Here is a 130,726-nt window from a genome sequence, read left to right as displayed (position 1 = left end):
GAGCAGTAGGTTCTAGTACAGTGGCGTCTCTAGCTTTAAAATTTTTGGGGGGCATACTGGGGGCCAGGACAAAAGTACTCACGTATGCTTAGAAATGCTGCGATACTTTACCCAATACCTAAAACTGCAACAGGGAAGAAAAGTCCTGCTGTCTGTTTTTTTTTTTTTTAACCAATCACTCAGATTTCAACATGTCCTAGTTGCCTGTGGATGACACTGCTGTGGGGAGAGGGCCTGTGGATGACACATACAGTATATAGCATCTTATGCTATATGTGTCATCCACAGATCCCCCTCCATAACAGTGTCTAATATCCCCATAGTGCCCCTATATAGTGCCCCCAGTAAATGCCCCATAGTGCTCCTCCCCCCCTTCCTCCTAGTGCCCCCATAATGTACCAGTATAAAATGCCCCAGTAGATTCCCTCAGTGTCCCCCATAATTTGCAAGTATAAAATACCCCTTCTTAGTGCCCCCCGTAGATGACCTTATAGTACTCCTCTCCCCCCTTCCCCATAGTACCCACCATAATGTGTCCCAGTATAAAATGCTACTGTACAGAGGCCCCCATATAAAATACTCCTTCTTTGTAGCCTCAGTAGATGCCCCTAGAGTGCCACCAATAATGTGCCACTGGCGAGATCCCCCCCACCCCATTGAGGATCTATGGTCGGCAGCATATCGGAGGAAGGGGAAGGGACACGTCTCTCCCTCCCCTGCCCCACCGCACTAGCACAGGCATCTGTATCGCTGTCCTGACAGCGATACAGATGACTATGGAGATGAGCGTAATGGAAGCGTTCATCTCCCTGCGCAGTGAGTGAAGGACGCGCTCCTGGTGCCGGCTTCCTCATTGCGCCGATGGAACGCATCCTTCACTCACTAAACGGGACGGCTCGGCATTTACGTGACGATGAGGAAAACTTAACAGTCAATCAACGGGACCTGGGCGTGCCAAAGGGTGCGTAGATCGAGCCTCTAGGTGCTGAAGCAACGCCCTAATAGCACCTAGAGGCTCATTAGCATATTTTAAAAGTCTTTATTTTAAGAGAACTGCGGCTGGCAGGGCGTTATAAATCATACTGTTATGTACTGCTGACAGCTACATAACGTTATTTCCATTCCATCCACCATGACGGCCACAATGAGAGACGACCCTTGACCTCTGTAGGGGCAGGAATACACAGAGTTTAAATTGCCCCCACCCCTCCTCCCCCCTCAGTGTTTTTCCTGCCCCTACGGGGTTAGGTCGCAGAGAGTCCTCCCGGTGGGGAGGTGAAGTTTAGCAAGTTTTTAACTTCATCTCCTGCTGCCTTCCCGCGGCAGGAGCTAAGGCTGGGCAGCAGAGGGCAACGTGGACACTCGCCCCGGCTTATGCTGGGACCTGTGCTCCTTTCTGTTTCTCGGTCTCCCTTCCACTTCACGTCGGAAGCAGACCACTGATGCTGGATCCATGTGGGACGCGCGTGCGAGCTGGTGAGCGCGGCGTCACTCTGATCTTGCGGGGGGAGGCGGAGCCTGGGCGCAGAACTGATGACGTCACAAACCAGGAAGTGTTTAAAAAGTGCCGCTCCTGCAGCATGGAGCTGTGCATCACCGCCACTATGTCCACTCCTGAGACTCCAGCATCCTGTCAGGAGGGTTCTGACCCCTCTCCGGCTGCTCCTACTTGGAGTTCCCTTATGGGGAGTATGGTTATTCTTATTTCTACATACCGTATATTCTGTTATAAACATGCGGATATTTGGTCGCTCTCCTTACTCATTAGGGAACAAGAGATACTAAATCTGTCTAAATCCCTAAAGTGCGCAACCTGCGCCAGGAGACTTCCTGATAACTATAAAAAGAAGTTGTGCAAACGGTGCATTTCTGACGTCTTAAAAGAGGAGCAACCATCTATCGTGTCTGAGATTAAATTGTTTATCCAGGATGAGATTAAATTGTCCCTAGCATCTCTCCCTATGTCCCTAAGAGATTAAATCGTCCCTACGCCTATCCCGCCTGCCAAAAAACCTAGATTATCCATTCAATCCTCCTCTGAGGCCGAGGACATTGATGAGGATACCTTTGCCTCTAGACGGGTACTTGAGGAAGAACTTTTCTCAGAGGGTGAAATTATAGATTATGATAAAAAATACTTTTTTTTTGCTCGGAGGAAATGGAAGATTTACTGAAAGCAGTTAGGTCTACCATGGGCATAGAGGATATCCCCAAACCTTGTACGGTACAAGACGAGATGTTCAGGGGTTTACGTACAAAAAGAACAAAAGTATTTCCCATCAATGAAAATATCAGAGAAATTATATTGGATGAGTGGATTGATCCTGAGAAAAGACTAGGGGTGTCTAAAGAATTCAGGAACAGATTACATTTCGATCAAGCTGAATGTAAGATCTTTGATGAAATTCCTAAGATTGATATTCATGTGGCAAAGGTAGTCAAAAAGACAGCCTTACCATTTAAAGATGTATCACAACTTAGCGACTCCATGGAGCGCAAAGCAGATTCGTTACTAAGGAAGGCTTGGGAGGCATATATGTTTGGAGTAAAAAACCAACATTGCTGCTACATCCGTGGCAAGGACCATGTACTTCTGGTTATCAGAATTAGAAGATCATCTAAAGAACAAAACCCCCAGAGAAGAAATAATAAATTCCTTACCATTGTTAAAATAAGCAACGGCTTTTTTTATCAGATGCCTCAGCTGAATCGGTACGCTTTGCCGCAAGAGGTGCAGCCCTTTCCAATGCAGCTAGAAGAGCTTTATGGATGAAGGCATGGTCAGGGGATAAAACGTCCAAGTTTAAACTATGCTCTATTCCCTTCTCAGGGGAATTAGTTTTTGGGCCTGTATTGGATAAAATACTGGAAAAAGCGGCTGATAAAAAAGGTTTTCCGGAGGAAAAATAACTAAAGAAAAGGCCCTTTCGTCAATTTACTTTTCAATCCAGGTCTTACAGGGTGTGGTAATGTGAACAGTGCTGGAAGGTGTGTTGTCCCACTTCAGGTGCCTCAGATGGGTGAGACAGATAAAATCCATAGAGTGGCAGTAGTCTCAGCAAAGCATAGTTTGATGATACATTTTCTGGGCTGGATTTTGCTTGGACTGGTGGCTAGGCTTGGTAGAGGGAGTTGCCAGTCCACACCCTTCCAGTACGGGTTTTCCTTTCAACCTGAGGTGATCGCAGGTGAGGCCTGCTGTAATCAGGCTGGCATAAAGCTCCTCAGAGTAGGTCAGTCTGAGGAGGGAGAAGTGTCTGTGATACTGGAGCAGAGGCTAAGTGTGTGGTCTCAGTCAGGAGGACTGAGGGGCCACAAGGCTATGCGAAGCCTGACCTCTCCCCTGTGTGGACTGATATTTAATGAGTGGAACCTGCTAAGGCTTCGAGCCTGAGACCCTGACACTAAGTGGTACTTAGAGGTGAGTCAGGGAAACCTATATGTTTAGGTAGAGCCCAGACGGGCAGGAGTTTATTTTGTAAAACTGTTTGTTTACTTGGACATGCTGCAATAAAACAGTTTTGGGACTTCCGGTTCCGGCGCTGGTATGTAAGGACGCGGAGAAGCCAGCTCCTCACTGTGCAGCTTTACATCAGCCCGCTACAAAGCCCTCACTCCTGTTTCAAGGAGGGAGACATCGAGTGATCGCTGCTGCGGACGTACATGGAGCGTTACCTGCGCCGAAGCGGGCACAAAATCGTCTCCTTAGGCCGAAAATCTCAGGCTGCAGAGTGCACGTCTCCCAAGATGGCTCCGACTCCCACTACAGGGGCGAGGCAGACGGACGGGACAGATCATGTGGACGCTCTCTGCTGCACGCAGGTGGATATGTTTGAATCGGAGGGGGGCAAGGTGGACTTAAAGGCGTTGGCAGTGGAGGTGGCAAAACAATTAGCCCCAGATCTTATAGCGTCACTATCCTCCACAGTGCAGGCAACGTTAAATAAGTTGCAAGAGGAGATCTTAGTGCATTACCACCGTTTTGAGGAGCTGAAGCAGAGGGTGGCGTGCATGGAAGAGGATGCTACAGATGTCTCTACCAAATACAATGACCTGCTCAAATTTGCTAACCACTTAGCAGACAAAGTTGATGACCTGGAAAATAGATCCAGGAGAAGTAATCTAAGGCCGGTGGGCGTACCTGAAACAGTGCAGCAGCATGAGCTACGCCATCTTTTTGATTCTTAACTCCCCCAGGCACTGCGTCTTCCTGGGAAAAGGAAGGTAGAGAGAGCACATCGTATAGGCCCACAGAGGGACACCCTGACCACCTCAGCACCCCGCCAGCAGCAGAAGCCACGTCAGGCCATTTGCAAATATCTAGACTATTCTGATAAAGAAGAAATAATGAGAGCGTATAGTAGGGATCGACCGATTATCGGTTTGGCCGATATTATCGGCCGATATTGAGGATTTTGAACGTTATCGGTATCGGCATCTATTTTTCCGATAACGTATTGGGAACACAGAACGCGCTGCTCTCAGCGCGTTCTGTGTTCCCTCCGCAGCACAGGGGAGAAGGAAGCAGTGTCTCCTCCCCCTGTGCTGCCGCCAATGAGAGGAGAGAACATAAGAGGAGGGGAGGGGCTGTGGCCAGCGCTCCACCAATGAAGATAAGCCTTTCATTTATTCATATACAGGAGGCGGGAGCTGGCTGCAGAATCACATAGCCGACTCCCGACCTCTATGAACTGTAGCTGTGATCTGCGGTAGTTAACTCCTCAGGTGCCGCGGATCGCAGGTACCGCTCATAGAGGTCGGGAGCCGGCTATGTGATTCTGCAGCCAGCTCCCGCCTCCTGTATATGATTGAGAGACTTATCTTCATTGGTGGCGCAGTGCGCCCCCCCCCCCCCAAGCCCCACAGTATTAATCATTGGTGGCGCAGTGCGCCCCCCCCCCCACCCAGTATTACTCATTGGTGGCAGTGGCCACAGGGTCCCCTCTCCCCTGCTCCTCCGATCGGAGCCCCAGCAGTGTAAGCCTGGGGCTCCGATCGGTTACCATGGCAGCCAGGACGCTATTGAAGCCCTGGCTGCCATGATAAGCTCCATGCTGCTGTGTGCACTATGCACAGAGCAGCAGGGACAGTGTGAGCTCCTATTCACCCTGATAGAGATCTATCAGGGGGAATAGGACAAGGGTTCTAGTCCCTAAGGGGGCTAAAAGTTAGTAAAAAAAAAAAAAAAAATATTAAGTATAAATGAAAAAGATTTAAAAAAACAAAAATAAATACACATTAACAATAAACAAAAAAAATACACATTAACAATAAACATTAAATTTCAGCAGATTTGTGTAGGATTTTTTTTTTTTTTCTCAAAAATGAAAATTCCCAGAATATCGGTATAAATTATCGGCTATCGGCCTGAAAGTTCACAAATTATCGGTATCGGCCCTAAAAAATCAATATCGGTCGATCCCTAGTATAGACGTCACAGAGAACCGCTTGTCCTGAGAGGCAGTAGGGTGCTCCTATTTGCAGACTACTCTGCTGAGGTTCAGCGCAAATGAAGGGCCTTTAGCAATATTTGCTCTGGACTGTATCAGAAGAAAATTTAATTCCACCTTATGTTTCCAGCTATTCTCAAGATTCAAGATGCAGACGGATCCACTCATCAATTTGCAGATCCTAAAGAAGCAGAAGATTTTATTAAACATCTGAGTGCTACGGAGACAGAACCACGTAGCCCTCGCTTGCATCCCAGGCCCCAAGGAAGTTCACCGAGACATCAGGACTGGAGTAGAATGCCTGCTGGACTATCCGCTAAAAGTCGAGCCTCTCCCAAGGAACATTGACCCCTGCGTCGACATCTTCCTGCAAATGTCTGAGAAAGGACAGGTTTTCTTCTAACATTTATTTTTCCACAGGAGACTATTGAACATGGAGCCCTTTATTGGGAGATGAGCTGCCAGTGAGGAGGGTTGGTGGCTTACAGGGAATTGCCAGAAAAAAGGAAAGTCTATAACCTAGAGTAATATGCTACGTTGGGTTTATGGGTTTACTTGTTGTCCTGTTTTTAAGTTTGTTCTATATGTTCATGGGATCTACACTCAGTCTCAAAGGCCATCATATACGGGGTTTAACTGTTCAAGGGGAAACTCTGCTGGGAGGTGACCCCTTGTTACTGAAGGGCCAACAAGCACATGGCCCAGGATTTAGGTTGTTAGATCTGAAATATGTCTCGACCTGCAGCACGCTAATATGAGAATAGCTTCCTGGAATGTTAAAGGGCTGCGTTCCCCGAATAAACGCATGAAAATACTGCGCCATCAGAAGCGCCTTAAGGTAGACATAGTGTTGCTGCAGGAGACCCATCTCCCTGAGGAAGATTTTCACAGGATGGAAAAGATGTCGGTGGGAACTAGGGATCGACCGATATTGATTTTTTAGGACCGATACCGATAATTTGTGAACTTTCAGGCCGATAGCCGATCATTTATACCGATATTCTGGGAATTTTCATTTTTGAGAAAAAAAAAAATTCCTACACAAATCTGCAGAAAATTAATGTTTATTGTTAATGTGTATTTTTTTTTTATAAATCTATTTCATTTATACTTAAAAAAAAAAAAAAAACACAAAAATATTACTAACTTTTAACCCCCTTAGGGACTAGAACCTTTGTCCTATTCACCCTGATAGATCTCTATCAGGGTGAATAGGATCTCACACTGTCCCTGCTGCTCTGTGCTCTGTGCACACAGCAGCATGGAGCTGAACATGGCAGCCAGGGCTTCAATAGCGTCCTGGCTGCCATGGTAACCGATCGGAGCCCCAGGCTTACACAGCTGGGGCTCCGATCGGAGGAGCAGGGGAGAGGGGATCCTGTGGCCACTGCCACCAATGATTAATACTGGGTGGGGGGGAAGGGGTGGGGGGCACACTGCGCCACCAATGTTTTTACTATTGGCCGGGATTGGGATGGGGGTGGGGGGCGCACTGCGCCACCAATGATTAATACTGGGGGGCTTGGGGGGGGCGCACTGCGCCACCAATGAAGATAAGTCTCTCGATCATTCATATACAGGAGGCGGGAGCTGGCTGCAGAATCACATAGCCGGCTCCCGACCTCTATCAGCGGTAGCTGCGATCCGCGGCACCTGAGGAGTTAACTACCGCGGACCGCAGCTACCGCTCATAGAGGTCGGGAGCCGGCTATGTGATTCTGCAGCCAGCTCCCGCCTCCTGTATATGAATGAATGAATGAAAGGCTTATCTTCATTGGTGGCGCAGTGGCCACAGCCCCTCCCCTCCTCTTATGTTCTATCCCCTCATTGGCGGCAGCACAGGGGGAGGAGACACTGCTTCCTTCTCCCCTGTGCTGCGGAGGGAACACAGAACGCGATGAGAGCAGCGCGTTCTGTGTTCCCCATACGTTATCGGTATATCGGCAAAATAGATGCCGATACCGATAACGTTCAAAATCCTCAATATCGGCCGATAATATCGGCCAAACCGATAATCGGTCGATCCCTAGTGGGAACTGTAATGGGCTCAGCCGCCATGGGGAGAAAGGCAGGAGCTCTGATTCTGCTTGGAAGACATCTCTCTTCGGAGATACATTCAGTAGAATCTGATGACGCAGGTAGAATGGTGCACATACACATTTCGGGTCCGTTTGGAAACTATAGTATATACGCTCCTAACCAGGATCAAAAAGCTTTCTTAGATACGGTACAGCATAAATTACTTAGTGACCCGCATCCATACAAAATAGTGGGAGGGGATTTTAATCTTGTAATGGACATCCAAGAAGATAAGAAACCTATAGGGAATAGAAAACCTGTAGACTTGTTAGCGGGATTTGCTGACTCAGCTGCTCTTAAAGATTGCTGGAGAATCCACCATCCCCAAGACAGGGAGTTCTCGCACTAGTCGCATGCGCATGACAGTTGGTCCAGGATAGACTACATATTTCTATCCTCTGAGGCCCTTCATAATGTATCACATGTCTCAATTGGAGATATGGTGGTCTCGGACCACTCTCCTGTGCTGGTAGATCTGACTGACAGGTTTCCTAGGGGCGAGGACTACATTTGGAGATTGCCCAATTTTCTAGTAAAGGATGAAAATTTTCTGGCCTTGTTACGGGGGTGGTGGATAGAATTTTGTACTGACAACCAGGCCCATGTTCACTCCCCATTACTGTTTTGGGAAACGGGTAAAACTGTATTGAGAGGCAGATTAATATCTCATCTCATGTTTCCTCACTAAAAAAAATGGCTAAACAGCGATACCAGGCAGCGAGCGAAGCAGTGCGCAGGGCGTATGGCGACTTCCTCCGGGCTCAGACTCCAACAAACAGAGAAAAATGGGTCTTGGCCCGAAGGGACTTCGACATATGGGCAGATAAGCTGGAGAGTATTAAAAGAACAAAATAAGAGTCTGAACTGCACAAGTTTGGGCACAAATCAGGGAGACTGTTGGCCTCTCTGGCCAAGGGTAGGCAGCCCAGGACCCACATACATTGTTTACGGAGAGGGGACGGGACCAGGGAGCACAGACCGAAGCAAATAACAGATCTTCTTGGAACTTACTTTGCACAGTTTTATCAGAGAAGCAAAGATGATGAGGGAGAAAATAGCCCCTTTTTAAGTAGCCGGTCTCTTCCAGCCCTCACAGAGGACCAGCTTTCGATTCTTAACGCCCCTATAACTGCTGTAGAAATACAAGCCACCATTAAAACTTTTCCTTCTGGGAAAGCCCCGGGCCCAGACGGGTACACGGCAGACTTTTACAAAGCTCTGAACGAACAACTATCTCCTGTATTGACTACTGCCTTCTTAGATATAGTTACTGGACGTGATATTCCAGAGCACATGAACACTGCACTAATCACGCTCATACACAAAAAAGGAAAGGACCCGGAAGATCCCTCCTCTTATAGGCCTATTTCCTTGATTAACCAGGACTTGAAAATTTTGTCAAAACTGCTTGCCAATAGGTTGGCGGACATACTTCCTTCTTTGATATCCCCGAGACAAGCGGGTTTCATCAAGGGGAGGTCGGCTGTAACTAATATAAGGAAGGCGTTCTTGGCACTGTCAGCAGCTAATTCCATGAAGTATAGAGGAAAGAATCCAGCTATTGTTACTCTGGACACGGAGAAAGCCTTTGACAGCATTAGCTGGGGCTGGCTTAATCATGTATTAGATGAAATGGGCTTTTCGGGTCTTTTCCGCTCGGTCCTTACTAAAATATATTTGAATCCCCGCGCACGGGTAAGCACACCGGGCTTTCTATCACCACGTTTCTCACTACAAAGGGGCACGAGACAGGGGTGTCCCTTATCCCCCCCCCCCCCCCCCCCCTCCTCTTTGACTTGGCAATAGAACCGCTTGCACAATATCAAGACTCATCTGATGTGTTTGAGGGTTTGGAGGTGGTTTCCCATCAGCTGCGACTAGCATTGTTTGCGGATGATGTAGTTTTATTTATGGCAAACCCTGTATCAGACATGGCCAGGGTTACGCAGGCTTTGCAAACTTTTGGAGCGTATTCGGGACTTAGGGTTAATTATTCCAAAAGTGAGATTCTATTCCTCCGCGCTCCAGCTATTAGCAGTTCACTAAGGACTGTGGAAAACATACCTATTGCTAGCTCTTACATCACGTACCTGGGCATTAAAATAGGAAGAACAATGGAGTCGGTGTATAGACTTAACTATGGGCCCTTGATTTCTAAAATTATAGCCGAATTTCAAAGTTGGCGTAATCTCCCGCTTTCACTGATGGGACGCAATCACTTACTTAAAATGATGTCAAAGTCTAAATTATTATACCCGATACAAACAATACCCTTTCTTTTAAAACACACCGACGTGAATAAACTAAGGAGTGCCTTTACTAACTTTCTCTGGAAGGGTAAACCACCAAGGATTGGCTACCACAAACTAACAGCGCCCGGAGAGTTGTGTGGTATAGCCTCTCCTGACGTCAGACGTTATAACCTTGCTTGTATGGCTAGACACATAGCGGATTGGGTGAACAAAACTAACTATTACTCTGATTTCATACTGGAAAGCGAATTCTGTGATCCCTGGTCCCTTGCAGCATTATTACATGCAAGATTGGTAAGTATTCCAACAGCAATTAAAAGCTCTAGTCTTATAAAGGACACCATAGCGTCTTGGAGAGTTTTGAGACGGAAGTATTGGCTGCCTTACCGCATATCTAAACACCTTCCCTTGTGGGGAAACCCGGAATTTAAGCAGGGCCAGACTAATAGGCTGTTTACTGAGTGGAGGTCCAAAGGTATTACACACGTTAAGCATCTCTTGCACGATACAGAACCTAGATGGCTGCAAATCCACGAGATCGTCAATAAGTTCTCACTGCGCCCTTTTCAGACAATACAATTTACCCAAATAAAAGATGCTTTTCATTCTAACTTGCTACTTGTAGATCAAAAGGAACGTCTTAGACAAACTCCTTGATTTGGGGGGGGGGGGAGGGGGTAGAAGTTCAGTATCTATATATTATGGACTCCGTAAGGAAGACGCACAAACTTATAATGTTAACAGCTTTGATAAATGGGAAGAGCAGCTGGGGGTAGATAATATTGCCCCAAAAATACAGAAAGGTTGGCTGAGGATCAGAAAGCATATTGTGAATGAAGTGTGGAGGGACACGCAGTTAAGAATTATACATAGGGCAATTTACGGATTTAATATCCCCCCCTCACCCGCTCAAGCCAGACCGTTTAGTCAGCTGTCCTAAATGCAATTTGGGGTCCACAGATTTGCTCCATGGCCTATGGACTTGCCCTCAAAGCTCGCATTTGTGGACCTTAGTTGGGGAAATGATTCATAAAATCTGGGGGATGAGTTCGTATGACTCCCTTACTTTGTATCTTTCACTGTGAGGAGGAGGAGGCTAGGGAGAGATGTCTTCCACATCTTTTCCACTCTATATGCATGGTAGTGAAGCGCACCATTTTACAACACTGGTTGGAACCAGCGGCTCCCACCATGGCCATGATAGAGTCCCAAATGAAAAAGGTATTCCACTTAGAAAGGATTTTCATAATAAATGCAAAAGGCAAGCACGCACAAAAACAGTTTTAAGAAATGGAGGTCTTTTATTGTCTGTTACATGTCGGACACGGAAATAAGGAATATAATACAACCGTTCATGGTTGTATTATATGGAAATAACCGTTCATGGAAAGGAGCCCAGCACCGCCCCGCGTCCTCCGAATCTCCTCCTTGCTGGCTCACGTCACAGAGCTGGAGCGCCGAAATCTCGCGATGCGCGAGCTAGCGCATGCGCAGTGTCGGCATCATGTTCATTCCCTGTGCTGGCATCAGCACAGGGAACGAACTACGCATGCGCTAGCTCGCGCATCGCTAGATTTCGGCGCTCCAGCTCTGTGACGTCAGCCAGCAAGGAGGAGATTCGGAGGACGCGGGGCGGTGCTGGGCTCCTTTCCGCTTGACTCATCTCTGGATACAGGACTCATATCAGGTCATTTGCATATTGATCAAAAATGTTTTTTTAACACAATAAAAGCGCAGAGAGCTGTGGGGACTGGGTATTGCAGATGTGCTAGCGGCCATCTAGCAGCCCATGTCCTCAGCTCTATACACAAAATCCTGGTGACAGGTTTCCTTTAAACAACGACATGTTTGCCTCCAGGGAAAATGCCCAGATCCGACTCTTCTGTTCAATAAATCCAAGAGAGAGACCATGGGCAATAGATGCTTTATCAATAAGATGGGAGTGGGACCTAGTCTAAGCGTTTCCACCCTTTCCGCTGATTGCTCGTTTACTACAGAAAGAAACCACAACGATTATCTTGGTAGCTCCCCACTGGCCAAAGAGAAGCTGGTTCTCAATCCTGAGAAAGTGGGCATTAGAAGAAACATGGCAAATACCCTACAGGGAAAATATGCTCTATCAGGGCCCAAAAACCACCCAAACCCCCACATCTACAATTTGGCGGTCTGGATCCTGAGTGGATCCCAGTGCTCCAGACTTTAAAAAAATACCTAGTAGCCATTGGCTCCTGAACTGAAAAATTTAAGAGCCAAATTTAAATTTTTAGTGGCCGAATCTAAACCGAATCAAAATTTTGGTATTGTGACAACGCTACGCCGATCTGATCGGCGTAGGGTTGTTTCGATGCCAAAATTTTGATTCGCTTTCGACACCATAAAAAAAGTATTGTGATACTCAATACCGCGCAAAAAAAAAACACCAAAAAAAGATGCGTTCATTTCGCATTTTATGCAACGTTTGGCCCATAATAGAACAGTCCTATCCTATTTTTTTGGGCTGATAAGGTGACTAAAAAATGGTGAATGCTCACCGCATAGGAGATCTTTTTTTTTTTTTTTTAAATTTAATAGTTTGGACTTTTCGGACGCAGCGCTATGTTATGTTTATTTATTGTTTATATATTTTATATGTAAAATTGCGACAGGGGGGATTTAAACTTTAATATTTTAGGGTACTTTTACACTAGCGTTTTTCTTTTCCGGCATAGAGTTCCGTCACAGGGGCTCTATACCGGAAAATAACCAGTTTTATCCCCATGCATTCTTAATGGAGAGTAATCCGTTCAGGACTTGCCTGAATGCCGGATCCGGCATTTTTCCCCATAGGAATGTAATAGTGCCAGATCCGGAATGCAGGATCCGTCCTTCAGGTCTGCGCATGCACAGACCGGTAAAAATGTGTAAAAAGATACTAGACGGATCCGTCTGTCCGCATGACAAGCGGAGAAATGGATTCGTTCTTGCAATGCATTTGTGAGACGGATCCGCATCCGGATGCGTCTCACAAATGCTTTCAGGCGGATCCGGCAGGCAGTTCCGACGACGGAACTGCTTGCCGGATCACACTGCCGCAAGTGTGAAAGGCTATGAGCTGTGCGCTACGATTGGCCAGCGCTGCAGCAAGGGACAACCCGAATACAAAAACTCTGCCCAGTACAACAGAGGGAGCTGCAGACACCGGAGCCTATACCGGGCGAACGGAGCGGTGCCCAGACATACTAGTAAGTGCAGGGGGACCCCTGGGCACCGCTCTGCCCACTGATATAGTTAGTTTTTAAACTAGTGAAAGGTCCTCTTTAAGCACCTTTTTATGATACTAGTCTCGCAGAGCACAGATGGATAAGATTTATTAGAGCAGCTTCTAGGTTAAGGACAACCTTAAGATCTAGGATTTCTCGGTGGGACCTTAATACAGTATTAGAGGGGCTAACTAGCCCCCCTTTCTCTCCCTTATCTGAAATCTCTATAAAACATCTGTCGTTCAAAACGGCTTTCCTGATGGCCATCACTTCTGCAAGACATCTAAGTGAGATACAAGCACTCTCCTGTAAAGAACCATATCTTAGAATTTTTAAGGATCAAATTGTGCTAAAACTAGATCCAGGTTTTCTCCCCAAGGTGGTTTCAAATTTTCATTGTGAACAAGAGATAGTATTACCATCTGTCACCAGCCACCCAGGAGAGGAGAATAGAAGAGAGGATGCAACTCTTGGATGTTAGAAACACCATAATACTGTATCTAGACGCAACAAAAAATTTCAGAATAGATGATAATCTCCTAATCCAGTTTGGCCGAAATAAGGGGAAAAACTTTCCAAAGCTTCGATAGCTAGGTGTATCAGATGCACTAGAGAATGTAGCTACTCTCGAGAAAACCTTGTCCAGAAGGTATAAAAGCCCATTCTACCAGGGCTACTGCCTCTTCTTGGGCAGAAAGAGGAGCTCGTGTTTCACTAGACCAGATTTGCAAAGCTGCTACCTGGTCAAGTCTAGAAACCTTTTGTAAAACATTATCGCCTTAATCTACCGCCTCTGCAGATTTAGTTTTTGGCCAAAAGATTCTGCAGGCGGCTTCCCACCCAATTTTAAAGTATTTGTTAGTACTCATTATGGCCGTCACGGTGGATGGAATGGAAAACCGTATTTAGACTTACCGGTAATTCTGTTTCCTTGAATCCACCATGACGGCCCATATATTCCCCCCCCCCCCCCCAAAAATAGATATTTTTGCATATATTTTATCCAGTATAAGTCTCTATTTTGGTATGAAGTAATACTCAAAGGGGACACACATAATATTGCTCACCTACGGGGTAATTTGTAAAAGCACTGAGGGGGAGGAGGGGTGGGGGCAATTTAAACTGTGTATTCCTGCCCCTGCAGAGGTCAAGGGTTATCTCTCATTGTGGCTGTCATGGTGGATTTAAGGAAACAGAATTACCCCTAGGTCTAATTAGTTTTCTGATGACAGAAACCCTTTACGTTTTTGACATCCTGGCCTAAATTACTGTACTGCATAACAGTTCTATCGCACTTTGGGCGCGAGTTAGGATTTTGCATCCTTAGACACTAAAGGAAAAACAAAAGCTGATATGTTATAGGGCAGGAAAAGTCGCTGACCAAAAATCCAACAGGCTTGTATTTTTTTATGGCGGTCGTGTCACAGTTGTATCATGATCGCAGTCATCACCCTACCAACACCCTATATCTCAGCTTCCCGGATGGCGTGTATTTATATCAGACCGCACAGTCACATATCGGGGGTGAGTGCAGACATTACTAGCTGGCTCCCAACCATTCTTCATAATCACCAGGAGATTATAGGAATCCAGTCTGCCAGTGGATTCCAGCAGCGCCCACACCAGGTTGTGCCCTGTGTCTATCCCAATGTACTGTCCATGGGCACTCGGCATTCTCTCCCGTGCCATCTCAGAACACGTGTCTTTGGGCACCATGGATGATTGCTTTTGGCTCAGGAGAAAGTTCCTTCAAGTATGGTTCTTGGCCCTGTGCAGAATCCTGGCGGTCAGCAGTCACTTCTATCAGCAGGCTGCAGGAGTGGGGGCTGAAGGAGGCCGCACCATGCAGAAGTGCTTCACACCCCAAAACCTGGCCGTGTGCAAACTTCACTCTGTTACTCTGCCCCGACAGGAGTCCATGAGCGACAGCCTGCAGACCTGCTACAAATACCTGAACCAGACCAGCAGGAGCTTCGCCGCCGTCATCCAAGCCCTGGACGGAGAGCTGCGGTGGGTGAGATCTCCGTTATTCTGTACTGATTGGGGTGGGGGTGTTTATTAATGTTACTATAATCAAATTCCTTTAATCCGGCAGGTATTATCAAATAATCTGGATTGTTAGATGCCAAATAAACTGTTTCCGTTCTTGGAATTCTGTAGTAGATCCTGCTGAATTGTCCACCATTCGAGGGAGATTCCCAGAGGTTGCACTAAATATTTTCTGGACGAGTAAAAGTTCTCCTCGTAGCATTTTTCACAAAAGTTGCAGTAATTGAAATAACACCTGCACATATAACGTGAAGAGATTGCTATTTCTGCAGGGAAATCATTACTGCTCTAAACTGGTTTCTGTGCATAAATAGCAAATTTATACAGTTTTCCATTTATCTGACTGAAGATAAGACTGAATCCCGACATTGAAGCTTTTATATTCTGCGTTTCGGAACAGCAGAACGTGTAAAACTCAACACCGTAACGGGGAGGGGTGGTCTGGTGGTGGCAGGCAACAGTGGTGGTCTGTGACTACCACAATGTGTCAAAATTGTGCAGTTTTTAATTTACTGCATTTTCATGGTGGTAACAACTGCAGCTTCTGAATGTACCTGTCCCTAAGATGTGTGTGGACACCTTTTTAACAAACAAGATGAGCGAACCAATGTTCATTATGAACTTTTGCAGACAACCCAAACTTTTTTTCGGTTACTTTCTGACGAATCCAGTAAAACACAGCATAGCACCATTTTACTGCATATGTCTGCAGTAAAAAAACACTAGGGAGGAATGAGGGGTCTCACTTGACCCTGAGAGGAAGTAGGGGGAAGGCCTTGCCCTGATTGTCTCATCCTGTCTGTCGGGCTGGGGTTGGATCTTGGTCCTAGACCAAGTACACTAAAAGTCCAGATCTCCGCCTTGGGGGCCTTCTATGATATGAACCTAGCCGATCATATATGGATAAAAAGATTCATAAGAGCCGCATCCAGATTGAGACCATCCTTAACTTCAAAAGTTCCCCAATGGGATTTAAACGTGGTTTTAAGAGGATTAATAAAGTCTCCATTTACCCCCTATATCGGACATTTTAATCAAACACCTTTCATTTAAAACCGCGTTCCTGATAGCTATAACATCAGCTAGACGCCTGGGAGCAATTAAGGCCCTCTCCTGCAGAGAACCCCATCTTTCCATATTCCCTGACAGAATAGTGCTAAGGGTACTTTCACACTTGCGTTATTCTTTTCCGGCATAGAGTTCCGTCAAAAGGGCTCTATGCCAGAAAATAACTGATCAGGCATATGCCAATGCATTCTGAACAGATAGAAATCTGTTCAGTTTGCATCAGTATGCCTTGCGCTCAGTCACTGTCAGCATGCTGCGGTATTATGTCCGTCCAAAATGCCGGATCCGGCATTAAAGAGTACCTTTGACCGATCCTGACATTGTGAACTAAGTATCATGACATATACAGCGGCGCCCGGGGATCTCACTGCACTTACTATTATCCCTGGGCGCCGCTCCGTTCTCCCGTTATGTCCTCCGGTATGTTCGGGGACTTGGTTATAGTAGGCGGAGTCTGCCCTTGTTCTCCTGGGCGTCTCCTTCTCCTAGGCTGTAGCGCTGGCCAATCGCAGCGCAGAGCTCACAGCCTGGGAGGTTTTTTTTTTTTCTCCCAGGCTGTGAGCTCTGCGATGTTTGTTTGGCTTGTATTAGTGGAAAAAAGGGCTTATTAGCCGTTGTGTGAAGTGCTAAATTACAGCCCTTTTTGTTTATTAGTGGCAAAAATAAAATCTATTTGCCTTTCAGCCGTGCAGTTATCTGTTCTAAAGCCTTTTTCCCTAGTCGTCTCCATGACACCACATCCTTAGACTGACTTCCTCTGATAGGATAGGAAAAACACTGAGCGGTTTAAATCCCACCCCTTCCCCTTCATCACCAGTGTTTTTCCTGTCCTACAAGGGTAGGAAGCAGGAAGGTGCATGGAGGCTCTTTTGGGGCCCACCTGTGAAACATATATGCAGGCTGAGGTCGGATCCGGAGTGCGGCTTTCCCTCCTCTCCTCCCTCAGGCGCAGATTTTTGCTGTCCCATGCTAGCGGTCCAGGCGGATTACATGCAGAGCGGAAGGAATATTGCGGCTGGAGCAACACTGTGATGCGCTGCCGCCGGCGTGTGACGTCAGACGCTGGGGCAGAGCCGGACGTCATCTCCGGGTGCTGCAGGTCACAGGAAGGATAAAAGACCGCAGGACCTGCTCATTGGCGTCTGGACGTCCCGATCCTTTTAGGAGGAGGAACAGTGCAGTGTCTGCTGGCGGATGGGAGCTGTTTTCAGATGAGTGCCCCCATCACGCCGCCTCTGTAGCCGAGCCTGCAGCAAATCCGAGAGTTGTGAGTAGCCTGGTATCAGGCACATTGTGTACCACCCCTTATACCCTGATTAGCTGATCCTTCTCTCCCTTACATCTTTCAGGGAGAAAATGCGCAGGAGTTAAACCCTTATGTAAAGAATGTACTTCTAATGTGGTAAAAGCTGAATCCTCTAGTTTCCTGGAAGATATCAGGAAATTAGTTAAGGAAGAAGTTCAGTCCACACTAGCTTCCTGGGATCCAGCTCCCCCTAACCCTCCTCAAATCATCCGTGATAATCACAATCCAGTGTATGACTCGGATTCTGACGTTTTAGGAGGCTCGGATGTCGAAACATGAAAAACATGCATCTTCTGACGAAGATAATGAATATAAAACTGTTCTTATTTAATCCGAATGACATTAATGAACTTATAAAAGCTATTAGAGCCACAATTCAGATGGAGGTACCTGCAGGAAGAGATATTTGGGGGGGCTAGGGGAAAAGAGGAAGTCCGTTTTTTTTTCTCAGTTCCAGATAATAATCAAAAAAATCAGGTCTGACTGGGAGAAGCCAGATAAAGGATTTTTCATTCCTAGGGGTATCAAGAGGCGCTATCCTTTTAACGATGAGGATTGCACTGATTGGGAATCCATTCCCAGAGTTGATGCTCCCGTGGCTAAAGTAGCAAAACATACCGCCCTGCCATTTGAAGATTCAGCGCAACTTAAAGGGGTTTTCCCATCTTGCTATTTCATCCTCACCTGCAGCCAGCTCTGCTGTTAAAGGGGTTGTCCGGGATTGGGGACATTGCTCTAATAGTACAAGTGTGGCATACACATTACATACAAGCAGGTAGTACCTTTGTCACAGATTTCTGCAGCCCCGTTTTCATCTTTGAAATTCATGGCCGGAAGTTACTGTTTTCTTCTTCTCAGTGACGTACCGGGTCCCTTGCAGGCAAGCAAAGCTTCCTCTTCCGCTGCTCAGGGAGCCCGGTGACGTCACTGGCAGCAAATGAATCGAGGTGAATATTGATGAGGGGCGGAGTTACAGCGGCTGGGCGACATCCCGCTAAGCCCCGCCCCTCCAGTCTGGTGAGCTTCTGAGTGAATTGAGGTGAATATTGATGAGGGGGCGGAGTTACAGCGGAGCAGAGAGACAGCTGTAACCACCTGATGCTGCGCTGCCCCAGGACCCACAGGGCAGTGCAGCCGGAAGTCAGGTAACGATAAACAGATATATAAACAATGAGTGGGGGACCGTTGGAGCCACATAGAAGTGGCAAAAATAGCTGAAAATGTATGGAGGCCTTTACTTAGATGTACATTGTGAGTAAACGTGTTTTTTTTTAAAACATTTGCTCCCGGACAACCCCTTTAACTTCTTGGTTTCCTGCTTCTAAGGCTGGGCAGGCTTAGGCCATTTGAGTGAAGGCCTGCCACACCTCTTAATGACATCACACTGAGGGCTCATGCACACGACAGTATGGCTTTTTCAGTGTTTTGCGGTTCGTTTTTTTACGTATCCGTTCCGTTTTTTGTTTCCTTTCCGTTTTTCCGTTCCGTTTTTCAGTAAGCCATATACAGTAATTACATAGAAAAAATTGGGCTGGGCATAACATTTTCAATAGATGGTTCAGCAAAAACGGAACGGATACGGATGCATTTCTGTATGTGTTCCGTTTTTTTTTGCGGACCCATTGACTTGAATGGAGCCAAGCACCGTGATTTGCGGACAAGAATAAGACATGTTCTATCTTTTCACGGTACAGAAATACTGAAACGGAATGCACACGGAGACACTTCAGTATTTTTTGCTGAACCATTGAAATGAATGGTTCAGTATATGTTCCGCATACTGAACTCAAAAAAACGTCCAGTATACTGAACGCAAAATACTGTCGTGTGCATGAGCCCTGAGAACTCTGGCCTTGCGAGCTCGTTCGTGCCTCTCTGCACGTCCCTCGCTGATGGCCGCACGCCGCCGTGCATGCACAATGATGACTTATTTTTCCTGGCCGAGTATAGTACAGAGCCGCGCATGCTCTGTATGCGGTATTCACTTTCAAGACAGCGATGTGCGGCCCGGCCGGAGGAAGACCATGTGTTCTGCGCAGGCGTGGCACACAGGCGGTGGCCGTATCTAATGGTTACCAAAAGACAGTGGGGTAGGAGTGAATGAATTTTGCCAAGATGGGTAGGGATTTGATAAAGGAACATAATTAGAAAAATGATCACAGGCACTTCAATAACAAATTAAAATATGATCAATAAGATGGGAATACCCCTTTAAAGACCCCATGGATAGGAAAGCAGAGAGCCTACTAAGAAAAACCTGGGAGGCTATGGCAGCTCTTAAGGCAGGGGTGGCTTCTACCTATGTAGCTAGAACCCTTAATTTGTGGTTAGAGCAATTAGGGATTCATCTAATTGATAAAATGCAGAGAGATCAGATTCTGGAGAGCATTCTGTTACTAAAAATGGGATCTAGTTTCTTAACAGATATGGCAGCTGAATCTGTAAAACTTTCAGAACGCACAGCAGTTTTATCTAACACAACAAGACTGGTTCTATGGCTCAAAGAATGGGCAGGGGATATTACATGCAAAAACAAGCTTGTTTCCCTTCCCTTTCATGGCCAATACGTTTTTGGACCAGATCTAGACAAGATCTTAGAAAACGCCACTGACAAAAGAAGGGTTTTCCAGAAGAGAGATTTAAGTCAAAAAGACAAAATCTTCGTGGCCGTCAGTACCATTCGGAACAAAAGAAAGATAAGGGAAAAACGGGGAGGTGGAGTTATGCAAAAGGGGATAAGGGAAGAAATTTCCTTTTCAACCCTAACAGAGGGGAGACCTCCTACAATCCTAAACAATGACGCCTTACAAGTAGGCTCCTTTTTAAGAACTTGGGAGCAAATAACATCAAATTCATGGATCCTAAGTGTGGAATTAGTCTTCCCCCTCCAAAAAAATGTCATTACCACTCTGTCCCTCCTCTCAACAAGGTACCTTAATGACAGGCATAGATTTACTAAAATTAGTAGCAATAGAACCTGTCCCCTGAAAAATCAGCTAGGAGAGGGCCACTCTTACTATTCTTAGTAAAAAAATAAAAACAAATGGGAAGTCCAGAATTATAATAAATCTAGCACCCTTGAGCAAACATGTTACTTATCAAAAGTTCAAGATGGAAACTTTAAGATCATCAGTAAAATTAATAAAGGAGCGGTTAAGGCCCCAATCGATTTGAGGGATGCTTATTACCATATCCCGATACACAAAACATCAAGAAATTCCTAAGATTTGCAATACAGATGAGTGGTCACATCCAACATTATCAATTTGTATGTCTCCCTTTCGGAATTTCCTCAGCGCCAAGAATCTTCACCAAGATCATGGCAAAGGTGGTAGCGGCTCTAAAATAAGAAGCAATCAGTGTCATCCCGTATCTGGGTGATCCACTAGTGATAGCGGACAACAAAGGTCTATTACAAAACCACTTGCAGAAAGTTCTAAACCGCCTCAAATTGTTAGGTTGGATCATCAGTTGGGAGAAATCGAATCTTTCCCCAAACAGAAAAAGTTTCTAGGGATATCTTTGGATTCGGTGTCTCGGAGATCATTCCTGCCTTTTCTCAAAATTAGAGAAATTGAAAAACCAGATAAGAGAGCAGAATCTCCTCTTTTTAAATTCTATCAGGACAGCAATGAAGATTCTAGGAAGTCTCTTGTATCCCAGCAGTCGCTGTGGCTCAATTCCATTTAAGACCCCTTCAGAATCTCATTCTATCAAGGTGGAACCGGTCACAAGTGACCCTAGACAAACAGATCTTTCTAGACAGAAATGTAAAAAACTCCCTAAAGTGGTGGCTCATAGGCCACAACCTAGAGAAGGGAATATACTGGAACCAGGATCGTCCCCTTGTAATCACAACGGACGCCAGTCTTCGGGGTTGGGGGGCTGTAGTTAAGCAGGAAACCTACCAGGGCAAATGGCCACTCCTCATAAGACAACCATCCTCGAACTTCAGAGAACTACAAGCAATTTGGGAAGCTCTGAAGAAAACATTGCATTTATCAAAAGACTGTCATGTTCTAATTTATTTGGACAATTCACAGCAGAATCCTTCATTCACTATCAGGGAGGAACAAGACACCATCCACTTCAAAGTCTAGCAAACAAAATATTTTCTTGGGCGGAACAAAATATAATTCTTTTTTTTCTCTCTTTCTCTCTTTCTTTCTCTTTCTTTCTCTTTCTCTCTCTCTTTCTTTCTCTCTCTTTCTTTCTCTCTCTTTCTTTCTTTCTTTCTCTCTCTCTTTCTCTCTTTCTTTCTCTCTTTCTTTCTCTTTCTTTCTTTCTCTCTTTCTCTCTCTCTTTCTTTCTCTCTCTCTTTCTTTCTCTCTCTCTTTCTTTCTCTCTCTTCCGCGGCAGATGCCTTCAATCAGGACTGGACATCTCGCCTAGTGTGTATGCATTCCTTTTTAATTCCCAAGGTCCTCCCAAGAGGAGCTGGTTTGCACTTCTAAAGTCACTCAGCATAGAAGCCCCCCTTCTACTACCTCTGAGATTGGATCTGTTGTATCAAGGTCCCATTCTCCATCCGAATGTAAAAATCCTAAAGTTGTCGGTCTGGATTCTGAAGAATCCACCCTCTTAACCACCTCCGGACCGCTGTACGCACAGACGCGTCCTGGAGGTGGTTGATTCATTCCTCCTGGACGCGCCAGCGCGTCCTCTCGCGAGACGCGAGATTTCCTGTGAACGCGCGCACACAGGCGCGCGCGCTCACAGGAACGGAAGGTAAGAGAGTTGATCTCCAGCATGCCAGCGGCGATCGTTCGCTGGCAGGCTGGAGATGTGTTTTTTTTAACCCCTAACAGGTATATTAGACGCTGTTTTGATAACAGCGTCTAATATACCTGCTACCTGGTCCTCTGGTGGTCCCCTTTGTTTGGATCGACCACCAGAGGACACAGGTAGCTCAGTAAAGTCCCACCAAGCACCACTACACTACACTACACCCCCCCCCGTCACTTATTAACCCCTTATTAGCCCCTGATCACCCCATATAGACTCCCTGATTACCCCCCTGTCATTGATTACCCCCCTGTCATTGATTACCCCCCTGTCATTGATTACCCCCCTGTCATTGATTACCCCCCTGTCATTGATCACCCCCCTGTAAAGCTCCTTTCAGATGTCCGCATGATTTTTACGGATGCACTGATAGATGGATCGGATCCGCAAAACGCATCCGGACGTCTGAATGAAGCCTTACAGGGGCGTGATCAATGACTGTGGTGATCACCCCATATAGACTCCCTGATCACCCCCCTGTCATTGATTACCCCCCTGTAAAGCTCCATTCAGACGTCCGCATGATTTTTACGGATCCACTGATAGATGGATCGGATCCGCAAAACGCATCCGGACGTCTGAATGAAGCCTTACAGGGGCGTGATCAATGACTGTGGTGATCACCCCATATAGACTCCCTGATCACCCCCCTGTCATTGATTACCCCCGTGTAAAGCTCCATTCAGACGTCCGCATGATTTTTACGGATCCACTGATAGATGGATCGGATCCGCAAAACGCATACGGACGTCTGAATGAAGCCTTACAGGGGCGTGATCAATGACTGTGGTTATCACCCCATATAGACTCCCTGATCACCCCCCCTGTCATTGATCACCCCCCCTGTCATTGATCACCCCCCCTGTCATTGATCACCCCTCTGTAAGGCTCCATTCAGACATTTTTTTGGCCCAAGTTAGCGGAATTTTTATTTTTTTTTTTCTTACAAAGTCTCATATTCCACTAACTTGTGTCAAAAAATAAAATCTCACATGAACTCCCCATACCCCTCACGGAATCCAAATGCGTAAAAATTTTTAGACATTTATATTCCAGACTTCTTCTCACGCTTTAGGGCCCCTAGAATGCCAGGGCAGTATAAATACCCCACATGTGACCCCATTTCGGAAAGAAGACACCCCCAGGTATTCCGTGAGGGGCATATTGAGTCCATGAAAGATTGAAATTTTTGTCCCAAGTTAGCGGAACGGGAGACTTTGAGAAAAAAATAAAAAATATCAATTTCCGCTAACTTGTGCCAAAAAAAAAAAATTTCTATGAACTCGCCATGCCCCTCATTGAATACCTTGGGGTGTCTTCTTTCCAAAATGGGGTCACATGTGGGGTATTTATACTGCCCTGGCATTCTAGGGGCCCCAAAGCGTCAGAAGAAGTCTGGTATCCAAATGTCTAAAAATGCCCTCCTAAAAGGAATTTGGGCACCTTTGCGCATCTAGGCTGCAAAAAAGTGTCACACATCTGGTATCGCCGTACTCAGGAGAAGTTGGGGAATGTGTTTTGGGGTGTCATTTTACATATACCCATGCTGGGTGAGAGAAATATCTTGGTCAAATGCCAACTTTGTATAAAAAAATGGGAAAAGTTGTCTTTTGTCAAGATATTTCTCTCACCCAGCAAGGGTATATGTAAAATGACACCCCAAAACACATTCCCCAACTTCTCCTGAATACGGCGATACCACATGTGTGACACTTTTCTGCAGCCTAGGTGGGCAAAGGGGCCCATATTCCAAAGAGCACCTTTAGGATTTCACAGGTCATTTACCTACTTACTACACATTAGGGCCCCTGGAAAATGCCAGGGCAGTATAACTACCCCACAAGTGACCCCATTTTGGAAAGAAGACACCCCAAGGTATTCCGTGAGGGGCATGGCGAGTTCCTAGAATTTTTTATTTTTTGTCACAAGTTAGTGGAAAATGCTGATTTTTTATTTCTTTTATTTTTTTTTTTTTTTTCATACAAAGTCTCATATTCCACTAACTTGTGACAAAAAATAAAAACTTCCATAAACTCACTATGCCCATCAGCGAATACCTTGGGGTCTCTTCTTTCCAAAATGGGGTCACTTGTGGGGTAGTTATACTGCCCTGGCATTCTAGGGGCCCAAATGTGTGGTAAGGAGTTTGAAATCAAATTCTGTAAAAAATGACCTGTGAAATCCGAAAGGTGCTCTTTGGAATATGGGCCCCTTTGCCCACCTAGGCTGCAAAAAAGTGTCACACATCTGGTATCTCCGTACTCAGGAGAAGTTGGGGAATGTGTTTTGGGGTGTCATTTTACATATACCCATGCTGGGTGAGAGAAATATCTTGGCAAAAGACAACTTTTCCCATTTTTTTATACAAAGTTGGCATTTGACCAAGATATTTATCTCACCCAGCATGGGTATATGTAAAAAGACACCCCAAAACACATTCCTCAACTTCTCCTGAGTACGGAGATACCAGATGTGTGACACTTTTTTGCAGCCTAGGTGGGCAAAGGGGCCCATATTCCAAAGAGCACCTTTCGGATTTCACAGGTCATTTTTTAGAGAATTTGATTTCAAACTCCTTACCACACATTTGGCCCCCTAGAATGCCAGGGCAGTATAACTACCCCACAAGTGACCCCATTTTGGAAAGAAGAGACCCCAAGGTATTCGCTGATGGGCATAGTGAGTTCATGGAAGTTTTTATTTTTTGTCACAAGTTAGTGGAATATGAGACTTTGTAAGAAAAGAAAAAAAAAAAGAAAAAATCATCATTTTCCACTAACTTGTGACAAAAAATAAAAAGTTCTATGAACTCACTATGCCCATCAGCGAATACCTTAGGGTGTGTACTTTCCGAAATGGGGTCATTTGTGGGGTGTTTGTACTGTCAGGCCATTGTAGAACCTCAGGAAACATGACAGGCGCTCAGAAAGTCAGAGCTGCTTCAAAAAGCGGAAATTCACATTTTTGTACCATAGTTTGTAAACGCTATAACTTTTACCCAAACCATTTTTTTTTTTTACCCAAACATTTTTTTTTTATCAAAGACATGTAGAACAATAAATTTAGAGCAAAATTTATATATGGATCTCGTTTTTTTTGCAAAATTTTACAACTGGAAGTGAAAAATGTCATTTTTTTGCAAAAAAATCGTTAAATTTCGATTAATAACAAAAAAAGTAAAAATGTCAGCAGCAATGAAATACCACCAAATGAAAGCTCTATTAGTGAGAAGAAAAGGAGGTAAAATTCATTTGGGTGGTAAGTTGCATGACCGAGCAATAAACGGTGAAAGTAGTGTAGGTCAGAAGTGTAAAAAGTGGCCTGGTCTTTCAGGGTGTTTAAGCACTGGGGGCTGAGGTGGTTAAAATTGGGGTTATCTGGTAAAGTGGTTTCCACCCTATTCCTTAGCAGGAAACAGAATACAAGCAAGGCGTATTTTAAAGTTTGGAGGAAATTCGCCTCTTGGTGTGGAGATTCGTTTGATCAATTTGGACCCAACATATCGACTATCTTAGATTTTCGTCAAGACGGATTAGACCTAGGTCTTTCTCCTAATGCCCTTCTCCTAATGCCCTAAGGGTTCACGTTTCAGCATTTAGGTGCTTTTATATAATACTAGTCTGGCAGAGTTTCCCTGGATAGCCAGGTTCCTGAAAGCAGCAGACAGGCTTAGACCGACAGTCAGGAATATGGTAGCTCCTTGGAACCTTAACACGGTCCTGTCAGGGCTAACTTCAGGCTCCTTTGAACCATTAGAATCCATTTCCATAAAATGGCTCATCTTAAACAATTTTTTTGGTAGCTATAACATGAGCGAGACGTGTCTGAACTCCAGGCCTTGTCTATTCAGGATCCTTTCCTCTGTATTTTTCAGGACAAGTTAGTGTTTAAGTTAGATCCCAGTTTTTTGCCAAAAGCTGTTTCTACTTTCCATAGATCGCAGGATAGGGAGGTAAACGAGTGGATCTACAGCCTGCCAGCGGCGATTATTCGCTGGCAGGCTGTAGATCCGATTTTATTTATTTTTTTAAACCCCTGAAAGGTATATCAGACGCAGTTTTGTTAACAGCGTCTGATATACCTGCTACCTGGTCCTCTGGTGGTCCCTTTTGCTTGGATCGACCACCAGAGGACACAGGCAGCTCTGTAAGTAGCACCAATCACCACACTACACTACACCCCCCCCCCCCTGTCACTTATTAACCCCTGATCACCCCATATAGACTCCCTGATCACCCCCCTGTAAGGCTCCATTCAGACGTCCGTATGTGTTTTGCGGATCCGCAAAACACTGACACCACGGATCCGCAAAACACGGACACCGGCAATGAGCTTTCCGCATTTTGCGGATCCGCACATTGCCAGAACTATATAGAAAATGCGAACAAGAATAGGACATGTTTTATAGGCTCTACAAAAAACGCAGTGTTCGCCTGATCTTGTGCGCACACTTGCGTTCAGTCCTCCCCACCGCAGTGACAGAAATATATTTTTTTCTGATCACTGCAAAAACACCGTAAAATCGCTGCGGCGCTATAAAGATCACTTTTGAGGGGCATGGCGAGTTCATAGAATTTTTATTTTTTGCCACAAGTTAATAGAAATTTTTTATTTTTTGTTTTTTCTTACAAAGTCTCATATTCCACTGACTTGTGACAAGAAATAAAATCTCACATGAACTCACCATACCCCTCACGGAATCCAAATGCGTAAAAATTTTTAGACATTTATATTCCAGACTTCTTCTCATGCTTTAGGGCCCCTAAAATGCCAGTGCACTATAAATACCCCACAAGTGATCCCATTTTGGAAAGACACCCCAAGGTATTTCGTGAGGGACATGGCGAGTTCATGTAAAATTTTATTTTTTGTCACAAGTTAGTGGAATATGAGACTTTGTAAGAGAAAAAAAAAATATTATAATTTTCCGCTAACTTGTGCCAAAAAAAAAATATTATAGGAACTCGCCATGCCCCTCACGGAATACGTTGGGGTGTCTTCTTTCCAAAATGGGTCACTTGTGGGGTATTTATACTGCCCTGGTATTTTAGGGGCCCTAAAGCGTGAGAAGTAGTTTGGAATCCAAATGCGTAAAAAATGCACTGTGAAATCCTAAAGGTACTCATTGGAATTTGGGCCCCTTTGTGCACCTAGGCTGCAAAAGTGTCACATGTGGTATCGCCGTACTCAGGAGAAGTAGGGCAATGTGTTTTGGGGTGTATTTTTACATATACCCATACTGTGTGAGAAATATCTCTGTAAATGACAACTTTTTAAAAAAAAAAATTATACAAAGTTGTCAATTTACAGAGATATTTCTCTCACCCAGCATGGGTATATGTAAAAATACACCCCAAAACACATTGCCCTACTTCTCCTGAGTACGGCGATACCACATGTGTGACACTTTTTCAGCCTAGGTGCGTAAAGGGGTCGAAAGTCCAACGAGTACCTTTTAGGCTTTACAGGGTTGCTCACAATTTAGCCCCGCCCAAAATGCCAGAACAGTAAACACACCCCACAAATGACCCCATTTTGGAAAGTAGACACCCCAAGGTATTCGCTGAGGGGCATATTGAGTCCATGAAAGATTGAACTTTCTGTCACAAGTTAGCGGAAAGGGAGACTTTGTGAGAAAAAAACTAAAAAAAATCAGTTTCCGCTAACTTGTGCCAAAAACAAAAAAACTTCTATGAACTCGCCATGCCCCTCACGGAATACTTTGGGGTGTCTTCTTTCCAAAATGGGGTCACTTGTGGGTTATTTATACTGCCCTGGCATTTTAGTGGCCCTAAAGCATGAGAAGAAGTCTGGAATCCAAATGCATAGAAAATGCCCTGTGAAATCGTAAAGATACTCATTGGAATGTGGGCCCCTTTGCGCACCTAGGCTGCAAAAAAGTGTCACACATGTGGTATCGCCGTACTCAGGAGAAGTAGGGCAATGTGTTTTGGGGTGTCTTTTTTACATATACCCATGCTGGGTGAGAGAAATATCTCTGTAAAATGACAACTTTGTATAAAAAAAATGGGAAAAGTTGTCTTTTACAGAGATATTTATCTCACCCAGCATGGGTATATGTAAAAAGACACCCCAAAACACATTACCCTACTTCTCCTGAGTACGGCGATACCACATGTGTGACACTTTTTTGCAGCCTAGGTGCGCAAAGGGGCCCAAATTCAAATGAGTATCTTTACGATTTCACAGGGCATTTTTTACGCATTTGGATTCCAAACTTCTTCTCACGCTTTAGGTCCCCTAAAATGCCAGGGCAGTATAAATACCCCACAAGTGAACCCATTTTGGAAAGAAGACACCCCAAGGTATTCCGTGAGGGGCATGGCGAGTTCCTAGAATTTTTTGTCACAAGTTAGTGGAATATGAGACTTTGTAAGAAAAAATAAAAAAAAAAATTTCCGCTAACTTGTGACAAAAAATAAAAACTTCCATGAACTAACTATGCCCATCAGCGAATACCTTAGGGTGTCTACTTTCCGAAATGGGGTTATTTGTGGGGTGTTACTACTGTCTGGGCATTGTAGAACCTCAGGAAACATGACGGGTGCTCAGAAAGTCAGAGCTGCTTCAAAATGCGGAAATTCACATTTTTGTACCATAGTTTGTAAACGCTATAACTTTTGCGCAAACCAATAAATATACACTTATTGCATTTTTTTTTATCAAAGACATGTAGAACAATAAATTTTGAGAAAAATGTATATAGAAATGTATTTTTTTTTGAAAAATTTTACAACAGAAAGTGAAAAATGTCATTATTTTGCAAAAAATTCGGCCAATTTTGATTAATAACAAAAAAAAGTAAAAATGTCAGCAGCAATGAAATACCACCAAATGAAATCTCTATTAGTGAGAAGAAAAGGAGGTAAAATTAATTTGGGTGGTAAGTTGTATGACCGAGCAATAAACCGTGAAAGTAGTGTAGTGCAGAATTGTAAAAAGTGGTCTGGTCATTAAGGGGGTTTAAGCTAAGGGGGCTGAGATGGTTAAGTAATTACAGTTGCTCCTCCTCTACTAGTTACAGCGCTCCATCTTTTATTCCTTTTTGTTTAGTTCCAACATTGGTCTGCATGTGGGGCGTGTCTCTAGGGTATGTAAGCAAATTGAGCCTCCTAGAATGCTCCTGTAACGGTCGCGTACACACACACACACACACACACACACACACACACACACACACACACACGCACACACGCACGCGGAAGGGAAGTGACCACTGCGCTCCCTGGCCCTGCCTACTTGCCTCGCGAGTCCTAATGACAGGGGACAACTGGTCGGCAATCCCTAACTTGAAATAAGTGCAGGGATGACAGACAGACAAACAAACAACAGGACATGAACGGACCAAGTCAATACCAGGAAAGCTACAAAGTACAAAGGGAGCAAGCAGAGAATTGTCAGGAGAAGCCGGGGTCATAAATACCAGGAGAGCAGCAAAGTACACAAGGAGCAGGCAGTGGATCGTCAGGAATTCAGCAGGAGGTAAGTACGCCAGGAAAGACCAAATCACAGGTGGAACCTAAATTAACAGGCAAGGAGAGAATTTCCTTGAGAAGAAGGCACATGGTCTCAGATTAGTGAGGCTAGCAGGACCTTGTGAAAGGACTGCTCCTGCGCCGTCCTCGGACGCATCCACCTCCACAATAAAAGGTTTCTCCTGATCAGGCTGGATCAGAATGGGAGCGCTACTGAATGCCTTTTTTAATTTTTCAAATGAAGAAATGGTCTCAGTAGACCAATTCTCCAAATCCGCCCCTTTCTTAGTAAGGTCGGTCAACGGTTTAGCAATTACGGAAAAATTCATAATAAATTTACGATAGTAATTGGCGAAACCTAAGAACCGTTGTAAGGCCTTTAAGGATGAAGGTCTTACCCATTCCTTAATTGCTAGTACCTTACCAGGATCCATCTTGAAGGCGTGAGGAGTCAGAACATGCCCTAGAAACAGAATCTCCTGTACACCAAAGACACATTTCTCTTGTTTAGCGGAGAGCTGATTCTCCCTCAACACCTCTAATACTTGTTTAACATGAGACACATGGGATTCGAAGTCAGGAGAGAATATCAAAATGTTGTCGAGATAGACAATAACAAATTTACCTAAGAACTCCCTAAGAATGTCATTCATGAAGTTTTGGAACACAGCTGGGGCATTGCTGAGTCCAAAAGGCATCACCTGATATTCAAAGTGTCCTACCGGAGTATTGAACGCTGTCTTCCATTCGTCTCCCTCCTTGATTCGGATTAGATTGTATGCCCCTTTCAGGTCAATTTTGGAAAACCAGGTTGCCCCCAGAACCTGGTTAAATAAATCCGGAATCAATGAGAGGGAGTATCTATTCTGGACAGTGATTTTATTTAATCTCCGGTAATCGATACATGGCCTAAGACCACCATCTTTTTTTCTTAATGAAGAAAAACCCCGTCCCCATAGGAGAGACAGAAGGTTTAATATGCCCTTTACCAATGCTCTCCTTAATATAATCTTCCATGGCCTTGCGTTCGGGCATAGAAAGATTATAAATTCGTCCTTTAGGAAACTTGGCCCCCTCTACTAGCTCTATGGTACAATCATAAGGTCTATGGGGGGGGGGTAGAACCTCCGGGGTTGGTGATCAGAATACATCAGAATATTCCATAACAACAGTGGGTAAAGTATCAGACTTTACTGAGACCCCAGCCTGTACCACCGACAAGCACGAGTCACACTTAGGCCCCCATCTCACCAACTCCCCATTGGAACAATCTATTGTGGGGTTATGTAGTCGGAGCCAAGGCAAACCTAGTACCACCTCAGCCGGTAGGTTCTCCAGGACTAAAAGCGAACATCTCTCTGAGTGGCACACACCCACGGTTAGAGAAATCTCCGAGGTACATAAGCTCACCGTACCACCAATAAGAGGAGTAGCATCAATAGCCATGACATGGATAAGAGTTGGTAAGGCAAACATAGGAATACCAAATCTTACAGCATACTCAGAGTCAATAAAGCTAGCCGCTGAGCCAGAATCAATAAAGGCCTTACCCGGCCATTTATCTACTCCCAGAGAAATCGTAATGGGTACCGAAAGCTTACATTTAGAAAATTCAGGGTGTACCTGGTCTTTAGGTTGCCTTGCCTTAGGAGACTTGACAGAGAGGACCTTCTTAGGACACTGGTTGATCCAATGGTCAGGATCTCCACAGTAAAAGCATTCTCCACGTCTGCGGCGAAGATTCCCTCGGGTCATGCCAACCTGCATGGGTACCTCGGTGGAGACCTCAGCATTGTCTCTGGGATAGGCCTCTGGCTGGACCACCATTTGGGAAGAGAACTGTTGTTCCTGTCGTCTCTCTCTAACCCGTCGGTCGAGTCGGACAACAAGGGTCATCATCTCCTCTAAGGTCTCTGGAAGTTGATAACTGACCAGAAGATCCTTTAATTTATCAGACAGACCTGACCTGAACTGACTCTTCAGGGCTGGTTCGTTCCATCCTGAGGAGACACACCACCTTCTAAAATGGGTGCAATAATCCTCTGCTGGTAGATTGCCTTAAACCAGTGCCTTTAGAGTCGTCTCGGCTACTAGAGCCCTGTCTGGCTCATCATAGAGGGTACCCAGGGCCTGAAAGAACCCCTCCACAGAATATAAACAACTGGCGCCAGCAGGTAAAGAGAACGCCCAGTCCAGGGGATCACCCTGTAATCGGGAAATGATAATGCCCACCCGTTGACTCTCGGGGCCAGAGGACACGGGTCGCAAACGGAAGTAAAGTTTACAATTCTCCTTAAAAGAGAGAAACTTCTTCCGGTCTCCAGAGAAGGGTTCTGGGAGCTTAATCTGGGGCTCAAAATGCGGACTGGAGGCCTGAGGAGTGGAAGAACCTTGTCCTAACTCAAAAGAACTGAGTTTTCCCCCTAACTCCTGCACCCTCTGCGTCAGATTTGAGACATGGTCAGTCAGGGTCACCAGAGGATTCATAATACAGTGGTTATTGGGCCTGTTAATCTGTAACGGTCGCGTACACACACACACAGGGGGAAGGGAAGTGACCACTGCGCTCCACCCTTACCCCTGGCCCTGCCTACTTGCCTCGCGAGTCCTAATGACAGGGGACAACTGGACGGCAATCCCTAACTTGGAATAAGTGCAGGGATGACAGACAGACAAACAACAGGACATGAACGGACCAAGTCAATACCAGGAAAGCTACAAAGTACAAAGGGAGCAAGCAGAGAATTGTCAGGAGAAGCCGGGGTCATAAATACCAGGAGAGCAGCAAAGTACACAAGGAGCAGGCAGAGGATCGTCAGGAATTCAGCAGGAGGTAAGTATGCCAGGAAAGACCAAATCACAGGTGGAACCTAAATTAACAGGCAACCTGTGGCCAGCAGGCTGCCTGTATTTATAGTGAGGAGTGAGGATCATGTGACGTGGCCAGCGTCACATGACCGACAGACCAACCAGTCGAGCACCGAGTGATCAGCTCGGCGCTCAAGGCAGACTTAGGAGCAGGGAGCCACCCAGCTAGTAACGCCGCCCTGGGAATGAGGTCAAACACAGATCCTCATTCCCAAAGCTAAGCAACAGGTCTGCGGGTAATGGGGGACCGAGTGCACCTTCGGAACCCCGTTACAGCTCCTCCCTGTTTGTATCTCGGCGGAGTTAAAGCGCATGCGGTACACCGAACCAAAAGTGACGTGTGCGTTCCACGAGATTGGAAGTGGAGGCACGGCGTGCGCTCCACAGACCGGAAGGGCCGTCATCTCCGCTGTGTGACCTGCGCGTTTGTCTCTTTTTAAACTTCCACAGCACTAACATGCCTCACTGCCGCATCGATTACTTGGCAGGAGGCAGTCAGCACTTGATGGGGGCACATCACTTGTAAGTTTATAAGTATTTATATAGTAGACGTATATATTTCCATCTGTCTTATATTTGTAGCTGGTATTTCTTCCCTATTACAGCGGGGAATCTGTGATGTAATCGGCTCCTTTTGGTGCACTCAGCTTCTATCATAAGGTCTGCCTATTTTGTATTATCTTTCATGGAATGTTATCCGCTATTATCCCTGGATGAAGTATGTTACCGATATGATTTATATGCTCAGCTACTATCTTTATATGTTCTCAGCTACGATCAACCCCCTGAGGAACCCAGTAAGGGGGAAACGCGTCGGGGTGTGATTATCAACTAATTATTATCAAGGGATATACTGTCACTATCTTTTCTATCTACCCTCCTTTGAGGGGAATTCTTTGTTTAGGGCCTCCTAGGGTCAGTCAGGGCAGGTACGGGGACAGTAAAATCCCACCATCAGGGATTGTCCCTGGGCAGAGGCACACAGTCAGGGCTTATACAGGGAGTTTTTCCCTTTTTTTTTTTTTTCTCCCCTGCACTAATATTACTGCCCCAGGCCTCTCATTTCTGCCACTACTATCGCCCTAGGCATTGCCTTTTATCTAAGCTACTCACACATTCAATTACTGGAAGGAACCAGTGGATGTCACATGCTCAGTGGTAGTTAGGCCATATCTCTGCCTTTGTTTGATTTCATCTGCCTTGGTATATAGGGCGTTTTTTATCTCATCTCTATTAAAAGTTAGGTCCCAAGGGTCCTAAAATAATTTTGTTTGATGTTTTTGGACTGGAGACGTGGCACCTACATCTCGGGGCCACATGAGCCCTATGGGGGCTGAACTGGAGGAGGACATTGGAGCACAAGCAATGTGTAGCGAAATGGGTGGTTTTTCTACACAGGTGACAGGAGAGGAGAAGCTACAGGGTTATGAGAAAGACAAGACAGAGGACCCAGATACACTGTGACAGTATGTAGTGGAGATGGAGGCAGGGAGTCTCTCCAAGTCACTTGCGCAAATGGCCCGATGCATGCTCACTTGCTTGCGTAGTAACAGTCGAATTGTCACTATTCGGCAGAGGGATGACTTCTGGCTCTCCACCTTGTTGGACTCTTGCTAACGGTCCAAAATGGGGGCCTTTTTTACACCCGCTGAGAGTGTGGACAAACTGAACTACTATAGAGAAATCCTATGTAGTCAGTTGGTTGCTGCCTATCTGCGTCATCGTCCATCCTCTTGCAGGTCTAACCGGGGGGGCCCTTTGCGCTAACATTCCACTGCCATGGCTGCTGGGAGGGGTGGGGTGGCAGGAGCAGTACCGGCTCCATCAGCAGCAGTCTAGAGTCGCTGACGAGCAACTTTCTTCACCCGCCTAGTGAAAAAACTACTCACCAGCAGCTAGACATGGAGCAGAACCTGAACCAGCAGGTGGTGGCATACTTGGATTGCACCCTGCCAGCTATCATTGAAGATCTACTGGACAGGTAAACTGGATTTGTGGCCGCAACTGGTCGAGTTTGCCCTGGAAAAGCTGTCCTGTCCAGCCAGTAGTGTGGCATCATAGCAGGTGTTTAGTGCGGCGGGGGCCATAGTTGCCCTAAGGAGAACTCGCCTGTCCACCCTAAATGTGGAGAGACTGACCTTTTGTCAAGATGAATCGGCCGTGGATCAGCCAGGATTTCCACCCATCAATGGCTGATGCATCAGACTAGATCATCCATGGTGCCACACCAACACTTTGACAAAAGAGACCGGTTTCTGGCTACCTGCCTCAGCTACTATTCTGATGCTGCCACACATCTGATGCCAAGTGCTCCTTTATTCACCCACCATCTTCAGCGGGTACTGGTATTGCCACCCACCTCATCACTGTCATAGGGCCACTCTGTGGACTTCTCATGCTGTTCCCACCCTCCCCGCTTCATGACTGGGCCGATATTTAGCCTTTTTGGCTTGGCTGACATTATTTATTTGACCCTTCTGATCTGTCAGAAGGAAGGAAAAATGACTCACAACGGATCCTCTCTGTGTAGCAGCTGTAAGGCCTGCATGGTTCCATCAGAATCTGCTTATGATTTGGTAGCCAAAAGCAGGAGTGGGTACAAAACACAGAAGACATGCAAATATTACCTTCACGTGTCATCTCTGTTTTGGATCCACTCCTGTGTTTGTTTTTTTGTTTTTTGGCATTAGCAAGACTGATGGATTGCTGACCGAGTGAAGGCGGATGCTCCACAGACAGGATCCGTTTTTTGGGGGTTATTATTCTGCCTGTCAGAGGGCAAAATAATAAGTGACGTCAACACAAACTTACTGCTGACACCCTCTCCACTCTGTCCGGGGGGCTCTACTTGTATAAGCGTTTAATAGAACAGGTTCTGTAGACATCTATGTTGAATCAGCTGACGACTGTGTAAAAGGAGTGCGCTTCTTGCCGTTAACATCGACCTGTAGGGCTGAGTTCATACTTGAGTTATTTGGTCAGTTTTGGCCCTGTGACTGTAATAAGTGAAGTGTGCAGTGATTCTAAGAGCCTGTCATCTGCATGTCGTATTGACTCACAGTATTATTTCACTACCAAAGCAGACTCCCTATGCGTGTTACTGCAAGGCACAGTGTGCTACACCACTATAAAGGCTCTCTGCAGCCAGGAAATAGCAGTTTTTTACCGAAACTTTCTGTGAATATATTCGGATCGGTTTTTCGAAAAAATTCGGCGAACCGACTAATCTAATTTTTTTAAAAATTCACTCATCTCTAATTGCTACACACTGTTGTGGATACAGTAGGTGCTAGATCTTTAGCTGCAGTACCAAAAAGGAAGGTAGGTCCTGACTTCCTATAAAACACGTAAAAAGTATATACACTGCTCAAAAAAATAAAGGGAACACTTAAACAACACAATGTAACTCCAAGTCAATCACACTTCTGTGAAATCAAACTGTCCACTTAGGAAGCAACACTGAGTGACAATCCATTTCACATGCTGTTGTGCAAATGGGATAGACAACAGGTGGAAATTATAGGCAATTAGCAAGACACCCCCAATAAAGGAGTGGTTCTACAGGTGGTAAACACAGACCACTTCTCAGTTCCTATGCTTCCTGGCTGATGTTTTGGTCACTTTTGAATGCTGGCGGTGCTTTCACTCTAGTGGTAGCATGAGACAGAGTCTACAACCCACACAAGTGGCTCAGGTAGTGCAGCTTATCCAGGATGGCACATCAATGCGAGCTGTGGCAAGAAGGTTTGCTGTGTCTGTCAGCGTAGTGTCCAGAGCATGGAGGCGCTACCAGGAGACAGGCCAGTACATCAGGAGACGTGGAGGAGGCCGTAGGAGGGCAACAACCCAGCAGCAGGACCGCTACCTCCGCCTTTGTGCAAGGAGGAACAGAAGGAGCACTGCCAGAGCCCTGCAAAATGACCTCCAGCAGGCCACAAATGTGCATGTCTCTGCTCAAACGGTCTCAGTAACAGACTCCATGAGGGTGATATGAGGGCCCGACATCCACAGGTGGGGGTTGTGCTTACAGCCCAACACCGTGCAGGACGTTTGGCATCTGTCAGAGAACACCAAGATTGGAAAATTCGCCACTGGCGCCCTGTGCTCTTCACAGATGAAAGCAGGTTCACACTGAGCACATGTGACAGACGTGACAGAGTCTGGAGACGCTGTGGAGAACATCCTCCAGCATGACCAGTTTGGCATTGGGTCAGTAATGGTGTGGGGTGGAATTTCTTTGGAGGGCCGCACAGCCCTCCATGTGCTCGCCAGAGGTAGCCTGACTGCCATTAGGTACCGAGATGAGATCCTCAGACCCCTTGTGAGACCATATGTTGATGCGGTTGGCCCTGGGTTCCTCCTAATGCAAGACAATGCTAGACCTCATGTGGCTGGAGTGTGTCAGCAGTTCCTGCAAGACGAAGGCATTGATGCTTTGGACTGGCCCGCCCGTTCCCCAGACCTGAATCCAATTGAGCACATCTGGGACATCATGTCTCACTCTATCCACCAACGTCACGTTGCACCACAGACTGTCCAGGAGTTGGCAGATGCTTTAGTCCAGGTCTGGGAGGAGATCCCTCAGGAGACCGTCCGCCACCTCATCAGGAGCATGCACAGGTGTTGTAGGGAGGTCATACAGGCACGTGGAGGCCACACACACTACTGAGCCTCATTTTGACTTGTTTTAAGGACATTACATCAAAGTTGGATCAGCCTGTAGTGTGTTTTTCCACTTAGATTTTGAGGGTGACTCCAAATCCAGACCTCCATGGGTTGAAAAATTTGATTTCCATTTTTTAATTTTTGTGTGATTTTGTTGTCAGCACATTCAACTATGTAAAGAACAAAGTATTTCAGAAGAATATTTAATTAACTCAGATCTAGGATGTGTTATTTTTGTGTTCCCTTTATTTTTTTGAGCAGTGTATATATTTTTTTGGTCCTCGCTGAAACAACTTTAATAGAAGCTTGCACAAAAACTACAGATTTTTCAGGTGGCTGTTCCACTTTCTTCTTTCTCCAACTCCTCAGACTCTGAACCGACCAGCAACGAGCATATTCATCATTCCTCCCCAGTATGTAAATCAGCCGGCAGCAAACGTTGGCGTATGCTACTTTAAAGGAAAACAACATAGAGCAGACCAGTAGGTAAATGTATTCAGTATACCACCGTACTTTATTCAACAACGCATATACAATAAAATCTCGGTTTCAGTTATTTAGGGCAGGTTTTATAGCCACATCATAAAGACACATGACTTACACACATTTAGCGTCTCAATTTCGTTAATTTAGGGCGGGTTTTATAGCTGCATCATAAAATCACATAATGTGAATAAATTATGTGATTTTATGATGTGGCTATAAAAACCGAGACGCCCCAGATGAAGCAGGAGCAAAACCCAGGTCGGGCAGCTTTTTTTATTGTATATGTGTTTTTGAAAGAGGAAAACTGAGTATAAAAGTATACTGAATGCTTTTACCTACGGGTCTGCTCTATGTTGATATCCTTTAAAGGAACATGGGCTAACTTTTTCTGCCGGCTGATTTATATACTGGGGAGGAATGAGGAATATGCTGGTCGGTTCAGAGTCTGAGGAGGGGGAGAAAGAAGATCAAGTGGAACAGCCACCTGAAAAATCAGTAGTTTTTGTGCAAGCTTCTATTCAGCGTGGACCAAAAAAATAAAAATAAAAATTTTAAAATATATACACACTTTTTAGGTGCAACTGCTTGCCCAATAGTGGGTGCTTTTTTTTTTTTGTATACAGTTCTGAAACCTTGCGACAGTATGTTCCCCAATTTTTCACCTTCATAAAGTAAGGGTAGATATTTGTTAATATGTTGTACTTGGGGATTTTACTGTAACACCATCACCAGAGCAATGCTCCCATTTTTTGTTTTGATTTTTGTTGGTACCAAACAGAAATTGGTTTCGGGATAATTAGTCTACTTTGCCAAAGGCACGTTCTGACATCCAGGAGGAGTATCGCCTATTTTTGAATCGCTGGTTAGTATTCTATAATAGTCTAGGATTCTAGCTGCAAAGCTTAATTTGTACTGCAATTAAACTTGGCACCTATGCATAGGATGATTCGTTTTAGCATGTAATAGTGTTTCCCGAAATTTCTTTCCTATGTGTGGCTGTAGCCAGTGATCTGTTTTGAGTCCAAAATCTGGTGCTGGATTTTCTACATACAGTTTGTTCTGCCCTGAGGAGAAGAAGGCTGCAGACCCCAGGCATAGCTGTGTTGGTGGAGGTAGTAGTGGCACCCATAGCCACAAAATTGGCATTGGGGGCAGCGACAGTGGCAGTAGTGGCAAATGCAGAGCAGGAGGACCAAATAACCCACCATGATATCCCACAGTCTGATAGAAGCTCCAGGGAGGGGGAGGATTTCGATGACTATTGTGTGCTGGACAGGACCTAGGAGCCGGATCTGGGTGCTGAGGAGGCTGGTGGCGTCAACAATAGAGAGCACATTGGTGAAGGTGGTCACCGACAATAGGTGCAACATCCTGGCTGCCCTGTATTTGGGCAAAATAGCACATGGTCCCTGCATGGCACACATCATCAACTTAGTAGTGCAGTGCTTTCTAAATAAGAACACTGGTAGCGCAAGGTGCTGGTAATGTCCAGGAGACTGTCCAAGCACTTTAGCCACTCTTCTGTGGCGAGAAACTCTCTCCTGGACTTGCGCCGACAGAATGGCTATACCACTTAATCGGTATACTAGCAGAGGAAAGCCATGAATGGTTGTCATGCACCAGACAGCACAGACCAGACCCACAAATGGAATCTGCCATGGAGGAGGATGAGGAGCTGCCCAGGATACCCAATTGTCTCAGTAGGGAGCGGAGTTGGAAATAACTGGCAGTGACAGGTGACATCAAGCACTCTGATTACTGCAGCTTTATGTGAGCAGATGCCTGCCGCCAGCGTGCTTGAAAGGGAGGCCCCTCTCTGCACAACCCGCCCATTATAAGCAGCAGCAATTTCAGTCACCAACATGATGGAGCAGTTTTTCCACGTGCTGTGCCAGGCAGAGGCCAGTCAGCAAGCAGGCAGCTCCCCCCTCAATGCCTAGGTTCATTACACCCTGGCCAATCTCTGGCGCCATACCCTGTTCTCCGGACCTAATGAGTTTGAGGGCAGGCAGACTGGAACAGCGGCCCGAACTGGCACACCATGGTCTCTATTTTCTTTCTTCCCCAGCCTCCAGTGTCATCTTGGAGAGGATTTTCAGCACTGCGGGGGGGTATGGTGACTCACAAACTGACCCGTTTGTCCTCCACCATTTGTCCTCAAACATTACTTTTGTCAAAATGAACCAGGCCTGGATTCATGAGGATTTTCACACTCCTTTGGCTGAGGCCAATGTATAGATCTGACCTTGCTGACAGTGCCTCATCTTGCCACTGTTGCTATCTGCCTGCCTGCCTCCATGTTGCTGCAGCCTGCCGACCATCATATTCTGTTCGGCTGCTGCATTTCTGCCAACATGTACCATATGGCTGCTGCTGCCCCAGCAGCTGCTATTTTCCCTTACTACTAATCCCCTACTGCCACCACTATTAACGCGAAGCATCTGCCACTGCTACCATTACTACAACCACTACTATGAATATTATTTCCTATTTTCATTTTCCAGTTATCTACGGTGGGAGCTGATGTGTCCCTCCATTTAGTGGGGATGAGAGGCTTAGCTGCAGGTATCATTTGTGTGGGGAGCTCGTGACTGGAGGGTTTAAAGGTTGGGACAGGCAGCCACAAGAGGACTAGTTCTGGGGTTAATGTTATATTGGTAGAACAAATAGTATTTATGGAACCTTCTATGTCCTTCCAGTATTTTGTAATCAATGGGCATAGCCACCAAATATGAAGCATAGTTTCCTTCTCTCTACCGCATCTCTAGCATCTATCACTGGGCGACAGGCCTATGGAGAAAAGGAACGGAGAATCCGCCTCTTTCTTTACTATGGAAACAACAAATCTGTTATTGTTGCCCTCTTCCATTCTCGTCTTGATTCATGAAAATCATTACCAATTGGTCTCCCACTTACTAAACTCTCCCCTTTCCAATCTATCCTGAACGCAGCCACCAGACTCCTCTATCTGTCTAATCGCTACTCCGATATCTCTCCCCTTTGCCACTCATTGCATCGGTTGTCCATATAGTATAGGATTCAATTTAAACTCTTCATTTCAACCCACAAAGCTGTCCACAGTGCTGCACCCCCTACATATCTTCCCTCATTTCTGTCTACCACCCTAACTGTGCTCTACTCTCTGCAAATAATTTACCACTAACATCCACCATAATCCGAACATCTCACTCCCATCTCCAAGACTTCTCCCAAGCTGCACCAGATCTCTGAAATGTGCTACCCCCAAAAAATTTGGTTAATTCCCAACTCTCATACTTTTTAAGCTCTCCCTAAAAACACATCTTTTCCCCGGCACCTCCACAATGGCAGTTACAGGAAAGGAGTCCCCACCTCCCAAGGACAGGAAACAACGTGGAAGCCCACATTTAAAAGCCTCCTCCCCTTTACCTGCTTCAGTTGGTTGTTTTCTGTCCTCACGGGATGCGTGGAAGTCCTCTTCTTATCAGGTCCGCAAAAGCCTGGATATTAACCCCAATCAGGAGGGCTGTTGAAGGGAGTGGGGTCGCATTTGCCTCCCTCCCTAGTTCCTTGGCACAAGCTCTACTGTGTATGCAGCCCCGGGCATCTCCATGCTGGCCCGGCAGGGACCGCGTGGGATCCATCTCATCGCGAGACTTCAGATGAGATTCTCCTTGTGCAAGAGATTCTCGGCATCTCTACTTCCGGTTTCATCAAAGGCAAGGCAGGGACCGGATATTAGGGGCGGAGAAAATCATGGCGCCACTAGCGTGCGGTTCGCAGTGTTCCTGCATCATGTCTGCATCTGGTGATGCTGCTAATACTCCTCACAGGTCTGAGGATCTTGGTTCAGCCTTAGCGCGTTAAGCCTCCTTTTATATATACTTGTATATCTCACCTAGGATGTTGTGTGCAGTTTGAATCCCCCAGTGGGTTCATAGCCATGAATCCTGCATTGTATCTTACCCTATATCAAAATCTGTTCTAGGGTAAAGAATCCGCCTCTAAATCAGCAGCAATCGTCTCAAAGAAAAAATGTGGTATCTGCAAAGAAAGCCCTACCTTCTCACTATAGGAAACAATTATGCACCAAGTGTACCGAAAAAGTTGTCTCGGAGGAGAAACTGTCCCTACTGGATTCTAAGAGGTCCTGATTAAAGAAGTTAACTCTGCAACAGATTTAAGATTGCCTACAGTCAGACTCAGATTCCTCTGAATACGGTTCAGGTCGATCCTTTTGTCTATCGGAAGAAACAGACTTAAAAATGGTTAGAGCGACGATGCAACTTGAAGACATCAAGGAGCCTCATTCTATCCAGAATAATGTGTTTCAGGGGCTAGGTGAAAGGAAGAGTTTTTCCAATCCATAACAATATTAAAACCCTAATATCTAAAGAATGGAGAGACCCCGAGAAAAGAACTGCCATTTCTGGATCATTTAAAAGAAAATACCCTTTTACGGTTCAAAATTCTGCTTTCTGGGATAAAACGCCCAAAATCGATGCACCTGTAGCTCGTATCTCCCAAAAATCCTCATTACCCTTTAAAGACATGGGTCTCCTCAAAAATCCCTCGATCAATGAACTTTAGTCTATAATGGCATCTGAGAATATAGATTTAGTGGCTGTTACTGAGACATGGTTCAATGGGAGTAATGACTGGGATATAACAATACCAGGGTTCTCTCTATATAGGAAAGACCGAGAAGGCAAGAAAGGGGGAGGGGTGGCCCTGTATGTGAAAGATAGCATAAAATCTAATTTAATACAAGTTAGCGAGACCAATTTAGAGTCAGTTTGGGTTACCTTGCAGCTTGATAATCATAAGGTAACTCGTGTAGGTGTTATCTATAGACCACCTAGCCAAGTCAAAGAACTAGTTGAGGAAATAACTTCCCCTTTCAATGTTATTTTAGCTATCATTATGGGAGACTTTAATCTTCCTGATGTAAACTGGAAAACCAAAATAGCTAGTTCTGCCAGGAGTACAGATATTCTAAATTCCCTACTGGGATTATCTCTACAGCAAGTAGTTGAGGAGCCAACCCGGAAGGAGGCAATTTTAGATTTAGTATTCACAAATGGGAATTTGTTATCTGATATTACTGTAGGGGAAAGCTTGGGATCTAGTAATCACCAGTCAGTGTGGTTTACTATAAGTACAGTGACTGAGTCACACCACACAAAAACAAAAGTTTTAGAATTTTGAAAACTGAATTTTCTAAAATTTAGATTAGTGGTATACAAGTCCCTATCAGATTGGAACAGTTTCAATGGAGTCCAGGAGAAATGGGACTACTTAAAAGTGGCACTATTGAAGGCAACAGATAATTGCATTAGGCTTGCCAGTAAAAGCAAAAAAAAGGAAGAGACCGCTGTGGTACTCAACAGAAGTGGCCAAAATAATTAAAAACAAAAAGATAGCATTTAGTAATTCGAAAAAAAGGATGACAGGCAAATTTATAAGATTAGGCAGAAGCCAAACAAGTTATAGGAGCTTCTAAAGCACAGGCAGAAGCGTAAATGAAAAAGGGAAACAAACATGGAATTAACAAATTAAAAACAAAAGAAGGAAGGTATATGGAAGAAGATAAAGAACTAGCTGACTGCCTCCATGAATACTTCTGTTCAGTTTTTACAAAGGAAAATTAAGGAAAAGGACCTCAGTTAGGAAGGAAGACTAATGAATTGTTTGCATGTGTCTTTACAGAGGAAGAGGTTCTAAGTCAGCTGTCTAAAATTAATACAAATAAGTCACAGGGGCCTGATGGGATACACCCAAAGCTATTAAAAGAGCTTAGCGGTGAACTAGCAAAACCATTAACAGATTTATTTAACCAATCACTGGTAACAGGCGTCGTCCCAGAAGATTAGGAGATTAGCAAATGTTGTGCCCATTCACAAGAAAGGTAGTAGGGAGGAATCGGGCAACTATAGGCCAGTAAGCCTGACATCAATAGTGGGGAAATTAATGGAAACCATACTTAAGGAGAGGATTGTGGAACATCTAAAATCCCATGGATTGAAAGATGAAAAACAGCATGGGTTTACTTCAGGGAGATCATGTCAAACTAATCTTATTGATTATTTTTTTTTGATTGGGTGACTAAAATAATAGATGGCGGAGGTGCAGTAGACATCGCTTATCTAGACTTTAGTAAGGCTTTTGATAGTGTCCCACATAGAAGGCTTATCAATAAATTGCAGTCTTTGGGCTTGGACTCCCATATCGTTGAATGGATTAGGCAGTGGCTGAGGGACAGACAACAGAGGGTTGTAGTCAATGGAGTATATTCAGAACATGGTATTACCAGTGGGGTACCTCAGGGATCTGTTCTGGGACCCATATTGTTTAATATCTTTATCAGCGAAATTGCAGAAGGCCTCGATGTTAAGGTGTGTCTTTTTGAAGATTTGTAACAGGGTTGATGTTCCTGGAGGGATACACCAAATGGAAAAGTATTTAGAAAAACTAGAGGAATGGTCAAAAATCGGGCAACTAAAATTTAATGTTGATAAGTGCAAGATAATGCACCTTGGGCGTAAAAACCCAAGAGCAGAATATAAAATCAGTGATACAGTCCTAACCTCAGTATCTGAGGAAAGGGATTTAGGGGTCATTATTTCAGAAGACTTGAAGGTAGGCAGACAATGTCATAGAGCAGCAGGAAATGCTAGCAGAATGCTTGGGTGTATAGGGAGAGGCATTACCAGTAGAAAGAGGGAGGCGCTCATGCCGCTCTACAGAGCACTAGTGAGACCTCATTTGGAGTATTGTGCGCAGTACTGGAGACCATATCTCCAGAAGGATATTGATACTTTGGAGAGAAATCAGAGAAGAGCTACTAAACTGGTACATGGATTGCAGGATAAAACTTACCAGGAAAGATTAAAGGACCTTAACATGTATAGCTTGGAAGAAAGACGAGACAGAGGGGATATGATAGAAACTTTTAAATACATAAAGGGAATCAACAAGGTAAAAGAGGAGAGAATATTTAAAAGAAGAAAAACTGCTACAAGAGGACATAGTTTTAAATTAGAGTTTAAAAGTAATATCAGGAAGTATTATTTTACTGAGAGAGTAGTGAATGCATGGAATAGCTTTCCTGCAGAAGTGGTAGCTGCAAATGCAGTGAAGGAGTTTAAGCATGCATGGGATAGGCATAAGGCCATCCTTCATATAAGATAGGGCCAGGGGCTATCCATAGGATTCAGTATATTGGGCAGACTAGATGGGCCAAATGGTTCCTATCTGCCGACACATTCTATGTTTCTATGGATAAAAAATGTGAGTCTCCTAAAACGTTCCTGGGAAATCAACATAGCCATGCTGAGGCCCAGCATTGCTGCCACATGTACAGCAAGATCTCATCGGTTTGGCTTAGGGAATTAGAAAATCACCTGGCCTCAGGTACTCCTAGGGAAGAAATCCTGGCTTACATTCCCACCCTCAAACAAGCATCAAATTTATCTGATGCCTCTGGAGATTTAGTTAGGTTATCCACTAAATCTGCGCCTCTCTCAAATGCCACCTGCCATGCTGTTTGGCTCCGTTCCTGGTCAGGAGATGCTGACTCATAAAAACGTCTTTGCTACATTCCCTGTGAAGGTGACCATCTGTTCTGCTCCATTCTTGATGACATCCTTGACAAAGCCTCAGATAAAAGAGGGTTTCCCCAAGAGACAAGGTTTTACAATTCCTGGAGAAATTTTCGAAACCAAAGAAGTAGGGATGTCCCGATACCATTTTTTTTAAGACTGAGTACGAGTACCGATACTTTTATTTAAGTACTCACCGATACCAATTACCGATACTAATTTTAACAATAAAATACACACACATGTATTTTCTGACCACTGACCAACCAAAAGGCCCAAAAACAGAACTATAACATTCCAAGGAGACCTTACACTGAATGGGCGCCACAAAGAGACGTTATACTGTATGGGGGCAGCCACAAGGAGACGTTATACTGTATGGGGGCAGCCACAAGGAGACGTTATACTGTATGGGGGCAGCCACAAGGAGACGTTTATAATGTATGGGGGCAGCCACAAGGAGACGTTTATACTGTATGGGGGCAGCCACAATGAGACGTTATACTGTATGGGGGCAGCCACAAGGAGACGTTATACTGTATGGGGGCAGCCACAAGGAGACACTACTGTAAGGAGTCAGGACAACAATTTTTGAAGCCCTTCCCTCCTCAGTATAATAGTCTTGTGGCCATCATACAGTAATGTATATTTCTTCTTGCCCTAATGCCTGCTTTTAGAGATCAATGTGCAGCTTGCAGGCAGGAAGGGAAAGACCAGGGTCATAGAAGACAGACACAACACCTTTATTTATTTATTTATTTATTTATTTCTGTCTGTGACCACTTGGGCTGGTTATAATCTTCTAACTAAGCTTTATACACTTATTAGGGTCAGTTCCTATAACTTTTAAAACTACTGGCAGGCGAACTCTGTTTGAGGAGGCTGGAGGGTGTCTGGACTCTGGAGAGGCATTTCGTTCTCGAGTGAACCGAAGGTCAAGAGGGACTCGCTCCTGGCAAACACAGCTCTGCTGCAGTGAAGCAGACTGTGATGTAATTACAATGTATAGTTATTGCAGGGACTCAGAGAATCGTCTGAGAGTTTTTTTTAGTTAAAAGAATCGAATGAGTTAGAGACTGTCACCGAGTTCCTTCCAGGCTTCCTGCTCTGCTGCATGCACCCTGTACACACACAGCTCCGCTACATGCTATACTAATAACCCCCCCCGGACGGACTTGTCGGGAGACAGGGAGCCGCAGAGCAGGAAGTCTGGCAGGGACTCTGTGACACGATTCTTTTAACTCAAAGAATCAAATGAGTCTCTGACATTTGCACGAGTACATGTACTCGTGCAAATGTCCGGTATCGGTCCCGATACCGATACTGGTATCGGTATCGGGACATTCCTACAAAGAAGACTAAGACAGGACCTCAAGAAGAAGGGAAATTCTTCAAGATGGCAAGAATTCAAGGTATGAGGCAGAATACATTTTTTTTTTTTTTTTTTGCCAGGGAATCTATAACTACTTCCCCATGGGTCCTAAATACACTTAAAAATGTTTTTTGCGTTTGCCTCCCATCCAACTAATCGGGTCATGTCAAACAAGTGTTTGTCCCCTCCTCAGCATCAGTTAGCTTTGAAAATGGAGGTGAACCTGTTGCTAGAAAAACAAGTCCTGATCTATATTCCTCTGAACAGGGATCAGGATTTTATTCTTTTTTTTTTTTTTTTTTTCTAGTAACAAAACTTAATGGATTCTTTAGATTTAATGATTAATTTAAAGCCCTTGAATAAATATGTAAAATATAAAAAAATTTAAATGGTGTCTATAAAATCCACCACTAACATACTGGGGATAGACTGGTTTATGGTTACCATGGACTTATCTGATGCTTACTATCATGTTCCCATCTCTCCAGAACACCAGAAATATTTAAGGATAATGTTAAAAAATTGTGCCATTTCCAGTTCCAGGCACTTCACTTACCAAAAGTGCAGTGGCCTCTATAATTCCTACTCTATTTTATTGCCCCGTAAGACGCACCTAGGTTTTAGAGGAGGACAATAAGAAAAAAATATTTTTCATTAGACCTCAGACCAGCAATCAGACCCCCAATGTTAATCAGACCTCAGCTCACAGCCCCAATGTTAATAAGATCTCAGATCAGACCCCAATATAAAGAAGACTCCCAATCAGACCTCAGATGAGACCCCCATGCCTCATATCAGTCCCCAGCCATATGTGATCAGTCCCCAGTCATACAATCAGCCCCCAGTATTAATCAGCCGCCAGCCATATGTGAGCAGCCCCCAGCCATAATTCAGCCTCAGATCATAAAATAAAAAAAACACTTACATCTCCTGCTCCTGGATGCCGCCGCTCCTCACATCGCGATCCTCTTCCTCCTGCGGTCGGCTGTGCTGTGAACTGGCGCTCATTAGTATTCACCCCCATAAGACGCACGCCACTTTGGGGGGGGGGGGGGGGGGGGGGGGAGTGCGTCTTATGGGGCGAAAAATACTGTAAATAGAAGTTTGAAATAACCAGGACTTTTCGCAGTACTGGCTGACCCTCTAAACTAATTAGAGGGGAAAAAGGCTGTTGTAAGAGTGGTGACCACAGCATGGTGGTGGCAGCATCATGCGGTAAGGGTGTTTTTTCAGCAGCGGGGACAAAGACTGGTCAGGGTTGAAGGAAGGCTAATGGAACAAAGTACAGAGATAATTAATGAAAACTTTGATCCAGAGTGTCCTGAACCTCAGACTGGGCTGAAAGTTTACCTTCCAACAAGACAATGACCTAAGCACACAGCCAGGACAACATAGGAGTGACTTAGGGATAACTCTGTGGATGTCCTTTGAGTGGCCCAGCCAGAGCCCTGATATGAACCCAATCGAACATCTCTGGAGAGACCTAAAATATCTTGTCCACCGATGGTCACCATCCAACCTGACAGAATAGGGAAGAATAGCAGAAAATGCCTAAATTCAGGTGTGCAAACCTTGTGGCATCATACCCAAGAAGACTGGAGACTGTAATCGCTGCCAAAGGGGATTTAAAGGGGTTCTGCACTTTCATTTAACTGATCTATCCTCTGATCGGCTGGGGTCCGACACCCGGGACCCCTGCCGATCAGCTGTTTGAGAAGGCAGCGACGCTCCAGCAGCGCCGCGGCCTTCTCACTGTTTACTGCCTGGCCGCCGGCCCACTGATGTCACGACTAGTATCAACTAGCGTGGGCGCGGCTAAGCTCCATTCAAGTGAACAGAGCATAGCCGCGCCCACGCTAGTTGATACTAGTTGTGATGTCGGTGGGCCGGCGGCCCGGCAGTAAACAGTGAGAAGGCCGCGGCGCTGCTGGAGCGCCGCTGCCTTCTCAAACAGCTGATCGGCGGGGGTCCCGGGTGTCGGACTCCCGCCGATCAGAAGCTGATCTATCCAGAGGATAGATCATCAGTTAAATGAAAGTGCAGAACCCCTTTCAGGGCTCCAGATGGCGACCAAAATGGTCGCCAATGCGACTTAGAATTTACAAATGGCGACAAGACTTTTTAGTCTTGTCGCCATTTGCGACTAGACCCGCCGCCGCAGCTCTGCTCAATACAGCGGCGGGCACAGGAGCTGATGATCGTTCTCAGCAGCGCAGGAGGAGTCTCTCCCTCCCCCCTGTGCTGCTGCTGCCGCCGCCTCCACCAATAAGAAGAGACGGGAGGAGGAGGGGAGGGGCTGTGGCCACTGCGCCACCAATGAAGAAAACTGACCTGTAATACAAATGCAGGAGGCGGGTGCCGGAATCAAATAGCCGACACCCGACCTCTATGACAGGGAGCTGCGATCAGCTGCAGTTGAGTTAACCCTTCAGGTGCGGTACCTGAGGGGTTAATTGTAGCTGATCGCAGCCCCCTGTCACAAAGGTCGGGTGCCGGCTATTTGATACCGGCACCCGCCTCCTGTATTTGTATAAGAAACGTTGGTGGCACAGTGCGCCCCCCCCCCCCCCTTCCCCAGTATAAGAAACGTTGGTGGCACAGTGCCCCCCCCCCCCCCCCCCCCCCAATATAATAAACATTGGTGGCTCAGTGGGAAGTGCCAATGAGGGTTAAAAATAATAAAAGAAAATTTACTCACCTCCTCCAGTTGATCCGTAGCTGCCGGTCTCCTGTACTTACTTCTTTCTTCAGGACCTGTGGTGACGTCACTGAGCTCATCACATGGCCCATTACCATGGTGATGGATCATGTGATGAGCACAGTGATGTCACCACAGGTCCTGAAGAAAGAAGTAAGTACAGGAGACCGGCAGCTACGGATCAACTGGAGGAGGTGAGTAAATTTTCTTTTATTATTTTTAACCCTCATTGGCACTTCCCACTGAGCCACCAATGTTTATTATATTGGGGGGGGGGGGGGGGGGGCACACTGCGCCACCAATGTTTATTATATTGGGGTGATGGGGGGGCACACTGCGCCACCAATGTTTATTATATTGGGGTGATGGGGGGGCGCACTGCGCCACCAATGTTTATTATATGGGGGGGCGCACTGCGCCACCAATGTTTATCATATTGAGGGGGGGGCGCACTGCGCCACCAATGTTTATTATATTGGGGGGGGGGCACACTGCGCCACCAATGTTTATTATATTGGGGTGATGGGGGGGCGCACTGCGCCACCAATGTTTATTATATGGGGGGGCGCACTGCGCCACCAATGTTTATCATATTGAGGGGGGGGCGCACTGCGCCACCAATGTTTATTATATTGGGGTGATGGGGGGCCGCACTGCGCCACCAATGTTTATTATACTGGAGTGTTGGGGGGCACACTGCGCCACCAATGTTTATTATACTGGAGTGTTGGGGGGCACACTGCGCCACCAATGTTTATTATATTGGGGTGATGGGGGGGCGCACTGCGCCACCAATGTTTATTATACTGGGGTGATGGGGGGCGCACTGCGCCACCAATGTTTATTATATGGGGGGGGCGCACTGCGCCACCAATGTTTATTATATTGGGGTGATGGGGGGCACACTGCGCCACCAATGTTTATTATATGGGGGGGGCGCACTGCGCCAATGTTTATTATATTGGGGTGATGGGGGGGCGCACTGCGCCAACAATGTTTATTATATTGACCTTCTACTATGCAGTCTGTATTCAGAATGCTATTATTTCCCCTTATAACCATGTTATAAGGGAAAATAATAATCATCGGGTCTCCATCCCGATTGTCACCTAGCAACCGTGCGTGAAAATCGCACCGCATCCGCACTTGCTTGCGATTTTCACGCAGCCCCATTAACTTCTATGGGGCCTGCGTTGCGTGAAAAACGCAGAATATAGAGCATGCTGCGATTCTCACGCAACGCACAAGTGATGTGTGAAAATCACCGCTCATGTGCACAGCCCCATAGAAATGAATGGGTCCGGATTTAGTGCGGGTGCATTCCGGTATTCTGAATGCCGGATCCGGCACTAATACATTCCTATGGGGAAAAATGATGGATCCGGCTTTCAGGCAAGTCTTCAGTTTTTTTCGCCGGAGATAAAACCGTAGAATGCTGTGGTTTTATCTTTTGCCTGATCAGTCAAAATGACTGAACTGAAGACGTCCTGATGCATCCTGAACGGATTACTCTCCATTCAGAATGCATGGGGATATGCCCGATCAGTTCTTTTCCGGTATAGAGCCCCTAGGACGGAACTCAGTGCCGGAAAAGAAAAACGCTAGTGTGAAAGTACCCTAAAATATTAAGTTTAAATCCCCCCTTTCCCAATTTTACATATAAAATATATAAACAATAAATAAATAAACATATTACATAGCGCTGCGTCCGAAAAGTCCAAACTATTAAATTATTTAAAAATATCTCCTATGCTGTGAGCATTCGCCATTTTTTTGTCACCTTGTCACCCCAAAAAATAGCATAGGACTGTTCTATTATGGGCCGAACGTTTCATAAAATGCTAAATGCACGCGGCTTTTTTTGGTGTTTTTTTTTTTTTTTTTTTTGGCGCGGTATTGAGTATCAAAATACTTTTTTATGGTGACGAAAGCGAATCAAAATTTTGGTTTCAAAACAACCCTACGCCGATCTGATCAGCGTACCGTTGTCACGATAGCAAAATTTTGATTCAGTTTCCATTTGGCGAATAAAAATTTGATTTGGCTCCTAAATTTTTCAGTTCAGGAGCCAATGGCTACTAGGTATTTTTTTTAGTCTGGAGCACTGCCTTTAACTAAATCTTGAGTAAATGGTCTGAATACTTGGGTCAATACAATTATTTTAGTTTTTCAGTTTCAATAAATTAGCAAAGATTTCTAACATTCTCTTTTCGCATTGTCATTATGGAGTTTTGAGTGCAGAATGATGGGGGAAAAACTGGAACATAAAATATGAAAGGGTGTGAAGATTTTCTGAATGCACTGTAGATTGCAAGCTCTTGTGAGCAGAGCCCTCATTCCTCTTGTTTGATGCTATATAATGTATGATTTTGTTTGCACATGAACCTTCTGATTTGTAAAGCGCTGCAGAATATGTTGGTGCGATATAAAGATCATCATCATTATTATTATTATAATACAATAGTTCCATAAAGGTACCCACAGAGTACTGACTACAGTTCCTTGTTGTAGACATGCCGTGTGTATCTTCTATCTGGTGCTTCGAGCTCTGGACACCATGGAGGACGACATGACCATCAGTCTGGAGACCAAAATCCCCATTTTGCATAAGCTCCACACGTACCTGTACCAGGCGGACTGGAGGTTTACAGAAAGCAAGGATAAGCATCGTGTAGTTCTGGAGGACTTCCCCACGGTAAGATGGACTGATGTGGGGTAGAAGGGTCAGAGGCAGGTCTTGTGTGGTATCTGGGGCTCCTGGAAAGGTTTGCATTTTAAAACTCGGAAGGAGCGGTCGCGTGACCGTAAAGAGGATCCTGGGAGCGCTGCTGCTGGGGGTAAGTGTCGCTTTCCTAATTTTCTCTCCACAGGTTAGATTTGGGCGCAATTTTTAAGGTAGGGCTGGAGAACCCCTTTAAGGTTTAAGAAACTTTATCTTAGTGACCTGCATCTGGAAGCTGTAAATCACTTTTTATGTTAAGGAAGGGAGCTTCTTCAGGATCCTATATAGCACACAGTATACCAGGGGAAAAAAAAGCTGGCCTCCTCTAATATCCAAAGGAGCAGTTCATTTTGGTACAGAGGACCGTGCAGAACATGAAGTACCATCCTGTTCTGTAGAGAGTAGCAACTAAACAACCAGTACAGGTGTTTTACCGGAGAAATGGCCATATTGGTTGGTTGGATCTGAGTCTAAGGAATTGTATGTGTCTAGTTTCACCTTACAATGGTCTTTCCTGAGCAATTATATGTTGAAAATATTGTATCCTGAGGCCATTGGATCTTGAGGGATCAGTGTACAGGCATCTAATGGCATACGTTGTTCATCTGCTCCCATATAAAAAAAAAAATCCGTAAATGTTATTTGTATTTGTTTTTTTAGGTATTCCTCTTGACAGGGAATCAGTGTCGATGAGTTCCCCTATTTTATTCTATGCTGTCTGTCCTAGATTTCCCTAGAGTTCAGAAACCTAGCGGCAGTTTACCAGAAGGTGATTGTAGACATCTGTCAAAAGATGGGAGTGGTCGCGGCGGAGTTCTTGGAGAAGCAGGTGGAATCTCTCCTGGATTGGGATAAGGTAAAGAAACTTTCTTTTAGCTCCTATATCTACCTTCACAATTGTGTTTTTACTGTGCCAGTGCGTCTAAGAATGAAGAATTAAGTACCTTTGCTACTTATCTTCATTAAAAAAGTGTTTTGTTTTATGCAGCTCTTATACAAACCTTTGTTTCCATGGTAGTAGACGACAAACAAGTTGTGTAGTCTTATCCTGCAGTTATACTTTCTTCCAACAGTCCCCTGCTGTTTGGTGAACAGATGGAAGAAAGTTGATGTCCATTGTGAGATCTATGTACAAAATCCAGTTATATTTAGGACCCTGAGTGACCCCTATCCTATTTTGAGTTTATCCGCATTTGGGCTGAAACGATTACTCGATTAAATCGAGTAATTCGACCCCAAAAAAATCCTTGATGAAAATTTTTTGCATTGAGGATTAGTTTGTGTCATGTGACCACGGAGCCGGAGTGAAGCGCTTGCTAACTCACCGCTCTGTGGTCACTCGCCGGCCTTTACCTTGCTGCACTCCGCTGAGGGAAACTTTGTGCACGCGTCCAGCTGCCATGCCGGTCGGCAGTCTGCTGCCTTTCAGTGTGGAGTGTTCTTCCAGCAGCCTCCTCCGCCGTGCACCCCCTTTGGTCCTGGGCTGCAGGATGAAGAGGGCAGGTATCGTCTCGTTCCCTCGCCCAGATCCAGGAGGAACAAGAGAGGGCTCTGCAGGAAGCCAACCACATGCTGTACCGGCCGCCTGAGCAGATCAAGGGGGAGATCCAGGAGAATGACTGCTGCGGGGGCAGGGGCACGGCCGTAAGCAGGTTAAATCCCCGGCCCTTCAAAGAGCCTATTGGAGTGGCGGGCAAGGAGCCTGCGGATCCTGATGTCAAGCAGAAGCAGAACAAGATCAAGGAGGTGAGGAGCCTGGGGAGTGGGGCTGGTATAACAGATGATGCCAGCCACTGCTGGTACCATGTGCTGGCACTGGAGGATGAGATGACAGGTCACACTGGTGCAGAGGAGGGGGCGAGACTTGCAGCCTAGGTGGCACTTTATGTCCTGGCTTTCTGTTATAGATGTGGGATCCGGGCTCAGTGCCAATTTACAGCAGTATGCAGGTTATGCAGCTTATTGTGGGAGCTGGCATCTACCAGTCATGATGCTGCTCCACAGCTTATGCCTTGATGGCACTGGGTGCACCTTGTTGGGTATATAAAGCAAATGCTTTATATAAATATTTTTTTTTTAAATTTACGGATCAAAAGAAAAATTATGCAAACGATATTGACGAGATGGACATAAACATCTCAGAGTTCAAATCGATAACCTGATTATTTTGTGCAATCAGTAAAACGGTACAAGCGTCTAGGCAAAAATATAAATGGTTTATTATACAATAGTTTAAAATACAATCAAAAAATAATCCACGGAAATTTCAATAATATACAATGATATGCAGTACCCAGAATTCACCACTATATAGTGCCAACAAAACACTACTCAACCAACACAAAAATATTATGCAATACGGCTTTAAAATTGTGAGCGATATACAATCAATGGATTATGCGAAAAACTCAATCAAGAAGGTGACAGATACGAGCCCTTGCTGTGCCCAAAATAATGACTACCAATCTCAGATAATGGTAGTATTGCAACAAAACTCATAAATGATTGGCTTGATAAAAACTAGGGAATATAAAGATTCCCAACAGAGTTTCTCCAATATTATCCTCTTTTATTCAGTTATATGCATCGTAACTGAAATCAGAGAAAACATTGATGTAGCAATTAACGTTACACGTCTGCAAATGAGCGGGTATGTGGCTAAGTATCAAGCCAATTAATTTAGATCAATACTACATGAAACAAAAATATACATTACCCAAGGGTCAAGTGATGTGCAGAGTCTTGGGGCAGTCAGCTCTCAAGAGTTTTTCCGATAATCCAAATGTTTCTCCAGAGATCTACCTTTCTTTCTGTTTGTTTTTTCTTTGTCTTTATGTTTTTTTTCTCTTTTTGGTATCTGGTTTCTTAACCCGAAACTTATCAGATGAACACACCCTCATAGTTTGGAATTTTCCAATCATTGTTAGATGGGCGTGTACACTGATAAGGAGCGTGACGTCGTAATACTACCCAGAATGCACTTTTGCTACTGGTGTAGTATTAACTGCTCATATCTAGGTGGCACTGTTGTATAAGCATCATACCATTAAGGGTTAACTCATACATGCCTGATATTTTTAATACTACACACCTCTGACATCTGGAGGCCTTGTCTTAGAGCCGAGGGACAAACTTTGATACGTGAATGTATACTTTGAGGAACATCTAGACAATTCTCACACTGTGGAATTCATGTTTAGATAAGAAATACAATGAAGCCTCTAAATCTGCAGATGCGGTGTATCTTCTAGCTGTCTAAATGTATAATATATTGTTCCAATAACACTAGCTTTTTGAACGGCACAGTAATCTTCCCATGGACTTACTTCGGCCTACATGAAAATTCATACAAAACAGTGAATATAAATCAACATTGGTCTTAAAGGCAATGAATACCCATTATAATTAGAATAAGTAGATATAACTGTTTACACTTATGAAAAGGCACAACAACCTGATGGCACTGGGGGATAGTGGAGCTGATGGCACTGTGGGGAACTGATGCACTAGGGCTGATCGCACTGGGGGCAACGAAGGGTTTTGGGGACTGATGGCAGGGGGTATGGTGAGTTTTTATAAAGATAAACAGTCTATTAATTAATTTTCTTCTTATTAGATTACTCGATTAATCGGTAGAATACTCGATTACTGAAATAATCGTTTACTGCAGCCCTAATCCACACCCCTTTTCCTATTATCACACCCATTTAACTGGAACCAGCAGAAGTTATTGTACATGTGAATGAGGGGTATAGGCTTGGCCATTGGTCTTGGTGATTATCCCTTTGCTGCATGGAGCCATCTGAATTGACTTCCAGCAAGGACCCCTCAGCATGAATCTACAGTATATTGTGCCCCCAAAGGGCTGTGAGCCTTTAATAACCTGTTATATACATACCTATCTATACTCCGGCCACGAGTCCAGCCTCTCTAATGCGGCGCTGCCGGCGTCACTCCATTACTGTGGCAACCAGCCCTGGTGATAGAAGCCTCACTAGCTTTGTTTTGCTTATTGGCTTTTATCCTGGTTCCTGATCTTCTGCCAGTTTTTTTTTTTTGGTTTTTTTTTTTACCTAGCTTCCGTCTGCTGATTTTTGCCTCCGTTTTCCTGGTTTCACCCGGCTGTGTATTTGACTCTGCTTTGTCTCTACCCTTTGGTTGTGGTGGGAATCTTTGGTTCTGACTCTGTTTGACTTCACTTACCTCTGCTGGATTATATCCCATGCACTTACCCAGGTTAGAGACCATTGTTGAGGGCTGTCATTTAGCACTTATCATCCAATAGGTAAGGGCTGTGGTGCTGGAGGAATTTAGGGCTGCACTGTTCCTTAACGAATGTGACCCTTGTCTGATTGTGCCTATACTTCTTGTTGAGTATGGTCCCCTGAGATCTCTGTTGGAGATGAATATCTTAAGTAATAGAATTGACGTATAGTATTAACCCTGACATTTTGATTCTCTCTCTCCTTTGCTCAGTACTGTCTCTGTGCGTCCGGATTACCGGTGATCGGTGTGTCCCGTCTGTTTTCTGCCTCAGGACTAGAAGACGCCATCATCGGCGAGAATACAAGACTCTCTGGCTCTGTGGGGCTCTTCCTGCAGAAAACAAACATCATCCGAGATTATCTGGAGGACCAGCTGGAAGGAAGAGAGTTCTGGCCCAGAGAGGTGATTATAGGCTGATGGGGTGATAGTAGTGAAAACCTCTTTGCTCGACTGTGAGCAAAACTGACACGGTCTTTATCTATCCTCCTTCAGGTGTGGAGCAAATACAGCAAAAAACTGTCGGACTTTGCCAAGCCGGAGAACATAGTGCCGGCTGTGCAGTGCTTGAATGAACTGGTGACCAATGCTCTGCAGCACGTGCCCGATGTCCTTCTCTACCTGTCCCGGCTGAGGAACCAGAGCGTGTTTCACTTTAGTGCCATCCCACAGGTGAGTGATGAAGGAGCTGTTTAACACTACACTGACTGCATGATTCTTCATGTCCTAACTCCAGTCACATCGAGTTGCATCCTGCTACAGACATAATGTACACGTACAGCCAGAGGTTGACACAGAACAGGTGCAGATCTTTCCACTATACTTGATCTCTGTGAAGCCTACACTCCTGGTTTTGGCTCACAATCACTGATGGGAAGCACTGACCAAATTCGCCTTAGGCCTCTTTCACACGAGCGAGTTTTCCGCGTGGGAGCAATGCGTGATGTTAACGCATAGCACCCGCACTGAATCCTGACCCATTCATTTCAATAGGCCTGTGTACATGAGCGTTTTTTTTCCCCGCATCAGTTCTGCATTGCATGAAAAACGCAGCATGTTCTATATCCTATGTTTTTTACGCAGCCCTGGCCCCATAGAAGTGAATGGAGCTTCAGTGAAAAACGCATTGCATCCAGAAGCAAGTCCACATGCTGTGCGTTTTTTCACTTGCTATAAGATCTTGTTTGTAAACCTTCCGTTTTTTTTTATCAAGCGCGTGAAAAATGCATTGCATCCGCGTGGAAACATCTGAACGCAATCGCAGACAAAATTGACTAAACTTACTTGCAAAATGGTGAGAGTTTCACTGAACGCATCCGGAGCCAAAATGTCACGCTTGTCTGAAAGAGGCCTTAGACTTTCCCTGCCATTCATCAGCACAGGGCGTACTGTGAACTGCACAGGCAGCACAGCGATTGTGCCTGCACTAACCAAGCTCCTTACAGCAAGGAGCTTTGTTATTGGTTAGTTTGGGCGGGCTGCAGGAGCGATACAGTGCCCTGCAGCAGTGGAAGCTGGCAGGAGCTGTAAGGAGCGGGGGCTAGCTCCCTGGGGTGGCTGTAGTAATGAGGGCCGGTCACGTTGCCCGAAGACCCCGGCAAACATGGCTCAGCTTGGTGCTTGGCAGAATTTCCTACGCATCTTTTGCTGTGACTTAAAAAAGTAAGATAATGCCACCCCAAACTGAGATAAGATCCTGGAAGCAAGCAGAGCAGCCGATGATGCCCGCTGAGAGGCTATAAAGGAAACGAGTTACCAGGTAACCATGTCTCCTTCCACCCACCGCAGCCAGGGACAGAAGCATCCAAGTTTGCCCAGAAACAATTTTGTGCTAATCGGCCACTGCACAGCGGACAGCCAGGACCAGGCAGCGGTCAGTACAGAGCCTTCACTGCTTCCCAGTCCTCTGGTACTAAGGAGTGCTTCCATAATGGCAAGAGAACTTTTTTTACTCTTCTGGAAAAAATGTAGTGCGTCCTCTGCATACAGCCGTGATTTTGGTTTATTGGGGGGTGTGAGGGGAAACACTCTTGATGCTTCTATAACAGTGATGGTGAACCTTTTTACAGACTGAGTGCCCAATCTGTAACCCAAAACCCACATATATTGAAAAGTGCCAACATGGCAATTAACCTAAATACTACAGTCCAATATAATATATCTTCCATGTACTTTATCATTTAGCTATAATAGCGTACCTGCATTCAATCCGCTGCCTGTGCCGTTCATGGTGCGCCCTGTGCTGATGAATGGCAGGAAAAGTCTAAGGCATATTGGTACACCATAGACTTTTTCCAGGGTGTGGGTGCCCACAGAGAGGGCTCTGAGTGCTGCCTCTGGCACCCGTGCCATAGGTTCACCACCACTGTCCTATAATAATGCATCCTCCTTGTGTTCTCAGGTCATGTCTTTGGCCACCCTGGCCTCCTTTTATAACAACCCGCAGGTGTTTAAGGGAGTGGTGAAGATCCGCAAGGGGCAGACGGTGACGTTAATGATGAATGCCACCAATATGCAGGCGGTCAGATTCTTCATGTACCAGTATACTAATGAGGTAAGTGAAATCTTCACTGTATGTACCACCACGTATGAAGAGCCACACAAAGTGGACATTCTGATGGTGCGCTCATATCTAAGGAGTGTTTTTTCCAAGGCCATCCATATGTGTCACGCTCGTGTGTGGGAGGAAAACACCACACCACTGTATACCGTAGTTTCCAGGGCTGGAGGCTGCCCAAATCAGATTGAGGCGCAGTAGCAGGCACAGCTACCATGGAATATATATAGCTCTCTGTCTGGTACTCAATAAAGAGGGTGCAGTCCCTTTATTCAGCTGATTGAACCCACCCCCCACTCCAATCAAATTATTGATGGCTTATCTTAAAAATGGGACATATTACTGTCCAGGAAATCCTCTAGAACAGGAATGCTCAACCTGCGGCCCTCCAGCTGTTGCATAACTACAACCCCCAGCATTCCCAGACAGTTTACAGCCATCAGCCTGCAACAGGGCCTGGTGGGAGTTGTAGTTTTACAACAGCTAGAGGGCCACAGGTTGAGCATCCCTGCTCTAGAATAACACACTCCCTGGCAGTGAAATTGCAACACTAAAAAGGACAAACCATGAGGTTCCCCGGGGGTTAACCAACTCCTGGAATGCAGCCTCGGTACTCTTGGCAAAGATTCTTTTTTTTCCCGGGATAGAGACATGATCTTAAAGAGGGCCAGGGAGTGTCCTCCCATTATATACAATGGCAGTAAACTGTCCTTCTTTCCGGACTTCTCGAAAGAGAGTCAAGAAAAGAGACACAGTTTTTTGGCGGTTTAAAAAACGTCTACAAGCCAAAGACAAAGTATTAATTTTTGTATCCAGCTAAATTCCAGATAATATTTAATGGAATAACATTTTTTTTTTTTAATACTCCGGCCCTTGTCTCGGATTGGCTAGACCGGAGCAATGTTTGAGCAGTGATGTAATCTTCTTGCTGTTTTTACTTCTTTCTGATTGTTTTTTCTTTTTGGCGGAGGTGGGACTGATGGGGAGGAGGGATGGTCTGAGTAGAGAGGTCTGCTTATTGATAGTGGAGGATCATGGGGTTTGGGGGGCGGGATGATGTTCTGTGGGTGGCTAGCAATGAGTCTTAGGATGGATAGTGGGAGGGATTGGGTTTTTAGGGGGTTTATTTTTTAATATCCTTTTTTGAATCCAGAGGGATAACAAACCAGGCTGTTGTAGTGAGCTTCATTTATATTAATATAAGCAGATATATAACGAGAGTTTGACCGCGACGCGTGGTTGATTAAGTGTATGGTTGTCTAAGTGTGCGACTTAAGATTAAGTGACTTTAGATTCAGGGACTTCAGTGGGGGACTGCAATTAGCCAGTTTCTTATTACTATATTATATTGTATTTTTCGCTTTTGTGGTGTAATCCCCATTTAGTATGTGTTGCACAATTGACAACGCAGTCCAGTGCACATCTTGCATGATGTATGCAGTCCTGGAACAGCCGTTCGAGGGTGTATATCTTTGTTCAAGATGTGAGCAAATTACCCATTTGGAATCGCAAATCGAGTCTCTAAACGGGCAAGTTGCAACACTGAGAGGCATTGACAATTTGCAAAAGAATTTGCTTCTCACCGAGCAAGCACTCTTTGGGGTAGATGAGGGAGAGGGTGACAGAGAGGAGGCTGAGGAAAGTGAGGTAGCTAGCTGGGTAACAGTTAGAAAGCGGGGTAGAGGGAAGAGTGCCAGGGAGGCTAGCCCTGATCTGACACACCCCAACAAGTTTGCACGTTTGGCAAATGAGGGGGATGTCAGTCCAGGGACGGCACTGCTGCAGCCGGACACTTCCTCTGCCAGTCAGGGGAATGTCAGCTCCAGTAAGCAGGGGACCAGGAGAGCAGGGCAGGCTGGAAAGGTGCTGGTAGTGGGAGACTCCATTATTAGGGGAACAGATAGGGTAATCTATCACAAAGATCGCCGAACAGTGTGCTGTCTTCCTGGCGCTAGAGTTCAACACATCGCGGATCGGGTTGACAGATGACTGGGAGGGGCTGGAGAAGATCCAGCGGTCATGGTCGATATCGGAACCAATGACAAAGTTAGAGGTAGGTAGAGAGGCCTTAAAAAAATTTTCAGGGATTTAGGTCAAAAGCTTACGGCAAGGACCTCCAAGGTAGTATTTTCCGAAATACTGCCTGTACCACGAGCCACACAAAGGCAGCGGGAGATTAGGGAGGTTAACAAGTGGCTCAAGAACTGGTGTAGGAAGGAGGGGTTTGGGTTCCTGGAGAACTGGGCCGACTTCTCTATCAGCTACAGGCTCTATCGTAGGGACGGGCTGCACCTCAATGGGGAAGGGGCAGCTGTGTTGGGGAGAAAGATGGCTAGAAGGTTGGAGGAGTGTTTAAACTAGGTACGGGGGGAGTGAAATTACATTATAGGAGGGGAAGATAGTGCAGATAGAGACCGGGGGCAAGGTAGTAGGACTGGGGGAGGAATGGAAGGAGGGACTAGAACATTTCAGAAGGAAAGGTGTAGGGTAAAAAAATATACATAAACCCCTCTAATGTATGTATACTAATGCCAGAAGCCTGACTAATAAAACTGGGGAGCTGGAATTAGGGATGTGTGAGGAGGACTATGACATAGTGGGAATAACTGAGTCAAGGCTGGATGATAGCTATGACTGGACAGTTAATGTACAAGGTTACAGTCTGTTTAGAAAGGATCGTCAAAATCGGAGAGGGGGAGGGGTTTGCCTTTATGTAAAGTCTTGTCTAAAGCCCACACTCTGGGAATATATAAGTGAGGGACATGAACATGTGGAGTCGCTGTGGGTAGAAATACATGGAGCTAAAAACAATAATAAATTACTAATAGGAGTTTACTATAAACCACCTAATATACCAGAGTCCACAGAAAATCTACTACTAAATGAGATAGAAAAGGCGGCAAATCATAATGAGGTGGTTATTATGGGGGACTTCAACTACCCAGATATAGACTGGGAAACTGAAACCTGTACATCTCATAAAGGAAACAGGTTCTTGGCAATAACCAAAGACCATTACCTCTCCCAACTGGTTCAGGACCCGACTAGAGGGACGGCCATACTGGACTTGGTATTAACCAATAGGCCTGACAGAACAACAGACGTGCAGGTTGGGGGACACCTGGGAAATAGTGACCATAAAGTAATAACCTTCCAATTATCATTCAAACGAGCGTTTCTACAGGGAGGAACAAAAATACCAAACGTCAAAAAAGCTAAATTTAGCCAACTAAGATAGGCCATAGGCCTAACTAACTGGGACAAAGTCCTCAAAAATAAAAATACAGACACAAAATGGGATATCTTTAAAAGCATCCTAAAATCTCATTGTGAGAGGTACATACCGTATGGGAATAAAAGGTTAAGGAACAAAAAGAAACCAATGTGGATAAATAGAACTGTAAAGAAAGTAATAAATGACAAAAAGAAAGCATATAAATCACTAAAATAGGAGGGTAGCCTGGAAGCACTGAAAAACTATAAGGAAAAAAAATAGAACATGTAAAAAACAAATAAAAGCGGCCAAACTAGAGACCGAGAGATTAATTGCCAAAGAGAGTAAAACTAACCCTAAAACGTTCAATTATATAAATGTTAAAAAGTATAAATCTGAATGTGTCGGCCCTTTAAAGAGTAATGAGGGGGGAGTCGCAGAGAGCGACGAGGAAAAAGCAAAGCTGTTAAATATTTTTTTTCTCCAATGTATTCACTGAGGAAAATAAACTGTCAGATGACATACAGAATGTAAAAATAAATTCTCCATTAAAAGTGTCCTGTCTGACCCAGGAAGAAGTACAACAGCGACTTAAAAATATTAAAATAGACAAATCGCCAGGACCAGATGGCATACACCCCTGTATCCTAAGGGAATTAAGTAATGTCATAGCCAGACCCTTATTTCTGATATTTGCGGACTCTATACTGACAGGGAATGTCCCACAGGATTGGCGCATGGCATTTGTGGTGCCAATATTAAAAAGGGTCCAAAAACAGAGCCTGGAAACTATAGGTCGGTAAGTTTAACATCTGTTGTGGGTAAAGGTTTTCTAAGAGATACTATCTTAGAGCATCGCAACGGAAATAAGCAAATAACGCCATATCAGCATGGCTTCATGAGGGATCGGTCATGCCAAACTAATTTAATCAGTTTGTATGAGGAGGTAAGTTCAAGACTTGACAGCGGCTAATCAATGGATGTCGTATATCTGGACTTCTCCAAAGCATTTGACACTGTACCACATAAAAGGTTAGTATATAAAATGATAATTCTTGGACTGGGAGAAAGTCTGTATGTGGGTAAGTAACTGGCTGAGGGATAGAAAACAGAGGGTGGTTATTAACGGTACACACTCAGATTGGGTCACTGTCACTAGTGGGGTACCTCAGGGGTCAGTATTGGGCCCTATTCTCTTCAATATATTTATTAATGATCTTGTAGAAGCCTTGCATAGTAAAGTATCAATTTTTGCAGATGACACTAAACTGTGTAAAGTAATTTACACTGAAGAGGACAGTATACTACTACAGAGGGATCTGGATAGCTTGGAGGCTTGGGCAGATAAGTGGCAGATGAGGGTTAACACTGACAAATGTAAGGTTATGCACATGGGAAGGAATAATGCAAGTCCCCTGTACATACTAAATGATAAAACACTGGGTAACACTGACATGGAAAAGTATCTAGGAGTTTTATTAAACCGCAAACTAAGCTGCAAAAACCAGTGTCAGGCAGCTGCTGCCAAGGCCAATAAGATAATGGGTTGCATCAAAAGGGGCATAGATGCCTGTGATGAGAACATATTCCTACTACTTTACAAATCACTGGTCAGACCACACATGGAGTACTGTGTACAGTTCTGGGCTCCTGTAAACAAGGCAGACATAGCAGAGCTGGAGAGGGTCCAGAGGAGGGCAACTAAAGTAATAACTGGAATGGGGCATCTACAGTACCCTGAAAGATTATCAACATTAGGGTTATTCACTTTAGAAAAAAGACGACTGAGGGGAGATCTAATTACTATGTAACTAGGACTGTGACTAGGACGAGGGGACATCCTCTGCGTCTGGAGGAAAGAAGGTTTGTACACAAACATAGAAAAGGATTCTTTACGGTAAGAGCAGTGAGACTATGGAGCTCTCTGCCTGAGGAGGTGGTGATGGTGAGTACAATAAAGGAATTCAAGAGGGGCCTGGATGTATTTCTGGAGTGTAATAATATTACAGGCTATAGCTACTAGAGAGGGGTCATTGATCCAGGGAGTTATTCTGATTGCCTTATTGGAGTCGGGAAGGAATTTTTTATTCCCCTAAAGTGGGGAAAATTGGCTTCTACCTCACAGTTTTTTTTTTTTGCCTTCCTCTGGATCAACTTGCAGGATGACAGGCCGAACTGGATGGACAGATGTCTTTTTTCGGCCTTTTGTACTATGTTACTATGTAATACGCCTAAATGATTATATGACTATAAGAATTTTGACCTGGAATGTACGGGGACTTGGGGACGGAGACACCTACCAGCGGTTGTCTGTCTATTAGAAACCCCAACGGTTCGGATCAGTAGGGGATGGGTATCGCAGGCAAATCATTTCACTTTCACAAGCTACTCCAGAGGAGTCACTGTGTTTATACACAAAGATTTTTTTTTTTTTCTGCGAGGCGTCCTCTATTGATTTAATATGGGAGATATGTTTTCCTTTATGGGAAACTTGCTGAAAGACTATGTATTCTAGCTTTTATTTATATTCCTTTTCCTTTTTTCCTTTTATGTACTCAATTGCTTATTAACATTTATGGAGCAACGTCCGGATTGTCTTACTTTAGTGAATGGGAATTTTAATTCTGTTATTAATCCCAAGATAGACCGGACTTCTATGTCTGGAGATAGTCATATTGCTGTATCTAATCGGGGATCTCCGCTAGCACGATTCTGTGAAGAGTCGGGTTTTGTGGATGTGTGGGGTTTTTATGGAAGGGGGAGAAGAGTTTATTAATGTGTTTCAAAATTTGGGAATTGCATGTCCAGGATTGACCTGGCTTTAATTAATAAAAAATATTTGAAACCTATTAAATATATGAAATATGAAGCCAGGTCACTCCTCGGATCATGTGCCAGTATCCATTGAGCTCTGCGTGTCTGGCAGAAGGGGTAGTACCCCCCTTTTAGACTAAATCCTTATTGGTTGTCCTTAATAGACAACCATGACTGGATGAAACAGGAGATGATATACTTCTGGGGGGTTAATTATAAATCTGTTAAAATCCAACTGGTGTGGGATGTGTTAAGGCTTTTGTGAGGGGCTTACTTGTTAGCAATATCGCCAATTTAAGAAGGGAGTATGGGAAGAAAGATAGGGCCTTGAAGGCAGCTGCGTTGAGTGGGATGAATCAGTTCTCCAGTAATAAAACAGGAGAATAGAAGGATAATGCAGAACGCAAGCCAGGAGTATTCCAAATTCCTCCTGGAAAAGGCCCAGCAGAGGCTTTTTTTTTAAGGGGACAAACAATTTTGTGAATCCGGTCGTCCGGGAAAATTTCTGGCTAAAGTGATATCTAATCAGGACCAGAGAAAAGGAATACTCAGTATTCGTGAACCCGAGGGCATAATTACTGAAGAGCCAAATAAAATAAAGGGGGCATTCCAAAAACTTTTCAGAATTATATAGCTCCACTAATGATATTTCGGAGGAAAAGATGGATTCCTATTTGGACTCCATAACTTTTCCGGTTCTCACTAAAGCATAGAGGGAATCCCTTGAAGTAGAATTCTCCCTTCAGGAGTTAGAGGCAGCAATAAAGGCATGTTCGGGAAATTCTGCCCCTGGATTGGATGGTTTTCCATATGAGTTTTATCGCAAGTACGGTGAGGTGGTTTTTCCACGCCTTTTGAGGGTAATGGTTGAGTCCTTAGAGGATGTACCCTATCTGAGTCAGTGGCAGAAGTGGTAATTCCAAAATAAAGGAAAGAACCCCTTAGATATGGGATCATATAGACCAGGGATGGTCAACCTGTGGCTCTCCAGCTGTTGCAAAACTACAACTCCCAGCATGCCCAGACAGCCTACAGCTATCAGCTTATAGCAGGGCATGGTGGGAATTGTAGTTTTAGAACAGCTGGAGAGCCGCAGGTTGGCCAGCCCTGATATAGACCGATATCGCTTCTTAATACAGATGTTAAGCTTTTATCAAGGATGCTGGCCACAAGACTCTCTAGGGTTATTCCTGCGACCATACACCCAGATCAGGACGGGTTATCCTAATAAGTGTACACACCTTAACCTTCATCGACTGCAAATCTACAGATTTCCGGTGGGGACTCCCGCTCCATTCTGTCTTTAGATGTCTCTAAGGCATTTGACAGGCTGGAGTGGGGTTTACTTTGGAAGGTTATGGAAAAGATGGGATTTGGTATGAAATTCATAAGTATGGTTAGGCTTTTGTACAACTCTCCTACTGCAAGACTTAATCTCAACGGTAGTTTCACTTCCAGCTTTAGTACTCTCCAAGGTTGTCCGCTTTCTCCATTATTGTTCGACATCTATATGGAACCCCTGGCTCTTATGGTTAGGCAAGATACAACGATTGAGGGGTTTGGAGTACTGGGTCTAGAGGATCGGATTTCTTTATATGCGGATGATGTGTTTTTTTATGTGGAGTTTGTCATATAGGATTGTAAGTGACCATTGTTTTATGTACTTCTTGTTTCCCTTTTATTTTTTCTAGTATTCCCTTCAGTTCATTGAGTCCCCTGATGAGTTCTGTTTTTTTTGGAACGAAACATGGCATGTAGGGCTTTTTAATAACGGTTGATATAGGGATTAGGCCCCAATACAGGGACAGGTTCCGTACGGGATCGCTCCTATCGGGGCGGGTGCTCGGTGACTTCTAGAGCCCCTGACCCTCCTGTTAGGTAGGGTTTTACCATTGGGGCATATTAGGAGATTTATTCACCGCCATGGATCACAAGAATGCCGGTCACAAGTGTTCTTTTGCCACCAAACATTAGGACATCCACGCCATCTGGTGCAGATTTTCCTTCTACTGAAAGTGGTAAGATCCACCCTTTTTTTTCCTTCTATTACACTGTGGCATTAGTAGGTGGCGTTTACTTATTGTTGTCTATCTTCTAACTGCAATTTGGTATATTATTTAAGTTTTTTTTTAAATACCATAGTAAAAATTATGTTTTAATTATACCCAGTCCACTTGGTTTTTGATATATAATTTGGGGTGAGACATTATAACTCTGCATCTTCATCCCTAGTGCGGAAGGTATTATTGTAATTTCTGTTTATTAGATAGATTTGAATATATTAGCCAAGGGATTTTGGGGATGTTAAAGGTTGTTGACTCATTTGAATATCTGGGCATGACGATATCGCCCAGGATTGATGACTTTACTCACCTTAACCTGACTCCGCTGTTAAGTAAATTGAGATTAAAAAAAATTACGATCTGGTCACGCTTACCCTTATCTAGAGCTGATAGAATATCTTTGGTTAAGATGGTGATCTTACCTCCAGCTTTTTTTATATCCTCAAACTCCCCAATTTGGATCAATGATACGTTTTTCAAACTCATTGAGAGGATGATTAACAAATTACTTTGGGGAAGAAAGCGAGTGCGGCTAAAGCTGAGCTATTTCTATAAGCCGTTGGAGCGGTGGGGTTTAACCTCCCCTACTTCAAGGGCTACTTTATAGCTGGACAGCTATGGTTATTCTCTCAATGGAAGAAAAATGCTTTGTGTAAAATGTTGGTGAAACGATCTCCATATGATGATATATTTACTCTGTTGGAATCTGGGCGATTAATGTTGAACACTAATATAGAGAGACTGGAAAGTTATTGTCTACATCTTGGACCACCATTAGAAGATGGTTGGGCATTAAGGGTTCTCTTTTGTGCACTCCTCTTTAGTATAATTTTTATTTACAGGGTCTTGATAAATTAGCGGGGGGTAAGTTATATTGTGTAAGTTTCACAGGTGTTGAGAAATGGAGGGATACTCCCTTTTCTTCTTTAGCACAAATTTGGAATAATCTAAGTTGGTTTAGGTATTTTCAGTTACGTTCAGCAATTGTTAATCTAAAAGAATCACCACTGTTGGAGATAGACACTTCTTCACTTTTGAATGAGTTGACAGGGAATTTAGGTTTTAACTGGAAGATTTCACAACTATATACACTCGCCTAAAGAATTATTAGGACCCCCTTTTGCCTTCAGAACTGCCTTAATTCTACGTGGCATTGATTCAACAAGGTGCTGATAGCATTCTTTAGAAATGTTGTCCCATATTGATAGGATAGCATCTTGAGGTTGATGGAGATTTGAGGGATGCACATCCAGGGCACGAAGCTCCCGTTCCACCACATCCCAAAGATGCTCTATTGGGTTGAGATCTGGTGACTGTCGGGGCCATTTTAGTACAGTGAACTCATTGTCATGTTCAAGAAACCAATTTGAAATGATTCGAGCTTTGTGACATGGTGCATTATCCTGCTGGAAGTAGCCATCAGAGGATGGATACATGTTCTCATTCTGTTTACGCCAAATTCGGACTCTACCATTTGAATGTCTCAACAGAAATCGAGACTCATCAGACCAGGCAACATTTTTCCAGTCTTCAACAGTCCAATTTTGGTGAGCTCGTGCAAATTGTAGCCTCTTTTTCCTATTTGTAGTGGAGATGAGTGGTACCCGGTGGGGTCTTCTGCTGTTGTAGCCCATCCGCCTCAAGGTTGTGCGTGTTGTGGCTTCACAAATGCTTTGCTGCATACCTCGGTTGTAACGAGTGGTTATTTCAGTCAACGTTGCTCTTCTATCAGCTTGAATCAGTCGGCCCATTCTCCTCTGACCTCTAGCATCCACAAGGCATTTTCGCCCACAGGACTGCCGCATACTTGATGTTTTTCTCTTTTCACACCATTCTTTGTAAACCCTAGAAATGGTTGTGCGTGAAAATCCCAGTAACTGAGCAGATTGTGAAATACTCAGACCGGCCCGTCTGGCTCCAACAACCATGCCACGCTCAAAATTGCTTAAATCACCTTTCTTTCCCATTCTGACCTTCAGTTTGGAGTTCAGGAGATTGTCTTGACCAGGACCACCCCCCTAAATGATTGAAGCAACTGCCATGTGATTGGTTGACTAGATAATTGCATTAATGAGAAATAGAACAGGTGTTCCTAATAATTCTTTAGGTGAGTGTAAATTATTAGTAAAGGCACTAATGAGGTTGTTTCTCCGGGTCAAAGGGATTGGGGAACTGATTGCCCAACGGTCTCAGTAGAGGATTGGGGAAAGATATTGGTTGATTTTAAGATTAGTGTCATATAATTTGAATCGTATATTAGTACAGTTTAATATTCTACACAGAGTGTATATCATGACGATATTCTTTTTAATAAATGTGGTTTACAATAGTCTTCAAATTGTCCACGGTGTGATTCGCAGATGACTTTTTGCACATGTTTTGGTTGTGTCCAGATCTGAAAACCTATTGGGGTATAATTCATAAGTTTGTATTTAAAAAAAAATTAAGGATAGCACTTCCGTTTACAGCTGAGTGCTGGATACTGGGTGAGCTAGGGAGGGAGGGTACGGTTGGTCTGGATGGGTTTGGGAGGAGGAAAAAAAAAAAAGACTACAATAGAGGATGTCATTGTTTAATTATGTATTGTTATAGATTAGTGATTTTCTAAATAAAATTTATTTTAAAAAAAGTGACATTATAGTCCAGGAAATCCTCTAGAATAACACACTCCCTGACAGTGAAATTGCAACACCAAGAAGGACAAACCATGAGGTTATGCAAAACGAGGTGCTACTAAAATCTGCAGATCAAATTTTCTAGCTCCAATCTGTGACATAAAAGCCATTTTTTTTTTTTTTTAGCCAGATGAAATCTCATAAATCTGATCAAGTTGTGTGGGATGATTGTGCGATGTCTCCTTTTCATCAGCGTGCCAGTTATCATCAGTTGTCACAAACTGAGAGGGACAGAATCCTTGAACTGAGAGGCCTTGGTTTATCACTCCGGCACATAGTTATGCACTTACAGTAGTCTGAGATGTCAGCACTGTTGGGAGAATAGTGACGAACTAGAAGGACAGCAAGAGGTGCACAGAGGCAAACCTCTGCAGGACGGATCATCCGATTAGAAAAATAGCACATAGTGAGCCATTTTGTACTGCAAGTGAAATTGGACGTCACTTGGACTCTTCCTTCTTGGTGTTGCAATTTCAACGTTGAGGAGTTTATAGGACTTGGAGTCTTCCAAATTTGTTATGCTGTTATAAACTGACTTTGTCGACCAGATTTCAAGGTTTCCTGAAAGGCAAATCGGCCTCACTTTGCAGTAATGTGCCCACTTCATATTCAAGGGAACCTGTCATGATATTCAACATTTAACTATGTGCGTTACTTTATCACTTCAAATGTGTTGTTCCTGCTGGTGCTTCTGTTCTGTTTTTTATGTTTGCAGCTAAAACAACTTTATTCCCCGATCCCTCCGTATGCTAACTGGCCCTTGCGTCCTCCAGATCACTGACTCCGAGCCTAAATCCTGCCTTCTGCCCCTTGACTTGCAGCTCCTGGCTTTTCTCTGTGCGTGCTCCAGACAAGGGGGTTAGTGCATGCCTGGAAAGTTTGCGTGCCTCCAGGATGAACCGAGCACCGGGAGTGCGCTGTCTGGTGCATACACAGAGAAGTGCTCAGACCAGGATCTGTACACCTAGCTTCACTGCACAGGTGACCTGTAGGAGACATGTGGAGAGGTGTGGGGATGACCTTGTCACTGCTCTGAAACTTCAATCAAGGGGCAGGAAGCAGGATTTGGGCACAGTGTATGCAACAGCCAGCCTCCTTGACTTGAAAGCGCTCATACGGCGGGAGCGGGGAGTAAAGTTGATTTTCTTTGCAAATCTGACCCACAAAACCAGAGCAACAGTACCATCAGGGACTGCATGCTGGATATAAGGTAATGCATATAGTTAAATGTGGAATCTTTTGACAAGAGAAACATAGAAACATAGAATGTGTCGGCAGATAAGAACCATTTGGCCCATCTAGTCTGCCCAATATACTGAATACTATGGATAGTCCCTGGCCCTATCTTATATGAAGGATAGCCTTATGCCTATCCCATGCATGCTTAAACTCCTTCACTGTATTTGCAGCTACCACTTCTGCAGGAAGGCTATTCCATGCATCCACTACTCTCTCAGTAAAGTAATACTTCCTGATAGTAGAAACTTGTGGATTTTAGCTACTTGACGATAATTAATCGGTTAAATTACTGCATTAGACTCGGGAGCAAACACAGTACTTTTACATCAACTTCAGCTTTCTTGTTCCCAAATTTCAGGCATTGGCACAATGCCCAACCCACCTACCCATTGGGTCCAGGCCTGGATTGGCTGAAACAAGGTACTGGTACCATAAAAGGGCCAAATGGGTGTTGTCTTGCCCTCTTTCAGGAGGTTGCCCGGACATTGTCCAGGATTAGAAAAAGGGTCTGCTTTTTTTCCCCAGAAATGGTCAGATAAATGGGCTTGAGCTGCAATACCAGACATGGTCACAGACAGGAGTGGCGCTGTTAAAAAAAAAAAAAATCCTTTTACTAAAATAACAACAATGTGCCCTTTAAAAAAAAAAAACATGGTGTGAAAATTTAACCAGAGCAACAGTATCGGGGCAAAAATGCTTTTAGAGAAAATCCAGCTCACCTCACAATCCACAGCCCTGTGCAAATCACTCTTGTAGGAAATAGAAGGAAAGAGTTCAAGCACTGGTAATAAACTCAGTTGCACTGTATTTCTTCTTGTAGCATATGACTCACATGGACACAAACTTCGCCCCAGCATGGTTGACGTGTTTTGAACACAGGTGTGTTCTTATTCACAACTTTATGAGACTATCCCTGCAGGGCTTTAAATACACTTCACAACCCCAATCAAGTCAGGGGTAGGGGTATACCGTACAAACCCCTTTGTAAGGAATGCTCATTAACTTGCCACATATAACAAATAGAATCCACATATAAAGTTACATCAAATGCGACATTTCATGCTTTGAGGTAACAACCAATATATAATCCCAACCAAAAATTAGGTCCACAACATGAAAAAACGCGTGTGCACAAAAGTAAAAAGGAGAAATGATACAATTAGTTTACATTGTCAAAATTATAAAAAGTATTAATACTATTTTGACAACATGTAATGGAATTTGCTTTGTGTTTGCACAAGGGAAATATGAGAAAAGTACAAAAAAGAAAATTTGATTTTTTTCCATTCTGCTACATATATTACAATTAATTAATATCATTAGTATCACTAGTAATAATACATAAGCTCTTTTCTCATGTTTAATCCCATTGGAGATGTAGTGTTCACCCTAAAAATCCAGAATCCCTCTCTGTATCTCCACCTCTAGGGCGGGCACCACTTTTTCTATTGCAAAGTTTTGGAAGCTTTTCAAGCTGCGGTCATGTGAGGATATAAAGTGTTTTGCTGTAGGCAGGAAGGGTTAGTTATGTAATATGTTCTGATATTCTATCTTTAAATTTTGTAGAAGAACTGCCTACGTACATCAAATCGCATTCAACACACCATATACACGTAATATAAATTGAATCATGAAAGCTTTTGACAGTCACGGTATATTTACAGGTTTGCATGGATGACTTCCACATCTTGAAAAACCCGAGTATTACAACCAAATATTGGTTGTGGTTTTGGTCACGTCAGAAAAAAATGAAGGGGAAAGAGTGTTAGCTAATGTTTGTGAACGTCTTGATATTACCCTACAGCCACTTTTGAAATTTTTTTAAATAATTTTCTACATTTTATTAGAGATTCAAAAAATACAATTCAATAAAAACTGCAATATTATTATATTCTTATTCCCCTATTAAACCTTACACCCCCTATTCCTACCCAAACAACCCCCCCCCCCCCCCCCCCGTTCAATAAATGAGAAGGGGGGGGGGATAGTAAGGCAATAGAGGCAAGACAGTACCTTAAAACTTCCATTCTCCCCAAATTTTTATCCTTTTTTCCTCAGTACTCAGCCACTTTTTAATACTTCATATAAAATGGGGAGACATTTAAGTATAACATTCTTTATCTGGGAGAATTGTCGACTGTAAGTCGATACTAATGTAGGTAGAATAACATTATTTTTACCTTCTCTGTATTTATTTTTATTTTCTCTATTGGATCTTTTTTTCTTTCACTTCTTTGTTTTATTTTGTACGATATTGAGGGCTCTAGCCGGCATCCATTAAGGATATCCTCTATCTTGTAAATGTGAAATGATTTCACCACATTCCCTGTTAAAAGAAACATCTGTACTGCAATTCCTGCGTGCTCTAATCAGTTCTCCTACAGGAATATCCTTAATAGTATGCATAGGATGGTGACTATTAGACCTCAGGATCGTATTGCCAGTTATTTCTTTCCGATAGGTTTCAGTATGTTTCAAATTATCAGGAATGCCAGTCAATTTAAGATCAAGGAAGTTAATACTATGTGAATCAAAAAAACAGGTAAACCTCAAATTGTATGGGTTATCATTTAAATACGTAATGAAGGCCGGTATGGCAGACACATCACCCTCCCATATCAGGAGCAGATTATCAATGTATCTGCCATACCAGCCTATCATCTGAACAAAAGGATTTGTATCATATTAGAGATATATATCTATATATCTATCTCCTCCCAGTATGACATTACTAGGTTAGCCAGCGACCACCCATCAAAACTCATTTTTTCTGGACTTAATACTTCTTATCAAACAAAAATTAACTGGATTTTTATTAACTCAGTTATGTCCAGAATATAATCCATCAGGCCTCTGGAGTATTTACTACACTGCCTGTCCAAAAAAAAAGTCACCACCTGGATTTAACTAAGCAAATAGTTCTGAGCCTCCTATTGGATAGTTACTGCATTGGGCGATTATCTTTCAGCTGGCAATAAGTTATTTAACCCCAACTGTTGCAAAGAGTTTCTTCTCATTTCTTAAACAACCATGTCGAAAGACACATCTCGTGGTCGTGGAAAAGATGTTAGTCTTTTTGAGAAGGGTCAAATCATTGGCATGCATCAAGCAGAGAAAATATCTAAGGAGATTGCAGAAACTTCTAAAATTGGGTTAAGAACTGTCCAACGCATTAATAAAAACTGGAAGGATAGTGGGGACCCATCGTATTCGAGGAAGAAATGTGGCGGGAAAAAAAACCTGAATGATCGTAATTGCCGACCACTTAAACATTTGGTGAAATCAAATAGAAGAAAAACAACAGTAGAACTCAGGGCTATGTTTAATTGTGAAAGTAAGAGCATTTCCACATACACAATGTGAAAGGAACTCAAGGGATTGGGTCTGAACAGCTGTGTAGCCGTAGGAAAACCACTAATCAGTGAGGCAAACCAGACAAAAAGGCTTCAATTTGCTAGGGAGCATAAAGATCAGACTCTGGAGCAATGGAAGAAGTTCATGTGATCTGATGAGTCCAGATTTACCCTGTTCCAGAGTGATGGGCGCATCAGGGTAAGAAGAGAGGCAGATGAAGTGATGCACCCATCATGCCTAGTGCTTCTGTACCAGCCGGTGGGGGCAGTGCTATGATCTGGGGTTGGTCAGGTCTAGGTTCAGCAACAATATGTGCTCCAAGAATGAGGTCAGCGACTACCTGAACATACTGAATGACCAGGTTATTCCATCAAGGGATGTGTTCTTCCTTGATGGCACGGGCATATTCCAAGATGACAATGCCAGGATTCATCGGACTCAACCTGTGAAAGAGCAGTTCAGGGAGCATGAGACGACATTGTGGTGGCCAATCCATGTGTGACAGAGTCCAGACCTTAACCCCATTGAGAATCTTTGGGATGTGCTGGAGAAGGCTTTGTGCAGCAGTCAGACTCTACCATCATCAATGGAAGATCTTCGTGAAAAATTAATGCAACACTGGATGGAAATAAATCTTGTGACATTACAGAAGTTTATCGAAACAATGCTACAGCGAATGTGTGCCATAATCAAAGCTAAAGGTTTTTTTTTTTTTGGGACAGGCAGTGTATATCTATGAAGATGGTACTCTAACTCTAAAATGGCCACAATATGTGGGATTGACGGGTACAATGAAATGTCGCTGGCTATCCATATACCGTATTTTTCGCCCCATAAGACGCATTTTTCCCCATAAAAAGTGGGGCGGGGGGGGAAATGCCCCTGCGTCTTATGGTGTGAATACTAATGAGCACTTCCATTATGGAAGAGCTCATTAGTACCAGAAAACCAGGAAGCGGTGAAGGCTCTGTTCTCACCGCTTCCTGGTCCTCGGCTGTCGGCTGTGCAGTGGCTGCGCACAGCGTGAGGGCGCTCTGTGACCTCTCGCTGTGTGTCCCGGTTTACAGCACAGCCGACAGCAGGAGGAAGAAAATGGCGGGTGGTGAGGAGCAGCGGTGTCCAGGAGCAGGAGAGGTAAGTGGTTTATTTTATTAAACATGAGGTGCTGGAGGCAATGGGGGCTACAGAGGGCTCATATGTGGCAATGGGGGCTGCTTGGGCAATATGAGAGACAATGGGGGCTACAGAGGGCTTATATGAGGCAATGGGGGCTGCTTGGGGGCAATATGAGGCAATGGGGGCGACAGAGGGTTGATATGAGGCAATGGAGGCTGATATGAGGTCTGATATGAGGTCTTGTTGGGGTCTTATTAATATTGGGGCTGTTAGCTGAGGTCTAATGAAAAATATTTTTTTCTTATTGTCCTCTTCTAAAACCTAGGTGCGTCTTATGGGGTGAAAAATACGGAAGATTCAATACTCCATTTAACATCATAAAAAAATCTCAGAATGTCTGAAGTATCTTTTATATAACCAGGGACTCTGTTACCGATGGTTGCAAAAAGCAATCTAGCCACTCTCCTAACCTTTCAGTTAATGACCCTATACCTGAAACTATAGGTCGTAGGAGAGGCGGCTTTCACACTTGCGTTTGGTGAGGCTCCGTCATGCATTTGCACATACGGATCCATTCCGATAATACAACCGTCTGCATCCATTCAGAACGGATCCGTTTCTATTATCTGTAACATAGCCAAGACAGATCCGGCTTGAACACCATTGAAAGTCAATGGAGGACGGATTAATTTTCTATTGTGCCAGATTGTGTCATAGAAAACGGATCTGTTGCCATTGACTTACATTGTGTGTCAGAACGGATCCGTTTGGCTCAGTTTCATCCGATGGACACCAAAACGCTGCTTGCTTGTCCGCCTCCAAAGTGGAATGGAGACGGAATGGAGGCAAGCTGATGCATTCTGAGCGGATCCTTTTCCATTCAGAATGCATTAGGGCAAAACTGATCTGTTTTGGACCGCTTGTGAGAGCCCATGACTGATCTCACAAACGGAAAGCCAAAACGCCAGTGTGAAAGTAGCCTAAGACCAGCTAGTTCTTTTAAAGCTAATTTTTGTTTGTGTGTTTAAATTGTCATGAGTATCTGTGACACGTATTATATACGGCAGCAAGTTCCTTTTCTATAGTTTCTTGGAAGACATCCATACTGTGGATATACAAGATTTTAGAGGATAAAACTGAGGGTTCAACACCTTAAAATGATCACTTGTCATATTACCCTCAACTGAATCCTCATTTTCATGTTGTAAACTCGTGAGACACACTAGCAAGACTTGTTCTTTAAGGGAAAATTCCATAAAAGACTTTTTAGTCTCACTGTGTGTCCATGAGTGTCCAACTGCCCGTTCTCTGATACCTAGTAAGCGTACATTGTTCCATCTGCTGTGGTTTTCTGCATCTCTTGGCTGCAGAGTTTTCTATTGCTGCTGGAGAGTGTGGGTGATATTATCTCCCTCAAGGACAATGTCCTCAGTATCCCTTAATTGGTGCTCCACCTATGGTTCTGTCCAGTATTTTATCAGTGCCATGCCAGTGACAATTGAGGTCTGAGTGCAAGTGATCTATCATAGTAGTGAGAAGAACCTGGCAAAAGACATTGGCACACGTACAGTAATCTTACTCGCTTCCTCATCTTGCATCATACTGTCTACAAGTTTTGGTGCTGGAGGATATAGAAGCTGCACAGGTTTTGCAGCTTATGCAGGTTCAGTGAGTTTGCTGAAAAGTACACCAGAAAGACTTAATATATAGGTGGTTGTGGAAGACCCAGTGTGACACAGTGAGAGGTTTGGTCTGGGAAAACAGGTATTTTCCTCCAAGCATGTGCTGCTGGGCTGATTTACAGCCAGGTGAGGTCAAATAAAGCTGTCGTGAAAGCCCTCGTGGAAGCTAACGTGCAACAGCGGGAGGCTAATAAGCAGCAGCAGCAGGAAACCAACCAGCTGCTATTGCAACATGTGATGGCTTTACAAGTGGCAGGAGCATCCCACAGCGTCCACGATGCCCAAAAAGCAGTCCGTGCGGCAATCCCTAAGATGACCCCCCTCAGACGACATTGAGACCTATCTGGCGGTGTTCAAGAATGTGGCCCTGAGGGAGAGACTACCCCGAGATCAGTGGGCTGAAGTTGACACTCCGTTCCTGGCATCAGGACCTCAGCAGGTGTTTTTCGACTTAACAGATGGTCAAGCGGACGATTACACGACAGTAAAGGGTGAGATTCTTGCAAGACTGTGGGTGAGTGTGTTGGTCCGGGCCCAGCTTGTGCATCAGTGGGAGTTTAACCCGGCTGAACCCACGAGACCTCAGTATTATGATCTGTTAAACCGGTTGCAAAAAATGGCTGCATAGAGTTCCACTGCTATGCTGGACCGTCTGTTAGCTGATGTACAGTATTTTGGAGGACTTTGCCGTACCCTCTCCAGCACTGGATCGGCCAGGTGTCTCCTGGTAATGCCCTTGAGATGGTCGACCTGGTGGAACGCTATGAGGCTATCAGGACTCTACAGGGGGGTTCTTTTGGGAGGTGGGGCAGTCAAACCCCAGAAATCTCCACCCCAGACCCGGCGACTGGTGCCAGCAAAACCCACCCGGGATATATACTAGGGATCGACCGATTATCGGTTTTACCAATATTATCGGCCGATATTCAGGATTTTGACAGTTATCGGTATCGGCATCTATTTTGCCGATTATACCGATAACGTATTGGGAACACAGAACGCGCTGCTCTCAGCGCTCTCTGTGTTCCCTCAGCAGCACAGTGGAGAAGGAAGCAGTGTCTCCCTCCCCCTGTGCTGCTGCTGCCGCTGCCGCCAATTAGAGGAGAGCAGACAAAAGAAGGGTAGGGGCTGTGGCCACCGCTCCACCAATGAAGATAAGTCTTTCATTAATTCATATACAGGAGGCGGGAGCTGGCTGCAGAATCACATAGCTGGCTCCCGACCTCTATGAGCAATAGCTGCGATCTGCGGTAGTTAACCCCTTAGGTGCCCCCCCCCAGTATTAATCATTGGTGGCAGTGGCCACAGGATCCCCTCTCCCCTGCTCCTCCGATCGGAGCCCCAGCTGTGTAATCCTGGGGCTCCGATCGGTTACCATGGCAGCCAGGACGCTATTGAAGCCCTGGCTGCCATGTTCAGCTCCATGCTGCTGTGTGCACAAAGCACAGAGCAGCAGGTACAGTGTGAGATCCTATTCACCCTGATAGAGATCTATCAGGGTGAATAGGACAAGGGTTCTAGTCCCTAAGGGGGCTAAAAGTTAGTAAAAAAAAAAAAAAAAAAATATTAAGTATAAATGAAAAAGAAAGATTTATAAAAAAATACACGTTAACAATAAACATATTAATTTTCAGCAGATTTGTGTAGGAATTTTTTTTTTTTTTTTCAAAAATGAATCTTCCCAGAATATCGGTATAAATTATCGGCTATCGGCCTGAAAGTTCACAAATTATCAGTATCAATATCGGTCGATCCCTAATATATACCCTACAGACCTAGCTCCTAGCCACATAAGGGCCGACTGTCCCCATAGGGGCGAACCCATGGATACTAACTATGGCTACCACCACTCCTTGTATGCCAGGAAGCTGTGTGCAACAGGTACCCCAGAGACTATAGACAATAGCCACCTGTGCCAGGTGGAAGTGGGAGACACTCTGGCTGTAGCTCTGCTGGACCCAGGGAGTCTGGTGTCCCTGGTAAGAGCTTCCCTGGTGCAGCCTGCCGAGTATACTGGCCGAAAAGTCGGGGTCATGTGCATCCATGGAGACTTAAAGGACTATCCCACCGCCCTGGTGTCCACAGTGGCCGGCAGGTAGACCCATGAGGTGGCTGTCTCCACCAATTTACATTATGAACTCATAATAGGGAGAGGCTTCCCGGCACTGTGGCCTGCGAGAAGAGTGACTGATACCCATGAAACAGGGGTAACTCTAGTAGAGTGGCCTGGCTCAGGGGGGAGACCCCTGGGAACCTGAGATCGAAGGGCCAGCGATAGGGGTGACCGCCACTTCGGTGGAAGATGGGGAGACAGCCCCGCCGGTTGTGATGGTGGGAGACGTGGAGGACTTGCCGCCGGGTCCTGAATTGGCAGACATCAATGTCTCCGGGGATAATTTTGGTACCGCCCAACGTCGGGACCCAACCCTATCCCGCACCTGGGAAAATGTGTTAATAGTAGATGGTGAACCACAGCAACCTGGGACAGAGTCAGTGTTTCCCCATTTTGTGGTTCATCAAGATATGTTGTATCGGCTAAACCAACTACGGGGTGAACCTATTGAACAGTTGGTGATCCCCAAGGCTTATCGCAAGCTTGTGTTAGATCTAGCCCACCAACAAGTTCTCGGGGGTCACATGGGGCTGCAGAAAACTCAGGATTGTATTCTACAGCGGTTTTACTAGCCCAGCATATTCAAAGAAGTGGAAGAGTTTTGTAAGTCTTGCCCGACCTGCCAGATAACTAGCCCCCAGCCACATTTCCGTAGTCCCCTAGTACCTTTCCCGATTATCGAAGTACCGTTTGACCGTTGGACCTCATAGGCCCAGTACCAAAGTCCACCAGAGGGCATCAACACATCTTAGTCATCCTAGACTATGCCACTCGGTAGCTGTAGGCGGTGCCACTTCGACATATCTCGGCCAAACTCATAGCTAAGGAGTTAATAGAGATGTTTTCCTGAGTAGGACTTCCTAAAGAGGTTCTGACCAACCCAGGGACCCCTTTTATGTCTAAGGTGATGAGGAAACTCTCTATATTGCTGCACATAAAACAACTACGGACGGCCGTTTCTCGCTCTTCGAACTGCTATATGGCAGACACCCTCGCGGTCTCTTGGACGTGGCCAAAGAAGCGTGGGAACAACAACCCACTCCACATAAAAGTGTCGAGTACGTTACCCAGATGCAAGATTGAGCATATGGAGGCAGCTCAGCGAGCCCAGAGTCGGGTCTATAATCGGCAGGCTCGGGTCCGGATCTTTAACCCGGGTGATAGGGTTTTGGTTCTGGTGCTGACTGTGGACAGTAAGTTCCTGGCTAGGTGGTAAGGGTCCTACAAGGTACTCGAGAAAATTGGAGATGTAAACTACAAGGTACACCAGCCAGGGCAGCGAAAGCCGGAGCAGGTTTACCATGTGAATTTATTCAAACCATGGAAAGATAGAGAAACCTGTACAGAAGACAACCCGCAGCCAGGTTTTCTAAGAGAAGAGGTACCGGCCCCTCTGTCTGATGCAAGAGAGGCGGCTGCCACAGTAAATATTGCTGACTGACTTAGGAGGCCAGGGAGTTCATTAGTCAGAACACTGATGTGTCCTTGGACCTCCCTGGATGCACTCCCATAATCCAGGATGACATTGTCACTGAGCCTCAGGCAAAAGTCCAATTAAAACCATACCGGGTGCCCAAGGCTCGGCGACAAGCCATATCGGAGGAGGTGCAGCTAATGTTGCAGCTAGATGTCATTGAGGAGTCAAAAAGTGAGTGGGTCAGTCCTATAGTATTGATACCCAAGCGGACGGGACGTTGCGGTTTGGTCACAACTTTCGAAAACGTAACGAGGTTTCCAAATTCAATTCATATCCCATGCCCGAAGTGGAAGAGCTCATCGAGAGGTTACTCCCGAAAGGGTACTGGCAGGTGCCCTTAACGAAAGCTGCCAAAGAGAAAACTGCCTTCATCACGCATGAGGGGCTGTATCAATATAAGGTCTTACCCTTTGGTCTGCATGGCGCCCCCACCACTTTTCAGCGACTAATGGACATTGTGTTTCGTCCACATCGTCCGTATGCTTCAGCTTACCTGGACGATATTGTCATCCACAGTAACGACTGTGAAAGTCACCTGCCCAAAGTGCAGGCTGTAGTGGACTCCCTTCGGAAAGCTGGCCTAACCTCTAACCCAAAAAAAAAATGTGCGATAGGGTTAGAAAAGACTTTAAGTACCTGGGGTATGTCATTGGACACGGAGTCATCAAACCCCAAGTGAACAAAATAGAGGCGATACGAAATTTTCCCTGACCTGTCACCACTGGGCAAATAAAGTCATTCCTGGGAATGGTGGGCTATTACATAAAGTTTGCTCCCCACTTTGCTAATCTAGCCACGCCCTTGACAGGACTCTTGAAGGGACACAAGTCAGTGATTGTTCGCTGGGATGAGCGGGCAGAAGAGCCTTTTTCCACTTTGAAGTCGGCCCTGTGCGGGTCACCAGTTTTGGTGACGCCTGACTTCAATGGGGAGTTCGTAGTACAGACCGATGCCTCCGAAGTACGCCTCGGTACTGTGCTGTCTCCAGAGGTTAACGGGGAGGAGCATCTCGTCTTTCTCAGCCGTAAGCTCACCCCAGCCGAGACCCGGTATAGTATAGTAGAGAGAGTGCCTGGCTATCAAGTGGGCACTAGAATCTCTCCGCTATTATTAATAGGGGAGAAAATTCCACCTGGTGACTGACCACTCCTCTCTCAAGTGAATGAGCCAGGCCAAGGACCGAAATGCCTGGGTCACCCGATGGTTTCGCTCTCTACAAAACGTAAAGTTTTCGGTGGAACACGGGGCAGACTGTTTACAGGGAAACGCGGATGCCCTGTCCCGTGTACACTGTCTGACATGTGTTCACCTCCTCAGGGTTGAACAAGGAGGGGGGGGGGGGGGGGGGTGTACAGTCGTGGCCAAAAGTTTTGAGAATTACATAAATATTGGAAATTGGAAAAGTTGCTGCTTAAGTTTTTATAATAGCAATTTGCATATACTCCAGAATGTTATGAAGAGTGATCAGATGAATTGCATAGTCCTTCTTTGCCATGAAAATTTACTTTAATCCCAAAAAAAAATTTCCACTGCATTTCATTGCTGTCATTAAAGGACCTGCTGAGATCATTTCAGTAATCGTCTTGTTAACTCAGGTGAGAATGTTGACGAGCACAAGGCTGGAGATCATTATGTCAGGCTGATTGGGTTAAAATGGCAGACTTGACATGTTAAAAGGAGGGTGATGCTTGAAATCCTTGTTCTTCCATTGTTAACCATGGTGACCTGCAAAGAAACGTGTGCAGCCATCATTGCGTTGCATAAAAATGGCTTCACAGGCAAGGATATTGTGGCTACTAAGATTGCACCTCAATCAACAATTTATAGAATCATCAAGAACTTCAAGAAAAGAGGTTCAATTCTTGTTAAGAAGGCTTCAGGGCATCCAAGAAAGTCCAGCAAGCGCCAGGATCGTCTCCTAAAGAGGATTCAGCTGCGGGATCGGAGTGCCACCAGTGCAGAGCTTGCTCAGGAATGGCAGTAGGCAGGTGTGAGCGCATCTGCACGCACAGTGAGGTGAAGACTTTTGGAAGATGGCCTGGTGTCAAGAAGGGCAGCAAAGAAGCCACTTCTCTCCAAAAAAAAACATCAGGGACAGATTGATCTTCTGCAGAAAGTATGGTGAATGGACTGCTGAGGACTGGGGCAAAGTCATATTCTCTGATGAAGCCTCTTTCCGATTGTTTGGGGCATCTGGAAAAAGGCTTGTCCGGAGAAGAAAAGGTGAGCGCTACCATCAGTCCTGTGTCATGCCAACAGTAAAGCATCCTGAGACCATTCATGTGTGGGGTTGCTTCTCATCCAAGGGAGTGGGCTCACTCACAATTTTGCCCAAAAACACAGCCATGAATAAAGAATGGTACCAAAACACCCTCCAACAGCAACTTCTTCCAACAATCCAACAACAGTTTGGTGAAGAACAATGCATTTTCCAGCACGATGGAGCACCGTGCCATAAGGCAAAAGTGATAACTAAGTGGCTCGGTGACAAAAACGTTGACATTTTCATGGCCTGGAAACTCCCCAGATCTTAATCCCATTGAGAACTTGTGGTCAATCCTCAAGAGGCAGGTGGACAAACAAAAACCCACTAATTCTGACAAACTCCAAGAAGTGATTATGAAAGAAAGCCTTTGAAACGTATGAAGTGCGTGTAATTATATTTCACTACATCACAGAAACAACTGAAACAAAGACCTAAAAGCAGTTTAGCAGCAAACTTTGTGAAAACTAATATTTTTGTCATTCTCAAAACTTTTGGCCACGACTGTATGTGACACAGTGAGAAGTTTGGTCTGGGAAAACAGGTATTTTCCTTCCAGCATGTGCTGCTGGGCTAACTTACAGCCAGGTGAGGTCAAATACCGGACCAGATTTTAAATTTTTTAAATGCCGATCTGGGTTTTGGCAGCACCTGGCTGTCCTTAAATAGGCAGCTGGGCTCAGAAGCCAGGTCTCTGTGTTGGGATCTGGGAGCCTTGTGTCTGAATGAAGGTTTGCTACCTGTTTGGCGTAAAAACAGGTTGGTGTTGCTCTCAGCAAGGACTCTTTGAGGCAGAATTGCCTCATGGTGTGAATTACCACCAACACCGCAAGATGACTTTTTGTTTGAATAAGACTGTTTTCTCACTTGCCTAAAGTGTGAATAAAACACTGAACTGTTTGATCCAAAGAACTTGTTGCCGCTATACTGCGTCCGCTAATCCTGTCTACCAGAGCGAGTCCCCAAACCAGCTAGGTATATAATTAGAGGGTGATGACAAGAACAAGTAACCATTGCAGAAGGCAATGTCGAGTAATAAGCATTGAGTTGTGTAGCTGCTTGCACTATGTCCAGAGTTGTATAAGCACACAAGTGTCCAGTCACCCACCCACCCCACGTTCAGAAAATTATCGCCACTCCAGGCAGAGTGGACAGGATACAGCCCCAAAGTTCAACCACAGACAGAAGAGAGCAGCAAGCAGGGGAGGTAAGACGATGCAGACCACATGGAGGAGGTCTGCAGCTTGGAATATAAGTATAGTTTGCACTGCCGGCTCCAGAGGCTACTCATCACTAAAGAGGTCCCAACTCACAATTCCCCAAAGTGCCACGCCAGAGAGGTCAAGCGGAGCTGGTCAGGTGGATACAATTAGTGCCACTCCTTACTACCAGTCCCAGACTTTCAGAGCCGCAACTGCCACAGACACAAAAACCAGGGTAGCTAGTCAGAGAACACTGCTAAACACAACAGGTTCCAGAACCCCTAGAAACACAGTCCAGATATGCTGAAGGTCTACAGGTGCCAGATGGTCAGGATACAAGTAGGATAATGTTGGGGCTCAGAAGATGTGCATCCTCACACCATTAAAGCCAGGCCATGACCCTGAAATGATCATACTTACCTGCTCTACGCTGATTTGGTCTTCAGTCCTGGCTCCTGTGTTTCCATCTTTCAGTCTGGGGTTTGTGTTCTTCCTCCCTAACATGGGCATGGTCACCTGATCCTTTTTTGCCAACTGGAAACGGTTGGCTGGAGAGGATCAGGTGACCATGCTGGGGAGGAAGAAAGTAAACCCTGGACCAAAAGGTGGAGACACAGGAGCCAGTGCGGAGGACCGGAGTGGCATAGAGCAGATAAGTCTGATCCTTTCAGTAAGGAAGGCTGCTAGAAACTGTGTATTCCCGGACAACCCCTTTAAAGGGGTATATCAAATTATCTCTTATCCACCGTATAGTGGATAACTGTTAGATCAGTGGATGTCCGACCCGCTGATCATGAGGACTTATTTATTTTATGCACTTATATAGCACTACTATAATTTGCAGCACTTTTCAGACATCCGCTTCAAGCGGTCCCCAATCGGGCTCAGAATCTAAGTTCCCTATCAATATGTCTTTGGAGTGTGGTAGGAAACTGGAGTACCCGGAGGAAACCCATGCAAACATGGGGAGAACATAAAACTCCATGCAGTTGTTGTCCTTGGTCAGATTCAAACCTAGGATGCCTGCAAGGCACCAGTGCTAACCACTGAGCCACCGTGCTTCCCGCCATTGTAGTAGTCTGTCTATGGGAGTCCTATAGAGATGAATGGAACAGCATTGAGCATGCTCAACCTCCAGCTCTATTCCTTTCGAGAGGCCCCCTCAGGGTAAGGGACCTTTGTTCTTGTGATCAATAAGGCCTCCCAGTGGTCGGAACCCTACCTAACAGTTTTCCCCTATCCTCAGGACTTGATATAACCAGGGGCTAAGCAGTATGCAGTAAACTCCCTTTAGTGGTGGCTGCAGGCAGTCAGAATGTTATACTCTCTATCTATGCAGTGGATTTGTAGCTATGCATCAGCTCTGCAACATTACTTTGACTTTTAAACTTTCATTCTTTTTTTTTTCCTCCTCAGATCTACCAGAAGATCCCCCTGACAGACCCCTCTAACGAATGCACACAGAACATTGTCTCCACCATCAAGAAATTGAGTCTATGCAATGGCCCTCTGGCATCCCACCACAACTTCTCTCCCATTTACCTGTCATGTGTGATACTTTTAGCCATCCTCAGCTGGCAGTACCTGAGGACGGTCCAGGCCTCGGAGGAGGTGCACACAGGCCAGTGATCATCATACCTACATCAATACAGCCCAACATATAGTAGTAACTCCCGCGCGCACACTCCGGAATTGTAGCTGGTGGTTGGGAATAGAAGAGAGTCTGTGATCAATATGGTGGCCAAACCTAACTACACTGCATTTGGAAAGTCTTAAGACAGACCCTTTCACTTTTTTCACATTTAGTTATGTTGCGGACATGTGCTAAAATAAAAAAAAATCTAGTTTTCCTCTCGGTCTGCAATAAATCCCCCTTAATGGGAAAGTGTAAACAGAATTTTAGAAAGGTTTTCAAATGTATTAAAAAAGAAATAGTAATATTTTGCATGGACATAAGTATTGTACTATGACCACTAAAATTTAGTTGTGGGGAACCCCCTCATTTCTCTTGATCATCTTTGAGCCTTGATTGAAGAAGATTAAACATGATTTGAAAAGACACACCCCTGTCTATATAAGTTATCACAGTTGACAATGCATATCAGAGCAAAAACCAAACCATAAGGAAGAAAGAACCTCCTGTAGAGCTCAGAGACAGGATTGTGTGGAGGCACAGATCTGGAGAATGGTACAAACAATGTCTGCTTCACTGAAGGTTCCCAAGCTCATAGAAGCCTCCATAATTCTTAAATGGAAGATGTTTGGAACAACCAGGACTCTTCATAGAGCTAGAGACCCCACCAAACTAAGTCACCGAGTGAGGCGGGGGCTTCCTAAGAGAGATGACAAAAAAACACAATGGTCTCTCTGGCTAAGCTCCAAAGATCCTGTGTGCAGATGGTAGAAACTTCCAGAAGGTCAACAATTACTGCAGCATTTCTCCAATTTGGGCTTTATGGCAGAATGGGCAGAAATAATTCTCTCCTCCAGTAAAAAATAAAAAAAACACATGAAAGTTTGCAAAAAAGCATCTAAGGCCCCTTTCACACTGGTGAGATTTACACGCGGGTGCAATGCGTGAGGTGAACGCATTGCACCCGCACTGAATCCGGACCCATTCAATTCTATGGGGCTGTGCACATGAGCATTGGTTTTCACACATCACTTGTGCGTTGCATGAAAATCGCAGCGTGTTCTATATTCTGCGTTTTTCACGCAACGCAGGCCACATAGAAGTAAATGGGGCTGCGTGAAAATCGCAAGCAAGTGCGGAAGCGGTGTGATTTTCACGCACGGTTGCTAGGAGACAATCGGGATGGGTTGACATGGTTATAAGGGAAAATAATAGTATTCTTAATACAGAATGCTTAGTTACAATAGGGTTGGAGGGGTTAAAAAAAAATATTTAACTCCCCTTAATGCACTTGCTCGTGCAGCCCGGCTTCTCTTCTGTCTTCTTCTTTGAAGAATAGGACCTTTGATGATGTCACTGCACTCATCACATGGTCCGTCACCATGGTGACGGACCATGTGATGAGCACAGTGACGTCATCAAAGGTCCTATTCTTCAAAGAAGAAGACAGAAGAGAAGTCGGGCTGCGCGAGCAAGTGGATTAAGGTGAGTTATTTATTTATTTTTTTAACCCCTCCAGCCCTATTGTACTATGCATTCTGTAATAAGAATGCTATTATTTTCCCTTATAACCATGTTATAAGGGAAAATAATACAGTTTACACAACACCGAACCCAAACCCGAACTTCTGTGAAGAAGTTCGGGTTTGGGTACCAAACATGCCGATTTTTCTCACGCGCGTGCAAAACGCATTACAATGTTTTGCACTCGCGCAGAAAAATTGCGCATGTTCCTGCAACGCACCCGCATCTTTTTCTGCAACGACCGTGTGAAACCAGTCTAAAGGATTCTCAGACTGTGAGAAACCAAGACTGAACTATATGGCCCTTAATTGTAAGTGTCATGTTTGGAGGAAACCAGGCATTGCTTACCATCTGCCTAATACCATCCCTGCAGTAAAGCATGGTGCTAGCAGCTTTATGATGCAGGGGTGTTTTACAACGGCTGGGACAGGGAAACTGGTCATAATTGAGGGAAAGTTGAATAGATGAAAGTACAAAGATATTTTTAATGAAAACCTGATACAGACCTCAGACTGGACTGAAGGTTCATCTTCCAACAAGTCAATGACCCTTAGCACACAGCCAAGACAACACATAAGTGGCTTAGGGACAACTCTGAATGTCCTTGAGTGTTCCAGAGTCCTGACTTGAACCCAATTGAACATCTCTGGAGAGACCTAAAAATGGCTGTCCACCTGGTCCCATCCAACCTGACAGAGCTTGGGAGGATCTGCAGAGAAGAATGACCGAAAAATGTCCAAATCCAGGTGTGGAATTTTTGTGACCTCATACCCAAGAAAACTGGAGGCTGTAATCACTGCCAAGGGTACTTCAACTAAGTCCTGAATAAAGGGTCCAAATACTTATGTCAATGCAAGATTTTAGTTTTTCCTTTTCAATAAATTAGCAAAGAGGATGAGAAGTTTCTATGATGGTTCCATATCCGAGTGAACATATGTGGTGTGTTTTGTTCCCAATGAGCTAGTTGTTCTACTCTAAAGATATGGTCGCATCTGGTTAACCATTGTGCTATGGATGGAGAAGTGGTGGTCATCCAGCTGGCTGTTATAAGGATTCTAGCTGCAGCTAGCAGATGGTGATATAGCTGCATCTCATATCGTTTGTTGTACGAGGGAGCAGGAATACCTAGTGTAGACAGAATTGGGGTCTGGGGGTTACTTTTTTATTGTGCAGAAGTGGCATTGTGGATCATACATCTTTTCGATATCAAACCATTTGTTTTCACTTTGTCATTATGGGGTATTGAGTGCAGACTGATGGGGGGGGGGATTTTACTTTTTTTTTATTTTAGCACAAGGATGCAACAGCAAAATGTGAAAAAAGTGAAAGGGTCTGAACACTTTCTGAATGCACTGTATCTGCTGGAGTGACTATGATTACTGTGTCATCTTGTGTACTGTAATTAGGGATGAGCGAAGTCGCTTCTCAGTTTATTGCTGTCTGTTTTAAAATGCCAGGGCTGAATTTCAGTCCCAGTCCAGTTGCCTTGTGGTGCTGTGCCTAGCTCTAAAGTAGGGACCCACTCAAAATAGGACGCCTTGATGTGGTGAGTGGACATGCATTTTGATCAAAACCTATACAAAGTGCCTCCTATAAGATTTTTTTAATTATTTGTTGTTCTCTATATTGGCATATTTGGTTTACCATCAGTGTGCATGCCTATTCATGATTGCGGTGGTGTAACTAGAAATGACTGGGCCCCACAGCAATTTTTTTTAACCCTCCCCGCCCCCAGCAACTTCTTTGCAACCCCCTCCTCTTGTGCAACCCGCACTCTTGTGGCTAGTCAAGATTGCGCTCTGAGGCCCAGCAGCCGCTTGGTCAGTTTCCTACAGTGTCTCTGTATATAATGTCATTGTATAATACTGTTGAGGGGGCCTTGACAATAAAATCTTTTAGTCCTCCTCCTTGGTGGTCGCCTTCTGAGTTCTGGCCCCAAAGCAGCCGCTTCCCCTATAGCTACGCCTCTGTATGACTGGTTAGAGCGCAGAAATCTGCGTGTGCGCTGTCACAGGAGGACATGGAGCCAATGTATTGTGAGGTTGTTATACGATGTGTTTCAATTTTTATTACATAAAATTCTTAAATGAAGTTGATTTTTGCTATTTTATGCTCATTTCTTTAGCAGTGCAAAGACCTTTTAAGTAACAGACCCCCTCTAGGACTTCCGGTTCCGGCGCCGACATGTGAAGACGTCAGGCATAAGAGCTCCGTAGCGATAGAAATCTAAAACGCTCACATTGCCTGTGCACCGTCGGGAACCGGACAAGCAAAGCCACCCAGATACCAACCTTAGCGTATGGATCGATTCCTGACCAGCATGGGCAAGAAAACAAGAGGCAGAGCGACTTCTCCCGCACGGCCAGAAGATCAGGCTCCTCCAATAATGGCGCCTAACACACACGAGGCGGAGGTAACTGCAGGGCCGCCATAAAACGCCACCGAATGTCCGGGGGTGAAAGCAACAAAGGTGCAGTCGCACCAAATTGATTATAAAGAGCTAGCGGTGGAGGTGGCCATGCAACTAGCCCCGGATTTGCGGGAAACACTGGCGACATCAATCGCAAATGTGATGCAACAGCTGCAGGAGGCAGTCCAGCAGCATGAAGGCCGGTTGGATGAGGCGGAAGGCCGCATACAAGTAATAGAAGACACCACGGAATCGATTTTACAAAAGCTTCAAACAGCCTTAGCTGACAACAAACGCTTATGGGAGAAGCTGGAAGACCTAGAAAATAGGTCCAGGCGCAATAACTTAAGGCTAGTGGGTCTTCAGGAATCTATCCCGCAAAGAGACTTAATATATGCGAACTTGAGCTGCCTCAGGTCCTGGGGATAACAAGACATTGCAAGGTGGAACGTGCCCACAGAGTTGGACCATCTCATCTGGCTAAAGATCACCAGCTTAATAGACCAAGACAAGTGATCATGAGGTATTTGGACTATACAGACAAGGAAGCAATTCTCAAGGCATTTAAAGCCCGCAAAGAACCCGTCATGTTGAGGGGAATGAAGATCCTTATATTCGGAGATTACTCCGTGGAAGTCACGAAAAAGCGTAAGGCCTTCTCTCCCTTGTGCACTCAACTTCCTCGCGGGGGAGTTAAGTTCGCCCTACTATATCCAGCCATTTTAAAGGTCTTTAAAGTATAACTGTCGTATTTTATATTTTTTTGGAGTATTGGATTGTGGTGATTAATATCACCTTGGTGGCCCTATTTCAACTTTTCACTGTGTATTCAATTACCCCTTAATTCCAAATTTTTGTTCCCTGTAGTGCCTACTTTTACCTGTGCTTAAAATAGTGTTGCTAGGCATGGTCGTCCTTCATAGAAGGACGGAGGACGCTGCGTGCAAGGTCAGATTACTGACAGCCAGGGACTGTAAGTAAATGATTAAAGCCAGCTCCTCCCCAGCAGCTGATAACAGTGCCTGGGCTGTGTGCACTTCTTCTCCCTGTCCCTGCGCTTGGCAGACGCTCCCTCAATCAGCAGAGCTGGAGGATGCAGAGTGGGAGCAGCGCAGACCAGGGAAGGGAGATCTGCCGTCTGCTCAGTGTATAAATGAAAGCAACATGTGGTAAGAGGACCCCTTTGTGCTGCAGGAGATTAACCCTTTAGGGGGGAGGGCTCTGGTTACTGACACTTTTGGGGGGCTATTGTTACTGGCTAGTGAGGGCAGTCGGGATTAGCCTCAGGGTGAGGGCAGTGGCGGCCATCTTAACTGAATAGTGAGATTGCAGTTTTATGCAGACTAGTTGCTAAGGGCTGAATCTTATTAAATATGGGGTAAGTCAGTCTAATAGTAACTGATTCTGGAATATCGTGTTATTAGTAACTACATATATGAAAATTTAAATTAGGGTCTAAGTGTGACAGTTATCCTTTAAGCTTGATGGTTCCAGCTCGACATACACATCGCCCGAGGAGGCTGCGGTTGACCTAGATGGAAAAGCAGGCCCTGCAACACGCGGTCAACAAAACGTAAATAAGAAAGCACCAGAAAGATCTTCCTCGGATATGGAGCAAGGAAGACCGCGCTTTAGAGACCGGTGAGGACTTCATCAAGCCCAATAGAGGATTTTCAAGAGGAACCGACGGACTCTAATGTGGGACACCGGCGGTGACTATAAGGAGGTTTTCTTTCTGTTGGGAGGGAACGGGAGGAAGGATGTTGGTCATGTGGTGAAGCGGGCCAGACCATGTTCTTCCAAGTGTTTTGTCTTAATGTTTCTAATATTTTCAATTTTTTCTGTTGCTGGGGAGCATTGCAGCAATGCTGTATATATAGTATTGTAGGATAGGAGATACTAAAGTGTCTGACGTCACATGTGGAAAAAAGTGAAGTCTGGGAGAGCTGTGAAGGAAGCACTAATCAGATCTGAGGTGCCCTTCGCTCTTTATTTGTTAATGTTCAGTATTGTTTACTATTGTAATATGGGGAATTTGTGGGAGGGTAAAGGGAAACAATGTGGGGAAAATGTTAGTCACATGCAAATAATTGCCTCAGGAAGATATCTTTCTTTCCTATTGTTATGAAAATTGTGTCGTGGAACGTTAAAGGGTTGCGCTCCCCACAAAAGCGCAATATGATACTAAAACGACTAAAACATTTAAGAGCTGATATCGCAATGTTACAGGAGACCCATTTATTAGAAGGTGACTTCCACAGGATGGAGAAATCTTGGGTGGGGAAAGTAGTGGGTTCCCAAGCAGTGCATCATAAAGCAGGGGTATTGTTTCTCCTACATAGGAATCTAGCCTATGACATACTTGGGATTGAATCTGATGACATGGGATGGTTTCTTTACAGACTCAGGAGAAATCAAGCTATATAATATCTATGGCCCTAATAGCGATAACAAACAGTTCTTTGCTGACCTGGAAATCCGACTGAATAGAGACCCTGTAACAAGACGACTAGTTGGGGGAGACCTCAGTACTGTAGTTAACACGGCGGAGGATAGAAGAAGAGCGGCTAGCCGACCTGATCTACCCCACACGCATGACAAAGTACTAGAGCCTTTTTTACGAGATACTGCCATGACTGATATATGGAGATTTGCAAATCCAGATGACAGAGATTTTACTTTTTATTCCCCTCCACATGATTCATGGTCCAGGATCGATTACTTCTTAGTTCCAGAATCCCTGAAATCTAGAATAGTAGAACCAAAAATCCATGATATGGTGATATCGGACCATAGCCCGATCTCTGTGGTCCTCTTAGAACTCCAACCGAAAGGCCAGGACATCATCTGGAGGTTTCCCTCTTACTTATACAATGATGAAAATTTTAAAGATACTCTCCGAGGCTGGTACTTGGAGTTTAGGGGGGGACAACATATTGAGTGTAGACAACCCCTCCTTATTTTGGGACACTGCTAAAGCTGTGCTTAGAGGCAGGATACTGGCGTATGTGAGGGGACTAAAGAAAAAAATAGCACAACAACTGCAAGATCTTAGTTTTTCCCTGCGCAATGCATATACCGCTTATCAGGCTTCTATGACTGAGTGGAAAAAGGAGGCCTGGCAATCGGCTAGAAGAGAGTATGAGTTGTGGTACGAGAGGAAAATGAGGTGTAATATGTCTAATCTAGAAAACAAGTTTTTTAGGGGAGGGAATAAATCTGGAAAACTGTTAGCCAACCTCATAAAAAATTCTAGACGACAACCCCATATCTTGAAACTAGCCGACACCGGTGGTGTCATACATAATAAACCCAACAAAATTGTTTCTATCCTGGGGGACTATTATAAGGAGTTGTATAAGGATCCAGGGCCCAAAGCTCCAATGTCAACCTTCCTGTCAAGGTGTGTGGAGTTACCATCTCTTTCTGATAGTCAGCTAGACTCATTAAACTCCCCAATATCTGAAAACGAGGTTCTTGCAGCCATTAAAGGTTTACATCTACACAAGGCTCCGGGTCCAGATGGCTACACAGGGGAATTCTTTAAAATGCTAGGAGAGGATTTGAAAGGCCCACTAGCGGCGGTGTTTAATGGCATATTAACAGGTTCTCCATTATCGTCAACGGACAACTTAGCGTATATCAAACTGATCCCCAAACCAGGGAAGGATGTCTTACATCCCTCCTCGTATCGCCCAATATCGCTGATCAATGTAGACCTTAAGCTAGTGGCAAAGATTATGGCTGACAGACTCTCTTGTATTATGCCGGGCTTAGTATCATTACCTCAATCCGGATTTATCAAGGGCAGATCTGCAGTATCCAATATTCGAAAGGTCCTGACGGTACTAGATGCAGTGCAGTGGAATGCATGTCCTTCTTCGCGACCGTCACTGATGGCAATAGACACGGAGAAGGCATTTGATAATGTCCGGTGGGATTGGTTGGATGAGATTTTGAATAGAATGCGTTTCAGCGGTCCAGTCCGAACTTTTGTATCGGCACTTTATACAGCGCCCAGGGCTCGAATAGCAATCCCAGGCTTTTTATCAGCCCCATTCCCATTGTGCAGGGGAACACGTCAGGGATGCCCGCTTTCCCCTCTACTGTTTAATCTCGCACTTGAGCCATTGGCTCGCATGCTGGAAGGTGGGGACATCTTTATGGGAATAAAAGTAGGCCAAAAAGAAATACACACGTCCCTCTTTGCGGATGATATATTGTTATTCATGGCTGACCCATCTGAAGACTTGTTCTTAATGTTCTTATTGAAAATAATGAAACTCTGTATCACCAATGTACTAAATTTGTAACCAAAAGCTTATATTTTTGTGATGGTGAAACGAATAAAACAAATTTATACAACAGACCCCCTCTAAAAATGAGAGGGTTACCGCCAACTAACCAGTAACGCAGGACACTGCAAAATTTAAAGGGGTTTTCCAGCTAAACAAAAATAGTCTATATTTGTGTCAGAGGGCCTTAAAAACATAAAGAAAGAGATACCTACAATTGTCCTCAACAGGACATAATAAGCAATGCTCTCTCAGCCAATCTGTGACCAGTGGTATCCTGCCGCAGCCAGTGATTGACTGAGAAAGCATTTTTAGGCAATTCCTGCTACCTGCTGATACAGGTGCTGAAAGTAGAGAGCATCAAGGACCCATGGCAGCATCGGAATGACAGTATCGAGAATCGTTGGAAGTTTTTTTTTTTATATATATATATTTTTAAGACATCAGTGCAAACTATTTTTGTTTAGCTGAAATACTCTTTTAACCCTTTCAGAACCAGGCCATTTTCCTTTTTTGTTTTTCATTCTCAGCCTTCCCAGAGACATAACCTTTTTACTTTTGCATTCACATAGCCATATGAGGGCTTGTTTGTTAATAGTTGTAATTTCTAACGTCACCAGTTAATATTGCATACGGTGTACAGTCGTGGCCAAAAGTTTTGAGAATGACACAAATATTAGTTTTCACAAAGTTTGCTGCTAAACTGCTTTTAGATCTTTGTTTCAGTTGTTTCTGTGATGTAGTGGAATATAATTACACGCACTTCATACGTTTCAAAGGCTTTTATCGACAATTACATGACATTTATGCAAAGAGTCAGTATTTGCAGTGTTGGCCCTTCTCTTTCAGGACCTCTGCAATTCGACTGGGCATGCTCTCAATCAACTTATGGACCAATTCCTGACTGATAGCAACCCATTCTTTCATAATCACTTCTTGGAGTTTGTCAGAATTAGTGGGTTTTTGTTTTGTCCACCCGCCTCTTGAGGATTGACCACAAGTTCTCAATGGGATTAAGATCTGGGGAGTTTCCAGGCCATGGACCCAAAATGTCAACTTTTTGGTCCCCGAGCCACTTAGTTATCACTTTTGGCTTATGGCACGGTGCTCCATCGTGCTGGAAAATGCATTGTTCTTCACCAAACTTTTGTTGGATTGTTGGAAGAAGTTGCTTTTGGAGGGTGTTTTGGTACCATTCTTTATTCATGGCTGTGTTTTTGGGCAAAATTGTGAGTGAGCCCACTCCCTTGGATGAGAAGCAACCCCACACATGAATGGTCTCAGGATGCTTTACTGTTGGCATGACACAGGACTGATGGTAGCGCTCACCTTTTCTTCTCCGGACAAGCCTTTTTCCAGATGCCCCAAACAATCGGAAAGAGGCTTCATCGGAGAATATGACTTTGCCCCAGTCCTCAGCAGTCCATTAACCATACTTTCTGCAGAAGATCAATCTGTCCCTGATGTTTTTTTTGGAGAGAAGTGGCTTCTTTGCTGGCCTTCTTGACACCAGGCCATCTTCCAAAAGTCTTTGCCTCACTGTGTGTGCAGATGCGCTCACACCTGCCTGCTGCCATTCCTGAGCAAGCTCTGCACTGGTGGCACTCCGATCCCGCAGCTGAATCCTCTTTAGGAGGCGATCCTGGCGCTTGCTGGACTTTCTTGGATGCCCTGAAGCCTTCTTAACAAGAATTGAACCTCTTTCCTTGAAGTTCTAGATGATCCTATAAATTGTTGATTGAGGTGCAATCTTAGTAGCCACAATATCCTTGCCTGTGAAGCCATTTTTATGCAACGCAATGATGGCTGCACACGTTTCTTTGCAGGTCACCATGGTTAACAATGGAAGAACAATGATTTCAAGCATCACCCTCCTTTTAACATGTCAAGTCTGCCATTTTAACCCAATCAGCCTGACATAATGATCTCCAGCCTTGTGCTCGTCAACATTCTCACCTGAGTTAACAAGACGATTACTGAAATGATCTCAGCAGGTCCTTTAATGACAGCAATGAAATGCAGTGGAAAGGTTTTTTTGGGATTAAGTTAATTTTCATGGCAAAGAAGGACTATGCAATTCATCTGATCACTCTTCATAACATTCTGGAGTATATGCAAATTGCTATTATAAAAACTTAAGCAGCAACTTTTCCAATTTCCAATATTTATGTAATTCTCAAAACTTTTGGCAACGACTGTAGTTGGAAGCTACAAAAAAAATCAAAATGGGATGGAATTAGAAAAAATACCTGCAAATCTGCCACAGTTTTTTTGGTTTCCTTTTTACGGCGTTCCTTATGTAGTAAAACTGACCTGTCTCCTTCACTTTCTGGATCTGTAAGATTACAGAGATACCACATTTGTATTTATTTTTTTTCTTGTGAAAATAAACTAATTTTTGCTTTGCATCACCATATTCTGACCTCCACAACTTATTTTTATATTTACAGGAGCTGTGGGAGGGCTTATTTTTTTGCAGGGCCATCTGTACTGTTTAGTTATTCTATTAACAGCAGACACCCCGCCCTTCCACTGTATATGGTAAAATGGTTAAAATAAGCCAGCATAAACTTAGCCCCAATGTTCCCTTAGCAAGGGTTGCCAGCTACAGATGGCTCACACATAGTTGGTAGCTACAGGTGGTGTCCAGGTTTTTAATCTCCATGTTTGTCAGTTATTGAAGAGGTGGGGCTCAGGCAGTGCTTTTATGTGGAGCTGAGGAGAAGACTGTCTCTATTTTAAGCATTTGCACTATTTGCACCATGGATAAAGTGGCCTAGGTCAAATAATCCGATGCCTCATCACAGCTGCTTTCAGGTCTAACTCAATGCCGTATTTTCGGGCGTGCAGTGCAGTCTACAATATTCTGTCTCAAGTTGATAGCTCTTTGGTTTCATACATGTAGGTGGATGGCAAATAGATATTACATGTGTCTAACTTCTTGTTTGTAGTCCAGGGAAACTGGCGATTGTCAACACAGGTATTAGTGAAGACGAGGATTGATGTCTGGAATTTATCTGAACCTTTTACAGAACATTTTATATTATTTTCTTCCTGTGCAGTTTCCTGAGGGGGGCCACTAATTCTGGAGGTGACTGTAACTATCTGTAATCTAGTGCTGTATTTCCCAACAAGGCAGATGTTACTGAAAAACCATCATAAAATCTACTACAATATTTATGGTAGTGTGTTGCTCCAGGGTAACAGAGCCGATCGGCAGGGGGCTGGACCCCCACCAATCAGCTAGCGAAGGCTGGACAGACCCTTTAACACCAAGAAAACACCTTGTATGAAGGTAAGAGGTATTTTGTGATGCACTTTGGTATTTAGTTCTGCTGAGTCAGGATATTGTTGTCAGGATAAGGGCTACCGTCACACTCAAACCCCTGAACTGCTTGGAACCACTATCCCTATCTACTTGCACGATCACACAAGACAGTGACCCTACAACTAGACAGTCCCTATACTGCAATACGTGAAGGATGGCACACAAACAGGGATAAACAAACAAAGAGACAACAAAAGAGTCGTCTTACGCCAAACCAGAAAACCAAACCACGTCAAAGGGACAGAACCAGGAGATCAATATGATGCCAAAACCATAGTCACAAAGCCAAATCCAGGAATCCACAGCCAGGGGAGTCTGTCAGTACGGTGGGTGGACCTGCCTTCCTCACGCCCTGACGTTCGAGAGCCCTGGTGCACCTGCCCATTGGGGGCTCTGACGTCAGTGCCAGGGGATGTAGCTCAGTGGTAGAGCGCATGCTTCGCATGTATGAGGCCCCGGGTTCAATCCCCGGCATCTCCATGTTTTAAACAAATAAGCTAATCATATGAGAGAGTTAAACACAACTCAGATCTGCCAATCCTGATAATGGTAGACCCAGAGCGCAAACGATTCAATGGGTTTGCCTCACAGCCGCCATGCAGTGGAAAACAAAAATTAACCAATGTTGCAAACAGACAAAATGGAAGAATAAATTGGTATAAAAGGCAAAAGATGCTCAAAACCCCAAATGCTGTTGTGCATTTCTACCCTGCCCATGTGATCCGTTGCTAACAGCAATCCCCAGCAAAAAATGCATACAATGGAGGATGCCGGCAGCGGACCACATGTACCACAAAAACATCCTAAACAGGTCTTAAAAGCAGAAAATGCTCAAAACCCTGTATGTTGTTGCGCATTTCTAATCGGGGGAGCAAATCCTGCACATGTGAATTGTTGCTAACGGCATTCCCCAGCAAAAAAATGCATACAATGGAGGATGCCAGCAACGGACCATATGTAAGGCGGATGTGGCTATAAAATAACGAAAATCGCTGAAAAATGGTGCACTACAATGATAAATGCAATTAAAAATATATGGCTAAACCCTCACACTGATATTAAAATGAGACTTTCGCCAATGTATTCTTATATCAAGAACATACCAGAGCCCGCGCTAAAGGGACTGTAGGAAGGCGCAAGGGTCCGTCATTGACGGAAGGTACGTGTCACCGAGGTTCCTGGCCTCAGTGAGATAAGAACCGGTAATTTTGTGTGTCAGTGGCAGCTAGTGCTCGCTGACACTGTTTTACTTAGTGTGGCTGTAAAGCCAATCCGGGCCGATTCTTATTGGGAGCAGCCAAAGAGCAGGGTGGGTGGCTGTTCCCCACGTCCAGGCCAGGTTTTGGGCTGGGAATAAAAACCCAGCCAGCAGTCACAGATGTTTGTGGATTACCCTGCATTTTCATAGTGGATCTGTGAAGCACTGTGGTATTTGGGTTCCAACCAGTTGGTAGCGTGCTGGAGAGCCGCACGCTGAAAATCAGGCGCCCTAAAGCCTGCGGTGGACGGCTGTGGATTGCCCTGGGCAAAACAGTTCGCCAGGTGACATGTTTGTGCTGTGGACTTTATGTGGTGTGAATCAACACCAGGACTCTGCACAGTGTTATTTTTGCTTTTTGTGTGAATAAACACAGAACTTTTGCTCTATTACCGTGTTCTTGCCTCTGTACTGCGTCCGCTTACCCTGCCTACCAGAGCAAATCCCTACAATTGGTGGAGGATGCGGGCAAGCGCAGTGAGGCTGGCGTGAACGCCGAAATATTTTTGGTTTGCATTTTTGGGCACGGTTGTATGTCAGTTATCAAGCCAGCTAAATTCAAACCTGTGTCACATGACAAAGTGAAGGCCCTGATGAAAACTAATTTGCAGCAACGAGAGACTAACTGTCACGGATGGTGTTGCAGAAAGCTGGAACTTATAAATAAACATCCGACTGGCTTGATCCCAAACTAAGGAGCATATGGGTGAGCCCTATAAAACCCCTAGAGCTCTCCCTGACTGCTATGCCCATGCAAAGGTTTTGTGGTAGACAATTGCATGCCCGCGTACCTCATACTGTGTGACACCTGAAAACCCTATACTAGTGAGGGGACACGACCACCGGCTCCCTGCACTTAATATGGACGGAGTCAGGGTCACCTAGAATCAAGCCAGCAAGGAAACACAAATAAAGGAAAAACACTTATCTGAGGAATCAGTAGTAGCAGTCTCCAGCAGTGAACAACTCATCCAGGAAGAAGTATAAACCGCAAAGTGAGGCAGTATGGGAGGGAATATAAAGGGAGACAATTAGTGTAAATAGGTGACAGCTGGGAGAAGGAAAGGAGATGACAAAGTGAAACCAAAACAAAGAACGTCATGCAAGAGGTAGAGAAGAACGTCTAACAGACCTTCTCACAGGATGGGCGGTGACACCAACCTGCACCAGCGAGAGGCTAACAAGCAGCAGCAAGAGACCAACCAGTTGCTGCTACAACACGTGATGGCTTTGCAGTCAACAGGAGCAACCCCAAGCATCCACGATGCCCGGAAAGCAGTCCGTGCAGCGATCCCTAAGATGACACCCTCAGATGACATCAAAACCTACCTGGCGATGTATGAGAAAGTGGCCACCAGGGAAAGGCTGCCCCAGGACCAGTGGGCTGAGGTCGTCGCTTATTTCCTGACATCAGAGTCTCAGAGGGTGTTTTTCGACTTGCCGGACGATCAAGCGGCCGACTACCCAAAGGTAAAGGGTGAGATTTTGGCAAAACTGGGGGTGAATGTGCTGGTCCGGTCCCAGCGGGTGCATCAGTGGGGGTTCAACCCAGCTGAGCCCATGAGACCCCAGTATTATAACCTGCTCAACCTTTTGCAAAAGTGGCTGCAGCCTAACGTGCTGAGCCCCACTGCTATGCTGGACCGGTTGTTAGCAGATATGTTCTGGAGGGCTCTGCCACCCCCTCTCCAGCAATGGATTGGCCAGGTAATGCTCTTGAGATGGTCGACTTGGTGGAGCGCTATGAGGCGACCTGGAACTTGCAGGGGGGTTCATTTGGGAGGGGGCAGTCAAATCCCGTAACTCTCCACCCCGGAGACTGGTGCCCCCCAAACCCTCCTGGGATGTAATCCCTGTGGACCCCGCTTCAATAATCTTCTGGCGGTGGCGGGAGCCTGGCCATGTTCGAGCTGACTGTCCACATCAGGGAGAACCCATGGACACGAACTATGGCTTCTATCAGTCATTGTATGCCACGAAACTGTGTACAGTGGGTGCTCTGGAGTCTCTGAACCACCTGTGCCAGGTTGAGGTGGGAGAAACTCCAGCGGAGGCTCTGTTGGACTCAGGGAGTCTGTGACCCTGATAAGGGCTTCCCTGGTACGCTCCGCTGAGTACACCGGCCGTAAGGTCGGAGTAATGTGTATACATGGGGACTTAAAAGACTACACTAGTGCTATAGTGTCTCTGTCCACGGTTTCCGGCAGGTGGACCCACGAGATGGCTGTCGCAACCAACCTACACTATGAACTTATAATAGGGAGGCGCTTCCCGGCACTGTGGCCTGTTCCGAGAGTAACTGATACCCATGAGACAGGTGTAACCCTAGCAGAGTGGCCCGGCTCAGGGGGGAGACCAGAACCCTGGGAATCTGAGTACGAAGGGCCAGCAGTAGGGGTGACCACCACTTCGGTGGAAGAGGGGGAAACAACCCCGCTAAGTGTAATGGTGGGAGACATGGAGGACTTGCCGCCGGGGCCTGAGCTGGCAGACCTCAATGTCTCCGGGGATAATTTTGGTACTGCACAACACTGGGATCTAACCTTATAACGAGCCTGGGAAAATGTACTAATAATAGATGGTGAACCACAACAACCAGGGGCAGCAGAGTCGGTGTCCCCCCGTTTTGTGGTTCATCAGGATATGTTGTAAATCAAACGACTTCCTGCAAATTATTTAACCCATTAAAATTAATATATTTCAATTATATTCCTGTTGTAAATCAGCTGCGAGGTGAATCCATTGAACAGTTGGTGGTGCCCCAGGCTTATCGCAAACTCGTGTTAGAGTTAGCCCACCAGCATGTTCTCAGGGGTCATCTGGGAATGCAGAAAACACAGGACCGGATACTACAACGGTTTTACTGGCCCAGTGTGTTGAAAGAGGTGGACGAGTTCTGTAAGACCCCTTTCACACGGGCGAGTATTCCGCGCGGATGCGATGCGTGAGGTGAACGCATTGCACCCGCACTGAATACTGACCCATTCATTTCTATGGGGCTGTTCACATGAGCGGTGATTTTCACGCATCACTTGTGCGTTGCGTGAAAATCGCAGCATGCTCTATATTCAGCGTTTTTCACGCAACGCAGGCCCCATAGAAGTGAATGGGGTTGCGTGAAAATCGCAAGCATCCGCAAGAAAGTGCGGATGCGGTGCGATTTTCACGCATGGTTGCTAGGTGACAGTCTATTCACTGTATTATTTTCCCTTATAACATGGTTATAAGGGAAAATAATAGCATTCTGAATACAGAATGCTTAGTAGGTGATCAATTGAGGGTTTAAAAAATTAACTCACCTTCTCCTCTTGTTCGCGTAGTTCCCGGTCTCTTCTTTACTTCTCAAAAGATGAACTATCGGCTAGGACCTGTGGTGACGTCAGATCACATGCTCCAATCACATGGTCCTTCACCACGGTGATGTACCATGTGATTGGAGCATGTGATCTGACGTCACCAAAGGTCCTTTAGCCCACAGCTCATCATTAAAGAAGTAAAGAAGAGACTGGGAACTACGCGAACAAGAGGAGAAGGTGAGTTAATTTTTATATTTTTTTTTAACCCTCAATTGATCACCTACTATGCATTCTGTATTCAGAATGCTATTATTTTCCCTTATAACCCTGTTATAAGGGAAAATAATACAATCTACAGAACACCTAACCCAAGCCCGAACTTCTGTGAAGAAGTTCGGGTTTGGGTACCAAACATGCGTGATTTTTCTCACGCGAGTGCAAAACGCATTACAATGTTTTGCACTCGCGCTGAAAAATCGCGGGTGTTCCCGCAACGCACCAGCACATTTTCCCGCAACGCCCGTGTGAAAGGGGCCTAAGTCTTGCCTGACCTGCCAGGCAACTAGCCCCCCAGCACCTTTTTCGCAGTCCCATGGTACCTCTCCCGATCATCGAGGTATCGTTTTAGCGAATCGCTATGGACCTAGTAGGCCCAGTACCGAAGTCCGCTAGGGGACACTAACACATCTTGGTTGTCCTTGATTACGCCACTCGGTACCCGGAGGCAGTGCCACTGCGACATACATCGGCAAGACTTATAGCTAAGGAGCTAATGGAGATGTTCTCCCGAGTGGGGCTTCCAAAAGAGGTTCTGACTGACCAGGGGACCCCTTTTATGTCCAAGGTCATGAGGGAACTCTAAGTTGCTGCATATTAAACAGTTACGGACGTACGTGTACCAACCACAAACGTACGGTCTGGTGGAAAGGTTTAATAAAACTCTAAAAACCGTGTTAAAATGGGTGGTGTCCAAAGATGGGAAGGATTGGGACCTTCTTCTGCCCTATCTCATGTTCGCAGTGCGAGAGGTGCCCCAGGCCTCTACTGGGTTCTCGCCCTTCGAATTGCTATATGGCAGACATCCTCGTGGCTTGTTGGACGTAGCAAAAGAGGCGTGGGAACAACAACCCACTCCTCATAAAAGCGTCCTTGAATATGTTACCAAGATGCAGCAGTGAATAGAGACCGTTTTGCCTCTTGTCCGGGAGCATATGGAGGCCGCTTAGCGAGCCCAGAGTCGGATCTACAATCGGCAGGCTTGGATCTGGATCTTTAACCTGGGCAATTGGGTTTTTGTTCTGGTGCCGACCGTGGACAGTAAGTTCCTAGAAGGGGGCAGGGGCCCTACGAGGTATGGGGAAAAAATGGAGAGTTAAATTACAAGGTACACCAGCGGGGGAGGCGAAAGCCGGAGCAGGTTTACCATGTTAATTTACTAAAACCCTGGAAAGATAGGGAGACCTGTACAGAAGACAGCCCGCGACTGGGTTTTCTAGGGGAAGAGGTTCCGGCTCCTCTGTATGATGCAAGGGAAGCAGTTGCCACAATAAAAATTGCTGACAGCCTCTCCTCTAAACAGGCTCAGGAGACCAGGGAGTTCGTTAATCGGAACACGGATGTGTTCTCGGACCTCCCTGGACGCACTTTCGCAATCCAACATGACATTGTCACTGAGCCGCAGGCAAAAGTCTGGTTAAAGCCTTACTGGGTACCCGAGGCTCGGCGAAAAGCCATCTCGGAGGAAGTGCAGCTCATGCTGCGGCTAGACGTCATTGAGGAATCTAGAAGTGAGTGGGCCAGTCCTATAGTCTTAATTCCTAAGCCAGATGGGACGTTACGATTTTGTAACGATTTTAGGAAGTTGAATGAAATATCTAAATTCAATGCATATCCCATTCCTCGGGTAGATGAACTGATTGAGAAGTTAGGCCAAGCCAGGTATTTTTCTGTTTTGGACCTCACCAAAGGGTAGTGGCAGGTGCCCTTGACGGAGGCTGCCAAAGAGAAAACTGTCTTCATCACACCAGAGGGGCTGCACCAATATAAGGTGTTACCCTTTGGCCTGCATGGCGCCCCCGCCACCTTTCAACGTCTAATGGATATTGTTCTTTGTCCACATCGGCGGTACGCCTCAGCTTACCTGGACGATATTATCATTCACAGTACCGACTGGGAAAGTCACCTGCCCAAAGTACACAGGACGGACAGCACAAAAACCCTAGCTATATGCTGAAACCACAGCAGTCAATCTGCCCTACTTGTGCTCACATTTATATTTTATTTTGGGTAGAAGTAGGAATTTGAAAAGGAGTATCATGGAGAAAAAAGTAAAACTGTTCAGTGGATTATGTTGGCACAAAATAATCGATAGGGTTACTTCCTGACCTCAGGCAAGTCTCAAAATTCAGCAGCAACCTAGGGGATGTAGCTCAGTGGTAGAGCGCATGTTTAAGGACCCGGACCCGAACCATGCCAGAAAAGTTTGGTGTTCGGACATTTATTAAAACTTTTGAAAGGCTGCAGGGCAGCCAATCAACAAACTTTTAAGCTGTGGGCACCTAGAAGCCATCAAAGTAATGCTTAGTAATGGCATAGCTGTGATTGGCCAGTGCATCATGTGATCCAGCTTCTATACAAGCTGGATACAAGCTGTAGCACCGCCCATCAGCTCTGAGTAGTGCAGGGACAGGAAGTAGGCAGCTGAAGCGAGGGAGAGTGTTAGGAATCTGGCTATTTGTTTTGTGGGTCACCTATAATGATTTTTTGTGGGTGCAATGCACAGAAAAACATAATAATTAATCTGGCTGTTAATTCTGTGGGTGACCTATAGTGATTTTTTGTGGGTGCAATGCTAAATTTTTGTACCCCTGACACAAAAATATAATAGTTAATCCATCTGTTAGTTCGGCCGGTGACATATACCCATTTTTGGTGTGAGACACACGTGCACTGCATACGTGACAGGGAAATTAATATAGTTAATCCGTCCGTTAGTTTGGTGGGTGACATATTCCCATTTTTGGTGTGAGGTACACCTGCACTGCATACGTGACAGGGAAATTAATATAGTTAATCTGACTGTTAGTTTAGCCGGTGACATATGCCCATTTTTGGTGTGATACACGTGCACTGCATATGTGACAGGGAAATTAATATAGTTAATCTGTCTGTTAGTTTGGTGGGTGACATATTCCAATTTTTGGTGTGAGGTATACATGCACTGCATATGTGACAAAGTTAATATAATTAATCTGTCTGTTAGTTCGGTGGGTGACCTCAAAGAATGAGGAGAGCATCAAATAAGGAACATGTCCCTGGTCATGGTGCTGCTGGTGCTGGTGGAGCTCCTTTTGCAGGGAGATGACGTGGTCGATCTGTGCCAGCTACACGTCCAAATGAAACACCTTACTCAGGTGCATGTAGGCGATGGGACGTTCAGCGTCATTTTGTAGGCCAGAATACCGATGTATGAATGGTGAGGCCAGAACAAGTATAGGCGATAGTAGATTGGATGGCTAACAGTGCCTCCAGTTCCTTCACATTGTCTCCCACCCGGTCCCCTGCTGAAACCACAGCCTTGGCACCTGCAGCCCATGGGCATCTGTCTTTCACCTCACCTCCTGGCAAATCAGCCAAGCAGTCTGAGCCCCAGGTCATGCAGCAGATTAAATGCACTGATGCCCAACCACTTATGTTTCAGGATGTGGACATGGGAGGACCACCGCAGGACGTCTCTGATGATGATGACGAAACACAGGTGCCAACTGCTGCGGCTTTCTGCCACGTGCAGACCGTAAAGAAGGGCAGGGGTGAAGAGTGGGTGGAAGATGATGTGGAGGATGATGAGGTCCTAGACCCCACATGGAATCAAGGTCATGCGAGTGACGTGTGCAGTTCAGAGGAAGAGGTTGTGGTCACACAGCGCCAGCCGCACAGCAAAAGAGGGAGCAGGGTGCAAAAGCAGAGTGGTTGTCCGCTAGCCAGTATGCCTGCTACTGCCCACCGCACCCAGGTAATGGGCACACCAAAGCCAGCTCCAAGGAGTTCCCTGGCGTGGCAGTTCTTTAGACAATGTGCTTAAGACAAGACGCTAGTGGTTTGCTGTGCAATCAGAGCCTGAAGAGAGGCATAAATGTTCTAAACCTGAGCACCACCTGCATGACCGGGCATCTAAATGCAAAGCACGAGCTGCAGTGGAGTGCACACCAGAAAAACCACAAAAGATCTCAGGCGCCTCTTGCTCCCTCTTCTGCTGCAGTCTCGGCCTCTTCCTTCCCCTCTGGAGTGACAGTGGCATCTGCCACCCCGCAAACAGAGGATGTGGCAGCAACACCTCCACTACCGCCACCCAGCATGTCCACACTGTCCCATGAAAGAGTTCAGCTGTCCATCCTCCAAACACTGGAGAGAAAGAGGAAGTATCCCCCTACCTACCCAAGATCCCTGGCCCTGAATGCCAGCATTTCAAAATTCCTGGCCTTTGAAATGCTGTTATTCCATCTGGTGGAGACAGAGACTTTTAAAAACTTTATGGCGGTGGCTGTCCCACAGTACGTGGTTCCCAGCCGCCACTACTTTTCCAGGCGAGCTATCCCTGCCCTGCACAACCAAGTGGGGGGACAAAATCAGGTGTGCACTGCGCAACGCAATCTGTGGCAAGGTCAACATAACTACCGATACGTGGACCAATAAGCACGGGCAGGAACGTTATATCTCCCTAACATTTAGAACCCCTGATGAAGCCAGATTAGTTGGCAAAACATGTTGGGGGACAGAGTTTAGTGTTTTTTAGCTTCTGAAACCTGTCTGTTCCAAGTGAAAAGTGCAGTCTAGCATCAGTACAGTTCCGCAAGCGAATAGTGGCTGAATTATACTAACACACGCAGGACGTTTAAGCACTGAGTGCTATACAGGTAGCAAGCACCGCTAGCACCTCAGACAGGAGGGTTTCCATGGACGAAATGTGGAAAAGCTTTGTCAGCACGCCACAACCAGTACCACCAGCTGATACGGAACGTCTTAGCAGGAGGCAGCATTTCAGCAACATGGTGGAGCAGTATGTGTGCACACGCCTACACGTACTGACTGATGGGTCTGCCCCATTTAACTTCTGGGTCTCCAAATTGGGCACATGGCCTGAGCTTGCCCTTTAGGCCTTGGAGGAGCTGGCCTGCCCTGCAGCAAGTGTATTGTCCGAACGTGTGTTTAGCACAGCAGGGGGGATAATCACAGACAAGCGCAGCTGCCTGTACACAGCCAACGTGCACAAGCTCACGTTCATTAAAATGAACCAGGCATGGAACCCACAGGACTTGTCCGTACCTTGAGTAGACAAGTATACCGGCCGCACCCAGTCATTGTTATACTCTTACTCTTTGCATTCTCTTTTCTATTTCCCAATGTTTTGGGGTCTTCCCAAATTTATAAAAAATAAAAATAAAGGAAAAAAAATAAACAAAACAACAAAAACCGTATTGGCTACTTCCTCCTCCTCCACGTCCACTGCCTCCTCAACCTTCTACTCCACTTTGACCTCCGCCTCCTAGTTTTATATATTTTTATACTTTATGTTATTTTAAGTCATTTCCCTATCCACATTTGTTTGCAGGGCAACCATTCTGCTTTTACCCCCATTTTGCTTCCTTTTGCAGCCCTCTAGCCCTTACTACGACTATTTTACAGTCATTTTAGTGCACCAAAGTTCAGGTCCCTATTGACTTAAATTGGGTTCGAGTTCGGGTCAACATGCTGTAGCCTCCATGAGGATCTCGTAAGCGGCCTGGTCTCTAGCCTGGAGATGTTCCAGGGCAGCTTGCAGGAGGCCAGCCGAGCCTGCCTGGGGGAATAGGCAGGTGGTGAGTGGCCCACCGCAGGACTGACTGCCGGCAACTGGCTCCTTGGGGAGCTTTGGCCATGCTCCCCCTTGCCTTGAAGAACATTGCCTTCCTCTTGGCCCCTAATCTGGACTGGGTCCTCCTCTCCACTGTCATCTGCTTAGTTTTGCTCTTGGTGTTCTTGTCCATCCTTGCAACCGATGGTCACTGATAGAGATGAGCGAATTTCCGGTTATAAAATTTGTTTGCAATTCGTTTACTGGTAAAAGGGGAATTGCGTTATGGATTCCGTTACCACGGACCATAACGCAATTCTATGACGGAATGCGTAACGCAATGCCTTTAGAGGCATTCTGCTATTCATTCCGTCATAATAGAAGTCTATGGGTTTCAAAAGGGATCTGTTCCATTTCCGTTATGCAGGGGAGTCCTCTCCTTTTCCAAAATCATACCAAAAATACTTGACCAATAAAAAAAAATACACATCATGGGTATTGCTGTCTGCAAAAATGCCCGTACTATTAAAATATAACAATATTTATCCAACACGGCAAATGGCATATTTTTGTTAACTCCCCAAAACATTTTTTGAAAATTTATCAAAAAGTCACACACACTTCAAAATGGTATCTCTGAAAAAAATTTTTTCAAGGTTTCTCTTTTTCTTCCCAGTATTAAAACGCAAGAAAAAGTGTGTTATGGTTGTAATCATACTGACCTGGGGAATAAAGGTAACAGGTCAATACTGCTGCATGGTGAACACCGGAAAAAAAAACTATGACAGAATTGCGTTTCTTTCCAATTCAACCCCATTTGGATTTTTTTCCCGCTACCTACTACATTGTATGCAACCGTACTCTGTGGGGGGCACAGAGGGGGCTGGGCAGGTGTACATGGGGGCAGTTACAGGCTGACTGTGAGGACCCCCATTATGTAGTGGGCGCCATTTCTATACATTGGAAGCATTAATGTCTGCTTTGTACCTGTGTCCTCACACTCTGGATATAATAATACTGCAAGGAATGCTGGGGCTTGTAGTCCTACACCAGCCTCATACAGTGCCCGAGGCACCACAATTCCCAGCATGCCTCTGTCCATAGGGACACAACATCTGACTCCCCGTAATGTCGCTGGACCGGACTAGAACATTTCCACAGTTTTTTTACATCGCATTTCCATACAGCCAATCACCTTCTACCGCGAGCCGTCTCCCCGGCAACAGGTCTTTCCTAATTGGTTGTCACTCGCTCCAATCAGAGTCGTCACTGGGCTACGGAGCCGCACCGCCATTGGTCGGGAGGGACAGGTGTAGGCGGGGCTAGAGGGATGAATCACTGGCGGGTATATAAAAGGTTGTGACTAAATCCCATGACTGGGAGGGACCTGGTCCTCCCCAGTCATGGGATTTAGCCAGCTCTGCAGCAGCTGTCTATTTCCCATAACTGGTAAGGACCTTTTGGCCCCCTAGTGGTGAGGTCCTCCCCAGTCATGGGATTTAGCCGGCTCTGCAGCAGCTGTCTATTTCCCATAACTGGTAAGGACCTTTTGGCCCCCTAGTGGTGAGGTCCCCCCCAGTCATGGGATTTAGCCGGCTCTGCAGCAGCTGTCTATTTCCCATAACTGGTAAGGACCTTTTTGCCCCCTAGTGGTGAGGTCCTGCATAGATACAGTATTTAGCCATGTCACAGTGAATTGGCTATTTCCCATGACTCAGAAGGACCTGGTCCTCACTAATAATGGAGAATGGCCAGCTCTATAGCAGCCGTCTATTTCCTATAATCTTCAGGGACCATTTATTCTCTTATTGTCCTGGACCTGATCTATCATAGTATTTAGCTTCACAGTGAATTAGCTAAATCCCATTCTCTCCACAAGAACCATTCTGGTAAAGCTTTGGTGACATTATTATTATTTGTATTTGTTTCACTTTGTAGCATTGACTAAAGTAAGACAGGTGAACGGTGGATAATAAAGTCTTTATAGTTATTTCCTGGATTCCAGAGGGACCTTTTCTATCTATTACATACTAAGAAGGTGTCATGTAGGAGAGGTCCCTCTGAGTCATGGGATTTAGCCAGCTCATATAGAAATGACTATTTCCCAGACTCCAGGAGGACCTTTTCTATCTATTACATACTGAGAAGGTGTCATGTAGGAGATGTCCCTCTGAGTCATGGGATTTAGCCAGCTCATATAGAAATGACTATTTCCCAGACTCCAGAAGGACCTTTTCTATCTATTACATACTGAGAAGGTGTCATGTAGGAGAGGTCCCTCTGAGTCATGGGATTTAGCCAGCTCATAAAGAAATGACTATTTCCCAGACTCCAGAAGGACCTTTTCTATCTATTACATACTGAGAAGGTGTCATGTAGGAGAGGTCCCTCTGAGTCATGGGATTTAGCAGCTCATATAGAAATGACTATTTCCCAGACTCCAGGAGGACCTTTTTTATCTATTACATACTGAGAAGGTGTCATGTAGGAGAGGTCCCTCTGAGTCATGGGATTTAGCCAGCTCATATAGAAATGACTATTTCCCAGACTCCAGGAGGACCTTTTCTATCTATTACATACTGAGAAGGTGTCATGTAGGAGAGGTCCCTCTGAGTCATGGGATTTAGCCAGCTCATATAGAAATGACTATTTCCCAGACTCCAGAAGGACCTTTTCTATCTATTACATACTGAGTAGGTGTCATGTAGGAAAGGTCCCTCTGAGTCATGGGATTTAGCCAGCTCATATAGAATGACCATTTCCCAGACTCCAGGAGGACCTTTTTTTTATCTATTACATACTGAGAAGGTGTCATGTAGGAGAGGTCCCTCTGAGTCATGGGATTTAGCCAGCTCATATAGAAATGACTATTTCCCAGACTCCAGGAGGACCTTTTCTATCTATTACATACTCAGAAGGTGTCATGTAGGAGATGTCCCTCTGAGTCATGGGATTTAGCCAGCTCATATAGAAATGACTATTTCCCAGACTCCAGAAGGACCTTTTCTATCTATTACATACTGAGAAGGTGTCATGTAGGAGAGGTCCCTCTGAGTCATGGGATTTAGCCAGCTCATAAAGAAATGACTATTTCCCAGACTCCAGAAGGACCTTTTCTATCTATTACATACTGAGAAGGTGTCATGTAGGAGAGGACCCTCTGAGTGATGGGATACAGCCAGATTACATAGAAGTGACTATTTCCTGGACTCCAGAAGGACCATCTCCATCTATTATATACTGAGAAGGAGTCATGTAGGAGAGGTTCCTCTGAGTGAAGGGATACAGCCAGATTACATAGAAGTGACTATATCCTGGACTCCAGAAGGACCTTTTCCTGTTTCATTGTTTTATGGGAGGTTAGGCCGGGATTCCTCTGACACATTAGCATCACATATATCCATCTATGATACACTTTATGAACTCTGCGTTTGTTTCTTCTAACAAATATTTAAAAACCAACCCGAGCTTCTGCAGTACATACCGTTGAAATGTGGTCAACCTTGTAGTATTCTTAGACTAGACCCAATCTACGATGCTGTGGCGTGGCTGTGTACTGCAGCCACTCTTCAATAGACTTCTATGGGATAGATTGCTCTCCCAAAGAAGCCTATGGTAGAGTGACTCCATAGTATGCCGCACACTTGTATAAACCGGAAAACACCTTTTAAATTTACTATTTCTAGGCGTCCAATGCAAACGATTTAGGCAGAATGTGAATCCTAAAAATGGATTTGTAAAATGTATTTATCTAAGACAGATATATTTATGTAATGCCAGCGTGCTACTTCTCCCAGCAGACATAGTATCCCTGTTAACTTCCATACATGCTGTCTGTTCACTGCTCCTCCATGCTGGGACACACATGCACAGTGTCTGCCCGTGGGGTGGCGTGTGCTCCCTTCCTGATGTTTATAAGGAAAGTGCATGTTCTAATAAGAGGGAGAAATTCTATTTATCCGTGTATCTGACCCCGGCTTGTGTTCCTGTTCTTTGACCTATAATCCCTGTTCCGATATCCCACTCCTGACCCGACCTGCACCTATGCTACTGGCCCTGACTAGATGATTGACTACCTTGGCCTGTATTCAGACACTGCTCCTGCCTGACCCTTTGAGACTTGTTTTGTAGACTCTATTCTGCCTGGTCAGCCGTCACCTACTCCAGGTTAGGTGCTACAACCCGCAGTATGTTAGTTTAGGCAGTTCATTACAATTTACCTAGTTGTCATTATATAATTTCCATTGAATACCATTTATGCCACATATGGTCACGCTCTTACCAGTCCCACGTGTAAGTGCTGCACTCATTACTCACAATTTGCACTGACACATGGGATGTGAACATGTTGCAGATTTGCTGCAGATTTTCACATGCTAACAGACTTGCTTAGGGAACAGCAATAATCTGCTGCTTTTCTGAAACGTGTGTTCGCACCCATAGACTATCCTCTTCTATAATGACACACAGTCCTATGCCATCATCGCTGGAACTGTAGGTCATTATGCACTGGTTAGTTTCTTTAAGCTCAACCACAATATGATGGCATGCAAAAGTGTGCCAGCATATAGTTACTGTCAGAGGTCGCAGTACATTTTTTCCAGAAGAGTAGAAATACTCCTCCGACCATTTCTGAGGAGTATTTTTACCTGAGGAGTACTAAATTCACAGTAATTCAAATACATAATATATCGCCCTACACTTGCTCACATCTGCGTTTGGAGCCTGTGTTGCAGATTCTGTCTAAAGACTAGGGATCAACCGATATAGATTTTTTTAGGGCCGATACCGATAATTTATGAACTTTCAGGCCGATAATTTGTACCGATATTCTGTGAATTTTCATTTTTGAAAAAAAAAAATTCCTACACAAATCTGCTGAAAATGAATATTTTTATTGTTAATGTGTAGTTAGTTTTTTTTGTAAATCTTTCTTTTTCATTTATACTTAATATTTTGGTGTTTTTTTTTTACTAACTTTTAGCCCCCTTAGGGACTAGAACCCTTGTCTTATTCACCCTGATAGATCTCTATCAGGGTGAATAGGAGCTCACACTGTCCCTGCTGCTCTGTGCACACAGCAGCATGGAGCTTACCATGGCAGACAGGGCTTCAATAGCGTCCTGGCTGCCATGGTAACCGATCGGAGCCCCAGGCTTACACTGCTGGGGCTCCGATCGGAGGAGGAGGGGACCCTGTGGCCACTGCCACCAATGATTAATACTGGGGGGGCGCACTGCGCCACCAATGAACATAAATCTCTCATTTATTCATATACAGGAGGCGGGAGCTGGCTGCAGAATCACATAGCCGACTCTCGACCTCTGAGCGGTAGCTGCGATCTGCGGCACCTGAGGGGGCAGCTACCGCTCATAGAGGTCGGGAGCCGGCTATGTGATTCTGCAGCCAGCTCCCGCCTCCTGTATATGAATTAATGAGAGATTTCTCTTCATTGGTGGCGCAGTGGCCACAGCCCCGCCCCTCCTCTTCCCATTTGTCTCTTCATTGGCGGCAGCAGCACAGGGGGAGGAAACACGGAGAGCAGCGCGATCTGTGTTCCCCATACGTTATTGGAATATCGGCAAAATAGATACTGATAACGGTCAAAAAGGAGATTTTTGTGAAACTCACCTGAAAAATCTTTTTCTCGTAATTTCCATTGGGGGACACAGACCATGGGTATAGCTTAGAGATATTACTAGGAGGAACACTATGCAAAAAAAGAAGCTCCTCCTCCTCGGGCTATACCCCCAGGCACCTCCAGGAGAACTTCAGTCGTTGCAAAAGCAGTAGGAGAAGAACGGAAACAAAACACTATGGAAACCATCACACAGCACACCATAAGGCGTAAACCAAAAAAAGGGGCGGAAGCTGTGTCCCCCAATGGAAATTACGAGAAAAAGATTTTACAGGTGAGTTTCACAAAAATCTCCTTTTCTCGTTCATTCCATTGGGGGACACAGACCATGGGACGTCCCACAGCAGTCCATGGGGTGGGAAAAAAGAACAAATCCAACACCGCCAGGAATAAACGTCCAGTAGTCAAACCTGAACCACAGCCTGCAATACCCTGCGCCCAAGAGCAGCATCAGCCGAGGCCAGAGAGTGTAACTGCTAAAACTTTGTGAAAGTATGTAAGGACGACCAAGTGGCCGCCTTACACAACTGGGAAACGGATGCGCGATTGCGTCTAGCCCAGGAAGCTCCCACTGCCCTTGTGGAGTGAGCGGTAATCCGCGACGGCGGAACATGGCCACGAGCGCGATATGCCGCAGCAATAGCGGAACGGATCCACCGCGCCACGGTGACCTTGGAAGCCGCCAGGCCCTTACGGGACCCTTCAGGAATCACAAAGAGAGAGTCTGAACGCCGGAAGGAAGCGGTAGCCCCCAGGTACACCTTCAGGGCCCTGACGACGTCCAGGGAGTGGAAAGCGCATTCTTTGGGGTTCGCCGGAGAAGGACAAAAAGAGGGCAGGACAAGATCCTCGTTAAGGTGGAAGGGAGAAACCACCTTGGGCAAAAAAGAAGGCACCGGTCTGAGCACCACCTTATCCTGGTGAAAGACCAGAAAAGGTTCCCGGCAGGAAAGTGCGGCCAGCTCCGAAACTCGCCTGATGGAGGTTATGGCCACCAGAAAAACTACCTTCCAGGTGAGTAAAACCAGAGAGACCTCCCTCAGAGGTTCAAAAGGCGCCGCCTGAAGGGCGCGCAGAACCAAGTTGAGATCCCAGGGGGGCAAGGGAGGCACATACGGGGGAACAGAATGCGCCACCCCCTGCAGGAAGGTTTTTACAGGTCTCAAAAAGGCAATGGACCTCTGAAAAAAGATAGCCAAAGCAGAAACCTGACCCTTCAAAGAACTGAGCGACAGACCCATGTCGAGGCCGGACTGGAGAAAGGACAGCACCACTGGGACAGAGAAACGTAGGGGCGAGTAGCCCGATTTCTCACAAAAAACCAGGAAGGCCTTCCAGGTGCGATAATAGATTCGTGAAGAAGCCGGCTTCCGAGCCCTGATCATGGTTCTCACCACCGCATCAGAGAAGCCTCTCTTCCTCAGGATGGCGGTCTCAACAGCCACGCCGTTAAACGCAGCTGCCGTGAATTCTGGTGGAAGAGCGGCCCCTGAGACAAGAGATCCTCTTTGTCGGGCAGAGGCCACGGAACGTCCGCCAACATACGAGCGACGCTGGAGAACCAGGCGCGGCGAGGCCAATCCGGAGTGACGAGAATGGTTGGTATCCCCTCCGCCTCGATCTTGCGCAGCACCTTCGGCAACAGAGGAATCGGAGGGAAGACGTAAAGGAGGCTGAACCGCTGCCATGGAAATACCAGCGCGTCCACCCCGCCCGCCCGTGGGTCTCGAGCGCGGGCAAGATACACCGGCACCTTGTGGTTGAGCCGGGAAGCCATCAAATCTACGTCCGGACGGCCCCATCGGTGGCAGATGTCCTCGAACACCTCCGGATGGAGAGACCACTCTCCCGGATCCACCTTGGTGCGACTCAGAAAATCCGCCGTCCAATTGTCGACTCCTGGGATGTACACTGCCGACAATACTGGAACATGAGACTCCGCCCATAAGAGGATCCTCGCTACTTCCCGCATTACTGCCGACTGCGAGTCCCGCCCTGATGGTTGACATAAGCCACAGCCGTGGCATTGTCCGACTGAACCCGCACAGGGCGAGTCGCAAGGAGAGGAGTCCAATGGGAGAGGGAGTGGAAAATCGCCCTCAATTCCAAAACGTTTATCGGGAGACGGGATTCCTCCGTCGACCAGACACCCTGAACTGTGAGGTTCCGGAGAACACCTCCCCAACCGATGAGGCTGGCGTCGGTGGTGACTATCGTCCAGGAGAACGGAAGGAAGGACTTTCCTGACGATAGGTTCAGGGGAGACTGCCACCAAGGGAGAGACGCTCGAACTTGCCGGGACAGACGAACAGGAGTGTCTAGACCCCGAGGGTTCTTGTTCCAGAGGGCAAGGATCATCTGTTGTAGCGGACGAGTGTGAAATTGGGCGTACGAAATCGCCTCGAAAGAGGAGACCATAAGGCCCAGCACCCGCATGCACTCCCGAATGGTGGGACGTGGAGAGCGTAGAAGGAGCACCACTGCCAGACGAATCTGGGAAGCCTTGGAATCTGGAAGAAACACCTGAGAAATCGAGGTGTCCAAGATCATCCCCAGGAACGAGAGTCTCTGGGAGGGGTGCAGAGAGGACTTGGGAGATTGATCAGCCATCCGAACCGTTCCAGGGATTGAACCGTGATTCGGACGCTGTCCTCGGCCTGTGGAAGAGACGGAGCTTTTATCAAGATGTCGTCTAGGTATGGTAACAAAGAGATGCCCCTGGTGCGAAGAAGCGCCATGAGAGGCGCCAGAATCTTCGTAAAAACTCGAGGGGCGGTTGCCAACCCAAAAGGTAGGGCGACGAACTGGTAATGACGCCCCCCTATGGCAAAGTGCAGAAAGCGATGGTGGGACTCTGCAATAGGGACGTGCAAGTAGGCGTCTTGAATGTCCACAGACGCGAGAAATTCTGGAAGCAGAGAAGCAATAACGGAGCGAAGGGACTCCATGCGAAACTTCCGCACCCGTAGAAACTTGTTGAGAAGTTTTAGATCCAAGATTGGACGCACTGACGCCTCTTTCTTTGGAACAACGAACAGGTTTGAGTAAAAACCTGTCCCTTGCTCTTCTGGGGGAACGTGGGAAATGACACCACGGTCCAGAAGAGAGGAGACCGCAAAAAAGAGGTCCGAGGCCCTGGCTGGATCCCCGGAACGCGAGAAGGGAAAAAACGTTCCGGCGGGCTGGACGCGAACTCCAACTTGTAGCCGGACGTCAACACTTCCAGAGCCCAGGCGTCCTGAACGTGAGCCCTCCAGACCTGTTGAAAGGAGAGCAGACGGCCCCCCACCACGAGGGATGGGGGCACTCCTTCATACGGAGGGTTGCTTGGGAGCAGGAGGACGGGCTGACTGCGCCCGAGGCCGCCAAGAGGGCTGGGGCTTGAAGAAAGGCTTCTTGCGGGAGTCCTGGGATCCCCCTGCTGATGAGGACGACGGCGTCCTGGCAGTGGAGAAGCGACGAAAGGACTGGCCCCGGAAACCTGAAGGCCGAGACCGAAAGGGACGCTTGGTCCTGGGCTGGGGTAGATGAGTGCTCTTGCCCCCTGTTGCGGCAGAAATGAATTCATCTAGTTGAGCCCCAAAGAGCCTGGACCCTTCAAAGGGAAGGTTAGCGAGGGAACGCTTGGATGAGGCATCAGCATCCCACACCTTCAGCCAGACCTCCCTGCGCTGAATGACAGAGAGGGCCGAAATACGGGCAAAGAGGGAGCCGATGTCCATTGAAGCCTCACAGAGATATTTAGACGCTTGAGACATCTGGATGATAAAATCCAGAGTATCTGCAGAGGCGTCCTGCTCTGACAGATCCTGGTGGTGACGCTGCAACCACGTTGTAAGGGCTCTGGCGACCCAAGCAGACGCAAAGGCCGGTCGCAGGGAAGCGCCCGCCAGCGAGAAGATGGACTTGGAAAATGAATCCAAACGTCTGTCCACCGCATCCTGCAGAGAGGAACCGTCTAGGACGGGAAGGGCCGTGTTCTTGGCTAACCTGGCCACCGGAGGATCTACCTTAGGGGAAGAAGTCCACTTTTCCACTGTGTCAGCTGGAAACGGATAAAGCGTATCCATACGCTTGGTGGCCGAAAATTTTTGATTAGGTCGATCCCAAGCTTTTGATAGGACCGCAGTGAATTCCTCATGAATAGGGAACACGGCGGACTCCTGTTTCTTGGGTGGAAAAAGGGAGAACTCCCGACTAGTGGAGGGAGGAGAATCCCCTTGTATATTAAAAGTGTCACGGACAGCTGCCACCAACTCGGTTACCATGGTGGAAAGCTTAGGCAGGGGTTCCCGCTCCGTGACTTCGTCCGATCCGGACAATTCCCCATCGGATTTGCGCTCCCTGCGAGGGGGAGAGTCAACCGGGCATGCCTCAAGGCGAGGGGGAGAAGCGGAGTCATCCGAGGAGGAATGCTGCCGCTCACGCTGCCTTTTAGAAGTCAGACGCCCTCTGTGAGAGTCACTGAGAGGGGATGGAGTGGTGGATGCCACTGGAGTAGTAGCCGCCATGCGCTCCATGAAGGACATGGCTGCCTTGGCAACTAAGGCCAGATCAGCTGCCGCATTAGACATGGCGGAGGCCCAGGCGGGTACCGCTGGATCCGCAGGGGCAGAGGGAGGACCGGGCTGAGCAAGAGAAGGAGGCTGATCCTGTCCAGGAGCAGGGCATGAGTCACAGGAACCAGTGACAGAAAAAGGCCTAAGGCATATTTTACATGACTCCAGTGGAGCCTGAGATGAAGCCTTGGAAGGCTTAGGGGCCCCAGGTTTAGGCATGATGGTATTCCAAAAAAGATTTCCTACCAGGTTGCTGCAATTCCTACCACCCAGGCAAGAGCAGAAGTCTCCGGTCACCGAGAACTGAGGAGCTGCACGGCCGCAATCCAGCAGAGTCTCCGGCGTAGGGAGAGACAGAGCTGGACGCCGAGGCTCCGCCCCCCTTGGACGCGTCATTGCGGTGCGAAATAAGCGCGCGCGCGCATTTCAAAATACACCCCTTCGCCAGATACGGCGCAACGGGGGTTAATATCGGGAGGAGCAGGCCGGCGGGAGCTGCAGAGAGCGCAGCGGCCATAAGATAAAATAAAATACACTCCTTCAGTGCCAAGATTGCCGCCGATGCGGCCATAGTCTGAGCTGCAGGCAGGTAGGGAAACGCAACCTGTTCCCAGAGTCAGTGGAATCACCAGCCCTCCCCAGAAGGCCCCCTCCCAACGGGAAAAAATGCCCCCAGCCGGTCCTTCTCTAGCTCACAGAGCGCCAGACAGACGACATGAAGGGGTGGGGGGAGATTGAAGCAGGCAATACTTATCTGCACAGCATGCTCCCTCGATGTCCAGACCAGCAGGGATTCACCTCTTCAGATGTCTGACTCCAATCAAGGAGAGCAGTGCTCTGGTGGAGGGTAGGCAGCAGGTGTCCCAGCAGCTGGTGGGATGCCAGAGCTAACATGTCGAGCCTGGATCCACTTTTCTTCTGTGGGGGAATGGGAGGTAGCCAGGAACCTTCAGAAGACCGTGGCAGACCCTCCACAGGGGCCAAGAAAGCGCAATGCTGACCTGCGTCCCCATCTGAAACCAGAAAAAAAATAACAAACAGGAGAAGAATAAATGTCAACCTCCTTGAACGGACACTAAGCAAAGACTGAAGTTCTCCTGGAGGTGCCTGGGGGTATAGCCCGAGGAGGAGGAGCTTCTTTTTTTGCATAGTGTGCCTCCTAGTAATATCTCTAAGCTATACCCATGGTCTGTGTCCCCCAATGGAATGAACGAGAAATCCTGAATATCGGCCGATATCGGTAAAACCGATAATCGGTCGATCCCTACTAAAGACTAGACAAAAAAGCCTTGTATGAAGCACTTTTTTGGTCTGGTAAAAAGACCGGCTCGTGGAAGGAATCTGAACGGACCCATCATAGTAAGCGGGGTATGTTCAGCTTCTTCCCTGTCAGTTAGGCCTGGCTCACATTAAATTTTTGGCATATATTTAACGTACACACAAACTGTATATACATTAACAGACGCCTCACACAGACTCCATACTGTGGCATCTGTTACCATTTTTTTTTTTTGCAAAAAAATAAAATAAGTTACCCTTACATGTTTTTTGTTTGACTTTGCAGGATGGAAAAAACTATACTACACTTTCCCATCCTGCAGAGTCCTGATCATATGACAAAAACCCTTACATGCCCGATCCAGCGCTTCCGTTATTTTCGTTGTTCTGCTCCATTAGATGAGCAGAACAATAAAAAATAAATAGTGGTGATGTGAATGGCGCCTAAGAGCTGGGGATTTATGCAGGGGACTAGAGCTGAGCGAATTTCATATTTTGAAATTTGTTTGGTGGTAAAAGCAGAATTGCGTTATGGATTCTGTTACCACGGACCATAACGCAATTCTATGACGGAATGTCTTTAGAGGCATTCCGTTATTCATTCTGTCATAATAGAAGTCTATAGGCTGCAAAACGGATCCGTCCTGTTTCAGTTATGCAGGAGAGGACTCCACTGCATAACGGAAACGGATCCATTTTGCAGCCCATAGACTTCTATTATGACAGAATGAATAACGGAATGCCTCTAAAGACATTCCGTCATAGAATTGCGTTATGGTCCGTGGTAACAGAATCCATAACGCAATTCTGCTTTTACTACCAAACGAAGCGCAAATGAATTTCATAACATGAAATTCGCTCATCCCTACAGGGGACCATTATTAGTCTAAATAACATCAAGCTATTATAGCAAAGTTATAAAGTCCAGTCCAATAAGGCGGATCTTCCCTGTACTTTACCACTCGGCTATAATAGCCTGTCTGCATTCACTACATACTGCACCACATACATGCGTGTGATGTAGTGTATGATGTATACATGTGATGTATACATGTGTGATGTATGTGGTGCAGTGTATGATGTATACATGTGTGTGATGTATGTAGTACAGCATGTGATGTATACATGTGTGTGATGTATGTAGTACAGCATGTGATGTATACATGTGTGTGATGTATGTAGTACAGCATGTGATGTATGTAGTACAGCATGTGATGTATACATGTGTGTGATGTATGTAGTACAGCATGTGATGTATACATGTGTGTGATGATCACACACTGCACTACATACATCACACACATCGTTACGTTACACACTGCTGTCACCTTGTTCTGTGTCCTTCATGTCCGGCCCCAGTCTTTAGCTCCACAACCGCCAGGGTCCTTGTGCAGCGCACCCGGCACTCCATATTCAAACATGATCCGGGAGCCGGCCCCTCCTCCTTCCAGCGCCCGCCGGCTTCCCCTGATGCAGGACCTGTATCGCTCCTGCGCCTGACCATACTAACCAATAGCAAAGCTTCTTGCTGTCTTGAGCTTTGCTATTGGTTATTGCAGGCACAGGCAGCATCGCTGCGCTGCCTGTGCCGTTCATAGCGCGCCCTATGCTGATGAAAAGCAGGGAAAAGTCTAAGGCGTATCGGTACGTCTTAGACTTTTTCCAGGGAGTAAAATGGCCTGAACAGGCGTCTATGACGCTTGTACAGGTGTTATTGCGACCTCTAGTTATTGTAAACTAAATCTAATTTTTTTTTAAAATAAATAAACTTTTTTTTTAATCAATAAAAATACACAATTTTTTTTTTTTAAATAAAGAATTTTATTACATAAAATATATATAACATGTAATAACATTTGGTAACCCTCTGCGCAGACAGGCTCTTCACCCGTCTCTCCCGTCACGCTGACATCCGCTTCAGAGCATGCCTGTTAAAAATAAAACAAGTGCTTTTGAGTAAAAGATCCGAGGCCATCAAGTAACCCCTTCATCACCAGAGTCCATTACCAGAAACTGCATTCTGCCCGGTCTCAGATTGAAGACCATCATTGTGGATCATGGACAAGTAGATAAGGAATGGTCTGAAAAGTGCACTGACACCATCAGATTATGTCTGTCCAATTAGACCAATAATTCCTGTGTGTAACAGAAGATGTGCGATAACGGCCATTTGAACAATAATTGGTTATAAAATCAATCAGATAATCTGTTAGTGTCAATGTACCCCTAGGGCCCAATTAAAAGGAGGGATTATTGGGCAACAAGTGTTCATATGAATGCTGGTCACCACTAATCGGGCCCTTCAATCAATTGACGAACAGTTGCTGACTTTGTGCACTGACCGTACGCTGTAACATCTGGACCCTGCAGACTTCTCTATAGTGTCGGCAGTGGGTTGTACGGTGTAACCAGGGCGGCACGCTGCCAACAGTATAGAGAAGTCTGCAGGAGGCGGGATCGCTCGGTATAGTGATCGTTTGTGTAAAAGGCCAATGCAAACGAGCACTGATCAAAGGGCAGAATCGTTGGTCAGTATTAAAAGGGGTTCTGCACTTTGTTTAAACTGATGATCTATCCTCTTGAGGTCCGATATGGGATATCTGGAGGTCCGATATGGGGGGGAGGGCTAATCGGAGTGTGGTCTGCAGGTCTAGTCTGAAATCTGATATGGGGGCCCAGAGGTATAATGAGGTTTTGATATGGAGGTCTAATGGGGGTCTGATATAAGGGGGTCTTGAGGTTGGGTCTGAGAGGTCTGGTCTGAGGTCTAATACATGGAGGGTTTTCTGACATGCAGGCCTAAAGGGGGTCTCATCTTAAAGTTAAGGGGGTATTTTTTGTACTTGCGCACTCTGTGTGGTACCAGTATTTTGAGGGGAACTGTTTCTGCAGTATAGTATTGGGGAGCACAGCAGAAAATATTAGAGGTGGCAGGACGGGTGTTGAGAAGGTGGGAGGATGATGGAAAAGTAGGAAACTAAGATGTCTGTCAAACTCTGCAGAGAGAAGTCACCATGGTGGTCTAGGGTTGGGCAATATCAAAAATTCACACGATAACGACATTAAAGGGGTTTTCCCGTCACAGACAATGGGAGCATATCGCTAGGATATGCCCCCATTGTCCGATAGGTGCGGGTCCCACCGCTGGAGAACGAAGAGGGGAGCGCTGTGGATTTCCAGGGGTCCGTCCACCACCAAGCGCTGCTCAGCGCAGATGTGAATGGGAGCGCATGCGCGGCCAATGCTCCATTTCATTTGTATGGGGCCGATGAAAATAGCCAAGCCAGCTCTCGGCTATTCTCGGTGGCCCAATAGAAATTAATGGAAGGCGCCGTTCTCGATATAGAGATATTAGATAATGGGGGCATATCCTAGCAATATGCCCCCATTATCTGAGATGGGAAAACCCCTTAAAGAAATTCATTGCAATAAATACCCATTTAGAATAAAAAGAAATAACATTTGGGGCCACAAGATGTTCCACTGTATGAGGGCTGGCCACAAGGAGCCGTTATACTGTATGGGGGCAGCCACAAGGAGCCGTTATACTGTATGGGGCAGCCACAAGGAGACGTTATACTGTATGGGGGCAGCCACAAGGAGCCGTTATACTGTATGGGGCAGCCACAAGGAGACGTTATACTGTATGGGGGCAGCCACAAGGAGACGTTATACTGTATGGGGGCAGCCACAAGGAGACGTTATACTGTATGGGGGCAGCCACAAGGAGACGTTACACTGTATGGGGGCAGCCACAAGGAGACGTTACACTGTATGGGGGCAGCCACAAGGAGAGGTTATACTGTATGGGGGCAGCCACAAGGAGCCATTATACTGTATGGGGGCAGCCACAAGGAGCCGTTATACTGTATGGGGCAGCCACAAGGAGACGTTACACTGTATGGGGGCAGCCACAAGGAGAGGTTACACTGTATGGGGGCAGCCACAAGGAGACGTTATACTGTATGGGGGCAGCCACAAGGAGCCGTTATACTGTATGGGGGCAGCCACAAGGAGCCGTTATACTGTATGGGGCAGCCACAAGGAGACGTTATACTGTATGGGGCAGCCACAAGGAGACGTTATACTGTATGGGGGCAGCCACAAGGAGCCGTTATACTGTATGGGGGCAGCCACAAGGAGCCGTTATACTGTATGGGGGCTGCCACAAGCAGATGTTATACTGTATGGGGGCAGCCACAAGGAGCCGTTATACTGTATGGGGCAGCCACAAGGAGACGTTATACTGTATGGGGGCAGCCACAAGGAGACGTTATACTGTATGGGGGCAGCCACAAGGAGACGTTATACTGTATGGGGGCAGCCACAAGGAGACGTTACACTGTATGGGGGCAGCCACAAGGAGAGGTTATACTGTATGGGGGCAGCCACAAGGAGCCGTTACACTGTATGGGGCAGCCACAAGGAGACGTTACACTGTATGGGGCAGCCACAAGGAGACGTTACACTGTATGGGGGCAGCCACAAGGAGAGGTTACACTGTATGGGGGCAGCCACAAGGAGACGTTATACTGTATGGGGGGCAGCCACAAGGAGACGTTATACTGTATGGGGCAGCCACAAGGAGACGTTATACTGTATGGGGCAGCCACAAGGAGCCGTTATACTGTATGGGGGCAGCCACAAGGAGCCGTTATACTGTATGGGGGCAGCCACAAGGAGCCGTTATACTGTATGGGGCAGCCACAAGGAGCCGTTATACTGTATGGGGCAGCCACAAGGAGATGTTATACTGTATGGGGGCAGCCACAAGGAGCCGTTATACTGTATGGGGGCAGCCACAAGGAGCCGTTATACTGTATGGGGGCAGCCACAAGGAGACGTTATACTGTATGGGGGCAGCCACAAGGACCCGTTATACTGTATGGGGGCAGCCACAAGGAGACGTTATACTGTATGGGGGCAGCCACAAGGAGCCGTTATACTGTATGGGGGCAGCCACAAGGAGCCGTTATACTGTATGGGGGCAGCCACAAGGAGCCGTTATACTGTATGGGGCAGCCACAAGGAGATGTTATACTGTATGGGGGCAGCCACAAGGAGCCGTTATACTGTATGGGGGCAGCCACAAGGAGACGTTATACTGTATGGGGGCAGCCACAAGGAGACGTTATACTGTATGGGGGCAGCCACAAGGAGACGTTATACTGTATGGGGGCAGCCACAAGGACCCGTTATACTGTATGGGGGCAGCCACAAGGAGACGTTATACTGTATGGGGGCAGCCACAAGGAGACGTTATACTGTATGGGGGCAGCCACAAGGAGACGTTATACTGTATGGGGGCAGCCACAAGGAGACGTTATACTGTATGGGGGCAGCCACAAGGAGACGTTATACTGTATAGGGGCAGCCACAAGGAGCCGTTATACTGTATGGGGGCAGCCACAAGGAGCCGTTATACTGTATGGGGGCAGCCACAAGGAGCCGTTATACTGTATGGGGGCAGCCACAAGGAGCCGTTATACTGTATGGGGGCAGCCACAAGGAGCCGTTATACTGTATGGGGGCAGCCACAAGGAGCCGTTATACTGTATGGGGGCAGCCACAAGGAGACAATATACTGTATAGGGGCAGCCACAAGGATACGTTACACTGTATGGGGGCAGCCACAAGGATACGTTACACTGTATGGGGGCAGCCACAAGGATACGTTACACTGTATGGGGGCGGCCACAAGGAGACATACTGTATGGGGCGGCCACAAGGAGCCGTTATACTGTATGGGGGCAGCCACAAGGAGCCGTTATACTGTATGGGGGCAGCCACAAGGATACGTTACACTGTATGGGGCACTGGGGCAGCCACAAGACTCCACCCTTCCCATCCAGCGAGTGGGAAGGGGCGGCGCCATTTAATTTTTCGCCTCAGGTAGCAGAAAAGATAGAATCGGCCACCGCTGTGGCTTTGCCATCAGCAGCCTCTGATTAGCAGGATTCACATTTCCAGTATAGCAAATTCCGTAATCAGATTCACAGCACTGTGTGAATCCAGCCCATGGGTGTGCACACATGTTGCAGAAATGCTGCAGTCCCCCCCCCCCCCACCCAGCATGTTCACCCCCACCCAGCATGTTCACCCCCACCCAGCATGTTCACCCCCACCCAGCATGTTCACCAAAGCATGTTCACCCCCCCACACCCAGCATGTTCTACCCCCCCCACACCCAGCATGTTCACCCCCCCCCCCCACACCCAGCATGTTCACCCCCCCCCCCCACACCCAGCATGTTCCCCCCCCCCCCCCCCACACCCCGGCATGTTCACCACCACCCCCCCCACACCCCGGCATGTTCACCACCACCCCCCCCCCCCGGCATGTTCACCACCACCCTCCTCCCCCCCCCCCCCGGCATGTTCACCACCCCCCCCCCCCCGGCATGTTCACCACCGCCCTTCCCCCCCCCCCCCGGCATGTTCACCACCAACCCCGCCCCCCCCCGGCATGTTCACCACACCATCCCCCCCCCCCCCACCAGGCATGTTCACCAACCCCCCCCCCACCCAGCATGTTCACCACCCCCCCCACCATGACCACCCAGCATGTTCACCCCCCCATTTTCCCGCCATGTTCACCCTCCCCCCACAGACACACACACACACTTTCCCAGCATGTTCAGCCCCCCTCCCCTCATCACATTTTTGTGCACCCACTATAATAACTGCTGTTTCCCTGAGTGTACATACCAGTCTGTAAATGTATGTGATAAGAACGGATTCTCCCTCCGCCACTGGCAGTCAAGAGCACCCAGTGTAAATACCTGTGGTAAAGACAGGCACTGGTGCTGCTCTCCTCTCACTTCAGACGCCATTACTCTGAATGAGGAGGCATCCACTTTGCGGTCACGTGATTTCAGTATGTCACGTGCCTCCATGACATCACAAGGTACCTCCGAGTCATGGGATTTAGCTGCCGACCCACATGACCTAGAAATGTCACCTGATAGTGTGACGTCAGAAGGTCCGTTTGGCGTTTAGTCGCTACACTTATCGTACGCCGCAGACATGGACTTCCTGAGGTCTCTAGGACACCCGGAGGAGATCTACAACCTGGTCAGGTTCAGGCTGGGCGGCTGTCAGGCTGTGATGTCTAAGCAGGACCGGGTAAGAGCACAGACCTGGAGGAGGAGGCGGCTTCTTATTCGCATCATTTGTAGTTTTCCTTTCTTTATAATGAATCAGGAGGAGAACTTTACCGGGTAGTAAAATAAGTGTCGCTGAGGTGCAGGGGCGGACTGAGAACCCTCAGGGCCCCCGGGCAAAATAAATCAAGGGCCCCCTTACAGGCCCCACCCATGTTCTGCTGCAAGCCCCACCCTTGTCCCGCCTCCAGCCACACCCTACACAATCTTTAATAAGATTTCAAAGTTAAGACTACTTTCACACTTGCGGCAGTGTGATCCGGCGGGCAGTTCCGTCGTCGGAACTGCCCGCCGGATCCGCTGATCTGCCGCTGACTGAAAGCCTTTGTGAGACGGGTGCGGATCCGTCTCACAAATGCATTGCAAGGACGGATCCATCTCTCCGCTTGTCATGCGGACCGACGGATCCGTCTTGTACATTTTTACCGATCTGCGCATGCCAGAACGACGGATCCGGCATTCCGGTATTCTGAATGCCGGATCCGGCGCTAATTCATTCCTATGGGAAAAAATGCCGGATCCGGCGTTCAGGCAAGTCTTCAGTTTTTTTTGCCGGAGAGAAAACCGTAGCCTGATCAGTCAAAACGACTGAACTGAAGACATCCTGATGCAAACTGAACGGAATACACTCCATTCAGAATGCATGGGGATAAAACTGATCAGTTCTTTTCCGGTATAGAGCCCCTGTGACGGAACTCAGCGCCGGAAAAGAAAAACGCAAGTGTGAAAGTAGCCTAAAGCGACACAAAAGGCCCCCAGACCACTTCAGCTCATTGACGTGGTCTGGGTACAGTGTCCCTTTTGCAAATCGAGCTGCAATGTTCTAGAGAAACTGCATTGTTTACGTCCCAGCAATAAGTCGGCCTCTAGTCGCTGGCAGCCTCCTGAGGGCTTCCTGGAGTAAAGCAGACCTGTGGTCCGGTATCTGACGCTGGACGTCCTCACACTCTGCATGATGACCTCCAGGGTCAGATTTTTCCCCATAGGAAAGCATTGATTCAATGCTCTCGTATGGGGTGATCTAATCTCAGCGTCCATTAGTGAGCCTCTGTTAGAAACAGTCCCCTCCAGGCCCCAGTATAGACTACAATTGAGGGCTAATGGGCCATGGAGAGGGGTCTTTCTAGCAGAGGCTATCTCAGTGTATTTTAGAGAGTGTGTTAGAAAGAATCCCCTCCCATTAGAGACTACAATGGAGTCTAATGGGGCCTGGAGGGGGGTCTCTCCAACACAAGTTGGCTCCTCTTAGGCTACTTTCACACTAGCGTTCGGGGCTCCGCTTGTGAGTTCCGTTTGAAGGCTCTCACAAGCGGCCCTGAACGCATCCGTCCAGCCCTAATGCATTCTGAGTGGATGCGGATCCGCTCAGAATGCATCAGTCTGGCGGCGTTCAGCCTCTGCTCCGCTCAGCAGGCGGACACCTGAACGCTGCTTGCAGCGTTCGGGTGTCCGCCTGGCCGTGCGGATCCGTCCAGACTTACAATGTAAGTCAATGGGGACGGATCCGTTTGAAGATGACACTATATGGCTCAATCTTCAAACGGATCCGTCCCCCATTGACTTTCAATGTAAAGTCTGGACGGATCCGCTCAGGCTACTTTCACAGTTATAAGTTATAAGTTATAATGCAGACGGATCCGTTCTGAACGGATGCAAACGTCTGCAGTGGCGTTGCTAGGGCTGGTGTCACCCGGTGTGGTAGAAAATGGTGTCACCCCCCCTGGGACGAGTCACGTAGGAGACGTCCATTGTGCTGTTCTTATCAAATTGAATTTCTGCACTGTATTATTTCTTGTTTTACCTATGTTGTTTAAGTCTATTGTTCTCTGCTGCCATCTGCTGGCCGGAATTTGTATGCTGCACGCCTCGTTCGTTGTCTATAAAGTTTTTTCTCTGGGCGTGGTTTTAGCAGCCTTGGGCCTGGTCACTTCCTGTAGCCTTTTTCAGTGCTGCATTCCTTTGTGACTGGAGACACACACCTTGGCTTGTGAAGGCATCAGTTTTTGACCAGCAGTAGCCTCAGCAGTTAGCCTCAGAAAAGACATCCACATGACAGCATCTACTGCATTCCTGTATTGTATCACTGTATGTCACTGCTCTGGATCAAATAAACCCACGTTTGATTGCATCCTCATGTCTATGTCTGGATCCATCTAACCTGAGCATCTGCCGGTCCGGTCTGCTCCACTGCTTGGATACGAAGGTAGGCCAGTCACAAAGGCATTATCAGTTACACCTTCATTCGCCTTCATGTGGGGACAGAACAGTCAAAAACTGCCTTAAAGCCTTATACCCCAGTCAATATCTGTCTGAATGTCCAATGCCGGCTACAGGTTCCCTCAGAGCCCAGTGCCACACTCAGGAACCTCCCCTGCAACAGGCCCACTCCCAGCAAATCTGCCCAGCAACAGTGCACGTCCCATAAGCCTAAGGGGAAGCACGGCGTGTCCGCAGTAGATATATTCTCGCCTGGAAGTCCTCCACTACTCGCCAAGCCACTTTCTACATCCTATATTAACCCTTGCTCGCATGATATAAGAACTGTTCACGCACGCGGGGCCTCCCTTAAACCAAAACCCCACAATTCACTCAAAACACCTTGGGAAACTCATCGGGGTGCCTCATCTGAGCCGCACTGCAATTTTCAGCCCCCAATTCAAAAGTTCGATTTCTTAAAGAGACAGCGCACCTTAAATCAAAATGTCTGAAAAGGACCTTGTACAGTTCCCCAGTGATGAAACAAAGCAAATGCAACCTGATACTGATCATTATGAAGAGCTGGAGGTAGAAACCACACTTCCAGCAGACCAAGTCACGCGACCAAGGCGCTCTCTCAAACCAACTATAAAGGTCACGGAAAACTATCACACCAGGAAAGATGAGCTATGTGACAACCTGGAAGAGCTATGGGAACGAGTTTCCTCCCTCATATCAGGACTTAAGTCCTCCTCAGGCGATGCCACAAGTTTACAAGTTGCTGTCGGGCGGCTGAACGCAGCCCATGAAAAATACAAGAGACTGTCCACAAGGTATATAACCTTTCTAAAAGACTCTAATATAGAAGAAGCCCCATCAGAATTGTGCAAGGCAGAATCAATAGACAGACAAAGAGATGCCATGGTGCTGGACGCTAAAGATAAAGTGGAACTCCGCATCTCTCATTTACAAGAAACCAGATCACACAGATCACATTCGTCCAAACATTCCTCACGGTCCTACAGATCATCATGCTCTAGAAGCTCCAACCTGAGCGACAGATTACTAGAGGCCCGCATAAATGCAGAGCTATCCAAAGTGAGGCGTTCCTTCACCGAAAAAGAAGTCCTTGCGAGAACAGAAGCACAGACGGCGGTGGCCAAGAGGGCAGAAGCGGAGGCAGAAGCCAAGAGGGCAGAAGCAGAGGCTCGAATAAAGATCCTCGAATCAGAGAGGGAAGAGGAAATCGCATTAGCAAGAGTAAGACTACTTGAGCAAGCATTGAGCCAAGGCCTTGATTCAGTCTGCTTACCACCAGAGGAGATAGACGATCCAGCTGATCGCACCAGCGACTACATACTGAAACAGTTATCTGCACCACCCCCAGTGTGCAGTACTGTCCAAGCCAACAACACTGAAACCTCCAAGTCAGCTCTACCCGCAGGGCCAGTGACACCCACAGCACCCGAGCAATCCAATAACAGTTGCCCAGACGCGCCCTCTCAAGGGCAGTTATTACAGCAAGATGACTACCAGGTGTTTCCTGGCCTACCTCCACAGCTCAAGCAGCAGTCATCAGAATCTACAGAGGCTAGACCACAGCTCAACCCTGCAGCAACATCATTCTACCCGGAAGCATCTCACCCTTTCACGCCACGCAGCCTATACGCCCCAGGGGCATCACAAGTTGTCATGGCAACAAGCAGTGAGAAATCAGATATGTCTGAGTTTGCCAGGTTTATGGTGAGCAGAGAGCTAATTAACACCAGTCTCTCAAAATTTGATGACCGTGCGGAGAGCTACAGAGCCTGGAAGGCAACCTTCAAAGCCGCCATCGCCAACCTCAACCTAACCGCAGAGCAGGAGCTCGACCTCTTGATCAAATGGCTGGGCCCAGGCTCCACAAATCGCATCAAGAGCCTTAGAACTGTCTATGTGGGACAAGCAGAAGCAGGTCTCGCTGCAGCCTGGCAGAGACTCGAACACACCTTTGGCAGTGCAGAAGCAATAGAGAAGGCACTATTCAGGAGACTGCAGAACGTCCCCAAGATCAGTCTCAAAGATGTCCATAAGCTTCAGGATTTAAGTGATTTGCTCATGGAACTGGAGCTCGCCAAAAGAGACCCTCGTCTGTCCGGGCTGTGCTACCTGGATACAGCCCATGGGGTGAAC

General features: G+C 46.0%; 1 protein-coding gene and 1 non-coding gene across 2 annotated transcripts; both read left to right on the top strand.

Annotated features, from left to right (window-relative positions):
• Positions 1–14,775: 14,775 nt before the first annotated feature.
• LOC120998952 (squalene synthase-like) lies at positions 14,776–85,945 on the top strand. Its single transcript, XM_040429827.1, is given in 9 exon segments — positions 14,776–14,821; positions 14,824–14,850; positions 14,853–15,030; positions 51,905–52,088; positions 52,843–52,971; positions 56,592–56,783; positions 56,874–57,050; positions 58,780–58,932; positions 85,564–85,945. Coding segments are annotated over 9 exon segments (1,299 nt in total). The 3' UTR covers positions 85,777–85,945.
• Positions 85,946–97,745: 11,800 nt separating this feature from the next.
• On the top strand, positions 97,746–97,817 carry TRNAA-CGC. Its single transcript has one exon. It is a non-coding gene; the product is annotated as a tRNA-Ala (tRNA).
• Positions 97,818–130,726: the final 32,909 nt, after the last annotated feature.

The sequence above is a fragment of the Bufo bufo genome, chromosome 4 (genome assembly GCF_905171765.1).
Source record: "Bufo bufo chromosome 4, aBufBuf1.1, whole genome shotgun sequence".
NCBI classification, from domain to species: domain Eukaryota; kingdom Metazoa; phylum Chordata; class Amphibia; order Anura; family Bufonidae; genus Bufo; species Bufo bufo.
Note: the sequence above shows the minus strand (reverse complement) of the source record. Positions and strands in the feature narration are given on the sequence as shown.